This window comes from Haemaphysalis longicornis, unplaced genomic scaffold (genome assembly GCF_048455015.1).
Source record: "Haemaphysalis longicornis isolate Haplotype H1 unplaced genomic scaffold, Haemaphysalis longicornis Haplotype H1 scaffold_10, whole genome shotgun sequence".
Classification (NCBI taxonomy): domain Eukaryota; kingdom Metazoa; phylum Arthropoda; class Arachnida; order Ixodida; family Ixodidae; genus Haemaphysalis; species Haemaphysalis longicornis.
In genome coordinates, this window is record NW_027526204.1 from 96,491,358 (window position 1) to 96,613,253 (window position 121,896).

The 121,896-nt window shown below is 47.8% G+C and overlaps 3 protein-coding genes and 1 pseudogene across 8 annotated transcripts in view; 3 read left to right on the forward strand and 1 right to left on the reverse strand.

The window, feature by feature from the left end:
* Nucleotides 1-41,525, forward strand: part of LOC144158899 (uncharacterized) — a 78,280-nt gene extending 36,755 nt beyond the window's left edge. The window contains exons 4-20 of one of the 2 annotated variants that reach the window (XM_077690082.1): nt 6,179-6,457; nt 7,593-8,030; nt 8,848-8,982; nt 9,674-9,879; nt 10,896-11,033; nt 11,129-11,223; nt 14,983-15,199; nt 15,918-16,104; nt 19,084-19,206; nt 31,458-31,552; nt 32,377-32,501; nt 34,743-35,011; nt 35,309-35,378; nt 36,749-37,229; nt 39,296-39,822; nt 41,042-41,166; nt 41,423-41,525. In XM_077690082.1, the coding sequence (XP_077546208.1) occupies nt 6,179-6,457; nt 7,593-8,030; nt 8,848-8,982; nt 9,674-9,879; nt 10,896-11,033; nt 11,129-11,223; nt 14,983-15,199; nt 15,918-16,104; nt 19,084-19,206; nt 31,458-31,552; nt 32,377-32,501; nt 34,743-35,011; nt 35,309-35,378; nt 36,749-37,229; nt 39,296-39,796 (3,359 nt within the window). In that variant the 3' untranslated portion in view covers nt 39,797-39,822; nt 41,042-41,166; nt 41,423-41,525. Of the gene's footprint in view, nt 1-6,178; nt 6,458-7,592; nt 8,031-8,847; nt 8,983-9,673; nt 9,880-10,895; nt 11,034-11,128; nt 11,224-14,982; nt 15,200-15,917; nt 16,105-19,083; nt 19,207-31,457; nt 31,553-32,376; nt 32,502-34,742; nt 35,012-35,308; nt 35,379-36,748; nt 37,458-39,295; nt 39,823-41,041; nt 41,167-41,422 lie in introns of both variants that reach the window. The other variant, XM_077690081.1, reaches the window with a different exon arrangement.
* Nucleotides 41,526-71,697: 30,172 nt separating this feature from the next.
* Nucleotides 71,698-81,417, forward strand: LOC144159947 (uncharacterized; annotated as a pseudogene).
* A 1,111-nt stretch (nt 81,418-82,528) lies between these two features.
* Nucleotides 82,529-105,804, reverse strand: LOC144158902 (uncharacterized). 5 transcript variants are annotated; one of them, XM_077690084.1, is made up of 5 exons: nt 105,505-105,797; nt 102,257-102,426; nt 102,116-102,178; nt 88,872-88,977; nt 82,529-83,536 (listed from the first exon to the last, which is right to left on the reverse strand). In XM_077690084.1, the coding sequence occupies exons 1-5, from the start codon at nt 105,510-105,512 to the stop codon at nt 82,699-82,701; spliced, it is 1,185 nt and encodes a 394-aa protein (XP_077546210.1). In that variant the 5' UTR covers nt 105,513-105,797; the 3' UTR covers nt 82,529-82,698. The 5 variants fall into 5 exon arrangements, with proteins under 5 accessions (XP_077546210.1, XP_077546211.1, XP_077546212.1 ...); XM_077690085.1 differs by having other exon boundaries at nt 82,536-83,536; nt 105,554-105,797; XM_077690089.1 differs by lacking the exons at nt 82,529-83,536; nt 88,872-88,977 and adding exons at nt 99,140-99,661; nt 100,618-100,868 and having other exon boundaries at nt 105,554-105,797.
* Nucleotides 105,805-105,925: 121 nt separating this feature from the next.
* LOC144158901 (uncharacterized) lies at nt 105,926-121,483 on the forward strand. Its single transcript, XM_077690083.1, has 5 exons — nt 105,926-106,817; nt 110,110-110,246; nt 110,324-110,386; nt 112,786-112,930; nt 119,214-121,483. The coding sequence occupies exons 1-5, from the start codon at nt 106,150-106,152 to the stop codon at nt 119,596-119,598; spliced, it is 1,398 nt and encodes a 465-aa protein (XP_077546209.1). The 5' UTR covers nt 105,926-106,149; the 3' UTR covers nt 119,599-121,483.
* The last annotated feature ends 413 nt before the right edge of the window (nt 121,484-121,896 follow it).

A 121,896-nucleotide genomic window follows, 5' to 3' on the forward strand; every position in this document is an offset into this window, starting at 1 on the left:
GCTGCAGCGGATCACGTGGGGTAACGTGACAACTGCCACTGTAGCATTCCGGCGGGTCAAGGTCATTGCGACGCAATGAATGATGACCCTGCGAGACATGCCGCACGGCTTTCGTTGTATGGGGGCACCGAAATAATTGATACGACGAGGAAATTCGACATCATTGTTCGACGCGGAGTTTGTTGCTCAGTAGCGTCCTTGTGTTCAATGTTGTGGGGAAACGTTGCCGAGTTTGTGGCTTTTCCGTTATGGTTCTTACTGTTTTCTTGCTGGTAATGAGGTCGCGACAACAGGTCGCGGGTTCGATTCCCGGCCGCGGCGGCCGCTTTTCTGATGGAGGCGAAAAGCAAAAACGCCCGTGTGTAGGAGATTTCGGCGCACGTTAAAGATCTCCAGGTGGTCAAAATTAATCCGGAGCCCTCCACTACGGCGCGCCTCATCGCCTGCGTTGCGTCGGCGCGTTAAACCCCACAATCAATCAAAGGTCGCGACAACGCAATACGAAGGCCAGCTTGCGCCATCTTGTGGATTGGCCGAAAGCCAGTGCGGCCTTTCTAGCAAGTTGCCGGTTGTCTCGAGCAAGTTGTCTCGAAATCCGTGTTCGCGGTACGCGTCCTAGTGTATTCCATTTACCTCGTGCCTCATAGGGCCAGGGGAGGGAGAGGTATACGCGTTTTAGAGGGGCCCCTTTCGGCAATCTCCAGAGTAGGTACAGATGTAATTGCGTTCTACACATCCCCAAGGCTTGGTGCTGTACGAATAGTAACCTCGTGTAAATGTGAACATGAACAGTTTGACGCGCGGACCTGTTCGCTCGCGTCGGAGATGGGCTAAATCCAGGAGATTCTGGGTGCTGTGGCTAGAAGCAGAACATTTTCCCTTTCGAGGAGAGGGGTGGACGTAGCGTTTCTTAAGACGAGTTAAGAAAGAATGTCAGCGTGCTGAGGGAGGACCAGCACTACTTTCCTCCGCTGCCTGTTTCGACTCGATGGTGCCTTGTTCACCGAAGAAACAACATACACTGTTTATATAAAAAAGAGAAGACCCCGATGTCAAAGGCTACATTAAAACTCCGGGGTAATCGTTTTCCGGGTAGAACGTTAAGGACATCTTTAAGTTTCAAGCACGGGCATTGTGGTGTGCAGAAATTACGTGGTCGAAAAAATGCTGAAGTGGTAAAAGCCATGGAGCGTGATGCTGGAATCGGCCGCCAGAAGCGGGAATCAGCAGTGGGGTAGTATGGTCGGCGGAAGGCTCTTCGAAAAAATTAGTAGCGGCTTAGCCCGGCTATGCAAGGAAATACGTAGCGTGCGCTAAGGTTCAGCTGGTCATTGTTAGGTTTCCTGCTTGTCTAGGATTAGCTGATTATCATGCTTACTGCTGCTAAAACGATTTCCAATCCATTCCAATCCAGTCTAGTCCAATTCAGTCCAGTCCGCCCCAGTCCAGTCCAGTCACTGCTCCTCGCGCATGCGCAGGACAGCTCTCCAGGAGCCACGCGAAACGGCTGTGAAGCGGCTCCGACGCAGCGTCAGACTCGGCTACTGCGCATATGAGGCGCACAGCTGGGCACGCGCCGGCGCCAGTGCGTCTGCCGTGGCTGTGACGTCACTCCTCTGGAATGCGCAGACCGGCGAATGTGCATACCGAACTCTCTACACACCCGTACTCCGACTGGATTGGATTTCCAATCCAATTCAATAAAACCCAATTTCATCCAACCCAATCCAAATCCAAATCCAATTCAATCCAATCCAATGCTCCTCGCGCTTGCTCAGCACGGCCCTTGAAGGTCCACGCGAAACTGCTCAACCTCGGCCAGTGTAGCTTACGCTACAAAAGTGACGCAGTGCTCGCGGGAGAAGGAGACAGAAGCGCTAAGGAGGTAGTCCGTTGCGCACGTCCAATACGAGCTCTCTTGTGAGGTGGGAGAACCGTCGAGGGCTAACAGGGTGATAGTGGCGATGACAGGCAGTAAAACGAGGTTTGCGAGGCACTGTGCAAAGGGATTGTAAAGGGGCCACGGGCGCAGCCGCAAAGGTCATCACAAATTTCAACAGCAGATCCCACGGAGTCTCGTGGCGATCGTGAGCGAGCAGAACGATCGCCAGAAAGTGGTGTCCAGGGGGGTGGTGCAGGGGTGAAGGGTGGTGTTGCGGAGATCAGCAGAAATGTCGACAGCAGATCAACGGAACGTGAACTAGGCTTTGGCCCTCACATTCTGAGAAAGGTTCAACGATCCCCGTAATTTCGTTGGTACAACCGCTACACTTGCCGTTTGCTTTGTGTCTTTTAAACGCACGGAAATCGTTTGTACGTTTGCACCTTCTTTCAAATTGACTTGGCGTGCTAACGCTCTACTGCGTTCCCACTATTTGCGTAACCTGACAATTCCAGAGCGCTAGTTTTGAATAAGGGAGCATTCGAAGGAAGTGCATAGTTGTTTCAGCTGCTACGAATGAGAAGGGAGGCTGGTAAAAACATTCCGTGCGAAAGACCAAAAAGGAAGTAAGGCAGAACGACTGCTACATCTGTTGTTGGCATTCAACCTCTTTGCGTGTCGTATTGCCTTAGAGCCGGGAACAGATTGAGGGAACGAACACAAAATCGTGCATGCATACATGTGGAAGACGTATATAGAGGAAGAAGGTGTTTTAAAAATATTTTCTAATTTATTTTAATTGCATAGGTTTAATGCGTAGACGGGGCCACAAAAGGCAGTAGTGTGGTACAAACAACTGCACATAACATGCTCAATGAGCCGTAAAAATAAAGTAGTCGGGTAGAAAAATGCGGGTCGAATACAAAACATTATCGTGAACACAAATGCGATTAGATGAACAAAAGTGATTTTAATTATTGGCGTCAAGTAACAGACATCTTTCGTTTTAGCTATCCCCAGAGATAGACGATCTCATTTCTTCATTGTTTCTTGAATCAAGAAGGCAGAAAATAGGTTAGTGTTACTGGACGAAATGCACAGTTTATGACGGTGTTCAAACGGGATGACCCATATTGTTGATATCAACGTTATTCCACTGTTTTTTCCAGGGGCAGTCCGTATACAATCACATTTTTTTTCGTTTCCTGCTCGCACGCTCGATAGTTCGCGTTAAGCATAGCAAGTGTTTCAGAAGTTTCTTTCATTCTTTCCTGTTTCTTTTTGTAGTCTGTAAAGAACATTAAAATCTACCACCTAAATTCTACCATGTCTTTCTTTCTCGGAATTTGCAACGTACGCGAAATCTACCACTTACCCAGGAGTCCGTGCTCATTCGCGGAAACTCTCGTTCGGGTCGAAAAAAATTGCCCCACCTCCGGGTTGCTTAACTCGGCTTTACTGGGAATTCAATTTCAGGTTTTCTCTCCTGGAAAAATATTTGATTCGGAAGTACCCGAGTTTCTGCCTTAGGAACTGGCTTTTTTTGTCATCGGCTCCAGTACTGCCGTTTCGTCATTTTGGCATGTCCTTCGCTGGAAAAAAAAAAATAACCGCGTGTTGAAATATTATATTTCCCCTCGTTTTTCCGCCACGCAGCAGCTTTAGTGTCGAGCGTGTCGGCGTGGGTGATTTTTTATGTCTGTGTTTGCTTTCCCACCCACGTGCCGAGCTCTCCCTCATTCCTTCTTTTCAATAAGACGTGACTGGAGCGCCTCGCCCCGTCTGCTCCTAACTGGGACCGCGGAATGCTAAAACAGCAATGTCGACCATGGGAGCACTCAGCTTAAAGTGTACTCTAAACCCTCGTATACCAATTCAAAAGGGAAGCACTTCTGTTGCCATAAGAGTCATCTGTGTCATTCCAAGAGCTTGCTGTATTTACGGCAGGTCCCGCAGTAATTCTAACTGCCCACGCTCTAAAAGAAACTCGAAGATTCAATGAACATCAGATCATCCAACCCACGGTTACGGCTTTTATTTTTGGTTTTGAGTGGCCATGCGCATAGTTTAAATACTGGGTCAGTGTTCCTCCTTACGAAAAACAGGATGGAAGCTCTGGACTCGGGCCAAGCTGGGGTCGCGGTTACGGTGATAAAGCACAGAAAATATCAGAGGACACCTAAGCACTGTTCCCTCGTTTTGAATGGGAAAGCACTGAGATTCAATTGAAAGCTTCTGGATTGTATATGGAGTTTTATGTAGCTAGTGGTGTTATCGAGTGTCCTTGAGGGCTATATTTTAGAGCTTTGAGATTGAATTAAGGAGTATATTAGTTTACACTATCTCCATGTGAGCAAGTCGGCTGTAGACCAGACAAATTTGGTCGATATAGGTGGGAATTCTACGGCTGCGCGAGGCCACATGACCAAATCTGCCGCTGTGTGTGTGTGTGTGTGGGGGGGGGGGGGAGGGGGTGGAATGGCGCGTGATAAAGGGTAGCTTCGGCCGAATAATTCCAACTTAGCACTCTCGCGTTTCTCAATGGCACTATGCATGTTTGGGCGGTGCCTAGAGCGCAGTCTTCTTATTCCTTAAAAAATGAAGGAAGCTCACGCTAACGCGTAACTCTTGAACGCAGCGAAGCTGACGCAACCTTTATGACCATAACGACCGTTTCAGTCCACGATTGCAGCCGATTTGCTTCTTCTTAGCACACGGAACGATCTTTACTCCATCATGGGTGCTATAAGTGTGAGCTTCGTTCATTGTTTTGGAAGTGATAATCAGTGGCCATCACATCGGAGGAGCGTACGCTATGACGTGTCTTTCTCGTTCCGACCAAGTGTTGCCACGATTACGGCGAACGCTGGAGTTTTTCTTTGATCAATCATGGCCAATCTCCCTGACGGGGTATGCTTGGCTTGACAAACTTACGCCGGGGATGCTAGCGGTCGTCGTGAGGCCCGTACACCCGAGCGCTAGGCTTCTTGGTTTTCCTATCGGTCGGGCGGTCGCCGGAATCTTGACCAATCTTCCTAAGTGAGTATGCTTGGTGTGAAAAACGTGCTCCGGGGAGACTGGGGCATATCAGCTGCCAACCTTTCCAATTATTAAACCAGTTAACCAGAGACAGGGGCGGTCACCGCGAGGCACGCACACACGAGCGGTCGGCATTTTCTTGTTCTTTTTAACTGCTGGGTAGTCGCCGCAATCTTGGCCAATCTCCCTAAGTGGGTACGCTTGGCTTGCAAACATGCCAGGGGACGCAGGGCGGTCGTCGCGATGCACGCACAGCCGAGCGCTTGGAATTTTCGTGGTTTCGTTAACTGACGTGCGGTCATCGCGAGGCCCACGCTCACGAGCGCGCGCTCAGAAATTTCTTGGTACTTTAAACTGCGGACACGAAAAATTAAGATTTGTTCTACAACTTGGCTGTTAATATAACGGATCACGTGCGTTAGGCCACTTCCCACCACGTTGCTGAGTTGTGTTTCATACGATGACGCGCTACGGAACTCGTCTCGGCCATGCAGGTTTACAGGCCTTTTCGCTGCATTTTCGTTCATAAAATGTGGATCCAAAATCTAGAACACCGTCGTCTCGTTCTGAGAAAAGTGGATTTGTGAGTTTTTAACCGTTGAATTTAAGGTGGAAGGGTGGACTGGATATATGTGTACTACCGATACTGGACATGGCACAGACGGATACTCATGGTCGAAGTGCCGGTTAAATGCATGGTAGTATTTGATATTGACTTTGGAAATCTTTTTTATCATGAATGAGCGGTGTTTCGGAATACTAGATGGAAAAACTAAATGGTGTGTGGCTACATCACGACGGCGGATGTAAATGTAAACGGGGAAGCAAGACAAAAGTTATGCATTTTTTCTTTCTTTATTTAGCGAATCACAGGAATACCGTCAAAGCAGCCAGTGGGTCAGCTTAGGAGTTTCTTATTACATTTCAACTGTGTAAAACCAATTTTGGTGCACATTGAAGTTGCAAATATTTCTCATACGAGACGCTTCCAGCGTGCCGACATTAAAAAGTTTTTTGATGCCGGTAAGTTTCTTTTTTCTAAGACACCATTGCCACTGAAGAGCATCACAAAGCTCACTTGTTACCTTTATTGGGCGAAAAACTCAAGCAAAAAATCAGCAATCACGGAGGAAATACATTTACGTCCGGTTCGATTTGGAACTGCAAAGCGACGGCTGGGCCGTAGTGCCGAATCGCACTACGGTCCAGCCTTGTTGGGCCGTAATGCAATTTGTTTCTGTGTATTCGTTCTCGCAGATCCCCAGAACACACGAGCCATGGTGGTGAACGAGACGAGCGTGCGCATCTGCTGGCAGCGGCCCCTGTACGGCAACGTCTCCGGTTACGTTGTCAAGCACAGGGCAGTGACCGAGAACGTCACCTCCTTCGTCAACGTCACCACAGGCGCCTCGGACAAGTGCGTGCCCGTGCACGGGCTGAGACCGTGGACGGAGTACGAGTACCGAGTGTACGCCTGGAACGACCGCGAGGAAGGCATCGGCAGCCCCGTCGACCGCTTCGCCACTCGCATCGACTGTGAGTACGGGCAAAAAATCCCGGGCCATCTCCACTAACGTTAAACTTTGGTAGGGCGAAGCCTGCAGTTTATAAGTGTATTTTTGGCGCCTTCGAGTTTTTGCCCACGGAGATGACACCGTTCGGGGTTAGATGTACACAGCTTTTCTGTAAGCCTCGCGTTTTCGGAGCACGAAGCGTTCTAGTGCGAGGCGTCAGAAAACGAATTGCCCGGTGTTTTAGTACCGTGACCACATGATACTACAACGACATGAGACACCGGCCGCCCGGACCCTAAAGGGCTTTGCCGCTAATAGAAGAGGAACAGGATGGGGTACACAGTGTGCCCGCTTGCGTGCCGGCGGGCCGGTGGGCTCGAGTGTCGGCATTTCAGGAGTTTGTAACAATTCTTCAGGATTGGCGATGGTCTCCAAATGATTTGGGGGAAACACCTGAGAGCAGCGCAAAGTCCTGAAACATAAATGTCGCGGGAAGATGGGACACTCTGATGTATCTATCTCTGGGGTATTTAGTGCATCTAGTGAGTTAACTAGTGCCAAGCAACGTACATATCTTTGAGTTTAATTCAACTCTAGCAACTTTTACGGCGCCATCACTAGTTTACCTGGTTCTAAACATTGGTGGTTATTGAGTTTGCCCGGTGCGTTGCAATCGACGTCATCCGTGTTGTAAGATGTGGTAACTGAGAAATAAATTGAAGATGAATGGCGATTGCATGTTTGAGGGACGGTAACCTGCAGCATTTGCGACATACTCCGGAAATTCTATACTATGAAATTGTTGCTGTAAGTCTTATCTCATAGCGTCCAAGAGTCATTACCTGCTTCCGATTTACCCGAGAGAAGATTAATTTCAGAAGCAGGTCACATATCTCCGAACCAATAAAATAAGGCTTCTGGTTAGAATTTTGTGTTGTACGGCTCTCCATTACGTCGACAATGGGGCTTACGTAAGGTGTCTTAAACTTACAAAACTTGGTCCACTTCTAGCTAGTGGGTGGTCCGCAAAAGATTCCGGCGCGATGCACACAAAATTTATTCTGCTTTTTTTGAAATCGGCCATTGTCAAGTTACTCAAAAGCACATTTTCAGTTCGCTGTTTTTATAATTGCTCTAATTCTGTGATCAAATTGCAGACTGCTTGCTCAACGTCTGCAAGCACGGCTCGTGCGAGAACACGGGCGAGCGTCCCGGGTTCCGGTGCCTCTGCGAGCCGGGCTTCTACGGAGAGGCGTGCGAGCACTTCGACCCGTGCTCGCACAACCCGTGCAAGACGTTCGGCAGCTGCGTGAACACGAGCCACGGCCAGTACCGCTGCGACTGCTTCACTGGCTTCTCGGGCCGAAACTGCTCCGACTTCAACCCGTGCCTGCTCAAGCCGTCGGCCTGTCTGCACGGCGGCGTGTGCACGTCTAACGCGTCGCACATGTTCACGTGCCACTGCGTGGACGGCTACTACGGCAAGACGTGCCACCAGCACGACCCCTGCTTCTCCGCGCCCTGCCTTCACGGCGGCCGCTGCCGCAACGAGTCGGACGTCAAGTTCGCCTGCCTCTGCTCACCCGGGTACGGAGGTACGTGTGAGGAGAGGCGAAGCATGTTTTGCCCCTAACGTTGGATGTTAGACGCTACCACTGTGTGCCGACGCTCGCCGTCAGATCTGTAAGCACCATGTAAATCACTTTGCCGCAAGGTAATTCGTTACGACGGAAAGCCAACCTCTAAAGCACCGTGCGAGGGTGCTGAATGTAGTGAATCTGGACGGAAGAGTGTAAGTGAATGGAAGTGAAGAGGAGAGGGAATAGAATGGAAAGGGGGGAATGGTAGGAAGGAGATGGTTAGGGAAGAAGGTTAGAGGTGGCAGGTGGAGGGAGCAAGCCGGGTAACTTAAAAGGGACAGGAGAAGCGCTATGGCGCTGCCTCGTCATTTTCAGCGAAGCATGCTGACACGCTACCGATTGTTTTGTGCAAAGTGACATACAGCCACAACTAGGGAGAAAACAAACGAATTATACAGGTTTGGAAGCTTGGATTTCTGGTTTAAGTAGGGTACCGCAAACGCAGCGTGTGGAGCGTGCCGGAAGATTAAGAAAGTATTTTCCGAAAGGGCAGTTTAGAAAGGAATTTGTCTGTGGTATTTCAGGTTGATCAATTCGTATGTCCGTAGGTGTTATGTAACAACCCTTGTTCTAAAGCTATCAAGCCGGAACATCAAGGACAAAAATGTTGCTTTGCTAGGGTTAATGCTTCGAATTCATAAAAGTAACTTAATTTTTTTACAGAAAGCAAGCCAAAGAAATCGCAATGAAGCACACTCTTGCTACATCAAAAGACCAGTGTTGTGTTCTGTTACAGCCATCCTCCCCCAGTTTTGTTACCTTCTTTTCCCAGGCAGTGTATGCGAAGAAAACATCAACGAATGCCTGTCCAGCCCGTGCAAAAACCACGGCGATTGCGAAGATGGCGTTAACAGCTTTGTCTGCCACTGTCCGGCGGGATACGGAGGTGCCCTATGCGAACAAAGAGGTGAGTCAAGGCAGTGCCAGGGTTGAGTTCTATTTAAGTATCTGCAAAGGTCAAAGGTCAACCCACTTGCGCACACTAGATAGGCAACAAGAAGAATTTACGTTAACACAGAAAAACTAATGTGGCCATCACTGCTCGACGTTGTACTGCTGGCGTTAGATGTTTCTAAAACCTTTCGAAAAGTACGCAGCATTTCTACTAAGCCCTATCGACAACCGGTCCCGAGGCACTTCTGCATGCTAACACCTCAGAAAACGTATAAAATAAAAATTAGCCACATTTCACCGTATATACAAAATCTGCGCATCTGAAAATCTTTGCCTACACACAAACACAAAAAAAGTAAATCAAAATCTTGAGTTTCCCGGACCGAAGATACAACTAGGATACGGAGCGCGCCAAAGTGTAGTGCTCATGGCTATTTTACACCACCCAGGTATCTTTCCCGGGAAAGAAGACGTCGACGCGTTTTAACTTTTGGCCTTCGTCCTAGAAGCAGGCGCCGAGGCTGGGATCGAACCCACGTCCTTGGACTCAGCAGCGTAACACATTTAAAAATACCAAAATAGTACAGCGCTTACCGCAAAAAGGCACACAAAATATGGCGAAGCTCCTTCCCTTCGGAAGTGAACACCGTACTTCCTGTCAGCGAGGTGCTGCTCTCAGAACTTCCCCCCTTTTTTTATACCAGACTCGTGCCCCGAAGACTTCCAGCAGACCGATAAAGGAGTGTTCCACTGGACGCCCGTGGCGCACGGCTCGGTGGCGAAGGTCGAGTGCCCGTACGGTGCGTACAACCCGGCCAGCGAGTACAAGTACGCGAGAAGGAAGTGCCGCCTGCTGGCAAGCGGACAGACCGGTTGGATGAAGGCGTCCGCCCAGCATTGCCGATATAAGGCGAGCTCTTCTTTATATTTTATAATAACGAGCTCGCATGAGAACTCTGTCGAATAGAAAATAATTACTAACATGCGCGTGTGTGAAATGCACTAAAGTAGTACTAAGGGAGCTAGAAAAGGGTACTAAGGAAGCTTTTGGTGTGACAACCAGGCATAACTTGGAACTTCGTAATTGAGGGATTGTTGTTAGTGCCTTTCATTTATTACACATTTTTACTGCTACGTACAACGATTCCTTTTGAATTCTGTACAGAAGTGCTACAAATATATGACTGGCTCATAAAACACTCATCACATTACACTGATTACCGTTCTAGAACTCATTCAGTCCAGCAACTTCTTTCGTTTGTTAACAACAAAGTTTGCACGTGCTGGCTTCATATGCACCTGCGGAGGCTTGTAGCAAGTAACTTCAGTTTCACGTTGAGTACTAAAGTTCAAACTTAAGATAAGAACACTCAAAGCCAAGCAGTGGAGGACTTATGCAATCAGGTACGCCAGTGACATGTCATTGAAGCTGTCAGGACTGCCTAGTGCGTTAAAATGGGAAATACGTTGGATTGCTATCTGAAGCGCTTAAATGCGAGAGACAAGCGCGACTCTACCACTCAACAAATTTTTAAGACTTAAGAAAGTACAACCCCGTTGTGCATAAACTGATGCTGTCTTGCGAAATTACACCCGAGCAAGAAAGAAAAAGAAATTACGTATGTAGTAGTTCCAACAATCCGCTGCCTAGAAATCGAGAAGGGTAATGTATAATTGCTGTTTTAGAATACGTTCCCGTAAATATAAACGAGGCACACGCTAGATCATTCTTAGAAGCTAGAAATTAGTAGCCTAAAGTGCAAGATTTCATGCCAGTGTTTCCGTAGCTTCATTTTGGTACACACTAAAACTGTAACTTTGACTTATGCTGTGCTCCGTTCTTGAGCTTCTTGTCGCATCTCTGTATGTATCTTAGTTTTGAAGGAATCTAAAATATGCCATATCTTTGCTCTGGCGGGGCCACAGAGCTTTCAGACAGCCGAAAACATCACGTCTGAGCTGGAGTTCCTGACCCATGACCCCTCCAGCATCCGTTCAGACCAGCTACAAAGCTTTGCTGACAAGATTGAGCCTGTTGTCGAGTACGCCATCAAGGACATCAAAGTAAGCGCTACCAAGCTGCGGTGCTGAAGGTGGTTTTACTGCAAGCAGACAATGTTTCTGGATTCATTCAGCTTGTCTTCTGCTTCCCTTACCAGATTGCCCAAGCCATGATCCACGTGATCAGCAACTTCCTCGCACTCAACGACAGTGTCATTGAGGAAGGCGACGCCAATGGAATAGCCGTCGAAAAGTACGTTTGAACGACATGATTCCGCTTTTTGGATGTGTTCACACCAAGCTATGAATACTTTTGGCCTTTACGATGACCCAGAGCTGGCCTCAGCCCTCAAGAGCTAGAAACCTGAATGATAAATATTCTGACTTCTGCTCTGAATGATCTAAAAACGAAAGCCAAAACATCTAAGAGCAGTTATTTCACAAGAAACACTGCTAAAACTAAAACGTTCCGGCAGCCAATTTTGGAACTACGTCGAACCCGCAAAAAACAACAAAATCAACACACCCCTGGAACAAGATAACCCGATCAATTGAGACAAGCTGAATAGTTATTTTTGACACTGTTGGGGAGGTTAGGTTGGAATCCATCGTTGTAACTGAAACCTGATTGCTTGCCCTATAGCTGAATTTGGACAGGACAAGATTGGATTGGATTGGAAAAACTTTTATTGGGCCGGCGGTTAAAGCTTTACACTAAGACTTCAGACTTGGCCGGAGTCGCCCTCGCCGTCGCCGCCAGGCCCAAGCCTCGCTTCCCGTCATCGGGTCGCTCGGGCTCCTGCCTGGTCAACGCTACGAGGACCCGCTGGACGGCCTGGATTTGGAGGTCTTGGTCATCGGATCGCTTCGCCTCCTCAAAGGCGGGTGGCAGTCTTCCTGTCGTGGATTCTTCCGGGAAGTTGAGACAGTCCCAGACAATGTGCTCGAGGGTCGCGGTGGCTTTACGACACACCCTGCACGTATCGTCTGGGTGCGTCTCCGGGAACATCTTGTGCATTAGGGACGGGCTCATGATCGTTCTTGTCTGGAGCTGCCTGTACACGACTGCTTGTTCTCTGCTCAGCCCTTTGTAGGGCAGTGGGAGCGTTCGTCTCGCGAGTCGATAAGCCTGGGTTATTTCCTTGTATCCCGTCATTCTGTCTCACGTGCTGTGCCACGGGCGTTCCCCGCTTGGCCCGGCGCGGCCTGTTAGTTCGCGCGCCCAGGCGTGTGCGGTTTCGTTGTGGTTCGCACTGACGACCGACACCTCTCCTGCGTGTGCCGGGAACCACTTGATTTTCTTCTTTTCCACGATTGTTGGCGCCCCTCTCAGAATTTTCTCCGCAGCTCGGGAGACCCTTCCTCGTGCGAAGTTCCTGACCGCTTGCCTTGAGTCGCTGAGAACAGTGGTGCACCCTAGGTCTTTAAGGGCCAGTGCTACGGCCATTTCCTCAGCTTCTTCTGGTTTGTCGCTTTTCGTACTGGCCGCCGCCCTGACGTTGCCTTCGGCGTCGACCACGGTTACGGCGAAACCGCTTCCGTTCTCGTACTCGGCTGCGTCTACGTAGCGGGCACCCGCGTCTCCGGCGTGTAGTTCCGTCAGTGCCTTGGCCCTCGCTTTTCGTCTGCCCTCGTTGTAGTCGGGGTGCACGTTACATGGAATCGCATCCACCCGGATCATGCCCCTGACCTCGTCCGGGATCGGCATCTTGACTCCCTGTTGCTCGTGGTATCGAAGCCCCAGCCGCTCGAGGATTCTCCTTCCAGTCTTAGTTGTTGCCAGTCTCTCCAGCTGCGCCGTTCTCTGAGCTTCAATCACTTCATCTAGGGTGTTGTGGATGCCTAGGCTGAGCAGTCTCCCGGTGCTTGTAGACTCGGGTACCCCGATGGCCGCCTTGTATGCCTTTCGGATGGTCCCTTCCAATTTATTCTTCTCGCCATTCTTCCACCTGTGGAAGGCGGCCACGTACGTGATGTGGCTCATTACGAAAGAGTGCACGAGTCTTGTGAGGTTCTCCTCGCGTAGCCCCCTCTTTTTGTTTGACACTCTCTTGATTAGTCTGATGGCATTGGCCGCCTTGCCGACGACCCGTGCCACCGTAATTCCGTTGTTTCCGCGTTCGTTGAGGAGCATGCCCAGGATGCGGATGTCTGATACCCTGGGGATCACTGAGCCGTCTTTGGTGTAGACCACGATTTCTTCTCGTTCCCTTCTCTCGGCGCGCGTGCCTTCCTTGGGTCTGTACAACAACAGCTCGGACTTGGTCGGTGAGCATTTCAGGCCTGTGCCCTCCAGGCTGTCCTCGACTACTCTCACCGCTTGCTGCAGGGCCTCTTCCACTCGAGCATCACTGCCGCCCTCGACCCACAGGGTGATATCGTCAGCATATATAGTGTGACCGACGTTCTCCACCTCTGCGAGTCTGTTGGCGACTTCGATCATAACTAGATTGAATAGGAGCGGCGAGATCACCGACCCTTGCGGGGTGCCTCGGCTCCCGACCTCTTTGACATTCGTTGCAATGTCACCCGCGGTGATCTCTGCCGTCCGACCCGTCAGGAAGCTTCTGATGTACGCATGGGTTCTCTCTCCCATGTTCAGCTTCGATACTTGACTTAGAATCGCCGAGTGATTGACGTTGTCGAAAGCTCCCTGCAGATCGAGACCCATTATGGCCCTCGAGTCCCGGGAGTCCCTGTCAACGATTAGGTGCTTCAGCTGGATCATAGCATCCTGCGTGCACAGGTGTCTTCGGAAACCAATCATGGTGTCGGGATAGAGGTCGTTGTCCTCCAGGTAGAGGACCAGCGCCTCACAACATTCCTAACAGTTTTCTTGTCACGTATGCGTAGTTGCTACCTAAATGTCTATGCTTACAGAGAAATTGCTGCTCGGTGAGTTGGTGGGAGTATTGCGACATGGTTGAAGCGCCAAATAATAGACGGACGCAAGAAAGAGGACGGGACAGGCGCTAATACCAACTGGTTTTATTTCTATGACGTACAACTATATATATATATATATATATATATATATATATATGTGTATATATATATATATATATATATATATATGTGTATATATATATATATATATATATATATATATATATATATATATATATATATATATATATATATATAGTTTGGAAAGATAAAAACTCACACAGAGCGCGAAAAATAATGTCAGTAGAGACAGAGACACACGAGAAAGACGTAGAAAATAGAAATAAGTTTACTGACGTTTCAGGAAGAGGACTTTCTTTCTTTCATATATATATATATATATATAGGAAAAGAAAAACAATAAGAGCAGAAGAGCTGTGAGCAGTACTTCCCTAGACCACTTCGGATGATGCGGATGATGCGGTGTCAAGTCATCTTATGTCACGAGTGTAAAGAACGATAGACGTTTCGCTGACACACCACAGGCTTTTTCCTTTATGTGATAAGCCTCCAAATGCTCACGGGCTGTTTGATCCCGGCATCTGCGTGGAATGTTTGCCTGGAGAAACATCGGCTCACACGCCGTGCATTTTTTGCAATGAGATGAAAAATGGGCCAAATCATCTTTCTTTAAATGTTGCTCAAATAACCGCTTACATTGAAAAAAAAGTGTATTACCTTTGATCACCTTCTGTAAAGTGCCTCCGACGCGCCCGGAGTAACAACCCGCCGCGGTGGCAGAGTGGCTAAGGTGTGGTGCTGCTGAGCACGAGGACGCGGGTTCGATTACTGGCCGCGGCGGTCGCTTTTCTGATGGCGGCGAAAAGCAAAGACGCCCGTGTGTACGAGATTTCGGCGCATGTTAAAGATCCCCAGGTGGTCAAAATTAATCGGGAGCACTCTACTACGGCACGCCTCATCGCCTGCGTTGCGTCGGCGCGTTATACCCTACAATCAATCAATCAAACGTCCGGAGTAACGAGTGAGTGGTGCCTTAAAGCAAGTTAACACTCGTTCACGGTCACCATTCAGTGTCTCCATTTTAAACAACTCGCCCCTTGCGTAGGCTGGTGTCCGTGGTGGAAAGGTTCGCCGCGGAAGTTGTGCTGGGATCCGGCGCACTTATCATCGAGAACGAAAACCTGGTGGTGAAGGCGGTGGCCTGGTCTCCCAAGCTCCTCGCCCAAGGCCAGGACTTCCTGAGCTTTTCGCTGCGATCAAACGGAGACCACTACCTGCACGAGGACTTCTCCGGCGACGGCGACGAGCAGGAAGATGGGGATGTGAGTGGAGGATGGATGGGATGAATGGGAATGCGAGGATAAGAGTGGCATGGCTTCTTAGCGTCATTGTTAGAAGGCGAACTGAAGGGACAAAAAATATAATTGCAACTTTTGCATGGTTCAGTCAAAGCGCATCTAAAAGTAGGAAGAAAAGGTAGAGAAAGAAGGCGGGACTTTACTGCAGAAAAATACGCGCGCTCATTCTGCGTGACAAATCTTTCCCACGGTTTTTTAGCGTTTTAAACATTTTTTATGACTTTTTGCAACGTAATCTCAATGTTTTAGGCATTATCAGTATCAAGTGAAGTTTAGCAATGATGTCGTCATTACATATTGACAACGCGATCCGTGTAAAGGAGCAAAAAATGGGCACTTGTTTCTGCAATGGTTCCTATACGCTAAATAACAATAAATTGAGGCGCTGTTGCCAGAGAGAGAAAAAGAGACAATGAACGTTTAATAGAGGAAACGGTGTTGGTTGAGGCGTTACTCGGTGGAGTGGGTTCAAAGCAGTTCAGATACCCTTGGGCCTAGGCTGCAGCCCTGGGGCGGGTGACTAGAAAGATTTAGTGAGCGTGACGGGAGCTGGTCATCAGGCCCTCCCACTTCTCTAAGGAAGGGTTGGGATTGGCTGTTGCTGGAAAAAGCTTGATATTGTTTTTGCGTTCTGAATTGTGTACCTAACGACAAATATTTACTGTGTTTTTTTTCTTTATAGAACATTGTGATCACCATTCCGTTCGAGGCACTCTCACTTGCGATTAACAACTCTCTTCTGGCTTTGGGAGAGCCCTTCCGTCCCATTCACGAAGTGGAGAAAGGCCCGCGCATAGCGTTCGTGTCCTACCGCAACGACAAATTCTTCCGGCCAGCGCAACACAGCCGAGGCTCTCTAGTGAGCGCGGGTAAGTGACCAGGCACAAAAATGCTGACTAACAATACAACGTTGTAGAGATAGCAAATTCATACCAGAGGAAGACATTTTAGGGGCGAAACTCCTCTTGCTCGGGCCCTGTCCCGTCCCTCGTCGCTGCTGTATACGGCACGGCACATTAATGATGATCGTGGCAGGAACCCCCTAGGGATTGGTTAACCAAAGATTGGCCGAAGAGGTCAAAACGTTCAACGCGTTCGCTGCTACCCAACAAGCATAAGAGGAAAAAGAAGAGGTTGTCGTTCGTCACCTGCGGTCTCTGGTGCAGCTCGAAACACCACAAGCGTCCCACCAACATGAGAGGGACCTGTATCGACATTGCCTTCTCCAACTTCTAAATACAACCTCTCATCTAAGATCCTCTCGCCACGTACTTCACCGACCACAAAATTATAATCTTCAAAGGAAAGCGCTTCCCACAGCTTTGTAATCAGTAATGTAATCCTTGTATATAATTTCATCGATATGTAAATGATTGCATCTTGTGTGCATATAAGTGTATAGGGACCGGGCAGCTGGACGGGTGGCGCCACCACTCGGCGCTCCCCTCGTCAAGCCGGTGCATTGGACTACATAGCCTCCCGTTGTTTTTGTCGTGTTTGCTTCGGTGCTTTGAATGTTTTGGTGGTGTTGTGAGCGTATATGTGCGGTGAAACAAAGTCTAGACAGATGTGTTGGGTTCTTAGATGCAGCAATGACTACGTAAACTTGTCGGACACTTCTAAAGTTGGGTATCGGCTGCAATGGCATGAGCGCTTTTTGCAGCGATTTGCGCTTTACTACACCCGTTCTGAGTACGAATAAAACTACTATTAGTAGTATTATTTTCTTCTTAAATGCACTAACGGCTACGCAAACTTATTGGATGCTTGCAAGGTTGGGAATGGGCTACATTGACACGAGCGCTTTTTGCAGCGCTCTGCGACTGGCTCCGCGCGATCTGAGTAGGAATAAAGCTATTAGCAATATTATTATTCACTTCTACCACTTTAAATTATCTTCACTGGTTTCAATGACTACGGTTTCCACGCCAGCCTTAGCGCTGGGATACCTCGATACGTGTGCTTTAAATAGAAAGGCACCTGCATACGAGATGGATTACCGTGTAGCCGTAGAAATGTTGCGGTAGTTTACACTTTCTGTCATCGTGAGCTTTGTGCCTTCGGTTTTGGTGAGCGACAGTGTGACAGTATGAGAGCCTGAAAGCCGAAGTGGAAATCCCACATTTGTGGTGGTCATTTTATCAAGAGCCAAAGTTATTCACCAACTCAACAGCCCAAGCTACAAACCATCCACCTTCCCTCCTCCCCTTCCCGTTTTACCACCTGCGTAGAATAAAGGCTGGCACCGATAGTTACAAAATGTGGCAGCGTTAACATCAGCCGGTGTTTTTTAATGCTTAGGTATTCTTTACAGAGTATACCTAAAAAATCGTGTAATGCCTGGTGAAGACACCAAAAACGCGCGATTAGTTGCCTCAAATATGGGTGCATCAGCCCGAGTCCTCCAGCACAAACACATTTCCGACACGCTGGACAAAGTTTAGATTTGGAGAGGGGGGCATGGAAGTTCAAAATTAAACAGCAAAATCATCTAGCCCTCCGTCTAATGATTATGATGGTTGAACGCAAAGCTTTCTTCCTGCGAAATCGAATGAGAAATGGCCAAAGTCGAAGACGCTGCGATCAAAAGAGCAAACTGCGTGCTGATCGAATTCGACGCTCAAGTAGTCAAAGTTTAAATCCAGAAGGCAACCAAAAAAACCCATACGATAGAGCTTTGCAATCAACCCTCATCGTCGTTAGACGAAGGTGTGCATGATTTTTCAAGCGTAGGTGGCAGCTTGTAAACCGACCGCAGCATTCAGTTGTGAAGCTGAGTACAGGTTTCGGGCACCTTCCTGTCTTGCGTCCTTCAGCCACGCAGGAATTGGTTTTTGAAAAAACCATTTACCGACTAGCCAGCAACCATTGCAATTCTTGTAAAGCAATGCTTCTCCACGACAAGCAATAACGTTCTACTATCATGCGGTATTTATTCTATCAACGATTCCCGATCACTGTAGTAACAGAATTTCTGTGAAATTAAACACGTTTCAGCCGTAGGTAATGAAGTTACGGAAGCGTCGTCCATCATAATTTCTGTTTCGAAGTAAATCTTAGAAGACACCCCCCAACTTTGTCTTCCGCTTGTGCATGACGTCGACGCCGTTTCGTCATCAACTGCCCAAGTCCAGCGCAGCAGCATTCCTAGATCGGTTGCACACACCGGCTTTGTGGGAGCATTTAGCTGCAGTATACTCCTCGATACGCGAAAAAACGGCATGCAGGCATCAAAAAATTGCATGAAGCAACGAACTTTCACTTCCAGCTTGACTTCCAACATGGCGCATTGAGCGTCGTCTGCTATTTGTAAATACTGAGTACGGGCCTAAATTACACACATGGCATGCCTCGTAAACGCCACATCCACGCTCAAGATTTACCGATCTGCAAAATGCACGTGGGGTTACGAACGCTTTGCAAGCCGCACTGCAGAAAAACGACAGAAAGCCATGCACAGTTACGCTGCGCTGACCGCCACCGGCATTCCACTGACGAGCGGTTCGCCACGGGCGGCGCTGTTCGCTGAAGCGACGGTGGTGCCATACAACGGCCGCCCGGTCCCTATATAATTGAATCGATATGTAAATAACAAACACCATGTATATAAGTGTACGTAAAAACACCCCTACAACAACGTGTCGAGCCTTCAAATGATGTGCGGGCGAATGTTTCACGCTTTTACCGATAAGCATTGGAGCTTCGCCCCTCTCATCATCATTCACTTCGTGGAGATGGCGAAATTTTTTGGTACATTTACAGATTTATTTTACCGACTATGTTATTAGATGTGTAAAAAGGGGTCCACAGAGTGGGGCATGTTCACGAACTTTTTTCTCCCAATGTAGGGCAAGTTGTGCTGTCCGCCAAGATAGGCGACACAAAGATCGAAAACCTCACCGAACCTTTAGTATACTCCTACCCAAGCTACAATGGTGAAAAATACACGTGTGCCTTTTGGGACGACAGCCGTGAGTATTCTGCAAAAAATTCCCCGCATTTCCCCGAGGGGAAGAATGTGAAAGTGCGAATGCACGAGTTGAATTTGCGCGGTTCGGTAATGTTCGCGAAAGAGAGATCACACACACACACACACAACTACAAAGAAAGAAAGATGCATTTATTCACAGACACCTATTTGTGTTGTCGTTGTACTTGATTGCTAGAGCGGATCTCAGCTTTGAAATTTCGTGTCAGTACTCCTTTAAGCGGGTGCATTAGCCCTTCTCACGCCCGATTCCTGGCCAATCCCCCACGTGGGTATGTGCCATGTCAGCGGCAAGTCAGCGCGCGCCCATCTCCCCCCGTTGCCAAGGAAGACGAGGAGATTCCCGGCCAATCCCCCACGTGGGTATGCTATGCGGACATCGCCGGTGGACGCAGGTTCAGGGTCGCTTAAGAAGTGCATCGCACTTAAAAGTCTTGAGTCTTTTTCGGCCTTGCGCTTATACAGACGATAGAAATGATTTGAGGTGCATGTAGGTGGTAGAGACAGCTTGTGACAATGTGATTGTGCCTCTAAGGCTATATTGTAACTTCGTGTCCAAGGTCGCATTCAAAGAGGCCCTGACACACTATTTGAACATCATAATTAAACTCAGACAAGCCGGAAGTTGCGTTTTTACAAACCTTAAAGCTTATCCCTTACCGTAGAAGTCTCGCCGTTGTGACGTTCCTGCCTGTCCGAACTTGCGTGAACCGAAGTAGTAAAACCACCTTTCCACCGCTTCCGCAATGAGGAGGAGGAGGAGAAGGAGGAGGAGGCAAAATGTTTTATTGAGCCAAAAAAAAAAAAGAAGTTGGGTGGCGCCCTCAGTTCAGGAAGCCGCGCGCTTCCGCAACCCGGGTGGCCCGGTTGATTAGGCGTTGCTGGTCCTCCGTGTGCAGGCTGGTCAGTGCACGTTCCCACCGCTCAGGGGATGGGGAAGGGAGGGGATCGGGATGGTGCGGGCAGAACCATACAAGATGGGCTGTTGTGGCGGGGAGGTTGCAGGAATGGCAGAAGTAGGAGAATGTGGTAGGGGAGATGTGCGACAGTATGGTACAGTTGAAGTATGTGCCAGTCTGTAGCCGGCGCCACGTCCGGGCCTCCGCTGAAGTGAGCGACGGGCATAGGTCGGCGTACTCACTCGTGAGTACACTCATTTGTACTCATTTGTACTCAAACTCACGAGTGAGTACGATGATGAGTGATCACACACCCAGAAAAAAACAGTGAGTACGATGACGAGTGAGTACAGGGGTAAGTCCACTACTCGTGAGTACAGTACTCATGAGTACACTACTCATGAGTATGAGTACTCATGAGTACAGTATTCATGAGTATGAGTACTCAAGAGTTTGAGTACTAATGAGTATGAGTACTCATGAGTACACAGTACTCATGAGTACACAGTACTCATGAGTATACAGTACTCATGAGTACACAGTACTCATGAGTATACAGTACTCATGAGTACACAGTACTCATGAATACACAGTACTCATGAGTACACAGTGCTCATGAGTATACAGTACTCATGAGTACACAGTACTCATGAGTATACAGTACTCATGAGTACACAGCACTCATGAGTACAATACTCATGAATACTGTGTAATCATGAGTACTGTGTATTCATGAGTATATGCACTCCTGAGTACAGTGGGGCAAACAAGTTTTATCACGAGCTCGAGTCCGGACGCGCGTGTACGAGTCGCAAACATTTAGCGGTGTCACTGTGCAGCTTAACTGTCAAGGATGGTAAAATTAGGCAACGAAAACTGCACCTTCCTCCTTTCCCGGTCCCTGTTTGGCGCTGTAAGCGTTTTTCGGCGGTCGCTCGCAAAGGGGTCACGGTGAAGAGGGAAAAAGGAGGGGGTGAGGGCCCGGCGGGAAACGCGGCCGCAGTTGCTCTTCTCTGATGGGACTTGTTGACTGCCGCAGTTATTTTTGTTGCCGCGGCCTGTGAACGCGTGGCGGCTTCATTGCGGTTGCTCCCTTCCAATTGTTTTAGGGGAGAGGCGGTGGAGGCTGCTAACAACGCACGAACTAGGCGTACTGAAGTCCCTCTTTTTCGGTCTTCAGAAGTTTCCGTAGACGCATGTCACGCTGTGTAGTCGTTTCGTGAGCCGAACCGCTCATTTCAACTGTCGCAGTTAATTTACGTAACTCGCGTCAAACCGACTGCGTGGTTTGTAACGTTCGCTGTGCGTATTCAAGCGGCAGTTTGGCTGATGTACGTGCGCCCATATGATTTTATTAGGCTCCCGTTTTGAAACATTTTGCTCAGGTTCGCTAGTAATGTGGTCTCGTGTAGTGCCATTTACAAGTGCCCCACCGTGCACTACGGCGTGCAGGCGCGGTGGTGGAATTTGCCTCAGTAATGGAAATAAAATATCCGAGTACACCTAAGCATGTTTGTGAGTTGTGAATCGGACATCATAATATCCAGTTCAACGCGTGCGGCGCCTTGTTTAGCCTCGCATATTTCGTCGAAGAGCTCTGTCATCTTGCCGCTGGAGGAGCGTTTTGCTTTCGAATGGCTTTACTTTCGAGTGGCAACCCGATTCGCCGCTTCTCGTTTATGCCACTGTGTAATGAGGGCGCTGACGATGATGGCGAATTTCGGTGGTTGTTATTCCCCTACCTTCACTACTGTTTACAGGCGGGGCGACCACCCCTCGCTTGCAACTATACCGCCGAGTTTAAGCTCGCACTGTGAGAGGCCTCGAGAAGGAATTGTTTCGAATTGATGGACGCCACCGCCAGACGCCGCTTAAGCTCGCTTAAGCTCGCATCTTGGAACGTCTCGTAAAACATGTAGATTGCACATAGTACGACGTGACCGCACTTTTTGATTGATCGCTGTCAGCTTCATCCGCGTTGCTCGAGATAAGAGCTGCAGATTTCCACTGTGCAACCAACCCACCAACACGGCAATACAGTGACGTCAGTGCAAGCTATCACGCCTCCGAAAAACGCGTCTACAAACTTTGTTCTCGAGTACACAAAGCACGGCAGAGCAGTTCTACGCTGCTGTACCGGCACCAACTGGGTGCCCTGCGGCCCTCGACTGCGACCGATACCCTCTCCACGCCCCCCCCCCCCCCCCCCCGAACACACACACACACACACTGTTGGAACTGGGCCATTCTAGCTCAGTCACCACTGTTCGATTCACTTCACTTTATTTCCTTAAAGACCCCACAGAGGGGTGTTACGTAAGGGGCGCGTTGTACAACATAGATACAAAAGCCACAGGTTAACAATACAGATGCATAGATGTTGCGACGTTGCCCTGCTCAGTCCGCCATCGACGCGGCGCAGAGGAGAGCGATGAAGTTGTCGAGCCGACGGTGATTTTAAGCTGCATTCATATACAATATATACAAAGGTAGCAAGAGCGTTACATGGCTCGCACAAAGGCACTTCTCAACTCAGTGCCTCCGATGAAATGCCGCCGCACAGCCGCTGCTTCAGAGCTGGTTTTATACCCCCGGGGTTCCGCCGCAGCCGCGTGCAGTTCGAATCTTTCCAATCAGGACTATCACTGGCCGCAGTTTGAATCCGGCGAATGCAGGCGAAGTGATTGCGTCAGCCGAGCCACGAATGGGAAAGGGGAGGCGACTCAGCGGCGCCGTCTCCAGAGTCTACTCGTCGCTGTGTGTCTTTTGCGGGCCGGTCGTCCCAAGCATGATTTGGTGCGGCCGTCTCGATGGGAAAAGGAGAGTAGGCTCGGCGGCGCCGTGTGCCGCCAGTTGCAGCACGTCTGCCGCGGGCTGGCTGACCGAGGCGCGAATCGGGCCCACCGTCGGCGCGTCACCAGGTGCAGCAAATTTGCAGCAAATGGGTGCTCTGGGTAACCGCACACACACGAATAGAAAAATTAGTAAGATCAGACCTGTGTGGGTTTTGGCCTAGCTGTTAACGGAAATAGACACAACGACGCGTAGCGCCCGTCCTGTCCCTTTTTTCGCGGCGGGACCTCACTCTTTGGCTTTTCGCGCGCTAGCCGGTTTTCGCCTTTCTGTTTATCTCTTAATTTGCGGGCTGGCGGCGGTTGCGAGGGGTACGGTTGCGCAATATTCGCAGAATTCGGAACAGCGGCGGCAGCGTCTCTTTCCAGATGATTTTAAAGACGATAGTCTTTCTTTGGCCACTTGAGCGCGACAGTGTTGGCCTGTCAGTCTGTCTGCCTGTGTCCGTCATAAAGATAATTCATTATTGCAACTTAATATCACGCCCCGCTGTACACATGGGAGCTACTGGGGTCGCCGTTAAGTAGCTTCATGTACATAATGCGCCCTCTCTAGAACTGGCCAACTGCCCCGCGATTCAGCCGCGATTCAGCCCCCGATTCAGAACGCGAGTGCGTACGTCCCGTTTCGCTCTCTCCCGTGTACGTGCCTTCGCGCAGTGGGAAGCCCTATGACAATGCACCGTGTAAGACGTTTTCTTCTCGGGCTCCTCTGTCCTGATGTATATGTAATCTCAGTATTTCTAATTAGTTAGACATTTTATTTTTTTCTGTTTAGCCTTTCATTCGAGCCACGACCTAGCTAAGATGTTGCAGTCGACAGGATCATGATTTAAGGCCACGGGAGGACGAACGGACGAACCACCTGGACGGACCGCACCACGACTACGAGAGTGCAGCACGCAGACATGGGGCACCGACGCACTCCACGCCAGCGGTGGTCGACACAGTGCTGACTTCAACGGAACGCTACGTCCTATGCTCTACGAAGAAACAGCAGTTCGTGAGCGCACTACGATTACAAGGTCTACCCTGCTCTGGCCGTAGGGACGACATCATCTTGCGTCTTCAAGAGGACAAGGAAGAACGTCGCCATTTCTCCAAACGAACGAATGTGCCAACGCTACTTCAGGCTGCCTCCGACAACAAACGGCAGAGGACCCTGCAAGCGGCGCTGTTTGAGAGCAGAAGGCTGCGTGATGAACGAGAAAGTTTTCTGAGACAACTGGCGATAGTCGGCCGCCCGTTTTCCACCGTGCCTGGACTGCACGAGATCTGAGCACAGGCAGAATGCACGACGCACGCACATGAACGAGACGACGCATGCAAAATTGTGATTGCGTGCTCACCGGACCTTTCCCAGGTAATCGCCACGATTACGGAGACGCATCGAAGGTCAGTGCATTTCTGGCGAGATTACGAACACACGTTGCTCTGCTACATCGCCCACGAGCTACATCGCCCACGCGCTGATCATTCCAGCAACGAGCAACGAGACGCGCAACGTACGCAGGGCGCACGAGCCAGAAGGCACCACGTTCCTGGCACCCGCTCTTCCGCAACAGACGTACACGAACGGAACGCTGAGAGCAGGGAACGCAACGGAGCCGGTACGTACATTTTCCGCACGTGCACTCCCGGCGCGGGTCCACGCAACCAACAACATCGCATCCGGATTGGTAGATATGGCCACGACAAGCGAGCAAGACGCACGGCGCCCGAAATGCACCATACGTGGCGAACGACCGCACCCCAATTATAGGGGAGTTTCCTAGATAAAACGAGACGCACAGCGCACGAAACGCACCAGAAGTGACGAACGACATCCAACTTGAACCAGTGGAGCTGACCACGGAGAACGAAATGCACAACGCACGGAACGCCACCAAGCCGCAGCACACACGGAGGAAACTGCTGTTCGCGACATCCTCCGCTCCCACTGCAGGTGCTATCCTGACTTGGCCAGCGAATGTTACAACCGCAGAAATCACCTGGCCACAAGCAACAAAAGACCCAGCGCACGCGGTTCAACCCTACCGGAAAGTACGAGCTCTCCGACACCCGCGGCTCCCGCCCGAGTCCAGCGGACGAACGACATGACACTCGTGCAAGTAGGTCCGTCAACGAGCAACGACACGGCCAGCGCATGCGGCATGTCCGAGCCAGAATTAACAAGATCACCGACACCCGCGCTCCGATCGAGACTCACAAGACAAACACCATTTCGTACAAGAGGACGCAACCGCGAGCAAGCGGACTCGCGATAAACGGATCCTGCTTGTATGGGAGACATAGCGATTATAGCATTCTCGAAACAACGGGCAAAAGACGAGGTCTTGAGCGACGACACGGACACGGTAAGAACGGCAACGAATGAACCCGATCCAGACGAAGCATCGAATGCCCTGACGATGAAGCCACGCTTGCGACGCCGAGGAATGTGGGACCGAACGGACGGCACGAACTACGCCCGCTTCCCCACCACAACCGTTTCACTTCCGAAACAACCACGGCGACTGCGAGCACGGAGCCGCAACGACTTTGACCGATCAGCCATGTCACCCTACGAAAACGCTCCGCTACCGCACACTAAACGAAAAGCCAAACGGCTCCCGCACCATACGCAACGCACGCGCCAATTCAAGCAACGTCCTCAACGCGCCGAACTATGCCGTCCCTACACAGCGCAGCTCGCCACCGGACAAACCAGACGTCTACGCCCCCACATGCATCAAGCACGCGACGAGCTACACGAACACAATCGCCGATGGAAGCGGCGCAATCAACGCAACGCCGTAAACACTGTCAAGTTCAGGTCTGACGAAGTGAATCCCACGGCACACACACAATGAAAATCAAGTAGATTTGAAATTCACCGAAACTCAACGAGACGAACACCCTCTTAACGAAGTTTCTAGTATCTGGAACAACAAAAAACAAACGCCAGCATCGAGCATCTGTGAACAAGCGGACAGTGATCTGGATACGAACGGAAGTCAATCTACGCGAACGCTTCATTGTGCCTGGGGGCAGGCGCATTTCGGATTCAGAGCAGGATTAGGATACGTATCAGCGCGCCCGGAAACGAAAACGGACGACAAAAGCTGCCACCCGAAGACACGCAGAAAAACGCAGTTTACGGCCTAGGCCGCACCGACAAGCCCCGAGCTCCCCCGAGCCCGACCCGGCCTGAGAACAAGACGAGACGCCAGGCGCAACGCGAGTGCTTACGTCCCGTTTCGCTTTCTCACATGTACAGTGTACTTGCCTTCGCACAGTAAGTCGCCCAACGACAGTGCACCATGTCAGACGTTTCCTGCCTCTGTCCTGATTTATATGTAACCTGTGTTTTTCTAATCAATTAACAATTTATTTTTTCTACTTACTTTCATTCGAGCTACGACCTAGCTAACAGTGCAGATAAGTTGATTATTCGTGAGTAATACAAACTGAGTACTCATGAGTACTGATTGAGTACTCATGAGTGCAGAATGAGAGCACTCATGAGTGCAGAATGAGTAGTACTCGTGAGTGCAGAATGAGTAGTACTCGCGAGTGCAGAATGAGTAGTACTCGCGAGTGCAGAATGAGTATTACTCATGAGTAGTACTCATGAGCAGTAGTACTCATGAGTACAGAGTGAGTACTCATGAGTGCAGATTCAGTACTCATGAGTACAGACTCAGTACGAATACTCGTGAGGACAATTGAGTTTGAGTACAAGTGAGTATACTCATGAGTACAGATTCAGTACTCATGAGTACAGATTGAGTACGAATACTCGTGAGGACAAATGAGTTTGAGTACAAGTGAGTACGATTACAAATGAGTATTTGATGAGTGAGTACGAGTGATTTTGTGACCAGACGAACTTTTTGAGTCTGAGTTTGATTGAGTACAGCGTAAATAAAAAAAAAATGTGATTGAGTTTGAGTGAGCTCTTTCTGTTTTGCCGACCTATGGCGACGGGTGGGAGAGGGGTAGTGGAAACGAGTGTGGCGGTAGTGGGCAAGCTCTCTAGAATATTATCCCCAGCTTCGATGACCCAACGTGGCGAACGCTGACGTTAACAGCGAAGCTGCCTGACGTCCCTTAACGGCAAGGATCAGCTTTACAGATCATCTCAAAACCAGCAGATCGATTCTCGTTCGCGCGGGAACTGTCGCTGCGGTTCCCGGCGGCGGGTGGCTTGTTCTTCCGAAAAGCGCGCGAATTTAACCGTTTTTTGAACATTATACAAACGACCGCAAAACGCACCCGCGCGCCTCCGAAACATCCATTGAAAAAGCGCTCTCTAATTTGCCGCCTCCTCTCCACCTGTCCTTGATTCTTCCCACCTGCGTTCGGCGCGTGCTCTCACCCGAGCCTTGGCTCCGCCTACTTGCGTTTGGCGCCCGCTCGCCCTCTCCCCTTGCGCTGCACCTGTCCTTGGCGTTTGCTTTCCCTATTGGCGGTGAGCGCGAACACAGGCGGCGCTGCGAAGCGCGTCTCCGTGACGTCAGCTTAGGGATTCTCACATTTGTCGTCTGCTTGACTCAGGATCGCTCTCCCTGCTGTTTCTTTGCGCTCGGTCAACGTCTGATGCTTGTCCGCACCAGAATTGGCGTGTGGGTAACTTTTTATCATAATAATAGGCTTAAAATCGCGTACACTAGCTCATGGTGTGAATTAAAGTATAGTTTTGGATACCGCTACGGGAGAAACATTGCCGGCGCCACCCCATTCCTTGCGAAGCCGGTCCTGTGCGGAGCGCGAAGAGTCGGAGCTAGGCGTCAGCTTCTCATGTAAGCATTCGAACAAAAGGAACAGTCAGCTGCTAATAACCGACAACAGCGAAAATGGAAGACCAAAACAAATTCTAGGCCTTCAGGGCTGTCGGTTTTGGCAGAAGGCATCACGATTTCCGGTAATCATATGTAAGCTAAAACAGTTTTTGCAACCTTGCCGAACGCTCGAACGTGTTTTGTCACATCACTTTACCATGTCAAGGCATGAAAGTTTGCCGACATGCACTATAGACTGCAAAAACTGTAGGTTGAGTTCCAAATAACCCAGTGTGTATATACGCGCGTGCTGATTCTATATCTGGCATCTAACCAGTATGGAGTTTTATTGAGCAAAACGAGTCACGTCTTCGTTAAATTTATAGTAACACATATATGTTTGTTAAGACGTGGAGGGATATTTCGGAACATTTTGCAGAGCCATATCTTCCCGATATTCGGATATGCGTTATAGGAAAACTGCACTCAAGAGGAGGAGGAGGAGTAAGGGAAGGAGGGGAAAACTTTGTTTAACAATTAAATCGATCTGGTTAGTGGGCCGGGTCCTCAGTCCACGACAAGAGAGTAAAAGTAATTTTCTTCAAATCATAGAACGCCATCCCGAGTAGAATAGGATTTGTTCTTCTCGCCTGGAAGGGTTGAAAAGCAATAAAGAGCTACTTGGAATTCTTCGGTTTCGAGTCTTGTAATATATGCAGGTATACTATTTATTACGTTAGTTAGCGAGAATATCATGCCTTCAACACCGTAATCACGTCGTCATTGTTCGAGTTGAGAGTCAGTTCGTTATGATAACGATATAATTACGATGGAAATTCGGAGCACAAAAGCCGCCTTCGAGTACTGTGGACCACGTTGTTTAGGGCGCGATCGCGGTGGCGTAACACAAACCTTCTCATTGTATTTGCATGTGAATAAACAAAGCACGCTGCGGATATGCACCTTCTTGCACGCAGCCGTAATGAAATCCAATTTGTGAAGAAGGTAATGTATTCCATACAAAATGAAGGAAATATCCACACGACCTTTGTGAGGCTCCCAAACATCCCGAAACCTCCTAATGAGAAGTTGGTGACGGCGCAGAAAAAGTAATGCGTTGGGCAGAAAAAAAAAGCAAGAAACATTAATCCGATACAAGACGACAACGAAAGAAATAGAAGAAAGCCGCTTTATTTCCTGCTGTGCGATGAGCATGTAGAGGCCGTTGCTTGGTTCGTAGTATTAGATACGTAGTATTAGACTGTTGAGTCTTCATAGGAGCATCTCAAAAATACCGCAGGGAAGCCTACGCATTTTGAATACTTATCGAGAAGCTCTGATCGCTGATCCTCGCGAATAAGCAAGAAAGGACGAGTTACACACGATCTTCTGACCGATACTCCGAAAAAAGTTGTTTCTATCTCTTCGTGTGTTGAAAACTTGTGGGGGATACAGCTTCAAATTATTCAGATGCGTCAGAAGCTGGAAAAATAACTCAGTCGCTAGAAATACGCTTTTTAACGCACTACAGCAACGAAGCGGGCGATTTCTAGCCCAGGCACTGTTGCCCCTCACAAGCGGAGTGTAGCAGACGACAGCGGCGCGAATCCCTAAGCCGACGTCAGAGCCAGGGGGCGCCACTCAAAGATCTCACCGCCAATCGCGAGGCTATAAGCGCGTTTACATAGATGGGACAGTACCGTACCGCATTGGATTTGTCGCATTACCATACCGCATCGTATCGCATATAAGCAGGACAATTCGCTTGGAAGACGCGTCGCATGCGATGCGCTAAAACAAGGTAGATCGAGAACGCAAATGCGACTTCCCGTACGCATGTAGCGGCAGTCGCATCGCATTTCTCGGCTCGGCTCGGGTGTTGGGAACTTTAGGCTTAGCATCGTTGCGGATATTTGATCGACGCTATCTGTGCAACTGCGGATGACGATCCTTAACACAACTTTTCGCCACATTACCATCCCCCTTCTCGTATGTGGAACTTTATTTCCGCGATAATAGCCGTTTGAGCTATCGGTGTTCAAGACATATCTGTCCTGGCCTGTCTTGATTCCTCCGCGCAGGTAGCGCCATCTTCCGGCCGTTCGCCGCACCGCGCGCCACGGTGCCGGGTCTCGAACCTCCGCGGCCGTTCAGCATAGGCTAAGCATGGCGGCAGATATCTGATCGCCGCTTTTAAAATCAGCGCTGATAATCCCTAGCTCAATGTTTCACCACACTAGCATCTACTTTCTCGCATGTGAAACTTCTTTTTCGCGATCAGGTTGATTTGGAAGGGCGGCGACAAGCTATTGCTACCGTTGTCTGCGCCGGTTGGAGCCGCTTTGTGCGCCGTGCAGGCAGGCGCGGCCGGCGTGTGCGCGGACCGTTACCGAGGACCAGTAAACGCTTCGCGATCGCCTGCTGTATCGATTTCTTGCAAACAACGCGCAGAATGTACACATCTAGCTCAGCGATCGTCGTAGTTGATCGGGTGGACCGGGGAACGACCCGCAGGTTTCGCTTCAGCCGCGATAGACGCCAAAACGAACAACTTGCCGGCTACCGGAAACTCGTAATGCCGGAAATGCGTCCCCCCAACTCCCAGATATGACACAGGGTGGCGCTAGTCTCCAATGCGCATGCATGTAAACGCAAACGCGTCGAATTCACCCGATTCAACGAACCAATGCGATACGCTACTGCCGCCTCCATGTAAACGCGCTTTATGATGCCATCCCCATATCGCTGCGTCGGCGTTACCACGCCACGTCACATGGAAGCTTCCATCAAGAACAGCTTCGACATTAAAGTTACCGCAACGTATTACCCTAACTGAAACACTTACAAAGCTGTCAAGTCAGCTTTTGGAACGCAATATAAACTCCTAGTTACTTTAAAAGACCAAGCGCTTTTGCCGTTTTATCGCCTTGTATTGATTCGCCTTTACGGTGACCTATGGAACCCGCTAGTTGCCTTCGAGTCTTTCGCAACACGTCACGAGTTACTTAGGTACCCTTCCCTTGCCTTACAGTATATTTGAGGCGGATTCTTTCGGGCAAGTATGTTCGCCGTTGAGAATTTGTGTGAACCATCTGGTACCCTATTAAGCTTGTACGCCAGTGAAGGTACGGTATTATGCGGCCCAGACGGGATGGCAGACTTCTGAACGCAACATTAACGTCTACCGTTTACTGCTCGGACTGTTTAAATACCTAATTACCATTAAATTCACAATAACACACGTTGCTACAGCCAGCTGTAGCCATTTTCTTTTTGCGCGCCCGCAAAAGGATTTCATAATCTGGAATCATCGTTAAACCGATGAAAGCAAAGATGACACAGCCGCGTCACACGAAACTCGACCAGACTATGGGCCCGGTGACATTCAACCAAAATGTTCAGCATATCACACACCTGTTTCTAATGGCATCAACGCGTAAACATGCTAGGGAGAGGCGGGGCAAAAAAATTGTGCGCGAACTTAGCTGCAAGCGAAACAGATGACGCCACAGATAGTTTCTCGACTCATTTTACGGAAAGGTGTTCGCTGATCTGCGCCGCATCAGGCCAGCCAGTGAACCGAGAAAGCGCGGGAGAGGGATACGAGTGTGAGCTCCTTGATTTTCAAGTTATTGTGTTAATACTAATTGCAAAAAGAAAATTTTTGCTGGAGGAGGTCTTTTGTAGTTCCTGTAAAGAAACAGGTTTCTTGCTTTACAGGTAAAGAGTGGTCCACCGTAGGCATTACCACCAATCAATCAGGAAACTTAACTGTCTGCAGCTCAACACACATGACGGCCTTCTCACTGCTTCTGGTAAGCCCACGAGTGGTTGCTATTACTATCTTCTTTTTTCTTTCTGCTTGCTTAAAATGCTGCACTATAAAAACAACGTTCCCGTACGAAGTGGTGTAGTTGGTTTCCAGGATCAAACTGCTGTTAAATTGGGACAATATCAGATGAAATATTGCCCTTTTTCGTCATTTCATTGCAGTAATTAGGGAATATTTATTCGTAGCAAAGTGGCCGCAAGTGGCTGTAATTGTGTGAATTCAAGGGAAGTCATTCTGAGAACAGGAATTCCCCCAGAAATTTTTCTTTCTTCCTGTGGGATGCCTCAAATAAATTAAACTTTTCACCGTCTTCTTTCGCACATCAACAAGGTAGCAATTGCTTAGAATGCACTCATATTGTTATGTCCAAAGGTACCAAGGGGAAGATACTTTACCCATACTGGCAAAAAAAGCGTGTATATAGTTACTGTTGTATTGAAAGGATGTGTCTCTGCTCACAAAAGAAAAGAAAACAAAACATCAATCTGTTACCATAGCACGGACATAGTAAAACATAAATTTATGGTTTAATGAAAACAGTAACCCAATGGAGATCGAAGGAGTGAATGCTTAAAATTTAGAAGTCCCTACGGTAGCAGCTTTGTCATTCGCGCACCATTCATAAAAAGGGTCTCTCCCCCACTCGTCTGCAGTCCAGAGTATGTAACCCAAATGTTGTACTTTTTATGATTTAATTTCAGAATAAATGTCTGTTCTCCTTTGAGATGCGTACAAAACTTACTTTTACAAGGTTGTTCGCATTAGGTAATTTGTATTCTCTCTCAATCTCCTTTGTCTCCCAATCAGGACCCAATTCCAGGTGTGGCCACACCAGCCTACCACTACCGAACTCTTTCTCTCATATCGCACGTTGGCTGCATCATGTCGGTTGTTGGCCTGTTCTTCACCATACTTACCTACGCGCTATTCAGGTGGGTTTCCCAATTCCCGTCCGTTTAGATGCACGGGTTTGCAAGTTGTCAATGCACGCCTGCATGCAAAAGTTCGGATACAATAAGGGGATTGATACTAAGCCTACTTTTCACACACTTATAGTGCCAGCGTGGTTATAAATGACGGGTAGCCGACTGACAGACATATTCAGAGGAGACGAAAAACTGCACCTCTCTATCATTACTCTCATTGCTCACAAACGGATACACAGATCACAACTCACGTATCGCACTGAAGAAATCTTATTTTCAGCTGTGTTTCAGTAAAGGACAGCAAGCAGCATTTGTGAGCTTCCTCCTAAAATAATTAATTATTAGGTGGAGACTTGTGGCCGTTGGCCCTGACGAAAACTTCTGTAATTGCTGGTTTACTTTTCTGGCGCAGTCTGCAGTTATTCTTTTACGCGGAGCTGCGTCAACTCTTGTTATACGGCGGGAGCCTAGAGTGGCGCACTCCATAGGAGACAATTGGAAGCCATTCGGAAGCGCTGAGGCGGATCGGTGAGCCACGCGTCTCTATCTGCAAGATTACAAGGCCCTTCGACGACTCGAAGCAGAACGAGGCGTATAAGACGTCCAGCAGGACATTCATTCTGTAGGAGTGTACCTGCCAGGACCAGTTGGTACATTCTGACGTTTCTGAAAAACCACGAAGGCACAAAAGTCACCAGCGAATGTATTGCACTTTCTTTTACTTGTGTCGATGTTTTTTCGCTGATTTTTCCAAAGGGACATTCACGCTTTCGCATTCAAAAGCCGTGATAATAAGTGCTTACGTGTTCACGAATTTTGAACAGCGGGGCGATTTAAGCTTTTAGTTCCGCCGTCGAACGTTACCAGAAAAAAATACAAAAAAATAACGAGCGCACGTCAGCTTGAGGCTTGTGAGGAGCGCCCGGCGACGTCCAGGCTTGCGCCATGCGAGGAGCTCCCCCAAAATACGCAGCAAAATACCGAGCGCGCTTGAGCATGCGCCTCGGGAGGAGCGCCCGGCGTCTGCCAGCTCCACCTTCGAGAACACTCTGCACAGCCCAGCGTTCATGGCGTGATCTCTCGCGTGCTCTTTTGAGAAGCAGTTCACGTGCGTTCGCGCCTGAAATTGAAAGAATAGACAGACGCCATGTTCGCGAAGCGGGTTGCCACGGGTTCTAGCGCATGTTAACGCGGTCCACTGAGGTAAAGATGTGAAACCCTGTTGACAAAACGGTCTGGGCCTCCCAGTCATGGAGACGTTCCAGGAGCACGTTCAGAAATCCCTGTGAGGTGCAAGAGCCGGGTCTCCGACGACGGGAGGGAAGCCCCCAGCTCTTCCGTTTCTGCAGCCGTGCACCACTAGTGCAAACTGCGCTAATTTTCTTTGTTTCGAGACTGTGTGTAACCTAAACTGAATCCTTAAAGGATATTGGTGGGATAGAGAGAGAGAGGAACTTTTTATTAAAGAGGAAAATGCAGACAGGTTTGCGACATCAGTTCGCCGGCATGCTACTCTGTGGGGAAAGGAGAAGGAAAAAGGTAGTAGGTGTAGTGAAGGTGAAGAGAGTAGTAGTAGAGAAAAAAAAATAATATATGATCCTTCTTCAGAGCATTGAGTTCAAATGTTCTCGAGATGAAGGGACGACTACAATTTCGTGATCATACCAATATCCTGGAGGAATTCGAATAGCGCGGACAATATTTTGCGCTGAGCGGAGGGAGAGGGCCATGGTCCAAGTACCAACCTCAGTGTCAATGGTCCAGGGTGGAAGCGATCAATTTTATGTTGTTTTAAAGTGAACCACAATTATCGCAATATGGGCTTGATGTCTGGCCGATTCGATGTAGATAGGAATTTGTTAGTGCTGCATTAAGACCAAGCCTATGGAACAACGTCTCCTAGTGGCGGGGTAGACGCTCTGGCAGCCGCATTCTGACATATGGGTCTAGGGAATGTAAAAAACCGTAATGATGGTGCTGCAAGGACCATAAACGGTTCCTTTCCGACAGAGCTAGTGCCTTTGTCATCGTGGCGGCATCATGCTTCGTGAAGAAAATCTTTGCTTTGCATATTTAAACGTGAAACTGACGCTGCGCTCGTCTTGCCACTCCTTTTTCACTGCCCACTCCTTTTTTTACCTAAACGCTTCCGTGATTAGCTTCGGAGGTAATCTATACCCACATAAATGGTAGCGGCATTATATGTTCGTGATATTTCCACCGCTATTGGCTCTCTTTTTGGCGCAGGTGCCTCAACAAGGACCGCTTGGGCAAGATCCTGCTCAACTTATGTTTGGCGATGCTTTTACTGAACCTGGCCTTTCTTGCGGGCTCCCTCCACGATCGCTTTCCCAAGCTCGATTTGTGCCTGGGCAGTGCCGTGGCCACGCACTACTTCCTGCTCGCTTGTCTCGCCTGGATGGGCGTCGAGGCGATGAACATGTACCAGATGCTTGTTCACGTGTTCGCCTCGTCCGAGAGATGCTTTATGCTCAAGCGTGCCCTCATCGCCTGGGGTGAGTCCTTATTTGCGCAGTTTTTTTTCGTTTTCGCTCAGCGGTTTTCTTATAAGAAAAAGAACACAATTTCTCCATTCCTTAGGTCACTAAGTAGTTTTCCCTTACATGAGCAAGCATGCAAGAAAGTTGGACAATATGTTGAAGCATTTGCCAGTTAAATTGTCTGATTGTGAAGTGACTAGGAAAGAAGGGCTTGCTAGCAACTTCAACAATGACGCCAATCTATACTTTACTCGCATTACATTGGCCACTTACCGGCCTTCTTTCTTGTACTGTTTGTGGCCTTTTTTTCAGGAATTCCAGCAGTCGTAGTCGGAACTTGCTTGGCCATCGACCTGGAACCTTACAGAAGTCAAGAAGACTAGTGAGTTTTATGCTGTTTTCTTTGCTTTGTGAAGATAGTAGCCTGTCTTGGGGAAACTGAACTCGGTGACTTTCGTCTGTCTGTCTGTCTGTCTGTCTGTCTGTCTGTCTGTCTGTCTGTCTGTCTGTCTGTCTGTCTGTCTGTCTGTCTGTCTGTCTGTCTGTCTGTCTGTCTGTCTGTCTGTCTGTCTGTCTGTCTGTCTGTCTGTCTGTCTGTCTGTCTGTCTGTCTGTCTGTCTGTCTGTCTGTCTGTCTGTCTGTCTGTCTGTCTGTCTGTCTGTCTGTCTGTCTGTCTGTCTGTCTGTCTGTCTGTCTGTCTGTCTGTCTGTCTGTCTGTCTGTCTGTCATTAGATTCAAGTAGTTTCCGCCCAGCCAGAAATAAGATGTACATCTGTATCCCCCGTTGCAATGAACTGCTGCTTTTGGCTGACATAATTTCACTCTATTCAGCACGAATGAAGCGTCAGGCATATTTGGTTTAAAATATAAATATACAACAGAGTACCAGCGCTCTATTTCCTATTATTAAACGCAGGACAAGTATTTGCGAAAGAAAAAAACAACGGTATGCAAACAGTGTAGAGGAGAGGCGAGATTTAAGAGTGCTCTCCCAATACATGGCTCGCGAGCACTGCGAACGCGGAAAGATTGAACTGACTCGAGGAAACCTCTATGGCGTTCACCAAGGGAGCAGCGAGAAATGAAGGGAACAGCGGGAATGTGGTTGGTGGAAATACGAGAGGCATTTATGGTGGCAAAGGCGGCAGAAGACTCGCCTTTTGGCGACATTCGCAGACACGGAAAAACATGGATTGCAAATTTATTTTTCTGGAAAATACCGCTCTCTCTCTCTTTTCTTCGTTTTATTTTCTTGACATTTTAGTACCAGTGAATTCTAGTTATTTATACGTATTATCAGGGTGATCGATGAAACACAGTAACGCAGACTTTACTACGAAACTTTCCAGTAGTCGTTGCGTTTTGTCCTTAGCTGCAATAATGGAAAAATTTATAGTGTGACAAAACAGCGGCATCCCCTGCCAATCGGAGGGCACTTTATAAACCATTCGAGACACCCGACATGTGAATACCTAATACATACCAATTGTCAAAACTTTAATTACTAGCTCTGAACAGCGCCTACAACCCTATTACCCTGTGAAAAGAACATTTTGTATGTTGGGTCTTGTATTTGTTCGAAGTAAAAATAATGTATATTTTGTGCCTTTTAAATTATGAGTCCAGTTAATTGGGTGTCTTTCTTGTGTAGAACCTTCGGTGTAGAACCTACGGTGTAGAACGAAACAGTGTAGAACCTTCTTCGTTTGTCACTATCTCAAAGAACCCCTCGCTTTTGTTTCTCTCTTTTAGCTGTGCGATATCCAGTCGAAACACGTACATCTACTACATCGCATTTCTGGGCGTCTCCTGCCTCATCTTGTTCGTCAACCTCCTCGTCTTCATCATGGTCATGCGTGTCCTGTTGAAGCCACGCATGCCCGCTGCTGCCAAATCTGCCAGCCACACCGCCGGGTCCGGTTCCCCGCCTCCAATAACAACCGCACAAGTTCGAGGGGCCTTCACCGTCATGACCCTTCTGGGTGTCACGTGGATATTCGGGGTGTTCGCTGTTGGCGACGCCAGGACAGTGTTCCAGTATATCTTCTGTGTGTGCAACTCGATGCAAGGGTTCCTCATCTTCGTGGTGCGGGTGCTGCAGTACCCAGAAGCCCGCGCTGCCTGGGCGCAGCTGGTGGGCACGGGAACCTTCAAAAAGCACCGCGGCAGCGGACCTCCTACGGGGTCCTGGTGCGCGAACTCTAACCCGAAGCAGAACAGCCACTCTTCCATGGTGCGCGTGACATCCACTAGCACAGACAGCACGAGCACCGTGGTCTTTAACAGTAACATATGGAGCAAGGAAAGAAACGGTGGTGCGGGCGCCGTCGCCTGTGCTAGGGATTGTCCTACGCGATTATCACGCCTAACGGGTGTGGGTAGCTTGATGAAGAACTGCAACCTTCAGAAGGGCGACTGGAATACCAATGCTTGTGGCACATCTAGAAAGAAGTTTTCTAAGGTAATATATCTAGATATGTGTTCTGCCTGTACAATCAAACACAGATGTATGTTCTGTCTGTACATTTATTGCGGAAACTGTCGCATGCAAACACGCTCCTAAAAAGCACAACGCAAACGATCGCAAATATACTTAGCAGTGCTGTAAATGCGGTTAAATTATGGCGACCTCCTTCAACATGGCTGGTTGTGCCTAAATTTTGGAACGCTTCATAGAGGCATCCCACTGATGCAGCGTGGTATACCAAAGCCATTTTGTATAATGTACCTAAGTTGATCTTTGTTGAGCGTTCTGGCATTTTGATAGCATCAATTTTGCATAATGCTTTAACACCTTTTATTGATTTCCGCGATAGTTGGAGGCGCACTATTTCTACTGCCACTGACTCTCTTTGCAGAAAGTCGCAATCACGAGAAAGCGAACGTAACTTTAGGCGTACAATTCAACAACATTACAAAAGTTTACCACTCTATGTCACCACAAAAAAGCCTACCGTCAGTTATTTCATAAGTTTCTTTGCGAATGACGTGCGAATAAAGAGCGCCCTTGCGGGTGAGCATTTAAGAAGCTTGTGCTTAACATTACCGTTGTTTTCCGCAATAAAACCTAGCAAATTCTTGCGATAGCCGTAATTCTGAACAGATAACCAAGGGCAGCTTCCATCAATAATAAGTTAGCATTTTCGTGATGTAGCTGATTACGAGTAATCTTCGCGAGATTCGGTTGCATATCAGGAAGTGAAAACAAGTTCCAGGACGTCTTAATATAATTTTGATGAATTTGATGCATCTAGTGTGACTTCTAAAACCTTCCAATTTGCTGAGTTAGTAAATGGTTTGAATTACAGCTCATCTAAAATTATCTAAAATAAAAAAGACACTTTCCATTGTATGATAGGTAAGATACGAAGCGGAATCAAGTGTCAGGCAGTCCTGATAAAATTTTTGTAACTTTGGTGGTGTAGTGTGACTTCTCAGACATTCCCAGTTGCTAAGTTAGCAAATGTTTTTTTCTTCAAAAGATAAAAAAGAGGCTGCACGCTGTTTAATAGGTCGGATACTATGTTTGACGGCTTGCTCCGGCATTCAATAGTCGCACGTTTTGGCGAAAAACATTTTCTTTTTTGCGCTTCAGCAACTTGAAGATGGTTGAGATTTATCCAAAAAAGCGAATTTGAATTGGATAGAGGTTTATCCGAATAGGCGAGAAATCATTCAACGTGATTAAATTGCATGTGCGTACCAAAAGGATGGCTTAAAAACGCTATCAGCCTTTCGGGACTGTCATTGAAGGCCTGTTACGTTAGCATCTGGTTTATGCCGGTATAATTGTGGCAAAATTATTTTTCTATTCTTTGCAAATGTAGTTGACGCAAGTGCTTAACGCAGTCCTGGTGCAAACTTTTTAGTAGAGCACTAGAGAACAGCATTTTACACGCCGTCTCTGAAAGACTTGATACCTCCTCCTTGTTCCATACGCTTACTGAAGCTGTCTGATGATACTTTTAAGAATATCACGTAGTGGTGGTAACATATTTCTTCCTTTGTGTGTTTTCAGCTCCATCTGTTATTTTAGAGTAATCAGTTAAATGAACAAGGCGAATATAGCATTGTAAGAAAATGAAAAGTGGGACTAAATAGCCAAACTTACGAGTATTGCGATAAGAGCGACCAAAGCGAATTGCTGATAATGCACAATTGTTGCGTTGAACCGTTGTATAACAGTCCCACGCCCCAAGCACTTACTCGGCGAGGTTACTATTAAAATCGTCATTGAGGATGGAATAATAACACCAAAACTAATTTTAGTCTTTACTGTATTCGTTTCTTTTATCGCAGGTTACTGAGGACGAACCAGATTCTCGTGATCATAAGAAGGACTGCTATGCGTCACTGGACAACGTAACCAATTTGGTGCCAGACCTTTACGCTGGCCAGGAGCAGCAGTCAGCAAAAAGTTACAGTGCGAACGCGTCTGAACCATTTAAGTACGTGGAAGACGACACGCGAACGAGCCCCTTAGGTTTCGGGGCCAGCCAAAAGGACCACATCTTGTTTGCCTACGCTGCTGGTGAGACAGTGCCTGTACAGATCAACGGATATGTCCAATCGCCGGTGGTCAAGCCGACTGTGGAGCCCTTCAGCACGTTCAAGAGACCTTCACCAGTTCCGACCACGCCAAACATTCCGGAACTGCCCAAGTCATGGGCCACAAAGGAAGCGCTTCCACTTGGTGTGGTCGCCTCCGATTCGCTGCCTGCTCAGAACTCTTTGACAACTACCACCGAAGAGACATCGTTCCTGACGAACAATGGAGCAGGCACGGTGTTGGTGTCATGATGCAGTAGAAGAAACAGCGGGGAGAGGTAATCTGTTTTGTGCACTTGTGGCGCTTTTGCATTTGCAGTGCGCGATAATTAGCACTTTGTAGCTGCTTCCAAAGACGTACCAAATTCATAAAAGCATCCAAACAGCGATGTGACACTGAGCCTGGATGTACGCTGTAGAGAGAGAGAGAGAGAGAACGATCTTTAAGGAAACTGGCGATGTCAGCCGAGCTAAGCTGACTGGCCTGCTACGCCAGATGAATGCGATGACGATGATGATTACAATGATGAAGAGGAATACACATTATTTTAACTATTTACAAAGTCTGATCAAGACTTGCGTCTTTTATGCACGCCAATAAGGCTTTCATTGTACGAGCGGCACGTTTGGAACAATTCTAGGCCTGTGTGTACGAGATTTCGGCGCACGTTAAGGATGCCCAGGTAGTCAAAATTAATTCGGAGCCCTCCACTCCGGCGCGCCTCATCGCCTGCGTTGCGTCGGCGCGTTAAACCCTACACTCGACGTTGTTGCTCTTTTGAGGCGGCATCCAGAGTAAAAAAGTTGTCTTAAACGTTCTATATGGATAGTTTTGAAGTGGTTATCATGCATAAGTATTTAGGCCGCTACTGTTTTGATGAAGTTCAGCTTATTTATCGTATTATTTCAAGCCTGTAAAGTACAGTAATAGATGTCCCATTCAAAATGTACCTTGTCGCCTGCCGTGTCTACGAACGGGTGAAACGTTGTGAATACATGTTCACGGTCAGACTTTGTATTCCCTCTTACAATGCCTTGGGATACGGGTAATTATTTTAAATTTCCAGATAAACTACTTCGACGATATTTCCCGTCCTACACTTCAAGCGTCCTAAAATATTTCATACCAGTTTTCCTCTTACCACCAGAAACTCACAAGTGACTTAGGAACGCTGAAAATCAATTCTTCTCGAATGTAAATATCCGGCCCGGATTTATTTCCAAAGTGTAAAGAAGTAAAACACAAATCTAAATAGAGATTAGGCAAGTGTCGGTAGTTATTGCGCGAAAGAACACGCATGCAACAAATATGCGGTTTTTCATTCAGGCTTTCACTTCCTGCAATTTGCGTGCACTCCAAACAGTTACATAAGCCTGTATATATAAGCTATATAAGCCTCGGGAGGGGACGGCTTCATTCAGACATGCTTCAGTAGGACTAGAAAGAGTGCTGTCTTTAACAGAAAAAGCTTTGCCCGCAAAATCTCACCTGTGCAGGGGTCGAGGTTCGGGATCCGGGTTTCACGCGTTTCTACTCCCGGTTCCCTCAGCCTGTGCGGAACAGGAAACTTCCGCGCCTCATGGGGCGGCTCTCGCGGTTGTCGTTCCTGTATTCATACGCTGTGAGTACTGACGCGTCTTTCGACGAAACGTAAAACAATGGTGTCTTTTAAACGCATTCCGTTGGGTTCCTGAAACATTCTAACTAAAATTTACATCCTCCACTAATTTTTAAACTTCGGTTTTAGCATTTATTCCGAGTCCGTTTCAAATATTCCAAACAGTTTGGTTCCGTAGTTCCATTACCATTCCTCTATAGGACCCCTAATGAAAACAGTGTTGCAATATCGTGCCTTGTCACTCTTTCCCCTCTTTCAGCATTTTTGAAGAGTCACCGCACTGCCTCCTTATTGGTCGTGAAGCCGAAGTCAACTCCCACTAATAAAATATTGAAAATAAACTATACAACGTCCATACACCATCCTAGTGCTTTATTTGCGGTTCCTGCATGGCGATATTTTTAAAGTGTACGAAAATTGTCACTCATCTGTAACCACCCACAACCAGCAGATACTTACAATAACCAGTGCAACCACAAAGAAATGAGGTATGCTGTTCATTACATGGCAAGCTTGGTCGCAAAGTAACCACATTAAACGCTTAAAGGGAAGCTTTATGAACGTTTCACATTAGATTCGCCACCTGAAATGGCGAATGCATTTTCCCTGTCGCTGCATTTTTGTCGTATCATCTTGTATCGCGAATCCTCATGCCATAACCGGCATTGGCAAAGCAATATTGTTGAGTAATTTCGTCGTGTTTGCGGGCTTAAAGCATGCGGCGGAGCAGGTTATGTTATCATCATCAGCCTGTCTGCGCCCACAGCAGGGAAAAGGCATCTCCAATAGAGCGGTCATTGGAGGTAGTGGCCGTTACTACACCAGGGTGGCTAATCCTGCTTTGGTGAGGGAGTGCGTTACCTGCAATGGTAGCCCCGATCAGGCCACACCCCACGCCTCCTCCTGCAACTACATCAACCCGGAATTTTTTTAACCGGTGGGAACTGCGCGGCACCAGGTTTCGAGCCACGGTCCTTCTGCACGCGAGGCGGATGCTCTACCTCTACGCCACCGCTACACTTCTGCAGCGTTATGTAAGCTATACTAACTATTGCCTGATTTTCTCCCTCGTCTATTGTAAGAAACAACCTAAAGTTATCGATGTACTTTCACTAACGTAATATAAAAGCATGCCCAACGTTTTGGACTTTGGTATTTTCATGACTTTTGCCCAATTTAATTTTGTGCACTGCAAAGTTTCTTTCTCAGAAAGCAACAGGTAGAAAAGTTTTCTTTGTGTTCAATATCAGGCTGATCTAAGGCGTTGCGCTGCTCAGCACGAGGTCGCGGGTTCGATTCCCGGCCGCGGCGGCCGCTTTTCTGATGGAGGCGAAAAGCAAAAACGCCCGTGTGTACGAGATTTCGGCGCACGTTAAAGATCCCCAGGTGGTCAAAATTAATCCGGAGCCCTCCACTACGGCGTGCCTAATCGCCTGCGTTGCGTCGGCGCGTTAAACCCTACAATCAATCAATATCAGGCTGAGCAAAAAAAACGGCTCTTTCAGGTTCCAAAAAGATCAAAGCCTTCAGTCGAAACTCCCTAGATCCTGACATCTGAAAGTTAATAACTGAAAGTATAAGGATTTCTCAAATAATCTGGAGTAAGTTAGAGTTCAAGATATGATCCTGCATTATGCAAGGTGTTGTCCTTAAATAACCTTCTATTTCAATGACGTGACTACTGCCGAACACCTACCTAGTGCAGATTACGCCGCCGAACAAAAACCTGCGGTGAGGAGTCAAACCACATTCTTTAAAGGGAAGCTGAAGCGCTTTCCAAAAAATTTGAGTTAGATTAACAGTTATATAGTTTCTTGCGCGCTGATTCCGAATATCACATTGAAATTTATCGTACATGAGTCCAAGTGGCATTTATCTTGCAAAAAGCGCGGCCCCGTTTGAAAGACGCGCGCTTTTCGTCTTTTGACGCCCCTGATTGGTTGCGCCCGTCATGACGTCAAAGGAGGACACCCTTCGGCCGCGCGGGTTGTCGGAAGCATTGCGAACGATCGCACGGTTGCCTTTGCGGCAATTTAGCTTGTAGTCTAATTTTCGCACATGACTGGAAGTTTGTTTTATAATTTCCCGTGCTGTTGGTTCAATTATCTTGGAGCTTAAATTTGCTTTACACGACAGAGAACCCCAAAGCAGTGACTGTGACGTCGACTAGTGGGTTCCATCAAAATATTTTTGAATTAGGCAACCAGCATAGGGGGATTTTATTCCTTATGTTAATATTAGGTACTACCTTAACTGTTCCTTATTATACACAAAACCATTTATTAAGATTAATGGGCGTTTTATAAACAATCTACCAGCGAAAATCACGTACGTGCACTGCGCGAAAAAATAGCGTTCATGCGCTGTAAACGTATATGCGAAGACACATCTTGCCGGTACACGCATAAACCAACAAGCAGACTCTGCTTCCGCATTTCCTTTGTTCGTTGTCGCCCACCCCAGCCCCGTGCACATTCTCACTGGCGATTTGTCTCGTCGCGCGACGGCGCGCGTCGCGCGATGAGGCCTTGAGGGGGTGTTCGCACTTGCGATGAGCGATGATGCGACTGCGTTCAGCGCAGCTGCTTCCCGACTTGTACGACCTCGTTGGTGCGTCAACCATTCGCAGTCAAAGAAAATGATGTTACGCGACAAAAGCAGGTAGAAATCAAACTAAAACACATGCTACTAACCTGGAGCAATGCCGAAAACATTTGCGGGTTGCGGGAGGAGCAGAAAATAACAAACTCAAGAGGCTCTTTTCAACATATTATTGCACGAAGAAATGCACACGCTTGCTTTCACGCCACAACACCCGCATCACGGGCCACAAATGTCGCTTCTTTTCACAGGCGCAAAGTTCTGACGCCACCGAACTCTACGCGTGTTTACCAGTCGCCGATATAACGATGAGGCTGCAAGTCAACCTACCGATGATTACTTGCTTTTACAATCCATACACGCTTCTCCACACTGATGAGTTCCACGCTATTCGTTGATTAGTGCACGCGTACGCTGAAGTCACTGAACAAAGAACCGATGCACACGGGAAGTTGCTTGCCGGCCCGACCCGGCGGGTACAGATAGCGGGCGAAGCGCCTGGCCGAGCGAGCCAGCGGCGGTGGCGGCGGCGGCTCGTCCTCGCCCGCCCTCCCGCAGCGTTTGCATACCGGATGTAAAGAAATGCTTCGTTTCCGGCTACGTCAGCCTACTCCGCGGCCATGATTGGCTTACCGGTTTTGCGGGGCCGTCGCGCGACGAGGAAATTCGGACCGAGAGCGATCGGCTCCGCCGTCGCAAAACGCCGAAAAGCGACGGCCGGCTCGTCGCTTTGCGACGTCGCTTTTCGTCGCGCGACGAGGCGCATCGCCAGTGGGAATGTGCCTTTACTCATCCCCGTACACAGACCCACACGCGCGCGCCATTTCGGCAGCGGCGCTACGGCGCCTCCGCGATTACTAGCTGCACTTCGATGAGTGGCGTCTTACTGCTTCACATGCATTTATTCTGAAAACACTGCAGCATACTAGTGCCTGCTCAGCATTATTGGCTGTAGTAGGGCTTGATTTTCGCTTGTGCGTTGCGCATTCTGCTACAATATTACGGCCACCTCGTTATAATTAACAGACCAGTCGGACAAGGCAGTTACGTTGTAGTTACGTTACTTTAGGTAACAATCACTAAACGTTTGTGATAATGAATCGTTGGCCTGTTTCAGCATTTCTAGATTTAAGCATTTACCGCGCTAGTCGGACAAAGGCCGTATATTTACTCTTCGCTCCTAATTTTTTTAGTATCATCATTATATATATCACCGACTATCACTGGAGCACACTTGAGGTTCAGTGACAACAAGTGCTTGCCAGGTTATAATATGCAGCCACACGGAATCTTGGGCAAAAAATTAGGCCCCCGCAGTCAACACAAATTATGGCACGGTGGTGGTTCGGAGTAATGCTTTTTTTTTAATTCCAGACAAACATCACCTTATCGTGACATGTATACTTGCAAAATAAGTAATCTGGTTGTCTTGGTTCTTTTAATTTGTAGGAATACAGTTTCCTCTTAGTCGGGAGAGGACTTCTATCAGGATTGGCCCCTTATTTTACTTTCACCAAAAAATTGTTTTTTTTTAACACTGCCCTGAGCCCATAGGGAAAGAAAACCGACGCGTTTAACGAAACAAGTATTTACTGAACAAATGTGACTTGGTTTCTGGAATGGAACGAAACATCCCCGGCCAAAGTACAGCAGTATTCCCCATCCTTCCTAAATCTAGAATCTAATGTGAACATTCACGTCCGTCGCATCAAAAAATTCCCCCGCATTTCCCCGAGGGGGAGAATGTGAAAGTGCGAATGCACGGTTGTCGGCCCGGTTGCGGCGCTTGCGCTCGGCCCCCGCAGCCCACCGCCTCGCCGCCTTCTCTTCCATCTCTTCCATCGGGTTTGTAGTATCACGTGTACACCACGCAGTTATCAAGCCGCTATAACGCCGCTGAGTCGCCAACGCACGCCGCTGACGACGTAGTTTGAATGCGTTAAAGATATAAGGCGCGTTACTGACAATATCAGCGTCGCGTCCGTGGCTTATTCGGTAGAGCGTCGGGCTGCGGCCCGCGAAGTCCTCGGATCGAAACCTGGCGCCGGATGCTGTTTCTTCTTTAAAGAGCACTGCGGACGCCGCCGACGCCGGCGGTGGATGGTTTGGGGTCGCTTATAAAGAGCATTCGCTCTTAAAAAAAAAAAAAAAAAACCATTGGAGCGGTTTACAAAGTATTTAACGTAGTGTAGTATATTCTCTGTCATCAAGCACAGCCACCTCGGCTGTCGCTTCCGTATGTTATCAAGCATCCCGGCGTGGCATTATTCTGCTTAGAAATACGGCATGATAACGTATGCCTCGTTTGGCGTTCGTGCATACTTTTTGAACACGAAAATTGTACAAATGAGTGCTATCAACCACAACAACAACAAGTATCATTCACAAGGAAACACGGCGAAAAGAGCATGGTTGAGGCGGCCGATCCGGCCGGAAGTCCAGGTATGACGTTTTTCAGCCGGTTTTCGCCCGCGCTCTTCGGTCTTCCGGCATCGCGCGGCGAGATGGGGGCGGGGCATCGGGCCACTTTTGTTTGCTCATTGCGCCGCTTCTATTGCATGCATTGCGAAAATATTTCGTACACATGAACTATCCAATGTGTACTTGCTGCTAGTCAACTTTTCTTTTAATTCTAAAACCGCTTCACCTTCCCTTTAATGCCGAGCGCTGGAGCACCAAAACCACACACGGACGACCTAGGACCAGGTTTTGAAGACGGTGGTCAGCATACTTCATCGTACAATTCTTCAAAGAAGCCTGGCGCACAGACTCCATTCCTCCCGAGTGAAGGACGGTCGACGTCTTCCCATTGTCTAAACCAGCGAAGCCACCAGCCTTGGAAGCTCTAAGCCTAACCTCACTTACGTCTGGGGAGCTCGTGTAGCGGATGGGTTTCTTTCTCTTTCGATTTTATTTTCACAGCAGTTTCCTTTTGAGAGCCTTTGATCGTACTGAACAGTCCGCCTACTTCGCCTACTTCATCGATTACACGAACAGGTAAGTAATCAATTAGTTAAGACGGTGCTAATCGAAAATTGAAGTTCACGGACTGTTCGACAGATGGCGCCACACGAAGGTAAGTTCCGCCAAAAGGGGGGTACTGCTGTCGGTGAGCCTCTCCCACTCGTTCATAGATGGCGCCACCCACTACTGATGATGATGATAATGATGATGATGATCGGCAACAGGGCCACGCCACATCTAAACGGTTTCAAAGCGGTCTCGGCATGCAGCGCGCGAGGTTCCTGACGATGCCTGCTGTGACATAGCGAAAGCTACGTCACCCCTACTTCACGACGTGGCGTGGTTAACCGGAACTCGAATGCTCAAATTGGCCCCACTTCACACTACTAAGCTATATCGTTACCTTCTTCGGTGGCGATTTATGGCTGGGAAAATGGCATCGGTGTAGCTGAAGACTAGCTGGGGCGGCGAGTTAAGTATGTGAAAATGGTAACGGTATAGCCTTATTTTCGACGGCGAGTTACGGTGAACAAAATTACGCCCATCTTTCCGCGAGGGAACCCTGATGTGATGCGACGCATCAGGGGGGAGCGTTTGGACTGGCGCTGGTATTGGATTGCGTCAGTCCACTCGCTGAAGGGACTGTCGCCTCCATCACGTCTTCATCGGAAGATCTTGCACGGAGGTATCGTCAAGCAAAGTCAAGTCAAGTGCGAGAGCGAGCGCTGGACTGATCCGGCGCCGTGCGCTCCACCGCTTATATTCCCGCTTTTGAAAGGAGAGGAGCCGGGGGGAAGAGTCGCACGCATGCGCACACATGCGCGCACACAGAGCAGCGAAGCGCACTCGCGCAGCTGTTGTTATGATAATGAGACGGAGTGAGAGTGTGCACGCATGCGCGCACCCAGAGCAGCGAAACGCACACGCGCAGCTGTTGTTATGATAATGAGACGGAGTGAGAGTGTTGCGCACAGCTGTCGGAGAGAAGAACGGAGGAGAGTTGCGCATGTGCAGTGAGCGTGCAGACAACGCCGCGACGACGCAGGAGGGACATGCCTCAGAGCAAGAGATGCGTCGCATCTAAAATGGCCTCACCTTCGGTGTCGAGTTATCGGGATGGAAATGCAGGGGTGTAGCCTTACCCTCGGCAAGGAGTAATGGCTGCGAATATATGGCAAGGTGCACCATTACCTTTGCCGGCGAGTAAGTGATGTGAAAATTCAAGGGCCACTTCGGCGGCGAGTTACGGCAGTCAAAATGCAGGGGTGTATAAATTTACCTTCGGTGGCGCGTAATGACGGTGAACGAGGCACGGGTATAAAGGTACCTTTCGCGGCGAGGTATGGCGATAAAAAGGCAACGGTGTGGCTTTTGTTTTGGCTGCGAATTGTGACGATGAAAATGGCAATGCTATAGCCTTACTTTCAGCGGCCAGTTATAGCAATGACAATTGCCTTTGCTTTGGTGGCGAATTATTGGTGTTAAAATGGCAAGGCTTAGCCATTGTCTGGACCGTAGCCTTCACGCTTTGAGCACAAAAATTTCCGTCATCGATTGGACTATCGCCTCGCCTGTTTTACTTCCCCAAAATATCAGCCACCGACTGGAGAATACCATCGCTCTTCGTATGCCCCGAAATTTCCTCAATCGGCTTTACAATACCCTTAGTACCTTTACAGCCCAAAATTTCCGGCATTGGCTGGGATATAGATGGTATTCACTAAAAAGATTAGTGGGCCATTTATTCGCCTGGCCACACTGGAAACAATCATGTCTGTGCCGCTTTGCCTGCGCATGCGCATTGCGCCCGAACCTCGCAGAAAAAAAAACACCTGCGTTTGCCATCTGTCCCGCTTCAACCTTACTCGGGGCTGTGGTGTTAACAGATCTATAATCATTCACACTCACGTTATGGGGTGGCACTCACCTTGCCTTCGAGAACTTCGCATCGCTGGAGAATAGAACCGCGGCTGTAAACGAAAGCGACACGGCACGTAAGAAGCCGATGCTGCAGTCGGCTGCGACCACGGATGTCCACACAACTTCACTCTAATGCGTCGTTGAGTACAAATAATGCATTTAAAGAAACGCTTCACGCGTACGCCTGTTTAGATACGATGGTAGCGTAGCACCTAGTACATTCGAGGCCCGATACCCAACCGGGTAGTGCTAGCACCGCTCTCACTCCCTAGTCGGTTCAAGCCCTGGTGAATCGCAAGTGCCCTTCCAACAAATCACGCTAGTTTGGCTTCAGCAAGGAAAAATTTTCTGTCGCCACGAAATCTTCTGTCCCTGTCCTTGTACAGGTGACAGAACTTAAAGGAGCGATAGGCTTTCGGGAGCCCACGCCCGCTTCTTGGTCCATCATGACGCAGTTTCAAGGCTTCGAAGATTTTACCGCTCTACCTGTGGCGCGACGATTTCAGCAGTGTATCGTGATAGGTAGATCGTAGGGTAGATCGTAGATCGTAGAACCATTTTTGGCGCACAGATATTGCTTTGAGCTTGACGGGGGACAGGTTGAAACCCCAAACAGCTCTTGCTGTTTTGTACTGTGCCGAATCCCACGCTGGCGTGGCCATGTCTCGCCATCTTGAGGTGCCACACTTAACAAAGACGCTGCGGCACATACATGGCGGCGCTCGCGTATGGTTGCCCATCGCCTACCTGCCACGCCAGTGATTACAACCTATTAGTACTTTTACTGCCCAAAAATTTCCGCCCTCCGGTGGACTATAGCCTTCGTACTTCCGCCGCTCCAAAATTTTCACCATCGGCTATACTTAACCTTGCCCCTTTCAGTGTCCCGAAATTTCCTCAATCGGCAAGATTCTTTAAAACTTTTTCTGCCCAAAAAATTTCGACATCAGCTGGACTATAGCCCTGGCACTTTCTCTGACCGCAAAATTTCCGTTAGCGGCTAGACTACAGCCTTGGAACTTTGACTACCACAAAATTTCCGCCGTAGCCTGGACTACAGCCTTAGTACTTTTGCGGCCTTAAAATATCCGCCAGCGGATGGACTTTAGTAGCCTTAGAACTTTAACTGCCCCAGAATATCCGCTATCGGCTGGGCTATAGCATTGCACGTTGTCTACCACAAACTTTCCGCCATCGGCTGGACTATAGCTTTGGCACATTGGCTACAACAAAATTTCCGCCATCGGCTGAACTGTATCAATGAAAAATTCCACTGCAAGAAACTTTCCGCAATCGACTGGAGGATAGCCGCGGTACTTTCGCTGCTTAAAAAACTCCGCCATGCGCTGTAATGTAGCCTTCTCAGATGCCCGAATTCTCCACAATCAGCTGGACAAGAGTCTCGGCACTTTCACTGCCCGAAAGTTTGGTAACGGGATGAGATGCATTCGCACGTTGTCTACCCTATAACTTCTGCAGTAGGCTGTGTTACGCACCCCGAAAATTGCCGCAATTGGCTTTACTATAGCCTCAGCCTTGGCACTTTCACTGCCCCAAAATTTCCGCCATCGGTTGGGCAGTTGCTTCGCACTCTCTGTCTGCCCAAAAGTTTCAGCCATTGTCTGGACTTCCCCAAAATTATCGCCATGGGCTTAACCATAGGCTTAGCACTTTCACTGCACGAAAATTTACGGCATCACCTGGACTATCGCCATAGTAGTTTTTATGCCCCAGCATTTCCGCCACCCGCTGAACTATAGCCTCTACATCCACTGCCCAAGAATTTCCCCGACCAGTTGGATTATATACCTAAATTTGCGCCATTGGATTGACAATACCGTTAATACTATCAGTGCCCGAGGTTTGCACCATCGGCTGGAATATAGGCTCGAAACACTGGCAGCCCCAAAGTTTCTACTGTCGGCTGGACTGGCCTTTGAACTTTGGCTGCCCCAAAATTTCCACGATTGAGAGAACTATAGCCTTGGCAGTTTGGCTACCACTATTTTCCACTATTGGCTGTAATATAGCCACGGAACTTTCACAACTGAAACATTCTCCTATCAGCTGGACATCAGGATCGGCGCTTTGGCTAGGCCAAAGTATCCGTCATCCGCTCAACCATACGCTTAGTACTTTTGCTGCCAAAAATTTCCGCCATAGGCTGGATTGATGCCTTAGTACTTTCTCCGCCCTAACATTTCCACAATTGACTGGACGATAGCCGTCGCACAATGGTTTCACTAAACTTTCATCTATCGACTGCTTTATAGCGCTGACACTTTGAGTGGCCAAAAATATCCCTACTCGGTGGTGCTGTACGTAGCCTGCTCACTTTCCCTAACCCCAAAAGTTCCGTCACCCTTAATAATTAATTTTAAGTGCCGCAAAAATGGGCCATCGCCTGGACGGTAGCTATGTATTTTCCCCGCCCAAAAATTTCCGACATCGTCTGGACTAAAGCCTTGGCAAGTTCACTGCCCGGAAATTTGCCCCATTGACTTGAATATAGCCTTGAAAATTTCGCTCACCCCAAGTTTTTTTAATCCGCTGGACGATATAGAGCCTTTGCACTTTGGCTTCGCCAGAATTTCTACCATCGGCTGGGCTTTAGCTTGCGCTTTTTGGGCACCCCAAATGTTCCTTTATCGGGAGTACTATCCTTGGCACTTTCACAGCCCCAGAATTTCCGTCCCCAACTGAGATTTTGCCTTTGCTCTTTCAGTGCCAAAAATTTAAGCCGTCGTTTGTACTAGTACTAGTGCTTAGTGCTTTCACTGCCCCAAAATTTTCTTCATCAGCAGGACTTAGCCTTGTCACTATGGCGGCATCAAAATTTCCGCCATAGGGTGGACAAAAATCACCTTTGAAATTTTGCTGCTCAAAGTTACAGCCATCGGCTGGACAAGGGGCATAGTATTTTCGGTACCCCAAAATTTACGTCATTGGCTGCAGTATAACCTAATTATTTTCACTGCCCCAAAACTTCGGCCTTCCGCTGGACTATAGCTTTATTACTTTCGCTGACCCCAAAATTCCTCAATCAGCTGGAATAACGCTTTAATACTTGTGTCGCCCCAAACTTCCTGCCATAGAATGGAATAAAGACTTGAGTCTTTAGCTGCCCTTAAGTTTTATATATCGGATGGACTTTCCAGAACAGCCAGTTGGGTGTGTTTTTATACGACCATGATTAAGAAATCGCTGTATAAAAACGAAGACGAAGCAAGAAACACAAGACGAAGTTCTACTGGCAACATAATTTTATTTTTAAACCAACATGCATGTACAAGGAGCAAGAATCGGCCTTCGACGCCCAAAATATCAGCCATTGGCTTAAATATACGCTTGGCACTATGGCAGTCCCAAAATGTCCGCCTGAGGCTAGACCCCAGCCTTAGAACTTTGGCTTCCCCAAAATTTCCTCTTTCGACAAGACTATTGCCTTAGCACTTTCACTGCACCGAAATTTGCGCCCTTGGCCTTACTATAGGCTTGGCGCTGTCACTGCCAAAAATTTCCGGCATCGTCTTTTCATCAGCCGTGGTACTTTCAACGCGGTGAAATTTCCGCCATTTCCAGGACTATCGCCCTAGAACTTAAGGTACCCTAAAATGTCCACCGTCGCCTGGAATATAGCATTAGGACTTTCACTGCGCCGAAATTTAGGTCATCGGCGGGACTATAGCCCTGGCACTTTGGCGGCCGTAAAATTGCCGCCGTCAGCTGGACTATAGCGTTGGCACTTTCAATGTCCCAAATTTTCAGCCATCAGCTTTCCTACACCTTTAATACTTCCACTGCCCAAAATTTTCCGTATCGGATGGAATATATCCTGAGCATTTCTATCGCCCAACAATTTCTGCCATCAGCCTAACGGTAGCCTCGGTACTTACACTGCCCAAAATTTCCGCATCGGTTCGACAATAGTTTTGGCACTTCCGGTGCTCCAAATTTCTGCATTCGGCTGAACTACAATCTCAGCACTTTCATTAAACCAAACTTTCGGCCATTGGCAGGAATACTGCTTGGCACATTGGCTACTCCGACATTTGAGCTATCGGCTGGACTTTCAAACTTAAAAATTTGGCTACCAGAAAATTTCCGTCATTTTCTGAACTATAGCCGTGGACTATAGCTTAACTATAGCTGAACTCTTTAAGACTACCACGCACATGGGGTATTTTGCGGCCAAAGAATATCCAGACGCCCGAAGAAGCCGCTTATCAGGAAGCTCGTCACACTGCCACGCGAGAATGCAATCGCCCAGAAGAACAACAAGAAAAAAATGTGCAGGTCTTCAATGGCGAGGGAGCGCTCGACGAAGGCTTTGCGGCGGCGGACGATGAAGCATATGAATACTGAAGAGGGCACTGTACAAATAAAGGACTTATATACTTTACTTAGCATGTGATTTTGTCTTCTGCTGTCGAACACCTTACATATACACAGGGTGAATGGTTCTAAGTGACTTTTATGGCGCTCGTCGAGTGTGGCTTAGTGAGACGAACACAGCTATGTTGTGACATCAGGCTTCTATCGTTGTGCAAGCTTACATTTCCGGAAAATCGGCAAGAGGACATTCCAACTTGATATCTGATTGGTTCAAAGATTTGTGACGTGCTTCCGGTACTCAGCTAGCCAGGTGTGCAAATCTGAAGCAGGGGATGAATCGTAAAGCCAAGAACAAAAGACACCTACAGCAACCATTTCCCGTTATCCAGTTTCTGGATTATGCCACAAACACTCCCAGTGACACTTCTTTAGTCTTAATCTTACAATACCCTACGACGCCGACCGCAAATACCAAATAGCCCAGGAACCCATAATAGCTAATAGTTATAAAAACCACACAAGCAAGTTGTGGCACTCTGCACACGTCCTCCGAGGTAATGTTGTTCATAAAGCCATTTTTGCCGCTTTTGTTCACGTAGTACTCATTTATTTTTACCTTTATTTTCGTTACTACCATTCGTTGTATGTAATCTGTTTGTATGCCATATATTTCTCATGTGCACAGTGCATCACCCGAGAAGGCCCAGTGTAGCTGGAGAGAACCATTATAAATAAATAAATAAATAAATAAATAAATAAATAAATAAATAAATAAATAAATAAATAAATAAATAAATAAATAAATAAATAAATAAATATAGCTCCCACCCATAACATGAACGTTGTGTTGCACTTCCAAGCTCTTAAGCTAATTATCTGAAAGCGTCCGGCCGTCGGCCGTGATTTCTCTTGAAGGGCTTCGCGCTGCCCTACAGCGTATCCTCTCAAATCCTTTGAAGACCATTGCAAATCCTGAAGGGTCGTTGCGAAATCCTGAAATTCCAGCACTCCGCCCTGGCACGCAAGCGGGCACGCTGTGTACCAGGCACACTTGCCGAAACAACGACCCAACGTGTATCCTTGCTCCATCTTAGTACATACCGCCGACGCGAGTGGTGAAGCGGTCGATGCGACTACCAATGCCTTCCTCGTGGCTGTTCCAGGCGTACACTAGGTATTCGTACTCCGTCTACGGTCTTAGCCCGTGCACGGCCACGCACTTGTCCGAGGCGCCCGTGGTGACACTGACGAACGAGGTGACGTTCTCGGCCGCTCTGTGCTTGATCACGTTTCCGGAGGCCTTGCCGCACAGAGGCCGCTGCCAGCAGATGCGAACGCTCGTCTCGTTCACCACCATGGCACGCGTGCTCTGGGCATATGCGAGGAACAACTAATAGCGCCAGCTGCAAGCTGCCGCTAAAGAATGAACAGTTGCAGTTTAAAATCGAATCCGCAGTAACTCTTACATTTTAATGCTTACTCATTTTTGCTTCAATTTTATGTACCACGAAAGAAACGGGTGAGTTTTGTGATTCTCTTCTCATAAGGATTTAAAGCTAGGAAACTACAAAAATAACTCGCCTCAGTTCAGTAGTAAAGCTCGAAAACAGAGCTCGTAGCAAACCTCAAAGTTTACCAGCAAAACTCAAACTGTTAGCACAAAACTCGAAGGAGCTGTTAGACGTGTTCAACTGAATGTTAAACGGACACTGAAGTGAATTTGTCAAGCTCCCGTTTTTGCTTGCACTGTGTAGACTGGCTCAAATTAGCACACTTTTCATCGTTTATCCGGTTGACAAATCGGTAATTATTTTACAAAGCGCGAAAGAAGAAAAACTACCATGCCCGGTTTGCGGCGGCCGCACAAACTAAGCTGTGACGTTAGGAGGAGGGGGCGCCGTGATTGGACGATGCCTAAGCTTAGCAATCAAACAAGTTTCGGTTTCGGTTTCGGTCTGTAAAACATGTTTGACATTCGATGGTGTCGTTGGATGGGCATTCTCAATATCCCAGTTATCGTAGTACCGCGCTTGTGCCATGTTGTCGGCTGTAAAATGCATACGATAAGCCTCCCAGGACGGCTTGGAATCGTAGCATTCACTATCTGAGGCCTACGCAGTGCATGAACGCCCTCCGCGTCCCCACAGACGCTCAAATGCATGCGCTTTTCCCCCATATTTGGAGCTTGCCTCGCTCATGCCTGTATCGTAAAAAGCGTGTTCGCACCAGCCCAAGGGTCTGTTGATTCTGGCCTGTGCCCACTGACCGCAAGCAGTCGGTGCGTATGGCAACAGCACGCCAACCAGAACTCGCTAGCGCGGCAGTGCCAGCCTGCGCGAGTTCTGTGGACTAGTTCGTGAAGCAATGAACGTTGCGGCCCAAAAGAAAAGGTGAACTCAGTATAGAAAACATCGGCGAAAAACGAAAAAGTGAACTCATAAAAAAAAGCATGTACCCACGGCGATTCGAACTTGTGACTGGCAAAACATTTGCGATGACATACCAAGCGCCCCAGACGACTAGGCCACAGAGGGCCGCTGGCGGTGATGGAAAATATAAGGTATATAATGTATGACCAGTTTACACTTTTATTTAGTTTTAGTATTTCAAGGAGCTTAGGTGACTATTTGTTGTATTGCACTCGTGCAGTAAGCGTCCCCCGAGTTTCCACAATAGCTCACGTCTAGCCATTGCATTTCGTAGACGGGAAAGCGTTCGCAGATGCGTAGTCGTGCTCCTGACCGCTCTGCTTGTTCGCCCAGCGCAAAAAAGTGCTTCCCGCACCCTAGTTTTACGTTGTACGGTAAAAATATCAGTTGATGTTATTTCCTTAGTACCTATATTGACTTCGCTCACTCTTCTCCCCCTTCAAGAGGCCTTATATTTTCCTACTGGCGTACCAGTCAGCGAAGCGTCGCAAGTGCGCTTGTGCAGCGCTTGTGTGAAGCGACCTTGACTTGGAGCTAGATACAGTGTACAAACTAACGAAGTAAAGAAAGGCGCATTCTTCCTTTCCCAAACGTGTTGTGGCTTAGTTTCAACTGATCGAGCGAATTGCGACGACCCGTCGGCGGCTGGCCGACTAAACGGTGGGCCGACTAACTCGGTCGCGGAAGGTCGGCGAGCCGTGCAGTAGCGCAGCCAATTGTCAGCTCCTCTCCTGCTGACGTCACACGAAAACGCCACAGAAAATGGGCGAGCGTAAAGAGAGGAGGACAGCATTTTCGAATTGATTTTTCTACTAAATAAATTCGCGTAAACGCGCACAGAGTGGTTGAAACAGGGCCCAGGGACTCTGGACTACAGTTTGCGCTCGTAATCCCGCATTGTTTACAAATCACTTCAGTGTCCCTTGAATGCTTTGTATACATTCTCAACACAGAACAGTTCTTCGGTGTCCCCTGGTGGCTTTGTGCGTGCGTCTTCTCACCAGAACAGTCAAACCACTATATCCGGAGACTAGAGCCTCCAGCCAGCTTCTGAGCAGAAACACCACTGAATCAATATTGAAATAATGTACACGCTAACTGAAAAACAAGAATAAAAGCTATTACCATGGTTTTCATTATCTCGCCGTTCATTAAACCTTCCAGTTTCTTCCAGAGCGTTTGTGGTCGGCATCACAGCAGACGTATCTGTAATTACAGACAGTTCTTGAGAGGACACGGATGATTCGAATAGCAACCGAGCGCTTCGCTGTATAATTTGTAATTTGTATTCGGAAATGTTGGATTTCATTAGGCGGGATGCTTTTATTGCCGGCAGATACGCTTTTGCATGTGTCGCTTGCAGCTCGCAGTAAATGGGGCGACGTGGCGGCCCGGCCACATCTTATTGAAAAAGAGCTCAGCACGTGAATTTTAAAGTAAACAGAAACGTCACAGATAAGCTACGCTGACACGTGCGTAAATAACGCTTAGGCGCTGGAAGAAAAGGAGGGGGTGCGACTTAGCATCTGAGACACGGTTATTTGTTCTTGCTGTTGCAACCAAAAGGGAATGCGAAAATTAAGAAACTAAGGGCGCGTTCTAATTTTCCCTTTAGACGGATTCGTTGCCGTCTTCGCGGACAGTCCGCCATGTTAAGCACCGTTCCAATTCTAATAAAGCAGTCAACGAAGACTACTTCGAGGAGACGTCATCAAAGTCAGCAACTATGCAGGCTACCTTCCTTTCTAAACTAATAAGTGACGCCAGCGCCCCCTTTTTCCGTTATAATGTCGGAATAAAAGCAGTTGTCCTTTTATTGAAATATTTAGTATAATTTACTAGTGGTGAAGATGACTTTGTTTAATTTTTAAATTACGTAATGTTTGTAAAAATATCGGTAATATTATTTACGAAACCTGAGGCTTGCGTTTCTCAACATGTCTGCTACGAGGCTGTCGTCGGCGTTGGTGTTCTGTTTGGAACAGCGGCACCATTCCAATTTTATTCCTTTAGACGTCTAGTTAGGCTGTCTATCAAGCAGTCCGCGAATTGGAACACAGCATAAGTGCTAAGGGTGAACAAAAAAAGAGGGCGAATTTTTCTCGCAGGAACGCTTACGAACGAAGTACTTCTGCGAACTTCAAATTAAACTTTACAGTGAAGCCTAGTCAAGCCACCCGACGGTGTTTTTTTTTTGTTTGTTTGTTTTTCCTCGAATGATCTTTTTAACGAACCAGCGTCTAGACCTGAGCCCGTGCCTAAGTAATAGAATTCAGGTTCATTGCAAACGCCGGAAAAGAAACAAGAAAAAAACTAAAGCAACATTCCAAGTACTTGCTGTGCCTACCGCGAACCGTCGAACGTTCAAGAATTTAAACTTGTGAAATACGCGTAGATTGGAATCGACGTAACCCGAAGCTTCCAACGTGATAATACTGGGTTAAAATAAACTTGCGTTCGGCATTATTTTTTGTAGAGCGCTATTTGGCAACGCTTGGTTCCTAATCTATCAAAACTGCGACGAGTGGTAATTGCGTCGAGAAAGACAAGATAACGAGAAACGTTCGGCGTACCACCGCCCAGGCGAAGAAGCCACCACCTCCAAGCACAGAGGACGTATTACACGCATAGGGCTTCACATGCGCCCTCCCCTTCCTTCCCCCTCCACACTTACACCACAGGTCTCCTCGATTTCGCTGCACTTTGTGCACTAGTTCACAAAAGTGTCGTGCAAGTGCAGCACCAGTTCTTTCAGTGCGAGTGCAGCCGTACACTAGCGCTTTCCGTGCAGCGGCCGAATCGAGGGCAAAAGTGCACAAACGTCTTCTGCTGCGGTCCGTGTTTTCGCGCTCGCGTCGTTCTTTTTTTTTTTTTTTTTTCGAAATGGCATCACCCTGCACTCACCTTGTGTTTTGTACACAAATGCACTATCTTGTTGCACGTGACGACCATTCTCGTCTAAAACTGCAAAGGCTATCGTTTCTACTCCGTTTACTGACACAAGTACCATGCTCGAGCCGTCTGCTACGATGCGCACCAAAAAAAAATAACGCGCCAAAGCACGCTGCACCTTGCACGAGACGAGAACTCGCACAGAGGCTAGTGCAGTAGTGTAGAAGAACTCGTGCAACACAGCGTCAAATCGAGGGCCGAAGTGCAGGTGGCGCTAGCTGCACTGGCAAATCGAGTGCGAGAGTGCTGCACCGCCTCAACTGGTGCAGAAAGTGTAGCCAAATCGAGGAGACTACACACTTATCCTCCGGCATGTCCCTTGGCAGCCCTTACCTGGTCTAAGATAAAACTCGGCGGCGCACCCGACCAGAAAGCAAAACCGGTCATTCCAGCGAAACGTCCCAGCCGTAAAATCGACCATCACGGATTTGCTCAGTGAAAATTGTGGCTCATCCTCGCAAGGCCAACAATGCTCCCTGAAAGTGTTTTTGTCCAAAAAAAAATGTGTTCTTTTTCTAGCGGCCCTTTTACCTCCAGGGTTTAAAGCAAACTTAGGTCTGTGAAAAAATTTATGAAAAAAGTAACTTCTCTTACAATGGCCACCATTTTTTGTGAACATCATGTTGAGGCCCTGGGCTGCTCTAGGCCGCATTTTTAAATATGTTTCCTTTTCTTTGTTGTGATTACCCCATTCAAAAAATACACGACGTCGAACATTTTCAAACAGTTTTACCAAATACGAGCACATTCTCTCAGCCAATGAAGCATTTGTACCTGTATCTCAGCATTGTGGAAAATTGGTAAAAACTATATTTACACTGGAAAAAAGGTGAAATGTGTGAGAAAACATTTGTCAAACTTGGGAAAAATCTCCTTTCTGGCCCACATTCACCTTGAAATTGCGCATTGTTGTGCTCGTAGTAAAAATATCAAATACAAGTCATTCACTAGTACAAATGATCGCAGTTTATTTCAGAAAGTTTAATCAGAACAGTTTTTGTTTTAGCAGAGAAAATTTTTTTCAATTTCTACAGCGACACTACTTCACCCCGTTGTTCCACAGAGCGTCTTCTCTACATGGCATGCACCTGCCTGCATGAAAGAGGCGCCAGCGAGCGGGTTTGCGCTACAAGAATACATTTCGCCGCAATGGTATTTGTAGCGTCAGTACAGGAAAAAGGAATAATTCGCGCGTTAGTGGGAAAAGTACAACGTGGAGCTAGCGGTGGTGCGCCCATTCCACGAGTACATGTAACTCAATGGCTGGACATCAGATGTGCATTTAAAGCATCGGGTTATGCAATTCCCGCTAACGCATACAAATAAATCCGTTTAACTCGATGACTCCGCCGCTGTTTATTTCTTAATTTTCGGCATACTTAAAAGATACCACGTATAACATACCCTGCTTATAACATACCCTCCCGTATAACATACCCCTCCTCGTTCCTGCTCTGTAACTGGTGATGTCGTTTTGCACTCCTTACATCTGCTTCCTCATTTTGAGCGAAGGTATGGAAATCGAAAGGGGGCGCCAATGTTAGGAGATCCAAATAATGTTACCAAGTCGGGCCAATTTGATAACAGGTGTAGAGGTCTCAAGCTTTGTCTTGTGTTCATAAAGATACCAACTACACAGAACGCAAGGGGGTGGACGCATCATTATAAGTATCAAAAATGTTCCGGAAGATATTCAGCGCCAATTGACTCTGTCTTCCCAGCCTGTCTTCCCAGCAATTGTCTTCCCAGCAAAAATTTCTTCCCAGCAAAAATGTCTTCCAAGCAATTCATTTGTGTTTAGAAGTGAAACCGACTTTACGAAGACTGCTGTAAGCTTGGTACGTGTAAGCTGGCTTCCTTGCATCATGCGTTGCGCAGTGAAGCATGGTAATCTGCGGAAGGAGAACTATTACAACCCGCTTTATACTTTTATCCACCGCCGCCACCACTGTCCCGGGTCATGTATACGCCTCGCCACATACGGCGTCTATCTACGATCTGACATTGCGCCATTCCGCGCGCTCTTCGGTGGCCACTCGTGCTACGCACTACAGACTCCGATGTATCTGTCGGTGACCTAGAGATCGCGCCCCTGCCCCTATAATTGAACCTAGCAGATCACCCAATATAGCTAAACTCGAACGTAGAAAATTCTAGCAGAGCGCCAGCTCCGCGGGGCTTCCCTCTTCACAAAGGAGAACGGCTCTGATTTGTAATAGCTTTTACTACCACCCTCATGAGGGCCTTTACGGGTACTGCAATTAAATCAATGTAACCGGAAGTAAATTTGACAGCTGCTCTTAAGTGTACTCGGTGCCATAGACGCACTGCAAATTTTTTAAACCGAAAATCTATCACGGGAGCAGTGAACTTGAGCAATTGGCGAAGTGCAGCATTGCTAGGGTGAACCTCTTTTCATAACATGCAGCAGCACCAACTGCAGGACGCGCGCATTTTTGCGTGCAATTTATGCAAACCTTGATTGATTGATTGATTGATTGATTGATTGATTGATTGATTGATTGATTGATTGATTGATTGATTGATTGATTGATTGATTGATTGATTGATTGATTGATTGATTGATTGATTGATTGATTGATTGATTGATTGATTGATTGTAGGGTTTAACGCGCCGACGCAACGCAGGCGATGAGGCGCGCCGTAGTGGAGGGCTCGGGATTAATTTTGACCACCTGGGGATCTTTAACGTGCACCGAAATCTCGTACACACGGGCGTTTTTACTTTCCGCCTCCATCAGAAAAGCGGCCGCCGCGGCCGGGAATCGAACCCGCATCATCGGGCTCAGCAGCACAACGCCTTGGCCACTGAGCCACCGCGGCGGGTAATTTATGCAAATCTGTAACATATGGCGCACAAATTTCGAGTATATGCCGGTGCACATTAGCCATGTATATTCGCTTGAAATCAAGGCTGCTGAGAACAGGAAAGGAAAAAATCAAGGGTTCCCTAGCGTCTGAAAGGAGCGAAGTTTTCTGCGAAGAAGGAGATGTTTGGCAAAAACGCGGCGGAAAATGTACGATATCTTCAAGGTCACGGTAAGACGCGAAAGCACGAAAACAAAAACCGGAAAGAAATAATTTTCTCGCGAGAGGGAACGGGGCTGTTCGTATAATGATGGAAGGCGCCCAGAAGCAGCTGCGACTGGCAGGATCCATCACGGCGGGTTCAGAATCCTTCCACCCTTTGAAGTGTGCTCCCGCCGGCAGGAAATGCGACAACGACGACGAGATATCGGAAACTAAGCGGAGTAGAAGGGAGAGAATGTGGGAGGATGGATAGTGTGGACGGGGCAGTAAAGCGTTGTTTGGGGAGACATCAATGGAGCGTTTTCTATCGGATGGAGACGGAAGACGGGGGTGAAGACCGATACGAGGATACGATGCGACGGCAACTTCGAAGGAGGAAGTCAGGAAAGTCAGCAGCGCATGCTCGAACGGAAGTCAGAAAAGGGTTAGATGGGCCATGACGGAAACATTAGGATATCAAAACAGGAACCCGCCTCGGCGAAGCTTTCCCATCACAGTAGCCGAAATGTTTCTTTATTATTCTCCTGAGACCAACTCATCCGCCAAATCTGGTGTCTGAAGGTCATGAGTATAGAGCGCGAAATGTGACAAGGATGAAAGACCCAAGCAAAGAGTTTGAGTTCTCTGCTTTGCGATGTAAACACTCATCACTACGCGCCCTAGTTAGGTGGAAAAACCGCCCTATATGTTTTCCATACAACAACTTCGCACTCTCGTTATCGTTTATCAATCTAGTCACTAGACGGAGTCACATTGCAGTCGAAAACGACGATGTTGGTGGTGCGTTTTCGTTCCAACCTTGCTTCAAAACAACGCAAAGAAATATTGGGAGTTTCGTGCGGCAAAGATAAAGCTAATTGCGCAAACACGCAGAATTCGAAGAGCACGTTTAGTGGTAAAGATGAAAAGGAACCGGGGGGAACCGTACTGTTTTCCGTATTGAGGGTAGGGAGAGGGCAAAGCCTTGCAGGTTTTACCCTATGTACAGCTCTTAACTCCCAATAATGATGCTGTCGCAACGTTTGAATGTAGTGCGATGAGGTATTTCCGCTGCATATCAGCTGATTGGTTTAGTACGATGCACTCGAGGCACGCTGTGTTTCCAGATAAGCGAACTTTGAGTGTACAACCTGATTTGACAGCCTTGTAAACCCGAATACAACAGTGCCGTACTACCGTCTCTACTCAATCATTCGTGTGTGCCATTTCAATCACCCCTCTTTTTTCAGTAAATATAATCTACGGAAAGCTATTCAAGTTTCGATTGAATGAGCATTCCCCTGTTTTTTTTTATATTTCTAAAATCGCAGATTAACATTTCATTATCATAAATTTGGATACGATGAGTGCGTGGGAGGCAAAAAACATAGACGGATAAAAATTGGCATCTGCACCCGAATGGAAACCTTTTATCAGGAGAATGCAGTATATGCGCCAACAATATATGTGACCATGATGATGTTTTCGTGACGAACAACGTGGATAAGATCTGGTGTGTGCGCTCTCACCTCATTTGTCCCTGTCTTCCGGATTAGGATGACTGAGAGGGTGATGTCGCAGCGTCGGTGATATGTCATTGCGAGATAGCTACCCCATTGCGAGATTGCGAGATAGCAAGATGTGGAATTTAGAACGCTACTTAAGTACGTTGATATGCTCCGCCCCGGTCCTAAACCGACCCAAAAGATACCAAACCATCCTTATGAACAAAAATAGGCGTCGAAATGAGCTGGCATTACACTGTAATGCAAAAAGAGTCAGGGTTCTCAGGGAAAAAAATGTGGTTGATTCCTCTGTCATAGGAATCGGTGAAATACGAAAGTGAATGTTCAGCGAAATCTGCAGCTGAGCATGATTGGCGGGTAGGCGGCTGTCTTGTGGGTGGGCTCGGCGAGCGACGTCCTGCTGCCGGGTCGCTTCAGAAAAGGTGTACTGGCGTCACTTCCGTGACGGATATGACGTCAGTGAAATCTTAGTGCATACCGCCATAAAACACTTTCGTGTTAAAATATAAAATTACGCCCACCTCCCCTCGCGGGAACCCTGGTGTGATGCTACGCTGAGGGGTGTTCAAGCGCAAGCGGAGAGCAACCGTCGACCAAAAGGCCGCCGGAGAGCGGCACACCGGTTATATGCGCAGCGCGCCCGAAGGAGAGGAGACCGCGGAAGAGAGAGTACTGAACATGCGCCGGCGCCAGTGCGTCTGCCGCGGCTATGACGCAACACAATCCAACACAATTCACTTTAATCCAATCCAATCCAATCCAATCCAAGCCAAGCCAAGCCAAGCCAATCCATTCGAATCGAATCCAATACTCCTCGCGAGAGAGGGGCATCGGAGAGGAGAGGGGGTAAACGGCGGAGAGCGCAGCTCGCGCGGCGAGGAGAATGGGGGAGGGGCGGACGCCGACAACGACGACGACGGATGCAGGGACAAGGCGAGTAAATGAGATGCAGTAGCATCAAAAAACTGAAAATGAACAACCTTAATGTACTCCTTAGTTCTGAAGTTTGCTTCCCCGCAAGCAGACCCTGTGTGCAGGGGTGCACCCTTTACAGGCCACTTGCTCCATTGTAGTGGCGTCACTTCCGTGACACATATGACGTCAGTGACATCTTTGTGTATCTGAAAATTACGCCCATCTTCCCGCGAGGGAACCCTGGTGTGATGCGACGCATCGGGGGGTTCAACGAAGTAGTCAAAGCAAGGTCACGTCAGTGCGAGAGCGAGCGCTTGACTGAACCGCCGCGGCGCGGTACCCGCTTTATATTCACAGCGATTGAAGGAGAGGAGACAACGGAGGAGAGTCGCGCATGCGCGCACTTGCGCGCACCGGAGCAGTTGTTAACGCAGCGAAGCGCGCACCAAACAAACGCGCCAGCTGTGGTATGCTAATGAGCCGGAGTGAGAGTGTTGCACACAGCTGTGGAGAGAACGGAGGAGGGATGCGGACGGACGCCGCGACGACGACGCAGGAGGGGCAAGGCGGAGAGCAAGAGATGCGTCGCATCTAAAATAAAACACTTTAGTGTTAAAAATATTTATCACCGCTGTGGCGCAAGCCCAGGCCGTTCTCTCCAACACTTAGGCCTCCACAACTAGGCTACTGACGCCAGACAGCGGAGTGATTTTTTCAGTTGTGCCGCAAAACGGAATGAGCGTTCAAAGCTAACCAGTAGATGGCGCTCAGTGCGTGCAGGAAGTCCAAGCATTGTACCTATCTTGGAGCGGAATATCGCTATACTACCGTTCACGGAGAGGGGACAAAGAGAAGAATGGGGCTGAAATTCCAGACAGTGCATACCAGCGAAAATGATCAACTTCTACCCCAAAATCGGCTACTAACGTGACGCCTGTCGTTCGGAGCGAAGGCAGCAACATAAATTTTCTGTTTTCTCGTGACAATGTTCTGAATCAGTGCACCGGCGGACACTGGTGAATTTGGCGTAACAATAGCGTCGAATCTTTTCTCGTGGCACGACATAGTCGGCACTGACAGCTTCAAAGCATCGAAACTTGGGCTGCTCCGTGATAAACACAAAATTGTTTACATAACAAAAATAAAAGAATCGCCCAGCACCTAAACTCGGCTTTGCGCCAAATAAAAAAGTCCCCGAAAGGGGCGTTAATTGTACGCAGGTTGTTTCGCGGATAACCATGTTTGTGACGCACGCGAACGCTCTCATGCAGGGAGATCCCTGGGTCAGTATTTTTCAAATGGGGATCCACGCACCACAGAGGCTCCGCGAAGCACTTCCCGAACCCCTGCCCACTTGTTTGTCCTTTCTGCAATACCTTGCTGCTGATTATGATGATGATGATGATTGCTATTCGTTTTCCCTTTGTAGCGGGGAGATGACATGTCATCTAGCCAAAAAGGACTAATATACCTGTTTATACTCTTCGTTCAATACTAGCGTGCTCTTAAAACAGGCACAAAAAACGTATTAGGCACGAAATACTTTCTTTTCCCTGTTACAGGTGGTAACTGTCCTAGGCAATATTCCCCTCTCTGCTTTTCGTCCACCAGCATTCTAATCTTCTTTTCCTCGCCTCGACAGCCTTGAAGTTAACTTCCTCTGTGTTACCCTTAAATCCTAGGGCTTCTCGAAGCCGCATATTTCCCTCATGTAGATTTGGATGGATACCCTCGCATTCTAACACTATGTGCCGCATAGTTTCGGTTTCTTTTCCGCATACCACGCATAACCCATCATTTTGTAAATACTTCCCCACAAAGCTCTTAGTTCGCAAGCAACCTGCACTAGCCTCAAAAAGCTAAGCACTGCCCTGGGAATTATCGTAGGAATTTTCCCTTCTGATGTTCAATTTCTCAGCCCTGTACATCTCTAACGACGTTTTAGCTTTCATTTTTTCTCTCCATTTATTCGCTGGTTATGAAGAAAGGTGGCTTCACTGCATGACTTGAACGTTTAATGTCACCGTGTAGCGAACGTTTTGCCATTGACTTTTTGCACAACACGCCGTCGTTGCGGCAAAGGCAGACACAAAAAGATGACTTCTTCCTGCAAGACCAAATTGTTTGGCGATATAACACGCATGGACATAAAAGTCAGACACAAAAGGCGGGCATTGAAAAAGTATGTGGGCGATTTTACGTCCAAATGTACATTTTTTGGAAGCATGACACGAATCGACAAAGTCCATTATGAAATCCTCCATGCCGGCCCGAAAGGGGTGGTCGGCACACTCATGGTTGAGAACTGCTGCCCGAGGCCAATACCCTTGTTTAAAAAGATAATTCCTGGATCGAACGGGGGACGTAAGGGTCTTTACAAACTTATATGCAAACTTCTGTGTTTCTTAATTAATATATGCGAACTTCTGTGTTTTTTAATTAATTTTGACCTGCATTACGTCTTCATTTTAGGGTGGGTTGAACTTGTTGCGTTAAAGGGTGCAGACAGCCACCAAATGGTAGTTTCGTTTTAACCATAGAGTTTTATGACGAGTGCATGTGCTGAACCACCGCAAAATTCAGCTGTTTTGTAATATTCGCTTGAGGCTCCTCTACCCCCCCCCCCCCCCCTTGCTTTTATCAGTTGTGCAGCAGATACCAGTTGTTTTCTTGCTTCCTTGGCGACTTCATTGCAACGTGATCCCACGTGGGTCCGCATCCAGTTGACTTACACTGCGGCCTTTTGTAGCGTAACCTACACTGGCCGAGGTTGAGCAGTTTCGCGTGGACCTTGAAGGGCCGTTCTCCGCAAGCGCGAGGAGGATTGGATTGGATTGGATTAAATTGGATTAAACTGGTTTGTATTGAATCCAATCCACTTGGAGTACGGGTGTGTAGAGAATTGGGTCTGCACATTCGCCGGTCTGCGCATTCCAGGGGAGTGACGTCATAGCCGCGGCAGACGCACTGGCGCCGCCGCGTGCCCAGCTGTGCGCCCCCGTTGCGCAGTAGCCAAGTCTGACGGTGAGCCGGAGAGCCGCTTGATAGCCGTTTCACGTGGCTACTGGAGAGCCGTGCTGCGCATTCACGAGGAGCAGGGACTGGACTTGACAGGAGTGGACTGGATTGGACTGGACTGGATTGGATTGGAAATCGTTTTAACAGCAGTAAGCATGATAATCAAGCTAATCCTAGGCAACTAGGAAACCTAAGGATAACCAGCTGAACTCACGCTACGTATATCCTGGCTTAGCCGAGCTAAGCCACTCCTAATTTTTTCAATTGCTGCGCCGTAGGATTGCTTTAGACACTGTACACTGAAAATATGTAGCGTCACGGGCGTGCTATGCGTAGAACCGAGTGATTGTCTTTACTGCGCTCATAACTTCAGGTTTGTTCACATGACATTCATTAAGCTTTTAGGAAAACATCTTCCCAGCAGTTTCTCCTACATTCCCAAACTTTTGCATAGTAATTTTCTACTGTGCATATATAAATTTACTGGTCGCCAGTTTGTACAATGCCCTCAAAAGAAGTCGTACGAATTCACTAAATTATAATGTCATTCGACAAAATGCGTATTAGCGTCCCAACATGAGCATGAGCAGTTTGCAGCAACTGAAAACTAGGGCCAATACAGATGGCGATGCTTAATAAAGACTGCTATGTCCAGTGGGTCAGAGCATAATATCCTAAGACTCCACACTCTAGTTGATGCTGTCGAGCGTGGAACAATGATACCGGAAAGAACTTGGCTGAACATAAAAATAGAGTGGGTGAGCCAAGCGAGAAGAAGATAATAACAAAAAAAAAGTCAGGTTTGAGTGTCTAAGGCAAGCATCTATAACCCCACTGCACCATCCTCTAGCCGTCTAAAGGTACGTGGACCTCATTGATGCGCTAGGCCTTCGACCTAGAACGTGTGTTCGCGACCTATACTTAGCCTTACGTAAGTAATTTGAGCCTGCTAATTATAGAAGTAGCAATTACCTTAGTAGTGAAGCAATTTAAGGTAATCCCCTTTCCTTGGCGATTCGAACGCAGGTATGTGACAAGGGATTGAAGGGACATGAGTGGGAAGAAGAAAAAAACGAGGGAATAGGAAAACTATGACGAAAATAATCAGACGACGCGCGAGGCAGCTGAACATTAATGCTTTCGAAGGAATTAGCTAATAAGGAGTGCTTCGGTGTTCTCGTAATTCCTTTTCATTCGTTAGAGATTCAAAATTCAGGAGCTGTGAAATCAGACGTAAATTTCAAAAGCGATTCGACGCATAATCAAGGGGCGAGAGGAGAAAGCGGCTGTCTCACCCAGGATGCTGTGTAGTAGAGCGCCGCAATCACGTGAAAGCTACATCGTGGACAGAACTAAGATAATAGAAAAAAAATATTTGCACTACAGTCCGTTCCACCTAGGGGCATCCCCCGGGGGCACGCTATAAATGGGACCGATTCTGCAGCCACTCGCGTCACGTATTACGGAGTCCTCGGCCCTCTAAGTTATGGTGATCTGAATTCCGTTTCTTTACAACCTTTGCCGGCCAGTTCAGGGCACTCGTGGCGGCCGCTATGGATGCCGTAAAGTGGGCGGGAGGCGAAGCACGCCTGAAATCGGTCGCATCAAGGCGATCAATAATCCACGAATACGAATGCAGTTCCTGACTTCGTTTCGAGCGCATTTCCATACCGCTAGCGGCTCGTCAGAAGTTATTTCATGACCCTGCTGGAAAGGCCTCCTCCAGGAACTGCTCGTAAAATGTCGCTCTTTCATTGTGGGTAGATTTGGAGTTTGGACGCAAGCAGTTTGAGAAAAAAAGTCCTCAACAAGACGCCCGCAGATGTATATGCGGAACTAAAAAAGCTCAAAAGCTGTGCAGTATGCCCATTGCTTTTCGTTTTTTAAGGTTGTTCATTGAGCATACTTTGTTATGTGATTTGGCTTCTTGCAATGGGCTTGTCTGGCCCGGGCCTTCTACCTCTTGTCGGTTCCTGTAATAAGTATGCGGGGCACCGCAGAGTGCAGTGGCACGAGCGAAGGTGGCAAATTCAGTACTAGCGGAATGTAATCTCCACCACATGTCCCCGCAAACGGTGACGCTCGTTACTACGGGCTTAGACTCAGGGTACAGTGTTGTGCACACATCACCGGTGTTTGTTTAGCAAGTGCGTTGCATTCAGCGCGATTCAAACGCTTAACTTGGTATTTCGCAGGGCAGACGGTATGTGGCGTTTTTTAACAGCAGAGCAGTTTAGGCCGACACAAATCTGTCCGGCGCAGACAGAAACCGCCGAGCGCACGTGAGCGCGTACCTCGAGGCTGCCGTCCGGCGTCGCCCGGGCTTGCGCGTGGGCTTACGCCTCGTGAGGAGCCCCCGCCTTCGTCGTCGTCGTGTGGCGACAGGCGTGCCGGTGGTCCACAGCACCAAAAACGATGAGTACTAACCCGTCAAGCGATCCCTTAACAATCAACACGTGGAGAAGGCTACCGGACAAGGTGACGAAGGGGAGATGATGAGGCGCTACAAGAGGATTTACCATACGCGGCTGTGCCGTCGGAAGACGACGTCGAAAGGTATGACGACGACTGCTGCTGAATAAAACACTGTACATACCTTATTGGTCTTTGCTTTACAGTGCCGTCTAAAATGGCTGTGCATTGCTGGGGTCCGGCTGCTCTCTCTCTCGTGGGATCCCCCATCAGTGTGGGGAGGAGGAGGAGGAGGAGGAGGAGGAGGAGGAGGAGGAGAAGGAGGAGGAGGAGGAAAAACGTTTATATTTTTTAGTGGTTGGGCGGCACTCCACCGAGGGCTCGTGCTACGTGCAACAGTTACCTACGGGGTCAGCAGGGGTGATACCCTTGGTCCAGGGTTCCAACGGCCTCTGCTGCTTTGCGTGCCCGCTGAATCAGACCGATCTGGTCTTCACAGCAGGCGGAAGCTTGGTCGACCGCCAGCTCTACTGTTTCTCCACCTCTGCGCTGCGCAAGCTGGGCCAATTTTTTATCTTCTCATCTTTTGCTATTATACGCAGCTCTAACTTTAAGAATGAGCCATGGAGAACACAGCAGCTGTTAGACGCAACTATCAGATCAGAGAAAACTTTATTGTGTCAAGTAAAAAATAAACAGCAAACTGGAGCTTGGCAGTCAGCCGAAAGGTCGCGGTGTAGCTTCTGTGCAAAAAGGCTTCCGCGTGTTTTCATCTTCTAATTATCTTGGGAAGGAAGTAGGGCCAACGCTTCTTATGTTTCGAATCTTTCACATTCCTTTTAACCCACTCGACTAACTCACCTTTTTCCAGAGTTCCGCTGAGACGCGATTTTGCTTTCTTGTAAGCTGCAAGTGAGCCGTCTCTAGACACCGGAAAGTATTCTTCAGCAAAAGCTTAGCAGGAAATCATACTCTCGTCTCCAGTCCTGCATCGTTTGAGACCTCACTCATTGCAGTAAAATGGCGGGTGTTTTTTGTCCTTTCATTTGCAAATTTCGTTGGTGTACTTTTCGCGTTCCAGAGAGGTGACAGTTAAGGATTTGTCTATATTTTCCCCACCTTTTTTGTTGGGGGAGAACATTGTCATCCAAATTGCCGCGAATTGAGAGCCGAACACTGTGCCTTCCACTCATAATCAACTTCGTTCTTGAGCAACGGAATGCAGGCTAGATAACGCCGTTCATACGAATTTAACTGTCCGGAAACTTACTTGAGTCTTTGCGCCCCAAAAGGAATGCCTGGAGATTCAGTAGTCCTGTTTTCATCTACAAAATTGGCCGTTCAAAGCAGGCCTTCAGCATTTTGCCCATTTCAGTACGTGTCGACACTTTGGTCCTGCAGCTCGCACACCTGTGGAAGTGGGCAACCGCTTTGAATGAGGCGAGACGGACGTCGACGGACCACGTTCCCAGGAATGGGCGGGCATTTGGCCCCGTGCAGGATACCAGCGGAGCACCTGCATGTTTCGGGACGTCCTGGTCAGGCAAAAAACCACTTCGTAGTCTTCTTAGTGGTGAGCGAAGTCCCCCAAGTTACGGGTTCGCAGAAGTCCAACAGATCCAGTGGCTTAAGTTGGTGGCAAACATTAGAGTTTTAGAAGTGCGTCTGTACCGTCGTGTACGTAGTTACCGTGTTTCCCGGGACCCGACTGCGCCTGCGCGCGCGGAAGGCCGCGGAGGAGGAGGCGCAAGCCACCGTGACGAACGCACGGGCACGGCGAGGGCCGGCCCGCGGAACCAATCCCCCTTCTTACTTCCCACCCCCCCAATCCCCGTTCTTACCAATCCCCCTTACCAATCCCCCAAAAAAGGAAGTTATTACTTCCTTTTTTCCGCGTGCTTGTACACAGAATTTAGCATTATTTGCCACTGCATTCTTATGACTTCATTGTGTGGCCGTGTACGCATGCAGTGCTTTTTTGTGTTGATAGCGGCGCTTATGATTACAATAGAGTTTAACCGTAAGTGTGCAATAAAAAAGCAGGTCGAACTTTGTTTTGTTTCTAGATGTTAGAATTGTAGTGGCGGAACTTTGCCATTTGTTTTTGCGTTTAAATATAACGAACGCAAGCGTATAGGAGTTGGTTTTTTTCTTGGGCGGTGCCGGATGTGACATTGGATCACAGCTCTCTGGGGGAAATGGGACCGGCGGCGTTCTTACGCTGCTTTTGCGGATGTAAACAAGGAAAAAGGGCACCGGGCACGAAGAGGTTTGTGACTTTGCCCGAAAATGACGTTTCGTCTCTCTGCAGAGGACTACAGGCGTTTTAAATGGGCAACAAAGGTAGCATGCAGGTCTTCAGACATGGAAGTGTAAAGTCATTAAGAAAGCCAGTCGCGGCATGCCTAATGCTGTTTATGGGGTGCAGTTTGATGCTCTCGTTTGGTTTTGAAGATTTGCCTCGTCACAGAAAGGCACCAAAGGAAAGGACTGGGACCGCTCTCGATCGTCTCAGCCCTACATGGAGATCAGCACGACGTAACCACTTATGGTCATGCAGCTGCAATCGACGCAATGCCGTCGCCGGGCAGCCTTGAGCTGCCTGAAGGACAAAATTGTAGCTCACATGAAGCCAGCTTAATTGCACCGGTAGCGGACGAAACAGGTCCGCAAGGCTCAGCCAGTGAAGTGAAAGCTGGGGTGTCTGACCCGGAGTCTGCTAATAACTCTTGCGCAGAATTAAATAAGCAGCTGGCAGATTTGACAAGGAAATACAGCGAACTTCAAGAATTGCATACCCAGGCAAACTCAACGATCCAAGAACTACGAAAAAAGGTTAAGAAGCTCGAAGGTAACATAGAAACCTTTGGTAAGAACATGAAATTTCGGAACGAGGGCCAAATACAGGCACTGACGCACGACAGCGACAAAGGGAGTACTTGGTCTCCACAAACTGTAAAGCAAGCGCTTCAAATTAAATTTTCAGGCGGGACGTCCGGCTATGAAACCTTAAAGGAGCCATGAAGACAAAGTACAAGCTTGTTTTATTCGAAAGATTTCGTGTCTTATAGTGCCTCGGATACAAACGATGCTTTATTCACTGAGAAATTAATGAATTTAATTTAAAATTTTGATTTTCCCGCTAAATCGTGCGTTTTCGTGGTCTGCAATGACATCACAGGAACCGACCGCTCAGCAGCCTAGGGTGCCTTTATTAGAGTTTTAGCAGTCCGTCTGTTTCATTGTTAGCCGGTTCACCGGGGCCCGCCTGCGCCTGCACATGCGGAAGAGCGAGGAGGTTGGGCGAGGAGGCACTTCTCGCCGTGACGAAGGCGCGGACATGGCGAAGGCCGGCGCGCGGAACTAATCCCCCTACCACCACGAATGCAGAAGTGCCGTCAGGGCCTCTCCTAACCTTTTCTTTCCTCCATGGGTCCCGGTCAACACGGTGACTACATACACGACGGAACAGGCGGACTGCTAAAATTCTCTATTCACACGTGCCCCGTACAGGGTGGAGACACGTATACGCTGGCGCCGCCATTTTGGGTCACTCGCTCGCCGCCGAAGCAAGTCATTGTATCAGAACCGCGCTAAAATTGTCGCCGCAACACGGATTACTGGCGAAGTTTGTATCATCTTATCTGTTTCGCGTTGCTGGGTCTCATGGCAAACGAAAAGAACAACGCGTTGAGCACGTTGACCCAACTGCGGCGGCACGGGACCATTCAAAGGGTGTCTCCACCCTGTACGGCATCGATGGCATCGAGGTACCCTTGGTCACGCGTTGGTTTACGTTACATGGGGTGGTGGTGGTAAAAACATTTGTTCAACAGACTTGCGCTTGAAAGCGGGAAAAGCCCTCAGTCCAGGGCCCCTGCGGCGGCTGCGGTCCTGCGTTCCCGGTCCACCAGCTGTCGCTGGTCCTCAGGGTCCGAACTGCACAGCACGGCCTCCCACTGCTCGAGGGTGGAGGTGCGAACAATGGGGGCTGCTGGTGTGTTCTGGCAAGCCCACGTGGTGTGGTACAGTGTTGCATGTTCGCTGCAGTGTGTGCATGTTGGTGGATATATTGTGGGGTGTATGATGTGCAGGAAGCTAAGGTGGGGGTATGTGTTGGTCTGTAGGTGCCGCCAGGCTACAGCCTCTTCTCGGGTAAGCTTCTGGTGCGGTGGTAGGTAGGCACATCTGGCAAGGCGGTGGTGTTTCAGAAGTGCACGGAACTGCTGCTGGACAGGCTCTGGGTCACGGAGCGGCTGGTGCGGTGCCTGGAGGGTGCATGCTCGGGCTGTAGCGTGTGCTTACTCGTTTCCGTCGAGCCCTGCGTGACCTGGTGTCCATATCAGTATGGTAGGGTTCAGGGTATCCTTATCCTTGTGCTTTTCTAGCAATCGGAAGACGGATGTTGAGATGCAACCGTTGCCGTAGTTCCTGCATGCCTGTTGGCAGTCCGTAATTACGTGAAGCGGTTTATTCGAAGTTGCAGACGCCATTGCCAGTGCGATGGCCGTTTCTTCGGCTTCAAATATGTTTTTGGTTTGTACGGTCGCAGACCAAACGACATCGCCTGAGCCGTCGATGACGCTTACTGCTGTGGCTGGATAGCTTGCATAGTGGGCCGCGTCCATGAATCGCACATGGGGGTGGGCAGAGTACTTCCTCAGTAGGAATTGTACTCGCGCTTGTCTGCGCTGTACGTGATGCTCAGGGTGCATGTTTCGCGGGAGCGGAGCAACCCTGATCAGCGTACGGATGTCCTGTGGCACAGTTTCCGGTCGAGGGTGGCTGGCGTCCGCTATCTGGTAGCCTAGTTGCCTCAGCACCGTGCGACCGGTCGACGTTTGCCGTAGCCGCTCTAGTTGGCTGACAAGGTGGGCATCAATTATCTCCCGCACCTTGTTGTGCACCCCGAGCGCTTCCAGCTTACTAGTGGCGGTGTGAGGAGGGAGGCCTAGCGCTTGCTTGTACGCCTTCCGCAGTAGTATGTCAAGTTGGTCCATTTCCCTCGGTTTCAGCGGGAGGTAAGGCGTAGCGTACACAACGCGGCTGACAACCAGTGCTTGCACCAACTTGATGACATCATCCTCCTTCATACCCTGGTGCCGGTTTGTTACTCGACTCACTATACGCATGATTTGCGAGGTAGTGTGGTTGAGGCGCTGGATGGTTAGCGTTCCTCCTCCGTCTTGCTGGATGTGAAGTCCCAGTATGCGGATGGTTGGGACTACGGGGATGTCGCTACCTTGGAGCTTTATTTGTATCGTGGTTTGTTCCAGTGGCTTGCCACGTCGCTTGCGCCTCAGAATGATGAGCTCGGACTTCTCCGGGGAGCGCTGAAGGCCGCGCACACTGGCGTACTGTTGGACTGCGTCAGCAGCTTTCTAGAGCGCATCCTGCATGTCGCCTTCTGACCCACCAGTAGTCCAAATCCTCGGGATGGTGTTAAGTTGTTGAGGGAGCTTCATCATAGCTATGTTAAATAACGTTGGAGAAAGCACCGCTCCTTGTGGCGTTCCTTTGTTGGGCATGGTTTAAAGGTCCGTTCGTAGTGGTCCGATGCCCACAGTCGCCGTGCGATCGGTGAGGAATGCCTGGATATACTGGAACATTCGTTTTCCACAGTTCGTGTCACTTAGGTTTTTGAGGATGGCGTCGTGGCTCACATTGTCGAATGCTCCTTTCAAATATACAGCGAGGATAGCCCTGCTGGAGTGAGGAGAAATGTTCGCCAAGACGTCTTCCTTTAGTTGAAGGAGGATGTCATGGGTTGACAGGTGAGGCCGGAATCTAAACATTGTGTGCGGATAAATGTCTTGGGCTTCTATGTATGGTTGAAGGCGGGCGAGGATCACACGCTCAAAAAGCTTCCCTACGCTACCATACCGTGGCAAGCCGTATTTAAACCTTCCTTGTTTTTGTTCGGGGAGAAAATAACCGTCTCGTGAAACATAGTGCTCGCTCGACAAATATGGTAACGTAAGACACCGTTGCTAGCGTCAATCGGCCAGTGTCGTCTGAGATAACCCCAAAGCCCCACAGTGCTGCGCAGCTAAACCAGGCATAGTGCGCGCGGTACCAACAGCAGTACGCATCAGTTCTTCCCCAAGCAGCCTTGGCCGACTGCCAACCATTGGCAACACAGCGGGTGCTGGTCGGTGGCCAATTGAGTCGGCCTGCCGGTTTAGGTCAAACGTTGGGCTGTGGACTGTGGCCAACCAATCGGCCTTTAGGTTGGCCGACGACGTTTTGCCAAGACCCGGTTATACGTTGGGCTGCGGTCTGCAGCCAACTACTCGGGCTTTGGTTGGCCAACGTTTGGCGAAGGCCGTTTTTCTTCAGTTTTTCCACGGCGCGTCACGTGTAAGAGCGAGAAGTTAGCCGTACCTCGGGCCAAGCTACACGGCCAACCACATGTACAACCGCCACAAGCACAGCCCCAAATATTCACTAGCCTTTAGGATTTATTTTGTTCTTTTGAAATCGTACCACGCTTCAAATACTGGTGGTGGCGGAAAGAAAAGTTTAGGAAGGTTATTTTTTTGCGGCTTTCATCCGTGCAGAATGCGACGTACACATACGCGCTAAAACTTAGATTTTCGTCCTGCATACATCATACATGCACAATAGTTAATAGCTGCAAATAAAACCTGACGTTTTTATTTTTTTTGTCGAATACGAGAACAATGGTCGAAATAGCGGCTGTAGCAACGGCCTTAATCTGGTACAACTCTCTCCAGCGCCGATCGCTGGCGCCACTTGCATTTCCGCATCAGCAATCCGTGGTAGCGGGAGGAAGCTCTTTCCGCGTCCCTCTTTACTGCTGCTGAGGTAAGTTTCCCCTTCATTTTCACCTAAAATAGCCGCACCAGACGCACATATCAATATAATACACGGAGGCGAAGGCTCTGGAAGCTGAGGTGGTTCCGGAGCGTTATATTTTCTGCGGATTGGTTACGATTGCGCTGTAACCCGTTTGAGCCTTACGATGTTTTCTTTTTGTTCCTTTACAACAAAACCCGTTTAGCACCTGTTTAGAGGGATAAACTTTATTAAATCCTGAGCCTCAAGAGGAGAGCTTAGTTTACCTCACTGACAGGCCCTAAGTGTTTGACGTCTGCTTGGTTTTCGTTCACGTTTTGGTTTCGTTCACCGGATTCACGTTTTCTGGCATTTTTTGGTGTCACGTTTAGCCCGTTCAGCATAGTGCGGATGTCGCCCGCGAATTTACAACTGCGGTGTCGCTCGTGCGGCAAAACGAGCTATTTTCATATTTTCACCCCCCAACCAAACCCAACACTGGAGCAGTGGGAGGACCAGCTGACCAGCTCACGCCCTCAAGACCAGCAACGACTGGTGGACAGGGCCCGCCGGGCAGGCAAGGACCAAGGCTTCCTGGACTAAGGAGGCCTCCCACAACGGAACTAATACAGTTGAATAAATGTTGATTCCTCCTCAGTGCAGCGACGAATTGCCGAATGCCAAGCGGCATTCACGGTAGAAGTTTGACTGTTTCAAACATTTGGCAATTTGCCAAAAAAAAGAGAATAGATCGTTTTGTCGCACGAACGACGCCGCTGTTGTGAATTCCCTGGCGAAATTCTGACCATGTAGAAAGGCTTTTGGCGCCAAGTATTTGGCAATTTGCTTGATTAACTCCTCCGAGCAAGTCTACTGCATTTAGTGAAGTTTTTACTTATGCACACGGTCTGTCGTTAGCTACGGAATATTTGTTTCCACGTTGTCTTCGTAAAGTCTAGTCCAACCGAATGGCACAGAATCGCGATGCAACTTGCATTTGTGAATAGGAAGTGCATGGTTCGCGCAGGAAGCCGTACAGTAAGAGTGACTAAGTTGCTAAGACTTTTTGGACGTGATCTCATACAGTAAATTCGTCAAATATAATCCATTGGTATTCCTCAGCCACTTAGCGTTTCCCCCTCAAAATATCTTGTGTTCTATTTAAAAACAAACTATAGAACTTTTAAGGCCAGTAAGGGATGATGGTAGCTACGGGCTGTTGCACCTGTATAGTACCGTAAATAATGCATGCAGTCGCCGGCAGTCTCCTAAAGCTTGGAGCACAGGGGCAGGCATATCAGCTAAGCGTTGCCTTGACACATTGACGTTGTTATCCATGCTTGGCTTCAAGGAAATTATAAGTGTGACTGATGCTTCATTTAGATGGTTTTATTCAGGTACTTAGGCGGACAGAATAATTGCTGTTGCTATATAGTAAATGTAAAGCCAAATATTCTGCCTTTTTCGTTGCGTTTATATTTTCTGCACTGCACCTGAAAATTTTCAGCAGCGATATACCAACTTGCCCAAAAATCGATTCTTTTGGAAGCTAGTTTCTGATTACGTATAATTTCTGGGTAACGTTGGGGTGCATAAAATATTTTTTGCCTACCAGACACTGAAGGAAAATGCTTTCTGTGAAATGTCTTGAATCTGCAGGTTGTTTGAGGGCCAACCACCGCGAAGTGTCGCACCATACAACCAACGTTGTGATCAAGCGATGGCTCATTGGGGCTCAAGACCGGGTGGGAAGTCGCAGCCAGAGGCGCCAAAAAAGGAGCAAGAACAAGACCGATCTTCTACGCCTTCGTAGAGTCTCGGCTTGGCGGGCGTAGGCCCATTCATTTCAAAGTTGCACAAATAAACATGCTAAACGGAAAGCTTTGTTCATCATTTACTTCGGTCCACTGCATGATTGCATTCACCAGCTACCAGTCCAGCCTTGGTAAAAAAAGAAATTATTACTGGTAGTATATTATACTATCCAGCAAAAAGAAGTGCCATGGTGGTGCCGATGAAGAACTGATGGCCATCCGCCATCAGAACAAATGCGGCCCTGCTGTGGCCCGAGGTTGGCCGGGTTGGCCAATGAGGTAGGCCCAACGTTTGGGGCCATAGGTTGGCCTGCCGGAGGCCAGTGTCAATCCCCATTGTTGGCCCCACCTATTCTGCCGATCCCAGGCCAACGTTAGCCAGGTTGGCCAACACCTGATGGCCAACGATTGGGTCAAGCAAACTTGGTTGCTTGGGTCTGTGTTTACTGTGCTTTCGTAACTTCACTGTTTGTCCCACCATTCTTATTGCTTTAAAAAGAATGTGCCCTAAATTTAAGCGCAAATAGCTCGTTCTGCAAGCTTATAAGCTCAGCCTAAATTGCGTTTACTTTTGCCGGCCTCCGCCAACCGCAGAGCAGGCTGGTATGGCATCATAGGTTCTGTTGCGGGAAATGAGCGAGTGGGTCGCATGCCCATTCCCTTTTTTCCTAATTATATAGCTTACTTGAGCGACGTTTACGTTAAAATTGGTGTCAGTATGATTCTAACGAGGCCGTCTTTTGAACGAACCAAACTTGTGTTTTGTCTTCATGGCTCCTTTAAGGACACTCGGGTACCCGCTGCCGGCTAACAGAACTCTTGCGCGTCGACTACAGGGACTCAAGTTTTTGCCTGGGATACTCACAGACGAGATAGACCTGCTAAAAACGAAAGCAGAAGGCATGCAAGACATTGAAACGGACTGTGTTCTTTTACTAGACGAGATGGAAATCTCCCAAAGCTATGAGCTCGATCGAGCTGAAGACGTTCTTGCGGGAACAACATTGCTTGAAAATCCAGAAGAACCGGCTCGCCATGCCCTGGTGTTCATGGTAAGGGGCCTTAACCAGCGGTGTATGGAAGCAATAGCTTATCACTTTACTGGAAGGTACGTGGAGGGCCGCATCCTGAAGGACTACGTAATTAATATCATGCGACTTTGTGCAGATATATCCTTGAGGATACGCGTTGTCACTGCAGATATGGGTTTCTCCAACAGGGCTATGTGGGCCGAGTTTGGATTTTCTAGCCGCAGAAACTCTAACACCATATGCTTGATACTTCACCCTCGCCTTGAAGACATGGAACTATTCACCACAGACGCTGCGCACGTACTTAAAAACATCCGAGGTCAACTTTTAAATTCTGTCGTTTTCACCCACAGTGATGCAACCAAGTGTCAACATGACCTACCCTCAAAGTAGAACTTGAGCACGTGCGTGCAGTGATACGTTTTGACGAGGGCCGGGAACTAAAAGTCGCACCTAAGCTCTCAAAGATCCACTTGTCGAACGGGCATTTTACAAAGATGAAGGTGGGAGTCGCGGTTGAGTTTTTTAGAGAAACTTCTGCCGCGATTCGGTATTGGATAAAGCATAAGAAACTAGACCCGAAGGCTGAAGCCACAGCGTGGTTTCTGGAGCTCGTCTTTAAATGGTTTACGTTAATGTCATCGCGACACCCGTCAGTTGCCTTGAGTCTTGAATACATGGACAACTATAACGCAGCCATAGAAACTATGCGCTTGGCGTCTGAGATCATTCGAGGAACGAACACGCCCCAGTGGAAGCACTCACAGGTGGGTTTTTTAATAGCCACAGCAGTCATCATTCGTCTGCAGGATTGCCTTCTAGAAGCGAAGGTTACAAGTTCTTCCTGACAAGCAGACGGCTCCAGGACTGTCTCGAAAAACTCTTTTCGGTTATATGTCTTAGGAAGCCAGTTCCAAGCGCCTATGACATGAAGTGTGCGTTGAAGCTTGTGTCTGTCAGCCAGTTTTTGTTTACACCTTCAACGACTAGCTACGACGTCAATGACGCGCAGTACCTGATCGACATGTTGTCGACAGGTATGCAAGAACAAGCGGCAGCCGAAACTGAAGCCATCGACGACTCGGAGATCCCGTTTGTTGAAGGGCTAACATCTGCTGAGTGTAAGATTTCGTTCCACATCGGTGGGTTTCTCATTAAAGGGATCCTCAAATCTATCAGCCACTGCGAGAACTGCAAGTCTGCATTGTTGGGCTTTAACAGCAGCGAGCATGCGTACTTGACGACACTTAAGGAATACGTCAGTGACGGGAGCAACCTTCACTACTCAAGCGATGCAGTTATGCTCGCGCTCAAAGCATGCAAGGAGCATTTTAATGGTATCACCACCTGGACGCAAAGCGTTTTTACCATGGAATCGCCCTTGAAGGCTGTGACCGCATACCTGACCAAGATGCTCCGGTGGGAAGTAACAGGATCCCGCCAGGAACACAAAAAAAACTGTAGTAAAGCTCCTCCTGTCTAAGTACGCGAGACTGAGGCTGCGTGTGCACCTGCATCAGGTTGCGGCAAAGGGACTTGACGGGCATGCAAGCAAGACGTGTGCTGGAGTGAGTGAGCCTACAGTGAACTTTGAAATTACATTTTAAGGCATATAGCTAGAATTCACGCACTTTCGTTTTGTTTGTCTCACTCTTTTATGTTGCTTTCATTTGTGTGTTGTCACTTTACCGTGCTTGCCGCTTTTTTGCCTTATGTCTGTACAAGCTTTTCGCTTTCGTTTATCTGCTTGTCTAGGTGAGCTGCAAAGTAATTTTTTGATTTCATTTGTGAAAGTTATTTCATCGCTTCTTTCTCTAGTTTCTGGTCATTGGTCTGAGATCTGTTGAAGGCTTGTGACAATTGACACTTGCTGGCAATAAAAACCTGCACTGCGATCGAAACGTTGTGACCGCAATAACGTATCCCCTGGTCACTCACTGACCTCTTCTTTTTGCCATCAGCATGTTCTTAACTTCTTATGCAACATGAATTTTTAGGGCTGCATGATAGCCTGTTTACAAGAAATACAGGTTCACCGCGCAACTCTGGCCGAAGAACAGCAATGCTAGTAGCGTAGAAAATTTCTCACTCCTATACTAACCCTTGCGTTAAACGCGTTATTTCTGACTATGAAAGAAAATCATCGAGTGCCGTACTACTTAATTTCTCTACTTACATATGTAAAACAAACAAGCCACGCTGACCAGCGATTGTAACGCGTTTTACAAGGTTAATTTCAGGTGACAGCATTGCATAATAGCGTGAGACAGCTAACCTTGAAGTAGTGTTAAATTGTACGCCACCAAAAATATTACCAACTTCCCTGTAATGCCACCTTAGTTTCCTTTTTGCAGTGTTATCGTCCGCACAAAGGCGCATCGCTTCCGACATACCGCTCGACACACGCGCGCCGCACGGAGTGGGCATGAGCATGGCGGCCGCCGTAGCGGACGACGCGGTCGTCTCCACCCTGAACGGGGAGTCGGGCGCGCACATCCAGGCACCCTAACGTAAACAAGCAAGTGGCGCCACATACTGTGGCGACCTCTACAGTATCTATATATCTACAAACAAGATTTTCTTTCGGTAACTTTTGGTCCATTATGTTCTGCCCAGGCACGCCGTTGGCATGGGGAACACGGCTGGAGGCAATAAAAACGCTGGTATTCATGGGGGTAAGCCATGCTTTTGATGCCTGACACCTCAAGCTATTCTTACTGCTCATAAAAGAATAGCTTGTTCAGGTTACTTTTAAAGAGCTCCCGCTGCAATTAGCAGTTCTTAACATTTACAGGTAATTTAGTACTAAAAATAAAGCTTAGTTTACAAAGAATGACAGGTTGACTTTATTTGTTGCTATTGCAGTAATTCTGATCTACACAGTTGATTCGAAAGTCTCCCATGGTTCACACAAGACAGCCTAAGCTATCGCTGCAAATTGCCAAAGAATTCCCACGCTGAGGTAGCTGCTTCCAGAACATTTTCCAGTGCCAAAACACACCAGAGTACTGGGTTGCAAATGCGAAGCAGCTTTTATGCTGCAGTTTTCTGCCGTACATGCTTTTCGCATCGATAGTGTAGTGGGTAAAGTGTCTGACTTCACTGTAGGCTCACCGTAACGTTGGGCTGGCCCTGCGGCCGCAAGTTTAAATCGCACACGTGAGACTTTTTTTGTGTGTGCTTGAACAATTTTGTGCCATTTGATACAAAAAGTTAAGATTCTCAAGAGAATTCAGCAAAAGAATGTGAACTTCAGCAGGGAAACTAGCTGCAAACCATACAAACACTCCATAGGTCTGAGTTTCTGCTACAATGGTTGCCAGAGAACTGAAGCGGTCGCGACACCAGTCATGTAGACAGAAAATTGTTTATGGCAACAAATAAAGCATGCATTATTTTTAAAATATCGGGTTTGCAGCTGTACAGAACAATCTATACAAAGAGCATTTAACTCGAATGTTCTTAATGTGACATAACTGCTAGTTGCGGTGCCAACTGACGATGCATGCATGGTCACCTGCGATGCACTTCAAAACAAAGAATTTCAAATGCGTCTCCTAAATTCCAGAAGCAATGAATTATGAAAATATTTTGGATTTGTGTTATTAGAAGGTCATTAGAGAAGACATAATTACGCAAGGACTAATGATTTTTTTCTTCATGACCCCTTTAGGCATCCTTTAAATTTTTTGCAAGCAACGTACGCCAAGTTGTGTCCATGTATTTTACACAGGCTCAAGATAAATACATCCTGCTAGTGTACAGTCCTATGAATAAAAGGTGTACTTTTTTATTTAGTAGTTCCTGGCACAGTAGAATCCTTAACGTTTTTACTAGAGTGCCGTTTCTCGTGACGAGTAAGGGTGCTTTTCCGAGTGAAACTTATCTGGCACACCCCACAGACGTGGCTTTTTTCATCAGGTTGAACGTGTCGTCGTTCATGATGCAGCAGGCGGTATCTCTTGGTAAACGTCTTCTGACACACCGAACACTCAAGTGGCTTTCCATCGTTGTGCACTGATGTCTTATGTTTGTCCACGCAGTTCTGGGAAACAAACCTTTTGTGACAAACCTCACAGGCAAAGACCTTCTCATCACAGTGCATCTTTTTATGTAGAGTCAGGTTTCCTTTCCGGAAGAAGCCCTTTTTGCAGACGTCACAGGTGTACGGCTTTACACCTGTGTGAAGGACTTCGTGACAGTCACGGGTGTATTTTCTGGTAAAGCTCATCTGACAGGTAGAGCACGAAAAAAGCCTTTCTCGTCTGTGCCTACTTTCATGCTCGGTTAGTGCTTTTCTGTTGGCAAAGCCCTTCTGACAAAGTTTGCACACAAAGGGTTTTTTGCCACTGTGAGAACTCTCGTGATTACGAAGGTCCGTTCTGCGATTAAACCGTTTCTCACACACCTTGCACACAAAAGGCTTCTCGCCGGTATGTGTTCTGATGTGGGATTTCAAGTTGTTCCTGCGGTAGATGACTTTCTTGCAAAACCTGCACATGTACGACACCTTCATGACAATTTTTTGCGTGGGGAGAGCAGAATCTTCACTGTTGCAGATCTTTGAGGATCCACACTGATGTAACGTCTCTTGAAACTGCGCTTTCTCGTGGCCGTCGGCAACCGTCCTAAAGTGGAAGAAAAGAAAATTGAGAAAATTGACATCCATAAAAAATTTAGAGCTTGTAAGCTAACAACTATGACTGCATAGTTGCTTCCACAACATGGAATACCTAAAAGATACTCAGACCCACAGCTACATTGTGAAACTGTACGGGGAAGTTAGGCATACAAAAGGGCAGGATGTAGGGATATTTTTAAATGTGCCTTGCATATCACGTCTGATTTAAAATAAATATGCTATGTACTCCTTTATGAAGTCTGTCATTAAAATCCATTTGCACTTACTAAGGCCAAGCAGTGCCACAAACTTTTCACATCAAAGAATGCTGTTCAGCACAGCTGTTATATAAATGAACGCATCTTCAATGTGGGATTTCAATGGCACTAGCTAGTCATTAGTGAACCATCCTGCCCAGAAGTTTGTTTGGCAGCTCTCAAAAGGGCCGCTGAATTCTAAAAAAAGTATACAGGTCTTTAGTATTTATCATTTGGACAAGCAGCTTGCTCGTTCACAATAGCTTGGAGGAGAGGATGCATCCTTCTGTTTTATAAATGCGACTACTATCACCCCTTTCTATGACCTGGGAAAGTGCCTTGCGAGTTGCATTTTACTGTACAGAGAAATGAGTGCTTCAAGTGCACCTGCATTTAGGTGCTGCATCATTGCACATATTATGTCGTCTGCACTTTGAGCTGCCATAATATTATGGAGAGAATACTGACAGTTATGAGACGACTTTGACTTGTTACTGCGTAGAGTAGACAATTTCTCTCAGCATGTATTTTGTTTCATGAAAGTGTTCGGGTAGTTCGAGTAACAGGAAATGTGTTTAGTATATTAGCCTTGTCTTCAAGAGTGTACCCTGTTATGACGAGAGACTGGCTACGAGACTGCTCTCATTTAAATGTACGTATTTAGGTCTCGATAGCTTGCGTGTGTCTGTGCATCAATTTATTATTATCAAGAAGCTGCCCCAATCGTTTCTTTTTGCCCAACGGCAAATCCACTTTCAACAGCTTTTGGAAGTTATGAGGATACAGTCAAACCCCGTGAAAATGAACTCAGCGCCAACAAAATGTTCCCAGTTCCCTCTCAGCTAGCTATACAAGTCAATGCAACGAAGTCCTTGTCACACCAAACCATTTCTCACGCTTTTTTTCAACAAAATTTTTGCTCAGTACAGCTGGGCTTCAAACATTATTTTACGATAAAATAAGCATAACGCCAGCCATCTGTAACTTTTTTATATCAATGCCACTTTGTTTCACCGAGAATGTGTGAACCCCACAGCAGATATGGCGTCTGTGAGGGAAGTTGCCTGTAGGGAACGTTCACTTCATTGGAAGGACTGTATCCATGCAAAACTACATGAGGGAATAGTCAGCCACGCGAAGCCCTGCGATATAAAGGTAGCATGGAGGAAGCTAACTTCAAGGCTGTAGAGGACACTCAAAATAAAAATGCTGTTGGAAGAGCATAGAAAGGCACATCATCTACAACAGTTTATAAACATAGTACAGTCTACGCCCGTTACAATGGACCCTCTTAATCCGGAAAAAAACGTCCGCTGTAGTTGAAGTATGCAGTATACAATCTGGGAAGGGGGGGGGGTGTATATGAGCGCAAATGTAGGTACTCTGACCGGTATTGCATATACATCGTATAGACCTTTGTTCTTTCTACACGCCTGCAGCCCTTCTGCAGTGTCCGCGCGAGGGCAAAGAATTGTCTAAAGACCGTTTCCAAAGCTTAGCACTGGCACTTGGAAAAGGCCTAGTGCATGCGGTCAAGTGCAAGGATATAACTAGGAGCAATTATTACCCAGCTACAAAAATCGGTCGTGGGCAAAAGAATTAGCAGGCTCTTTGAAACCCCTTCGTGGTAAGGCAGAATTTCCTGACACCATCTGTCAAACAAATCGGATCGCTGCCTGACGTTCCCCCAAGGCAGCTGCCACATTTTTTTAATGATTTTATGATTTTAGTCTGGTCATTGAAACAGCTGATACGAAATAATCTGATGGACAGCTATGAAATCGAAAGTTAGACCAGTTGGACTGCGCCGGGCCACCAGAAGACTGCACACAATTTATGGGAACTTGAGGCATTTCTCACCTCTTCCACCAAACGGAACGGGAACGATGCATGCGTGGGAAATAATAAAGACCGAATTTCACTGAGCCCGAGTTCTTTATTACATAAAAAAAATGTGTGACGAGAGCAGACTCAACTCCGGGTGGACCACTTTGCGTATTTGATAGCGCTGGTGTTCAATCTTACCGGAGTCATGTTTACAGAAGCGGCCTTGTACTTGACGGTATGCGGACCGTCTGCTTAGACAGGCCTGCACTTCTGGCAACGTTGGCCTGTTTTTCTCCATGTTGAACAGCGTTAACTATGCTTAATTTACCCGACAGTGAAATCAGCTACCCTGCCGCTCTGGCTGCTGGTTGCACACAAAAAACAAGGCCACTAGCTTAGCTTGGCTGCGCCAACTACCCGCCTGCCAAGAATGTTGCCAGATACTATAACAGTTTTCTTGCTGGACTAAAAAAAAGCATATCGGGCGCCGGCCCCGTGGAAGTCTGCATAGTATAGGATAGGAATAACTTTATTAAAATGCCGGCAACCAAAGGTTTGACGCATCGTGACGTTGGCCAAGCGTCGACCCGGGGTTATGTTCGCCCCATTTGTGGCGGGTCCTGAGGCTTGTGCATTTCAAGTGCACCCCGGGCCTGCTGGACGGCTCATTCTTGTCTAAAATTTAGACTGTTGTAGCTGATAGTCTGCTCTAGCAGGGTCCGTTATGAGTGGAGTGCACTCCATTTAAAATGCATGGGGGCCAAACAAACCAACAGAAATGGTGTGTTGTAACCGGAATTCCATTGTTGCGGGATCCGCTGTAATGAGCGTAGACTTAATGAACAAAACTAATTTTTAGCCTGTCCTTCACAGCACCACCACTTGAACCGAACCAGTAGCAAAAGATATATTAGCTCCTTCGATAAAATGACACGTCATCACTTTGTTACAAAGGGAATTGGAATTGGTCCGCTTCGCTGACTAGGGTTGTTGCAGTGTCGCGATGCTGCTCCATTCCTACCCCCCCCTCCCCACGAACTGCTCAGTGTACCTTCCTGAGGGGAAAGGAGCAAACTTCTTTCGGGCCTCCAGAAGGGAGATGTTCTTTGAGATGATTTTTGCGTCAAAGTAAGCCCTGAATGTGTGCAGTAAAATGCCTCCTCTGATCTATGAAAGCTTGTGCTGGAGAACTAGTGTCTGACGGTTTTCAGTGTGGTGATCATGTTTTGTGCTCTTGGTGCTAGCCCTCCATGATGGGTTGGTGCCGTCCCCAAAATGATGGAACATGAAACACCAGCACATGTTAGGGATGTAGGTTTGGGTGGAACAATGGATGAAGTGAGCACTTTTTACGGATGTGGGGGGTGTGCAACGGTGAAAGGTAAAATTAAGTTCATAGTGGCAATTTCTTTGCAGAATAACGCGTCTCCTTGCTTTCATGCTTTGATACCTCAGGCTGTCCAAAACATCGGCTTCCATTTCATTAAGAAAATCTGCCTCATAGACCATGCCCTGTACGCTGTGAAGGCTGCATGCGGTGTGATCTTGATGTAGATTGGCCATGTGGTTTTGGTTTGGGATGTTGATGGCATGCCGCTGGTTGGTAACTTCGACAAGTAGTTTTTAGTTTCTTTGCTTGATAGTACTTACTGATGATGCTTTCTATTATGTGCAACCAGAAACAGGCTGTGAAGCAGCATGGTTTGCTTTGCCAAAATGCTCAATCAGAAAAATTCCTGGTGCTTACGATACACCATAATGCGAAATTTGTGCGAGCATGAACTGCAGTCTTCTTGGTCAAGGTGCACAGATGTGTATCAGGAAGTGATCGCGTGATGAACGAACGCACCGTGCTGCGCTACTCTGCCGTCATCTTGCAGCGCGTCGGCCCCGCCGAGCATGTTGTAAATCGTGTTTGAACCTCCCGCGCAAGTGTCACGTGGTTCAGATGACCACGCAACAAGAAGGACGATGAAGGACCCGAAGGACCGATGAATGTGCTGCACACAGAACTTGAAAGAACAAGACACTTGGTTTCATGGATGCCTGGTTTTGCGTTTCTTTTCTCGGGTGCAACTAGACGCCGAGGGCGGTTTTCACGCACGTGTCCAGAGCAAGCAACTGCCCTCCCTCCGAAACTTTCGGAGGAGCGTCTTGCGCTGCCTCGGCAGATGGCCCTTTCCCTCACAATTTCGCGACACTCTCCTTCTCTATTTCTTTCAGTGTTCTTTCTTCTCATCGTTCACTCGGTTAAAGTGCTGCCACAAAACCAGTCACTAAAAAATTTGGGATAGTTACCAGGCTTATGGAACAGTGTATGCAGTGGAGGAAAACAAATCATGGTGTGGCTTCCTTTTAAGGGCAATCAGGTTTTGCTGTAACCATATGGCAGTGCACATACAGCAGGGTCGGTATCCAGTGAACTCAGGTTCAGCTGATGCTAAGACAGACAGTACGCTAATCGGCCGCAGATTGACCAGCACTCCAGTGGGCCATTATTCATTTTGTCTACCCTTCACTTCCAGACACGTCTCCGAGGTTGGATATAGCTTACGTCTGAGGGCTCGTGGTCCTCAGTGTCGCCTCTCATCATGATGCTCACAATCCGGACTGATTTCTCTTGCACCAGCTATTGAAGCTTACACAAAAAATTGCAAGTTTTAATGTTCAGACTGGAAATCCCAAGAATTTGCTTTGTTTCTCAACTGTTCAGACAAATTAGTATTTGCTTCATGTTCATTATGGAACCAACAATTACTATTTGTCCACGCCTATACTGCTTCACATAGCCCTGAATTACTGCCCTACAAGTTAGCACTGCAATCATAAATCGATAGCTTACACATCTCCACTTGACAGTGTAAGGCTATGGTTCATTACTTGGCAAAACATTCAGCATGTTGAGCCTTTTGTCAGACTCAGCACTTGGCATTGACACTTCCTTGTCCCAGATAATTTCCTTGTCAATTTCCTACTGCATTCTGTTTTTACGTACGAACAAGTGCTACTTTTTCAAGCTGCTTGACATTGTCGAAAATTCGTCACATTTTCATTTAAGGCCATTACTATGCTTTGCCTGTGCTTCAAAGCTGAATTACAAGGTGACACAGAGTTCAGAGGCCCACTGTGGACTAACTCACTCCAGCAGCACTTTTGAAGTGAGCATGTAATATGCAAGCAATTCTTTGCTGCCTGACCTACTCCCCACCATTGACGTTTGCCAATAAACAGCACAGCAGACACTGCCACCTGACTTACCCTGTGCTGATAGAGTGTGCATGACCAGAGCTGGTGTGGTTCCCTTGCTGTTCTGCCAAGGCTTCATCTGTGTTGACCGCACTATCTCGCAACGCAGGGAATATCTCTGCAAAGCCACAAGGTTGAAGACCGTTAATCTTAAGAGCTGGTAAAGAGACCGGAGCAAGTTGTAGCAACCACAATGACAAATCGTCACGGAAGCAGTGAAGCTCTGCCTCTAATTGCTCCAGCAGCTAGAAGCCTTTGACTTCCACAAATGGTGCAGCATAGCCACCAAGCAACACACTCAAGCAACAGGCAGGCCAATGTTTGTGAAGGGTCAGCCCACTGTCTTTTCCAGGGTAGTCAGGCATATAGATAACAGAAGCATACTACAAAGACACGACTGAAGTATTGCAGCGGTGGTTTTGAAACAAGGGGAGAATCGAGTGAGAACACTTAATGCGTATGAAGTCGCTGCCGCACACGACTCGCGGGGGCTACACCCATTTTGTAACCACAAAAACACAAAAATTTGGGCTAGTCGGTGAAACGAGTTTGACACGGTAAAAAGCACAACAAGACAGGGACACAAGAAAGGACACTTACACAGGACGTCCTGTGTAACCACACACAAGCTCAATACGTGAGCCACGTGGCTCGCTTGTCCACGCATTTTTCAATGCTGTGCGACATAAATATGGCTGCATTGCCGAAAACATGGTAGTAAAATTTCGTGGTTAAACGGGTCGACAAAGAAAGCAAGTGAGCTGGCCAAAAATCAGCAGCTGGCAATCTTTGATTTCTTCAACTGCGCGTTGACAATAATTTCAGATGACGGCAAGTTGGCGGACGTTTCCGAGTTACTGCTTGTGAAAACTGAGAGCGGGTGAACAATGCAAGCAAGTTGTTTCTAGTCGAGACGAATCTGATGGCCGGAAAGGCAGCTGCCCCTACGGTTTTGACGGTTAGCCCGTCTACCTGGCAGTGCCTCAGTACTTTACTTTCAGCAGGTGGGTGCAAGTACCCAACTAGGTGGCTTAGTGGCTAATGTGTTGCGCTGCTGAGCACAAGAATGCGGGTTCGATTTTCGGCCGCCGCGGCCGCTTTTCTTTAAGAGGTGAAAAGCAAAACCGCCCGTCTGTTCAAGATGTCAGCACACGTTAAAGATCCCCAGGCGGTCAAAATTAATCCGGAGCCCTCCCCTATGGCGCGCATCATCGCCTGTAAAGCGTCGGCGCGTTAAACATCATAATCAATCAATCAATCAAGGTGGGTGCAAGGAGTTGCTTATTTTGCGAGTTTAGCAAACACGATATGGAACACTGCACAGCCTCTCTTCCTCAGGGGGAAAAGATAAAGAACCCAGAAAAAGTTACACCCTGTTTTCGCTGTGTGAAGTAGTGCCACCAGCACAAAAGAACAACCAGTAATAAGCACTGTGCCAGTCTACACACAGCTTATAAGTAGAGCCTCGATTGGAACAGCCAGACAATGAACGGCTCACAAAGTTAATGACAGCTCAGCGGCTACACGCACCATTAGCACGCAGCTAGAAGTGGGGCAGCAAACATGGCGTGGAGTTACGAAGCTTTTGTACTTCAGCAGTTGAAAAGAAGCAGTACATCGGCAGCACTTAGTTGGAGACAGTCAAAAGGTTTCTCTCCCAAAAAGACAAAACGCTGAATATCGAAGTTTCAAGACAGCAATTTTTCCTTCAGCATCTTCAGTCAAGTTGCTACAAGGATGCAGGAAAGTACAGTTATGCCTCTGCAATCAGCGGGACGGAAAAAGAACTACCATAGATGTGACTGACTTCTCCGCCTGCAGCAACATTTTACAGCTATACTTTTGTGCAAAAATTTTGAAACACAGTCGAGCCCACTTATAACGGCTCCACTTATAATGAACAAACACTTATGACAGACAAACGTGGCACGGCTGTCACAGTATGCACTAAGGCAAATATAACGAACTTGCACGAGGCCGCAGCTGGGGTACAGCGATCAACGCACTGTCCCATAACCCTGAATTTTCGCCGTCGCCATGTGCAGGAAGCAGGTGTCAATATCGGGAGAAATGAGATAAAGGAAACTTATGTTGCTTCCCCCTACACCTCCACGGATCGTCTCCTCAAGCTTGCGGTGCACAACACTGTGGACGAGCTTCACTTTCCCCGATATCTAATCCCTCGATTGAGCAGTGGGAGGAAGTGCTGGCCAGCTCTAGCCTCGAAGAGCAGCTTCGGCTGATCCACCGAGCTGAGGCGGCTGGACGCTCCAACGGGGTCCTGAACTGAGGAAACCGCCCGCTTGACTCGTCTCATTAAATAAAGTTTACTCTCTCTCTCTCTCTCACCCGATGAAGAGACTGGGGGGGAGCCGATAGGCAAGACACGCAGAAAGGTGTTCGCATGGTGCCAGCACCTGCGAAGCGCGCATTGCTCCTCTACCGCCTAGCCATGGGCAAGCAAAACAGTGAAATGGTTTCAGTAGAGTCAACACATCAGCTACACTTAAGGTTTAGTATTTTTCCATTCATGTTCACTGGCAGTTCTCCAGTATGGCCTGATGGAAATAATTAAAAAAGGGGGGAAACAAGCAACACACATGCGTTGTGAGTGGCACCCTGATAGTGTATGTTGCATTGGTGGAGCCCATGCAGCTCATACTTTACAGCCGCTGCGCAGAGGTTCAATCCTGGTTGGTGAGTGGAAGCTACGCAGGCAAGTGTCTGTAGTTTCACAGCCACAGCCCAGGACCTGCGATTTGTGCTGCCCACGCGCCACATTCCATGTACGTAATCCGCAGCTGCGTCAATGCGTCCTCTGTGTGGGCAGAGTGTTCTCGCATGCAGAAAAACTTACTACACTTAATACAAACTAATTCAGTGTGACTATCGAGTGCATTATAGGTGGGCTCAACGGTACACTAAGAAAGTTTAAAGGAACACAGAAGTGACTTTGCCAAGCTCTCGTTTTTGCTTGCACTGTGTAGACTGGCTCAAATGAACACCCTTTTCATTGCCTATCCAGGCAATAAGGCGGTGTTTATTTTATAAAGCCTGAAAGAATAAAACTACCATGCACGGTTTGGAGCGACTGCACCAACTAAGCGCAGTGACATCAGGTAGAGGTGCTACATCATTGGACGATGTCCACGATTAGCATTTAAACAAATTTCGGGTTTCGATTCTGTGAAACATGCTTGGCATCCGATGTTTTTGTTGGATGGGCATCCTTGTTCAGTAATTGGCATACCGCGCTTCTGCCAGGTTATCGGCCGTAAAATGCCTCAGATAAAACTACCAGCACGACTTGGAATTGTAATAATCACTAGCTGAGGCGTATGCAGCAAACGAATGCCCTCCGTGTCACCGCAGACGCTCAAATGTCATGCGATTTTCCCCCATCTTTGGAGCTTGCCTCACTCATGGCTGTATAGAAAAAAGCATTTTCGCACCAGGCCAAGGGTCTGCTGATTCTTGCTGTGCCCACTGCCTGCGAGCAGTCGGTGCTTATGGCAACAGCACGCCAACAAGAACTCGCTAGCGCGTCAGTGTCAGTCTGCGCGCGTTTTGCGAACTCAGTCGTGGAGCAATGAACGTTACAGCGCAAAAATGGTGAATTCGGTATAGAAAAAATCGGCCGAAAAAGAAGAAATCAACGTACAAAAAAAAGGATGTACTCTCTATGGTTCGAACTTGCGACTACATTACAAAGTTTCTCTGCCCCGGAGAGATGGATCAAGGAACTTTGTGGACTTCGAGAACTAGACACATAGCCTCCTAGAGACCTAACGGCATGCCTCACTGCACCGAAGCCCAGAACTGGAACTGCACAACTCAGCCATACATAGCTACTTGGGCACAAGACACTGGCAGAACTTGTACCCAGCCCAACAGGAAAGGGCACGTGTATTAGATGCTGTACCAGCCAGTCACCTGATTCCCCTTTACTCTTACTAGAACTTCAAAGTCAACATTGATTTCTCGGACACAGTCAGGACAAGAAGCAAAACTGATGGTGGAATGGGAAGACAAGGAAGTGGCAGTGATTAAGCATTTCACTGTCACTGACGCCCCAGTACGCTTTCGCATTTCCCCTCCGCAGTGTCACTGACGTACCGGTACGTTCTACATTGTGCGTTCAAAAATTCACGCCATAGCACAAAGCTTACTGTATGTGGTCGTGCTGGCCTGGACTGTTCACGGCATCCATTGAATCTTTCTAGCAGCTCGTATTTTCACTCGCTAGCTATCTACGATGGTATATTGAAGAGCACAGAGCGACCATGCCCACCCTTCGTTGCTGGGGGGGCTTGGTAGCTCCGCGCACTGTACTCTGCCAGGATGAGTGACCATGCGGCATGCGCGCGATTACGGGTGCAAGGGTTGTGCCAGCCGCAACGGGCTCTAGGTTTTTTTTTTGTTCTGTTCCCGGGCCTGCTACAGTGCGCTTGGTAAGCCCAGCGCGCAGTTGCCTCTCCAATAGACTGAAACATGACTCAATTGCTGCTTTCGCTCGCTCATTTCTGTGCATTGTGCGGGCTGCTGAAAGTGCTCCCTCCATGCGCGTGGTCACTTTCGGATGGCTGACCGCGCGGGGCTTTTGACTGCGGAATGGAGCGATGGTTCTCCGATCCCGATCCAAATACGAGCCAAGCTCGGATTCCCCTTCTGAGAGTTTCTCATCCGAGGAAGGGGTGCGAGTTCCACAACGTCAGATTCTGATGTTGAAATGGTACGATCGTCGTCCCGGAAACGTGCAGGGCAAACCGAAAACAGACAGATTTAGTTGGGCGTTCGAGGCGTTAAAGGAGCCATGAAGAGAAAACAAAAGTTTGTTTTATTCGAAAGATTAGGTGTTTCATAGTACCCCAAGCGCTTTCCCGGAAGCAAATGATGCTTTATTCACTGAGAAATAAGGCAATTTAAGCCAAAATTTTAAATCTCCCGCTAAAATTGAACATTCCGTGACGTGTACAATGGCGTCATAGAGCCGGTCCATGAAACAGATACTTAGTATGTCGACTCCATATAGCACCCACACGCGGGAGTCGATCGAGACGGCGGCCATTTTAAAAATACTAGTAAAACCTAGTGCACCCGCAGCCCTAGTCATGGAATCGCCTGATCCGGAGAACAAAACTCTCGCTGAGGAGCTCGGGCTTGCATTTAACAACCTCACACCACAAAAACGCTCAATGCTTCTAAGTGCACGAGCGGCAAGAGTTGTGGGATACGCGGTGGACGGGAAAGCGACCATTCCGCGATAGCCGCAACAGACGAACGCCCAGCCGTCGGCACCGCTGCCTCGTCAGCCCCGTCGCGACGGACGAATATAGACTGGTACGTATGTGCCGTATTTTGATTACGGTTAATAATAGTTCAACTTCAGTAGCAGTATCACTTATGCCAGTTGGCCGGTGTCGTGTATGGAAAGCCGTTCGCGCGAGCTCTCTGCTTCGACCAGAAAGATACGAACGTCAATGCGCGGTGTTTACGGCATTTTTTTCCCCAAGGTCAGAGCGATTTGACGAAGTCGGCGACGAGCGCCAGCATGTCCCAGGAGTGAGCTAACGTAAGGGTCCCTGCCGTAACTGAACAAACTGAAGTTTTCAGTGGTTGTAAACTGGAAACGAGCTCGTAACGACAGCAGCAAGCCAACACCATTCGAAACTTGCGCGACGACTGGCACTATCTCGTCGCTTCTTGCTGTTCCTTACTCCCCTCGTTTCTATTTTTACCTTTGCTGGTTGGCGATATGACGGCCAACCTCCTGTGAAGGGATTACGATACGAAGCAAGGTCGCGGCTGTGCGTGCTGGAACGGTTCGTTGGCCCCGAAGAGCCTCGAACCCGAAAATTCGTCTGCGCGACGGCGAGATGTCGAGCTCGGCCGCGGCGCTAGTTTCGTACGCATTGGCGCACACGCTTGCGAGTTCGTTCGGACCTTCAACCGTTTACTCCACCGTTCTTTGTCATAAAAAGAATGTGCAGTATGTTTCACGGGCATTTAGCTCGCTATGCAAGCTGTAAGCCCTGCCTAACATGCGTTTGCTTTTGCCGGCCTCCGCCAATCGCAGAGCTTAGCCCATGTGACGGCATAGGTTCTGTTGCGGAAAATGAGCTGGTGGGTCGCATGGTCATTTCCTTTTTTCCTAATTATGTAGCTTATTTGAGCGAAGTTTGCGTTATAAGTGGTGTCGCTATGGTTCTAACGAGGCAATCTTTCGAATGAACCAAACTTGTGTTTTCTCTTCATGGCTCGGGATTCACACGACGGAGAAACCCTCTCACGGAGGCGGACGGATATGTGACGTCAACAGCACGTGACTGGATTATCCGGCCTGGCGGCGCATCCACACGTGCGGAGCTACGCGGATTGACTAGCAGACGACAGCGCCCAGGAACAGGTTCGATTCCCCGCCGAGGGCCACCGCCGTCGAGCGAAAACATGCGGAGGCATTTTCTTTCGCGGAGCCACCGCGGGCTATCCCCACCGAGGGGCGGAGCCTAAAACCGGTCACGTGAGCGGGTCCCACGGGTCAAAAAGAGGTTTTCTCCGTCGTGTGAATCCCGCTTTAGCGTATGGCGGGGCGTAAAGCTGAGCGTACGCTGGTCGAGACGCGCCCTTTCACACTTTTAGTTGAGCGTTCCACAACAACTTTTTGAGCGGTTATACGAAACAGCGGTACACGTGCTTCAGCATGTTTAACAGCGCCATCTAGCACAAGTAAAAGAAAACCGCTTCTGTTTTAATCCGCAAAAAAGGGCAAGTCAAGTCGAGCCCAATCCGGCGGCTTCGCGCGTTTTTGTGCGTGTGTGTAGCAGACATCCCGCAATCCTAAAACAATGCCTCCTCCGGTGGGAATACTGTCAAACCGTCGACTGCTGCCACTGTTGACGTGGCAGGAGGTCGACGAGCTACTTCTTACGTAAGCCTGCCGAACGCCGACTCCTGAAGGGGAACATCACGCTGGACGACCTCGAGTACGAGATGAGACGCAACCGAGAGGTAGAACTTTTTCGCTATCGGTCCCGCCATGGCCTTCTCGATATCGAAAATATCGAAAGCACGCTCTTCAAGCAGCAGTTTAGATTTGCGAAAAGAGGACTTGGACCACCTGTACAGCTCCCTAATGCTGCCGGAGAAAATCGTGACTGCACAAAATGTCACAATACCCGGCCGAGAAGCGCTGTGCCTCACGCTCAGGCGGCTTGCGTACCCCAACCGCTGGTGCGACCTGGAGCAACTGTTTGGCCGCCACACCTCCGTCATGTCTAGCTGCTCCTCCATGGTAATCAACCACATCATCACGACGTTTGGGCACCTGCTCAAAGACCTGAACTACTATCACTGGATTTCGCCTGCTTCGCTCCGGACCTTCGCAAGGGTAAGTCGACTCTGCGCCCTTTCCTCGCTGGTGTCGAAGCACAGTTCTTACGTCCAGCGTAAGCATGAAGCACTGAGTACTGCTGGTGCTAACGGTGTTATCAAACTTAGCCACCATGCTCATAAGAGAGGTGCCTGGGCTGACAAAACTCAATTGCTACCAAGCTCCTAGACCTTTCATGTGGTGCGAAAAAATGAAAGCAACGACTGCGTATTTAATTTTGATTCACTTCGCGGTATTTATTTGTTTTGAGGAACTTTGGACCCAAGCAATTTGTCCCCCTTATTTCTCTCGCAGCAGAGGATGCGGAAAGTCAAAACCCGAAGCGCGTGCTGTGCGGCGAAGCCAAAATAGAGCGCATGTCTACTGGCGGAGCCGACTTTTCGTTGTTGTTGCGTCTAAATTTCGGAATATTTAACAATTTAAACCTTTCTGGGTATTAACCAGTGCTGGAAAAACAAGAGTGAACATTACTGGCGCAATATTTTATAGATTTAAAGGCTGCAATTCTCTAGTAATTTTCAATTTTCTAGTAATTTGGCTAGTACTTTTCGCCTGACTTGATAGTGATTTTCGCCTGGCCGTAATTTATGCCGCTTCCCCTCGTTACCTTTTTTTAATGCTGAGTAGCTTCAGGTGGTGCTTTTTGTGCGCGCCCAAAAGCGTCCAGTACATTCTAATCATTCCAATTGTAAATGCCAGGTCAAACATTCGGTATAGGAAGGCAGTACGTGCTCAACAATGCACCCAAATACTAAGTGTTTGGAGTGCTTACTCTGTGGCATGCACTGAACGGCTGCCCATGTGTGTGAGCTAGTCCAGTTGTTTCAGCTATCAGTCCTGTACTTTCACAGCTGCTAGCACTTACAATACATGTGCATGCCATTTCAAAACTCGCCTTAAGGCTGCTGAGTGGGCACATGACAGAAATATTCCAATATTCACGTACCAGTGCCTCCATTGCTTATGACTATCTCATGACTGTAATGAGGTCCATCATGCCATATTTCACTGCTCGTGCATTGTATTTGGCTCAAACTTTACTTCATAATGCTAATGTTACATTGTACCACTCATCTTTCGTCACTAGCTATTGTTGCTTGAATGTGAATTGTTCTCCTCACAACCCAGTCCTAAAATATCTTGTTGGCTGTTCATTTGTCTTTGCAGTGACCACTGTGCGATTGTTACAGAGCATGTTTACCGTGTGTTGGCGGAGATCACACTGTAGCTCGCTGTAGGCACAAACGTCATTGTCATTTCCATTGGTGCAGCAGATAGGACCAAGTGCAGGTTTTTAAGCATTGATTGTCGCTGTTGTATTTGTCAACACAAAGACAGCAGTCAAAGAAGTCGCCATTATTGCCAGGGTGATCTTCGTCAACACAGGAGATTACGACGAAAACCTAAATGTAAACAATAATTGTCATCTTCGCATGCGGTATTGTAACCAGGGCATGTTTCCGTACTCGGCAACATTTGGCAGTCCATATCGATACAAGCCACACTCCCAAAACAGTTGCGCTGAAGGTACACTGCGCATTCTCTCTTTGTCCACCCGCTATTTCAGAGATTTATGCAGTACAAAAACTTATGTGCTGCCCACACAGAGAGTGTTCCCTGTACCAAAACAGTTTCTGTGTTCTGAAGACCCGAGCAGCATGTATAAATATTGTGTCACTTTTTTCTACTTTTCGCAGGCAGTACAAGACAAGGACGCTCCACTGACCAACTGCTGGGTGTTCGTTGATGGGACGACACGTCCAATTTGCCGCCCCAAGAGGAACCAGCAACTGTATTTTTCGGGGCACAAAAGAATGCATATGGTTAAATACCAGTTGTTGATGTGCCCAAATGGTATTGTGTGCCAGCTTGATGGACACTACCCTGGAAGCTACCATGATGCAAGTGGTACTTTTGGTGCTCAGAATGTGGAATGTGTGGTGCGTCTGATTTTTCATTGCAGTTACAAATACTTCTGGAGCCATGTTTAAATGTTGCCCACAATTTGGATGACTGGGGATTGTTCATAGTTAGTGTGCGTTCGCCCTGCTGCTGCTCTTTTGTGCAGGAATCCTTTGCGAGAGTGGAACGTACGCGAAGCTGGAGGTGGCGGCTAGCGGCCAGGGCTTTGTCATTTACGGCGACCCTGCTTATCCTCTGCGCCCTCTTCTAATGAAGCCCTTTGGGGGTTGCAACATCACGCCTGTGCAGGAGCTGTTTAATGCCAAGATGAGCGGTGTGCGTCAGTGTGTTGATAGGGGATTTGGCAAAGTCGTGGCAGAATTTGCCTTCTTGGACTTCAAAAAAAACCAGAAAGTGCTCTGGCAGCAAGTGGCCCACATCTACAAAGTTGCCACTATCCTGTCCAACTGCCACACCTGCATATATGGTAGCCAAGTGTGCTCATATTTTAACTTGAGTCCCCCTAGCCTACGAGATTACCTCAAGCCCCTGTCTGTTCAATGAGGACTGAATCCTTTTTTTTTTTGATGCAGCTATGCTGTGTGTTTAAATAAAAATGACTCTGCGTGCAAGTGCGTGTAAATAAAAAGGACTTTGCTTTTTCTACCTTTTACTGATTCAATCGGGACAGAATGCCCTCCAGGATGCTTAAGACGGCCTGCTGGTGGGCCGTGTAAGTCCGACGCTCTTCGGCCCGGGCTCTTCTCTCTTCTTCCTCGCATTCCAGTTGCCGCCTCCGCTCTTCGTCTCTTGCCTGCTGTTCCAAGAGCATGCACTGCTTGTACCATTCCAGCCGGCTCTCTTCAAGTGCCAACCGGCGTGACTCGATCGCGTTCTCTCGTCGCTGCATCTCAGCCTCATGTTTCATCCATTTCAGCAGGAATTCGTGGTCTACCTCGAGGTATTTCTTCCCTGCGAACAGGGCATTTTCATTGGTAACAATTACATTTGCCCACTACCAGGATTCTTTGTTACAAATCATGGGACCAAGTCATGCTTGTTCTGAGTAGTAGCCATACAAGCATCGCACTTGATTAGAGGAGTGCATGAACACTCGATACGTCGAAAAAAGAATCCCTGCTTTATGAAAAGCCTTTCAGAATTTCAAATGCAGAGCTGGAAGGGTCTTTCAGCTTTCAACAAAACACTTTGTCATAACGAACTGAAGTTCACTCTGGCTCAAACTACATATGGAAAGATTGTGCTTAAATTGCGCCATGCTAGCAACGAGGCAGTTTTTGTGTGATGTACACAAACAACTTCGGCTGCCTTGGCGTGCTTCTTGGGGTAGTGACTTGATGGGCACTTCAAGAACTCTCCGAGCTGATGGACGGTGTTACTGGAGGCTGAGCAGGCTGGTCGTTTGTGGCATTATAACATGACGCCTCCTCTTCGAGCGAGGTAGGCAGCATCACAGCGAAAAGCCCTGTGGGTGTTTCCGCAACATTGCCTGTAAATATCGGCATGCAAAAGCATGTATAATTAAGTAAACTTGCTGTGACATCCTAAAAGTTTCGTAGACCATTAGCAAAAAGTCGACACCTCTACAGAGTTTCAAATTTTGATTCTCAGTTAATATGAATGAAAAAGTCGACTGTCAGGTATGGCCCTTACACAACAGGCCCCCTGCTTTGCTACCTGCTTTGCACAGGCCTTTAATATGCAAAATGAACACTGCATATGCAATTTCTGTTCATAAAAACACAAGCTGTGCTTTTTTTTGTGTCTTAACTTTTCTGCAGTGACACTGCAAAAAAAGAGAAAGCAGCCACCTCTTTGCATAAAAAAATTATGAAGTGAAAGTAGCATGAAGTTTACCAGAAGGGCTAAAGCGTTTTTCCCCTGTGGCTTGGCTGCTTTATGCTTACATCCCAAATAGTTTAACAGCGTCTAGGGAATGCCGCTTTCCAAATTCGTTGGTAGGTGAAGGAATAGTGTAGTATTGTTACAAACAATCAGTGCAAAAAATTTAGAATACATTTCAAAAGAACACAATAAATAAAGATTTCACAAATTGAAGCACCACACAAAACCTGCAGTCACGATAGAGAGAGAAAGCACCTTTCCTGTACATGCAGCCTCAAGGCGCGTGCTGTGCGGCGAAGCCAAAATAGAGCATATGTCTAGTGGTGAAACCGACTTTTCGTCGTTGCTTGTAAATTTCGGAATATTTAACAATTTAAACCCTTCTGAGTATTAACCTGTGCTGTAAAAACAAGAGTGAACATTACTGGTGCAATATTTGATAGATTTAAAGGCTGCAATCCTCTAGTAATTTTCGCCTGGCTTGAAATAATTTTTAAAGACTTCTACCGCCTGTAATATACATCACATGCACAAAATTTTAGCTACTCCTCGTACATTAGGAGGCAGAGTAGCCCAGGCATTGTTGCAGCTTGTACTCACTGGCGGTGTCAATGCTGGAGCTGCTGTTCCCGTCTTTCTCCAGCGGTGAAAGGACAACGATGCTATCGGCAGCGTCGTTTCCAGCCGCTTCGGCTGCCCTTCGGGTCGCTGCCGCGCTTCTGGGGCCCCGAGGTGCAGGGGGGGCGCGGCGGTGAGCTCGAACCTTAAATGTAAATGTGGTGCCATCGGCGAGGCAAATGAGGTCTTGGAGAATGTGGTCCCGCTCGTTGTACTCCTCCTCCATGCCCGACCTACACATAGGAAGAAGACGCCGAATAAATTAACACCTCTACTAATCAGCAAGCAAACGTTTGCCGAGCATTGAGCATGCCACTATAAACAACTTACTTTCGCAGATTCTTGCGGTCGCTGGCAATGTACAGAGCCATCAGATTTTGGCAGGGGTCGCGCACCGCTCGCGCCGCAAACAGCTTCCCGGTGTCGTTGCTGAGCCGCTCAGCGATTTTCGTCCACTGAGCGGGATCCCTAAAAGGATCGCTCGCCTGGACATCCCTGAGCAAGTTCAAGTCATTGCTCGCGGAAAAATGAACTCGAGCAAGCGCATTTTCATTCGCTACACCTACAACCGCGCGTCTTCCCGCAGACACCGTTGACGCAGCAGCCATTTTTAAAGCTGTCTCCCAACAGGTCTTCACGGAGGTCCGCAGCGCCCCGCAAGCACCCCAGAGCATACGCTCCCAGCCGTTGCGTGCGTAGCACCGCATCGCCGGGGTGTTTACGTAGCGTAATGCGCATGCGCAGTCGTAACCCGCCCCGCAGGGGCGCACGCTCGTCCGGAGCGCGCGCACAACTAAATTTGTCTAATATCTGGAAGAAAAGCGATTTCTCACCCACGCTCTTTCCTTTCAACGCGTTACGTTCCAGACACTATCATAATCAAATAAATAACTACGTTCCTTCACTCATATTTCGGAAACCAAGCCGACACTGGGAGTGCGTCATGGCCAGAAACACCCAAAAGTGAAAGGGTTAACAATCACTGACCCTCCATGCATGCTAACATGACAGCATGGACCGTTGGGGCCCAGAGATGACCTGTCGACCACTGCACAGATTCCCCGGAACTGTATAATACACTGGAAAGCACGTATATTGATTGAAAATGGCACAAATATTATGCAACTAATGCAGCTGTCTCCAAATGAGTGTTTGAACATCAGAGACAGGGGCTCAAAGTGGAAGAGTGAAAGGACATGACCACTTCATTCTTCTAACCACCCAGCAACTAGCACTGCCTTACAGTTTGTTTAGTGGATGATCAGGCAGATGACAATGGAATGAAGGCAGATTACAATGCTTTTGAACAACAGGTGCAAGCTACTGCCAGGGCGATCTGCAAAGAAGCTTCAAACATTGGCAGCAGCAGGAATTTACAAAATATGACGAGACCCAGAAGTTGCACAGGCCGCACACAAGCATACATATGCTGCTGGAGTACTCACAGTCATTGAAGGGTAATAAAATCATCAATCCTAACCTCGAAACATTTCCTCTGTTTGGCATCCTGCAGTCGTAAGGAACTCAAGAGTGCACTGAGTAGCTGAAAGAGAAAAAAATAATAATTTGCAGTCATACAGCAACGCCCACAGATAGGTGGCAAAGGACGGTGAAGGTGTACCTATGGTGGTACGGTGAATGGTGGCTTGTGTCCCTTGGCTGGATGATACCGCACTCTTGTGAATCCCATCCGTGAGCACGACCCCGAAGTTCACTTCGGCCATCAACGATGTTGCGACGTCTGGCATACTGGTCATCAGTGTTGTACAGGATGCATGCAGCAAGTTTCTCCTGGGGTATAAAACATAAACAGTTCGGGAAATTTAGGAAATTGCCATCCATCCCATCAGCCACACACAATAAAATGAAGGAAGCTGACACTAACACGTAAGACTGGAAGGTAGCGAAGCTGTGTGCAACCTTCTCGACCATCACGATGGTTTACGCCCACGATTGCAGCCGATTTGCTTCTTCTTTGCTGCTACAATGACAACGACCTTTACTCCATCTTTGTTGCTATAACGGCGAAGAAGCAAATGGAAGAAGCAGAACAAAGGAATAGAACGCGCACACTTAAACTAGTAGGTGCCCGCAGGTGCAACGTGTACCCTATCACGTGTTCTGTGTCGAGCAGGTGGGGTGATTCCTCTCCCCGCAGTCCCACCAAAGTGAGTAAGCCGTTTGACTAAACCGTAAGACGACGACTCTAACTCCGTTGATCTACCAGACACAGGTTCGAATCCTGCTGGTGCCATTTATTTGTGTTATTTATACTTTTATACTGAGTGTTATGAAACACGGGAATCAACGAATTGTTAAACAGCTTTGCTGTTAAAAAAAACTCAGCAGATGCCATCTACACAACGGGACGTACTTTGGAAGCCAGCAGAGCTACCAAAGGGAGGTGACTGCTCTCTTTAGTGTCAATGGTTACAGGGACACTAAAGGCTGAATGAAACCTTGTTTTAACTGAAAGACCACATGTTTAAAAGCTCTTTCGGCTTTTGTTCGACGAGTAACGATGCGATATTTGCTGAGAAATAAGTAAATGAAGCTGGCGTTTCTATCACCCACTTCCTTTTCATTCTTTCTGTGCCGTAACCACTGGGTCACAAAACAGGAGTGAATCGCCTCCGTGTGCTTACTCTGGGGACATAGGCGGCGGCGCAGAGTGGTGTGAGCAAAACAGCTTCCGGCAGCAGCGCACAGGTCTACTGCGACAACGTTTCTCTGGCCAAGGATGCTGTCTTGCACTTTTCATTTCTCACCAACGGAATGAGATACGCGTTTCGATGCATGAACGGCTGGCGTGCCTGCCTATTCAGGCGTCCCAGACCCCATCGATCCAGCTGCGAGCATGGGCTGCATTTGAAGCAACAAGCACTGTTTCGAGTATCAACCGTGGTGTCCTGTGCTCCCGGGCTGGCACCTTTACATCATGTCTTCTGGCAATCACAGCCATCTCATATTTTCTTCTCCCGTGCAGCGTGAACCAAGGGTGAAATAAACCATCTTGAGTCTTCACGGCAGCCGTGCCAGTATTCATCGTTGCCCGCGCAGAGCAACGCATGCTTTACGGATTATCAACAGCGGCTTGAGGTCAACGGATTGGTAAGCTAACCACTCGCAGTAAGTTCATTTCACAGGCGATTATTCATGCTGGGTGCACTTTATCGATAGTAACATTTGAAATGTGTTCTCCTCCTACACCGCGCGCGGAGGACGGTAGATCGGAAGCTCGGGCGGAATGGGCGGCAGCCACCTGTAGTACATCTTGTTTCATTTACCGATTCTAACCAAGGAACTTCAGCTGCTTCCTGCTGGGTATATTGCTTGCAGAAGCTCGGGAGCTCACCGTTGTAGGTTATTTTCTTCGCTAGTTGCGCACCAATACTACAGTGGCTAGAATAGCTGCATATGCTTTTCCAAAACGAACCTGAAAGCATGACAGTTGACGGAATAGTGAGGGAAGCATCCTTCCTTGCAGTGCATAAAAGCGGTAGCCAGTGTTTTTTAGATACGCTGAACACACGGAAAGCTTTGATTTACGTTTATTTCACGTGGACAACCACTTAGGAACAGCATATTTGAGGAAAACATTTATAGATGGTTTTTGGGTGAGCTCTCCCATTCACCACTTTTGTGACGTCACAAACTGTGGTACCCAAAAGCGGACGGGGCGCCATACAGTTTTCGATTGATTGTAGGGTCTTATGCGCCGACGCAACGTAGGAGATGAGAGGCGCCGTAGTGGAGGGCTCCGGATTAATTTTGACCACCTGGGGATCTTCAATGTGCGCTGAAATCTCGTACACGGACGTTTTCGCTTTTTGCCGGCATCAGAAAAGCGGCTGCCGCAGTCAGGAATCAAATTGTTTCCCATAGGCCGCTCTAATTTGCAGAAGCCATCACCCATGAGGTGCGCTGACCTTCCAAAGTGCCAGCCATGAGCGGTGACAGTCCAGATGGTCGCGTCATTTCACGCGGTGCTACGTCACCGCGGACAGTCACGTATCTTCTGAATCACATGCGTACCAAACGAAAATCACGCAACAAGAATGCACTGCAGTGCTTTTGGTCGAACCTTTTCTGCGATTACGTGACTTCCTGGTGTGATAATGCTCAGTGTCAGCGTCAAGTTAAGCGCTCATCTCCGGTGCCACCGCTTACGCCTGGCACTGCTGCACAGAAGCGCACCTAGCGGGTGAGGGCGTCTGCAAATTTAAGAGGCCCAAGATAAATGACGACCGGCCCGAGCCTGTCCGAGATCCACGCACGCGCAAAGGCAAGCCATCTCTAACGCAGCTGCTATCAACAGACCTCCCCAGCATGCTCCGAAGCCGCGCTCTCACTTGCTTTAGACAAGCCTGACGCGCGCTGTACCTAGTGTAACGCAATCACTCGTTGCCAGCGAGACAAGGAGTGCTTACACGCATGGGTCTTGTCCGTCTAAACCCGCGAAACGCATCCTCGGACGACTACCACTTTGGCCGTCTCAAACACCACCGCGTCTATCCCGACTAGGCTTTCAACAGTGGTCCGTCAAAAGCAGGCTGACCGATGACCGACTCGATGAACCCGCGTTGCGGTTTCAAACCGGACAGACCGTGCTACGCGTTGCGACCAGCGCCGAGCTGAAATGTACTGCTTTCACTGAATGCACATATACAGAAAAGCAACTGCTGTAGCCGATGGATCAATCTCAGGGAGAGGTACATCTCGTGAAATTGGTTGGGTCAACCAATTCATGGCTCAAAAGTAATGTACGATAACCCAGCAACGCATAGCACAGCTTGCCATCGAGCCGCCGAGTGCGTAGACAACCGTCTCGGGCAGGCTGCTCGTCAAGGACTTCAAAAGCGGACAGACCTCTTCATTAGAGCAGTTGATTGGCCAACTTCACACAACGTATTCACACCTGCACAGGTCGGTGGTAAACAGACGAAAGCCAGCGGCGTGAGGCACTTCCACCAAAAGCGGCTTCCAGCGAAGACGGATCACAAAGACACCCGCGCACGCCTCTCAACCCACTGTTCAGAAAAACTGCGCACCTGAATACGCAACATCTATACACTGAACTGAGAGCGCATTTGCAAGAATCAGGAATGAAAACGGCCACAACTGTACCGCGAACTGTGCAACCATGCGCAAACTACGCAAACCAACGCCGTCCAACAAACAAAAACAAATCTTTCCGGATTGGATTGGACGGGATTGAAAGCTCGCAGTTTAGGAGGCTATGTTTCGTCTCTTTCCTTATTTACCTGTCCAGAGCTATTTTGAAAGAGCTGTATGCGCGGTGAACATTTTCTTCCTCCATGGCGGTGAACGCTAGCCCGTTCGCGCTTAGTAAAGTTGATTCTCTCTCGCGCGCGCTACGGAAACCGCGGAAACGGCGGACACAGAACTGGCAGAACCACGGCTAGAACGTCAGCGCGCGCTCGCCGTGAACGCCAGCGGCGTCGAAGAGCGAGATCCGTCCGATTGCGCTAACGAGAGACGGCGTTTCCCGCCATGGACGCCGAACGGTTAGGAGGTCCCAGTGCGCTCGCCGGTGAACGCCAGCGCGTACGCGCTACGGAAACAACAGACGCAGAATGGGTGGAACGTCAGCGCGCACTCGCCCGTGAACGCCAGCGTCGTCGAAGAGTGAATCCGTCCGTTCGCGCTAAGGAAACAGCGGCGAAACGCCAGTGGAGACTAGCGAACCCCCACAGAGCAAGGGAGGCTCAACGCGAGCGCAGAGCGGCAAACCCCGAACTTCGGAAGAAAGAAGCAGAGGCTAAACGCCAGCGCAGAGCAGCAAATCCTGCAGTTCGGAAGAAAGAAACGGAGATGAAACGCAGGTGGAGACAAGGGAACCCCGACCTTCGGAAGCGAGATGCGCAAAGGAAGAAACGCCAACGCAGGGGTATCCCCGAGACGGAAGGCGCTGCCGACGCACGGGACTGCTCCTTCGGGCACATTTGCGACGTGTGTGATCGCTTGTGGTTCGACAACAATTTGGTTCGGATTAACAATATACAAAGTGCTGAATTAAGGGCTAAAGCCGTCGACGTACTCGAGAACGAATTTCCCGCGACGTCGTCGACATCGTTTGGTGAATTTCAAGTGTGTGCGACGTGCAAAGACCCCTTGGTGTCTGGCAAACTCCCTAGGATGTCGATCACGAATGGATGCCGGTATGTATGAAAGCCTTCTCACTTTCCTACTTCGAACCCAATCGAAGAGAGGTTAATCCTACTTCAGCTTCAGTTCTTGAGTATACGCAGATTAATGCACCGGAGTGGATATATGGGATAAAGAGGCAGGTTATAAATGTACCGATCGATGTTCAGAAAACCGTTTAGTGCTTACCGCGCAACATTTTCGACGACGTCGCCATCGACGTACACATCAAGATAAAGCTTCTGAATAAGCTGTCGTATAAATCCGGTCTAGTAAAGAAATCCAACATTCGTCCCTGGTTAATCTCTGCGAAACACCGCTGCACAATTACTATAGGATCAGGATCGATTGGGAAAGTCTTTCTTAATTGCCAGAAAATGATGAGATGTTGATTGAGTACATGGTTTAACCCTTTCACTGTCTGGTGTTTCTGGCCATGACGTACCCCTAGTATTGGCTTGGTTTTCGTAATATGAGAGAAGGAGCATAGTGATTTTTTTGGCTATGATAGCGTCCAGAACACTACGCGTCGGAAGGACAGAGCGTGGGTGCGAAATCTTCTTTCTTCCAGATATTTTCAGCTTGCCGTGCAGGCTTCCGAGACGACGACCCCCACCGTTTCAACATCAGAATCTGACGCTGCAGAACTCGCATCCCTTCCTCGGATGAGAAACTCTCAGAATGGGAATCCGAGCTCGGCTTGTATTTGGATCGGAATCGAAGAACCATCGCTCCTGTCTGCAGTCAAAGGCCCCGCGCAGTCAGCAATCCGAAAGTAACCGACCACTACACCTGCACATTGTACGTGCTTGATTACATTAAAGGCCAACTGCACTCAAAATTTCGACCTCTTGAAAACACTATTTCCATATAGTCTGCCTAAAAAGAAAGCAAGATGCAAAATACAACAACTGAAATACGTGCGTGGATGCCGCAAGTAGTCAGCAAAAATCAGCGATTTTGAAACCGAAATCGAGGAGAGCATAGCCATTAAACTGACGTCGCTGCCGTCCAGCGAGCGGCCAGATGGTCAGCAGCTCGGGAGCAAGCCTGTGCGCAAGCTCTACGCACGCACGGGGTAGCAAAGGGGTGAACTGTTCGCAGCAGAGCTCGACTGGTTCTCTAGCTGCGTGGCTGGCCAGAGGAAGAAGCCCCGGATGGCCGGAGCGTCGCAGGGGTGTCGTGGCTGTTTACGCGATCCGCCGGCAGGTGCAGCGTGGTCTGCAGCTGAGCTTTTTTTAACGCTTCTGACTGATTTACAAGGCGTTTCACGGGGCTATTACTGGTGTCCCAGCTTATTTGATAGTACTTGCTACACATGAAAAATAAATGTGGTCGAGGTGAAATTTGAGTGCAGTTGGCCTTTAGAGCAGACGGAAATGTCGAATGTATACAAGGCAGTGCTCAATATCATTGAGGAACATCATGAAATAGATTACTCCCAGATCCTTTGGGTTCTGGGTGTAAACATGCTGGAAGCAGTCAAGATATCTTCGCAAGAAGCTGCCCAGTTTCTACTCAAAAAACAAAATGTCCGAGAAGAGCCTAGACGTCATTTATATACCAACTCACTACCTTTAAAAAGCAATTAGAGTAAACAAAACTGAAGAAGAGATGCCCAGCCTTCCAAATGCTTCCAACAATGTCTGGAAACAAAATGTAATTCAGAAGTATGAGAACAGACCTCAAGAAATTGAAAACGTGTTCCCGGTGGACTTTGTGAGTGGATATCGGTATGCTACATGGTCAAAATGAAGCATTTGACGCGGCAGATTGTTGGTCATTTGGTGCTGTCGCTACACCCAAGTTCAACCTAATGATTATAAGCGTGAACGTGCCCTGCTCCACGTCCCTTTCCGAAATGACGCAGTGTAAATTCTGGACAACAACAGATTTCGGCAACTCTTAAGCGAGGACCTCGATCTGGTCAATGTGAGACAGTCTGAATACACCTGAGGCAATGACAGCGATGTAATTTATGGATTTTCTCAGATGATGCATCAAGCAGCCCTCCGACAAAATAACAACAAATGAGACCCCTAGTGCGGGTTGACATAACCGATCGACATATGTAAGAATACCGACTGCGACGTGCGGGCAAGTGTCTGCACTGCTTTTTGCTTTGCTCCTCCATGCTTATTGGATAGTCTTCGAATGGCATGTTGAGTCGAATTCCATTTCTCTTTTAGTTGGTACATCCTTATAGTCGGGTAACTTTTGTAACCGACGGGGATGTAGTAGGAGAATGCGGTCGAGTTTTGTGGTGATCGGTGTGGTGCCAACCATGATGCAAGGCGGACTAAAGTCATGAGCTGGATTGCGGCCAAAACCTGACAAGCTTTTATTGCGGGGCTAAGGAGAGCCCGAGATCCGGTAGGGTAGATTTAACGCTTGCTACAGCATTTTGGGGGGCCTTGATCATAGTTTGTTCATTTTGGTAGTCCCTTGACTTGGTCCATATTGTGATATCATCCGCATAAATATTAAACCTCACACTAGTCTCTCATTGAAGGTTCCGGGCGATCGTAGTCATGGCTAAATTAAAGAGTGCAGGACTGAGGATCGAGCCTTGAGGAACTCCTCTGCCAAGGTAAAAGGTACGAGGGGTCCAACCTGGGAATGTTCCTTGAGACTTGATGGGGCGGGCTTCTAGGAAGTTTCGAATCTATGTCTGCGCTCGTTGGCTAGGAAAGGCCTTAGCAAGTTCATTGAGGATGGCGCTCTGGCTGACAGTCGGATGCCTTTCAGAGGTCCAGTGCGAGTAGATAGTCCAGGAGTCTCGAGCAGCTTGAGCAATTAATGACGCGTCGCAGCAGGCCTATCGGAGCGTTCATGAAGCTTCGCAGGGGGGGAGGCATTTTAATTTTTTTACTCTTCACCCAGGATCATCATCATTGTCAGTTAAATTTGTCTTTCCTGCAGTGCGTTTTGGCATGTGGACATCATCAGTGAGAGGCTAAAAGCTTCGCCTTAAAGGAGCACTGACACGAAAATTTTGTGTTACACTTTTATTGCTTTTATCGAAGCTTAATGGTATGGCGAACCTGAAACAGCACTTCCAATACTTCAGTGCGCAATAGTTAATTACATTGAATGGCCTGAAAATCGTTTGTTTCAAATCAAACAAAGTTGTATTCTTCATGGCCCTTTTAACCCTCGACACTAGAGAGAGTGGTCACCTTGTTTTTTGTCGCTCAGATGGCATCTATCCAGTTTTGTGTGTGAGTAATGAGTTGGTTGTCTGTCTTAATATTTTTTATAACAATTCTCGGAATTTTCCTAATTGTTTATGTTTCATACCTCTAGGAGAAACTGGCAGCATGCATCTTGTACAACACTGACAGCCGAAACCGATTTTGGAGTCGTGCCTACAGATGGGATTGACAAGAATGCAGTATCCTCCAGCCAAGGGACACAAGCCACCATTCCCAAGGCCACCATAGGTACCACCTACACTGTCCCTTCCAGCATGTCTGTATATGTTGCTAACTGCAAATTATTATTATTTTTTCTCTTTCAGCTACTCAGTGCACTCTGGAGTTCCTCACCAGTTCAGGATGCCAGACACATGAAACATTTCCAGGTTAGGATTGATTTTATTATGCTTCAGTAACTGAGTATTCCTGCTCATGTAAGTGTGGGGCCAGTGCAATGTTTAGGTCTGGTCCTGCTTTATAAATTTCTGTAGCTGCTGGTGCTTGGAGCTCCCTTGCAGACCGCCTGTACAGCAGCATGCACCTATTGCTCTAAAGCATTGTAATTATGTTTGCCATTGCAGTGTGCCTCGCCATCCTCTAGGCAAACTGCAAGCAGTGCTAGCTATCCTGTGCTTAGAAGGGGGAGGCCATGTCCTTTCAATTATCCACTTTGTGTCCGTGTCTCTGATATCAAAATACTAATTTGGAGCTATTGTGGTCTCTTCATAAAGTTTGCACCCATGTCCCTCAACGCTTTCCAGGTTCCACCCTTTCTAGGTTGTCGTACAGTTTTAGGAAAAGTGTGCAATAATCTGCAGACGTGTTGTCCCCAATGGCCCGCATTGTCCTGTCAATAATTACTGCCCCTCCTTTTTTTCTACCAATTTTAGCATCAGCTTGCCTCACGTCTGTTAACGGATACAGTGTGGACATTGAAGTCTTGTATAAGAATGATCGGAGTTTAGGGGATTGTCCCATGCATCGTATGATATGCCTGCCTTCAAGGAGTCGTGAAGATATTTTTAAAAAAGATTGTGTTGTGTGGGTGTATAAAACTGTGGAGCTTTGATTAGCAAACCATGCATAGCCATTTCACTGCACAATATTGGCAAATAGGTAAAGATATACAGTTACGATTTCACCGAGGCTTTCCTCCTCAAGTTGTGAAGTGACGTCTTGCTAAGAAGCCAGTTTGTGCTCACCCTTGTCTGCACAACATGTCGCCGAAGAGCGATCTCGTAAACAGTCAGGTAAAGCTACAACATCAGCACCATGATGAAATTTGCCCGCAACTTAACGGGGGATGTCTGATTTCTGATACGACTGATCAACATGGCCGAACTGCCAGTCAACAATGTGTGCAAGTTGCACAAGCAGAAGTAATCATGTTTAAAGTAAACTGGGTATTTGTGAGCTCTTTTTGCTGCTGTTTCGCGTTACTCTGAACTTTCTACTAGCCGGTATTGCTCAAGCTTGCTGACGCCTATATGACATAGCTTACACGAACGTGAACTTCATGACTTGGCAATTGAGATAAATGACCAAAAGCTTACAATGGAGATTTGGTACGTAAACACATTTATCGAAGGACCTTTGAGCAGTCAGAAAACAAAAGCAACCTGTCATTTACTCATCAAGCATAAACGTAATGAGAGACAATCAACGATACAGCGCATCGCCGAGTCCCACCACCATATAGTTTGATTGCTTTCCTGCAATAAACAATGCTGTCAATCTTGTATCACCAACTGGATAAGCTCCCCTCTGGCTCGCTGTATAAGTGCGCAACAGTAAGTGGTTAAAGCTCTGGGTAGACTAGAATTTATATAAACAAACCGGTGTGCTGGGCTACAAATGCGGAGCGGCTTTTATACCGCATTTCTCACTTTCACACACTCGGACATGTACGGCGGCAGTGCTGGACATCTCAGTGCAGCGAGTGTAGGTGATATGGTCACACCGCTGATGAGAGATGTGTCATGATGTATATGCTGTATATGCTGACAAGCTCCGCCAAGGGCAGTAACCATCGACTGATCAGGACCTCTCCGCCCATGCAGTGGACGTCACGGAGGTCGTTGTGGTGGCAACTGTTGTGGTGGCAGCTCTCTTTTTGCCCATCAGGTTCATTTCGTGGGCAAACAACTTGCTTGCATTGCTCCCTGCACTCTCCATTTTCTCGAGCAGAAACTCTGAAACGTCAGCCAACTTGCCATCAATTGAAATTACTGTCACTGAATTGGTGGCGTAATCAAGGGTCACCAGCTGCTGGTTTTCTGGCTGGCTAGCTCGTCGCTCTACCTGTTTGATGACAAAATATTACTACCATGTCCTGACAGTCAGTACAATGATAGTTAAGTCGTGAATCATTGTTGACTCTGTGGACAAGGTAATTTGCGAGACCCATAGCCAACGTACGTGTGCTTATACGCCATGGTCGCAAACGAGGTGGAGCCCTTCCACCTCACCGGATAAGGATGCGTACGGCAGTAATTTCAGCGGCACAAAGTCTTTTTGCTAGGTTTAATTTTTTTGTCTTGAAACCGCCGCTGCAAAACTTCAATCGTATCTCTGTAGCATGCTTCTGTTTACTAGACGCCTGGCTACTCTTGAGCAAAAGAGAACACACTGTCGCTAGTTCTTGAGTGTGTTGCATGCTGGCTATGCTGCTCTTCTTGTAGAAACGAAGGGCTTGCAGCTGTCGCAGCAGTTATAACCACAGCTTCAGTGACAGTTTGTGTCATTGCGGTTGCTGCTAACTGATCTGTTCTTCTTTTTTTGCCAGCTTTTAAAGTCAAGGGTCCTCTAGCGTGTGGCTTCGTGAAGGAATTTCGTGGTGTGCGAGATAGTGCGGACAACACGGACGGGGACCCAGCAGACCGGCTAGGGAACCACACCGGCCTTTACTGTCCGCACTCAAGCAACACAGGGTGAGTCAAGTGGCAGTGCTGACTGTGCTGTTTATAGTTGAATGTGAATGGTCGTAGTAGCAGTAATAGTAAAACCTTATGTTGCCACAAAGTTGTGGTGATTGTGCCACTGAATTACTCAGTCATCTAGACAGTGGGGCTCCCAATGTTTCGGAAGCTCAGTGTCTTCAGTCAACTGGGTGGGGGCCTCTTGCATGGGGGAAGCTGGGCTGAAGGTGGCAGCTTCCCACTGCGGAAAAAATGATAGATTAGGAAGAGTGGAATTAATGTTATGTGATGCAGGGACGTCTAAGCATAACTAAATGATGGGGTGAAGCAAGGCTCGTTCTGCTGAACAGAAGGGGCAAGTGTCGTTATACTCTGCAGGATATATATGGTGGACATGAGATGTGCTGTGGGGAATAATAGCATTTAAAGCTGGCAGTGGAGGACCGCATGCCTGCGATTGGGCGATGAATGCGGTAGTAGAAAACAGGCATGATACTAGCCGACATGGTCAAGGATATCGCCGAAAGTGTGAAGGCGATCTTTACAGCAAGAGATTGCAGGATGCCTTCAGGTCTCCTGTGTGGAGCTCGGCAAACATATCTCAAGCAATTTGAAAGACCCTCTCATTTTTTCCCTTATGCCCGAGTGTGCAATGACCAGATCATGCAGACGGTGTGGCTACGAGGTTGGGGCCCTTGCAGCAGGCACCAAACGATGACTTGCATAACTGTGTATCACATTCTCACCACGAAAGAACCACTGCAGTAAGTGTAGCCGAAAGCCGTTAGGTGTACCCTGTGTTATTTTGTAAAGCAGCTTCGAAGCACAGGCGAACCACAGTAATGGACCTAAATGAAAATGCAACAACTAGGGGAAGGTTAAGCAGCCTCAAAAAGCAGCGCTTGTTTCATACATGCGAAGAGAATGCAGTATGAAGTTGATCGGGCAGCTATTTTGGACAAGGACGTGTAGGTGCCAAGTGCAAAGCCTGACAAAGGTGAAACATGCAGAACGTTCTGTCAAGTAATGAGCCATAGCTTTCCACTGTTAGTGGACGGGTGTAAGCAACTGATACTTGTGGTGCTTAAAGGGCCCCTGAGATGGATTTTTTTGGGGGTGTCGATGGTATCGGATAACAATGGCTATTTATTGAACTAATCTGTGATGTAGAAGTTCAACCTTGACTAGAGCAATTTTTTACCACCAGATAGCTACAAAAAACATCTTTCTTGTGTGTCTGCGCTTATACAGTGGCAAATATTTGTGTTATACCGGAGTGTAAAGCAATTACACACCTGGCTCGACGCTCACCTGTTCTTGGTGGAAGGATACAGTGAGCGCAGGAGCAACAACGTGCGCGGTGCGGCGCTCCGCGCTTTGTTTCTGGCACTTAACTTTCATCGTTTCATCTCTGTTTTCTTGGCTGCTGGACCTGAAACGATTCTTTGCACCCTCTTCTGTGTTTAGAGCATAGCCTCGACATTGTTTCAGTTATGAGGTTGTAGCGAACGGTGCGCCAAGGGCCCGTAGCGCCTAGACAACGGAGGCGGAGACTCCTTACATGGCACAAGCCCACGCACACGCCTGGATAACGGTGGGCTCTCCTCATGAGGAGCACGCTCACGTGTTTTCGCGCTCGCTGAATAAATCAGTTCGAGCCCAAACGCTGTCGCGGATGGTTGTCTCTGCACCGGTCCCGAGTCGCGACAAGGTTAAGAGCGTGCTCAGTGCATGGTTGTGGCAATGAATATTCCGGCGAAGGGGTTTTATTTCATTGCTTCCCATCAAGTCATTATCGTAGGAAAATGTTGTTGGATGCACACGGCCTTCTGAACGAACTGTGTTGCGTAGTGTCCTCTGCGCGCTCCTTTACCGTTTAGCGGGTTACCGGAAACGAGTTTCCATTTCCCGCTGAAACCAAAAGGACACGTTTTTAGCACTTCGTTTGCAGTTTCTGTAATCCGGCTTACCGGCTGGCGTAATGCAAGTAGCGACATCGGGTGGATCGGTCTCAAAGCAAATGTCGCAAAAGTTTGTTTCCCAGAACTGTTCGCTTCCGCTTGAAATAGCTTGACTCTTGAACATTTTAGATTAGACTCTCACAATAGAGTAATTTTTTAAAAAATAGTCATACACATCTTCCGTAGAGCCCTAACAAAAGAAAACATGATGTCGATGCTGCAAAGTGAGGACAATTAGCACAAGATAACGCGTTAACCAGAATTCACACCTCCGCTAAATATTTCGACATATAATGAACAAAATATGTTGCAGTAATTACGAGCTAACCTACATTACCTTTCCCAACATGATTTTAGAGGCGTAAGAAACCTTTGGGAGTTATAAACGCATCTAAACCATTTGGGGAGGGCAAAGCTTAGCACAAGTAGGGGTAGAGCTTTTGCTCGCCCATCTGAAAGAAATCGTCATTTGTCATACTCCTGCACATTATTTAGCAAGAATCACATATCGAAAAACATCAACTAAGATTACTTGTATGAAGCGCAGAGCATTTGCTGTAATCAAGACACGATGGTACACTTCACCGGTGCAGGGAGCAATCTGGCAACAGTAAAACCTATGCTCGTAAGTTACCATTTATGGTAACTCGTGCATGCAGAGTGGACTCCCGCAATCACAATATATGCAGTACCTCTTGCTCAGTCCGTAAGGACTGGGAAGCTACTTAAAATAATTAAAAAGCGTTGTGATCTCATGTGCTATACATGCGCGATCCACGTGCAGAAGTAATCATGGTAACAGCGACACTATACACAAACGCGGCTAGAACTGCTGCCGTCAAAAGTCATCGACATGAAAGCGAATTCAGTCGGCCAACCATGAAATGCATGCTTCGCCTCGGACGAGGTCGGGCTACTGCGTCATCGCAAGTCACCGAGCCAACAAACAGTTCTGTCTTGTCGGTGTAATAACGTTTGTTAGCGTGAACACATATGCTTGCTATTTTTGAAGTTGCCTCTATAAGAACTAGAGAATAGATTTTTGACACAAGCAGAACCACTTTGAAATCCATGGTTGACACTAAATGGTTGAAACAAGTTGGCCTGCATCGATGGATTACTGTGCCGAGAATCGAAATACACCATTCTTGGAACTAGCAATTGTTTAATAAGGCAGAAAACGCCAGAAACGCAAAAACAGGGGCGACACCCCACATGCTTTTGGGTACTGCGGTTTGTGACGTCACAAAAGTGGTGAACGGCAAGAGCTCAGTGGAGAAACATCCATGTATAGATGTCCTCAAATAAACTGTTCTTAGGTGGTTGAGCACATGAACCAAACGTAAATCAACACTTTCCGTGAGTTCACCATGTTTAAAAAACACAGACTACAGCCTTTATGCACTGCAGGGCAGGCTGCTTTCCTCACTATTCAGTCAGCCATCATGCTTTCAGTTTTGTTTTCGAAAAGCGTTGGTGCACAATTAGCGAAGTCAATAACCTACGACGTTGAACGCCTGTGCTTCTGCAAGTAATATACCTAGCAAGAAGCAGCTAAAGTCCCTTCTATAGAAGCGGCAAAAGGACAATATGCACTGCAGGTGGTTAAGCGACCTGGTCTAGCTTCTAATCTCCTGTTCTCCGCATGCAGAGAAGGAGGAGGAGGAGTAACACTTTATTTAAAATGTTGCTATCAGTGAAAGGCGCCCGGTTCGAGCATAATCGCCCATGATATGAACTTACTGCGAGTAGTTTGCTGACCTCTCTGTCTTTGTGCTTTTCCATTCGCTTTGAGCCACTGTTGATTATCTGTAAAGCGTGCGTCGCTCTGCATTTGTTATATTTGAGCCAGGGGGAGCGCAGGCAGTGACAACTACTCAACACGGCTGCCGTGAAGGGTGTTTATTTCACGCTAGGTTCGCGCCGCACAAGAGAAGATAATCGAGAGTTTAAGCATAACTAGCGTACGCTTTTTGCTATGGCTGATTGCGGAAACCGAGTGGGCAGGTGTGCATTCGTTCCACGGGGATGGCCGCCCATGCCTCGTCAAGCCCATGCATTCGTTCCGCTGAGGGGCGACTTCCTCGCCCTCCCGCACAAGCATGCACAGTCAGGTCCCGGTAATCCGCTGCCGTAGCATTAGCACACGCTAGCGGCTATGCTATGACTCTCCAATATGAGATGGTTGTATTCGCCAGACGAGGTGAAGTGAAGAAGCACTCCTGAACGGACATGCTTGATATTCAAAACAGCACTTGTTGCTTGAAAAGCCACTTTACCACAGCCCTCCATGATTGTAGAAGGCTCGATGGGGTTTGGAACGCTGGAGTTGGTGGTTACACCGTCTGCTGGAGCATATAAACGCGTTTCTCATTTCGTCAATGGAGAATCATAAAATGTTGCGATAGTCGACCATGGCTTGGAGACGTAAAAGCTACCGATGCTAGCATTTACGCTCGTCAACTGTTAATAAATGTGCGGAAATCAACAAAATTTCTGTTAACGCGACTTCACGTTTGGAGGCTCGCACGCATATTCGATTTTGTGTGTGTGTGTGTGTGTATGCGTGTGTATTGGCTTGATGCAGTTGACTTCATATTTGTTGTTAGTCTTGCCTGCCGGTGTTATATAATTTGTAAACTAACTCTGTTGATATTAAGTGCTCCCCCTTACTCTATGCCCCGCCCCATGGGCCTGTAAGGTATTTTGAATAAATAAATAAACTGCACCGGGGCTTCACTCCTATTTTGTGATGCAATGGCTACGTCACAAAAAAATTACAGGGAAGCGGGTTAGAGAAACGCCAGCTTCATTTACTCATTTCTCAACAAACGACACATTGTTGCTCGGCGGACAAAAGCTTAGAAAGCTACCCAACGTACGATCTTTCAGTTAAAACAAAATTTCATTCAGCCTTTAGTGTCCCTTTAAAGGGAAGACAGTCAGGGCCTTGTGGAGCAGTATATAGGCGTGTGCATGGAGTAGTTCTTGGTTTCATAAGTAGTGCAATGCAAATAATATTTTTTTTTTGTACAGTTTGAAATCGAAGCAAATACTTGAAATATCCAGTATGGAAACATAAATGTGTAGTTTCTAAGGTAAGCTTCAGTAGTGGGTGCAAAAGAGATTAGGCCAAACTGAGAGCTGTCTAGAACCCTGCATGGGGCGCATCAGCACTCATTGTAGCAGTGAGTGACAACACTGTAGACCCTTATACACAAGCTATATCCGACCTCAGTGATATGTCTCGAGGTAAAGGATAGAAAAGGAATGGTGGCCACTGCAGTCTTCGTTAAGGTGTGGCTGATTAGCTTCCTGCCCGTCTACAGGGCAGAAAGTTCCAGTACGTCGCCGAGCATCAGGGTAACTAACCTCAGTTCACCAATACCCAGAAACGTGAATGCTTCTTAAAAGAGGCCACGCTAATGTTTTTTTTTCTTCCTCTGCCTTCACGATTTCCTCAGCCCTATAACTTTCGCCGATTTTTATTATAATTGTGTTTGCAAAGCAAATCACATTGCTTAAAGTCTGTTTCTGATATTGGAAGGCATCATCACTGTGCACTGTCAAGTCAACAAACTAACAACTGTACTTGTTGAAGTCACTGACCAAGAGCATGCCCTGTACCTCCCGAATCAAAACGACGTGGCAAATCTGGGCGTCAAGGTCACATGCGGGACAGTTTTGACGGCTCACAGGGTGGAATTTGCAAATCTTCCAAATGAAATGGTAGACATTGTTATGGAAGGCCTGAGGGATCAGGGCATGACAGCAGGGAGTTACATTACTGTGCATAAAGAGATGATTCCAGTGTGGACCTCAGCTTAGGCTGTGTATTTACTTAGAATACTGCATACTTATTTAGACCTGTATACTTGTTAAAAATGCAGTGCTTTCATGAGAAATGCCAAGCAGTCTTCTAGCAGTATGGTCCACTAATGATCAGCTCGTGCCATTAGAAGCCTACGTTGAAGATGCCCTCATTCTATAACAGCGCTGCATAACAGCGTTCTTTGTTCTGAAAAAGGTAACGTCACCGCATGACCCTAATAAGTGCAAATGGATGTTAGTGACAGACTTCATGATAAGTACATAGCATATTTTTTTTTTAAATCTAAGGCTCGACATGCAAAGCAGTAAAAAACAACTTCTAAATTGTGCCCAAGTGCAACTTAATTTCCACATACAGCTTTGCAACACAGCTCTCGATACAAGTCTCTTTCAGCTATTGCATTGTGCATAAGCAGCTGTGCTGTCTGTCATAGTTGATAGCTTACAAGCACTAATTTTTGTATTGATATCAATATTTCCTTTTATTTCATCTTCCACTCCAGGACAGTTGCCAACAACGTCGAGAGGACACAGCTTCCGGGGACGCTAGATCGGTGTGGATCCTGTAAACTGTGCAAAGCTGAGGATTCTGCTCCCTCCACGCAAAATGAAGTGGGTGCCAAGAAGGTGTCATACATGTGCAGGTTATGCAAGAAAGTCCTGTACTGCAAAACCAACCTGAAGGCCCACATCAGAATGCACACTGGCGAAAGGCCCTTTGTGTGCACGGTGTGTCAGAGAAGCTTCATCCGCAAGTGTGACCTTGTCAGTCATGAGAATGTGCACGCGCAAAAAAGACCTCACGTCTGCAGAATTTGTTGGAGGGCCTTTACCACGAGAAGAGCACTGATTAAACACGAAAATAAACACTCCAGCGGAAGATGTTAGCCACACTCCACATGCCAAAAAAGCTTGGCTCAGAATTCACCCTTATCTGCCGCAAAAAAACTTCACTTCAAATGAAATCTGCATAAAGTAGTATGATGGCAGATCGTCGCTCTCTCTCTCCAGACACTCTCCTTAGCGCACCCTTTGTGGCTCATGAACAACTTATGAATCCCCGGATGACTGAGAGGGTCTTCGCCACTTCTACCGACGTGCGTACCATACTCCTATGGGCGTAACCAGACCTGATGGGCTCAAATGAACGCTTTAAGGCCGCGAGAAAGGTTTATTTAAACCATCCTCCCCTACCGTTACTCCCATATCCCACAACAGGGCCGCTTGGCTTCCTTTCTAAAATAAAGTAATCCATTTCATTCGAAGAAGCCGACAACGGTCACTTCTTGCAGTTGATGTGACGTATCATGCTTTTAAGATGAGAAGCAGCCTACTATGTTCTATGCAGATCCAGCCTGTGGCTCGCAGGCCATCTGTTGTGGTAGCACCTTACAATCCTGGAGGAGTCGGTGGGCACCGCAAGGTGGCACTACAAGATTTCTTGCTCACGGTCAATGCCGTTGATGGCGCCGACTTCTCTGCAACATGGGGCTCTTAACACTACGCGTCGTAACTGTAGCTGCCATCCCCAATGTCTAAAATACATTGTCTACAATTTACTACTTGCTGACTGAGCGAAAATTTAGTTAGGCTGAGTTTGCTAATGTGAGGCAAAGGAAGGAGCCCCAATACTGTGTTCTGCCGCACATAGGAGTGTTTTGAGGGCGGCCAAAAATTCCTTTTGGACACAGATCACCATAACGAATCGTAAAAGTTTATCGAAATATGGACATGCATGAATGCGATTACATCCCGCCTGAGACATGCATGTCCGTATGACTGCATGACATGCTGTGTGTCTTGCTTCGTAAATCAGAGTGCACACGATATTCTGTTGCGTGGTTTGCAGGCATTGCTTTATTTACTGTTTCCTCAAGTGATGTGCCAGAAGCTGCTAGTAAATTCACACCAAAACCGAGGTTTCATTATTTCCTAATTTTAACTGTACAATGCTCCTAAGAGCAGCTGAAGATTTTTTATGGAAGGGTGTCAAAGACACTGTTGGCTGGATCACATTTCTTGCCATAAGCGTAAAACTTTTGTGGGGAAATAAAATTAATTGGCGTACATAAAAACTGAAAGCCTGTACTTGACAAAGATGCTAAAACTACATAACGACAAGGATGCCAAAACTACATAATACAATAATACTGTAAAGAAAAAATGGTTAGCCATTCCTCTCTGAAGGTGGATGATCAGCAAAGTTTTTAGCACATGACATACAGTTGACACAGAGTTTGGTACAAGGTATGAGCAAATTTTATTTTGCTTGTGACGGTGTTGACGGCAGTCATCTCACACACAAGCACACAAATGGCACCTATTGATAACTAATCTACTAAAGATGCATATATAAGTGATGAGACGTGTTAGCTTTATGTCCAAATCATGTTCTGTACAGTGCGCAATTTTGATGGTGACCACGCTCTAATAGCACACCCACCGAGACGCTCATTTTCCAATGCCTTGTGCTATAGGGTGCTTTGTGGTTCAAAGACATGTGGAACTCCAAGAGTTTTTGTTTGCGGACAAAAAATACAGGAAACCTTAGTAATATCGAAAAATGTGCATGATACCCCAGTCATATATGCTTTCCTTTAAAAAGTACAACTGCAGGATGCCCTGGCCTGTGATAGAAGCCTGTGTGGTGCTGGTGTATTCGATTGAGTGAAGAATTTGGCATTTTGTTGTTCCTTTTTTTTTCATGATTTGTTTGTCCTTGTTTTCTGTACATATGTGTGTGCTTTTATAATTATAAATGAAGTTGAATTGTCGTGTGTGCTTGTCTTATTTTGCTTTGCCCAATTTAGTATTTGGTAGTACGGACACCAGACTTAGGGGAAATCCCCGAGGCGGAGTAAGTTTCTGCAAAGCAAAGTTTGGCATCCACCTGAATTTTTCTTCAGCTGTGACAGCTGTACAGCTTTCCTTTGTAGCCGTACGGCTGCATTCAGCTGGATGTCAAACTTCCCTATGCATTTGGTAGTACATAAGTTCCTTAGAAAAGAACGTGGAGAGAAGTAAAAATTCTAAGAGAGCCAACACTGCAAGCAGTAGAACTGTTTTTCATGATGGCACAGTAGGCCGTGCTCCCATCTTGTGAGATCTTGCTGCATTGCCATTTACAATTGCGCAGCTGGTGGCGACATTTTCTTCTCAAAGCTTCAAACAAAAGCCTGATCAATA

Bases quoted from the DNA above. Each gene is read 5' to 3' on its own strand.
- LOC144158902 (XM_077690084.1), bottom strand. The intron at 102,179-102,256 runs GTACACCTTCAC...TTTCTCTTTCAG, and splicing joins CATTCACCGTACCACCATAG to CTACTCAGTGCACTCTTGAG. The intron at 83,537-88,871 runs GTAAGTCAGGTG...CTTCCACTTTAG, and splicing joins GCACACTCTATCAGCACAGG to GACGGTTGCCGACGGCCACG.
- LOC144158901 (XM_077690083.1), top strand. From the start codon at position 106,150: ATGGACGCCGAACGGTTAGGAGGTCCCAGTGCGCTCGCCGGTGAACGC. The intron at 110,247-110,323 runs GTACCACCTACA...TTTCTCTTTCAG, and splicing joins CATTCCCAAGGCCACCATAG to CTACTCAGTGCACTCTGGAG. The intron at 112,931-119,213 runs GTGAGTCAAGTG...CTTCCACTCCAG, and splicing joins CCGCACTCAAGCAACACAGG to GACAGTTGCCAACAACGTCG.